Source organism: Armigeres subalbatus, chromosome 2 (genome assembly GCF_024139115.2).
Source record: "Armigeres subalbatus isolate Guangzhou_Male chromosome 2, GZ_Asu_2, whole genome shotgun sequence".
NCBI classification, from domain to species: Eukaryota; Metazoa; Arthropoda; class Insecta; order Diptera; family Culicidae; genus Armigeres; species Armigeres subalbatus.
The window spans coordinates 283030425-283174603 of record NC_085140.1 but is presented as its reverse complement, the minus strand read 5'-3'; the positions used below and the strand labels follow the sequence as shown (position 1 = coordinate 283174603).

General features: G+C 40.6%; 4 protein-coding genes and 1 long non-coding RNA gene across 16 annotated transcripts in view; all 5 read right to left on the bottom strand.

The window, feature by feature from the left end:
- The window catches only part of LOC134212331 (myosin-I heavy chain), a 376227-nt gene extending 374943 nt beyond the window's left edge, over positions 1-1284 (bottom strand). For both annotated transcript variants that reach the window (XM_062690082.1, XM_062690083.1), the window contains exon 1: positions 523-1284. The gene's annotated coding sequence lies outside the window, so the exon portion shown is untranslated. The remainder of the gene's footprint in view (positions 1-522) is intronic.
- Positions 1285-53073: 51789 nt separating this feature from the next.
- On the bottom strand, positions 53074-126676 carry LOC134212332 (RB1-inducible coiled-coil protein 1). Of its 10 annotated transcripts, XM_062690090.1 has the most exons (15): positions 126542-126676; positions 112879-113467; positions 112608-112813; positions 108847-109135; positions 106712-107168; positions 106303-106592; positions 106047-106236; positions 105788-105980; positions 105509-105725; positions 105294-105447; positions 94565-95653; positions 94205-94493; positions 93529-93902; positions 66391-66445; positions 53074-53506 (listed from the first exon to the last, which is right to left on the bottom strand). In XM_062690090.1, exons 2-15 carry the CDS (start codon positions 112944-112946, stop codon positions 53499-53501), a joined length of 3879 nt encoding a protein of 1292 aa, XP_062546074.1. In that variant the 5' UTR covers positions 112947-113467; positions 126542-126676; the 3' UTR covers positions 53074-53498. The 10 variants fall into 10 exon arrangements, 8 of the variants coding, with proteins under 8 accessions (XP_062546074.1, XP_062546076.1, XP_062546069.1 ...); XM_062690092.1 differs by lacking the exon at positions 66391-66445; XM_062690085.1 differs by lacking the exons at positions 53074-53506; positions 66391-66445 and adding an exon at positions 66517-67109.
- Positions 117163-118601, bottom strand: LOC134209768 (uncharacterized). The gene is made up of 2 exons (XM_062685804.1): positions 117283-118601; positions 117163-117238 (listed from the first exon to the last, which is right to left on the bottom strand). The coding sequence occupies exons 1-2, from the start codon at positions 118599-118601 to the stop codon at positions 117163-117165; spliced, it is 1395 nt and encodes a 464-aa protein (XP_062541788.1).
- On the bottom strand, positions 118688-121750 carry LOC134209767 (uncharacterized). Its single transcript, XM_062685803.1, has one exon. The coding sequence runs from the start codon at positions 121748-121750 to the stop codon at positions 118688-118690; it is 3063 nt and encodes a 1020-aa protein (XP_062541787.1).
- An 11053-nt stretch (positions 126677-137729) lies between the features above and the next one.
- On the bottom strand, positions 137730-138478 carry LOC134216456 (uncharacterized). Of its 2 annotated transcripts, XR_009980681.1 has the most exons (3): positions 138398-138471; positions 138230-138322; positions 137730-138173 (listed from the first exon to the last, which is right to left on the bottom strand). It is a non-coding gene; the product is annotated as an uncharacterized LOC134216456 (long non-coding RNA). The 2 variants fall into 2 exon arrangements; XR_009980680.1 differs by having other exon boundaries at positions 138230-138478.
- Between the last annotated feature and the right edge of the window lie 5701 nt (positions 138479-144179).

Genomic DNA, 144179 nt, shown 5'->3' with positions numbered 1-144179 from the left:
AATATGTTGTATCGCAGAAAAAGGTATTCTATCGAATGAATAATGTTTTTCAAAATTAAAAAAAATCCAATTTCAAAGTGCTTCCTTGGAAATTCCAAGCCGCCGGCTAAAATGGCTTTCGGCTAAAACGCCGCCGCCGCCGACTAAAATTCTGACAAACGCCGCCGCCGCTGATTTTCAGGACCGGCGCAAACCTCTAATTGGCATCTGTTTGGATCGGTAGTCGGCCGGCACAAAAAGATTTTGCTTATACCGCTTATACAGCGCATTCATGACATATGTCAAAATATCCATATCTGTTATCTGACAAAAGTTACGTCGGGGTGCCGACAATCGAACACCTTCCCCTAGTGTTTATATACCAGAATAATTATGGGTTCAATCAAAGTTTATTTTTCCAGACATTTTTCAAATCAAAATCTTCCACATAATGTACATGTTCACATCCGAGTTTTCAGAACATTGTAGATTAATTTTGGTTTAATTAAGAAAAAACTGTAATTTAAATACACTGTAGCTCACCTTATTTATCCATGTAACAGACTTATTTCAATGCCAATGAACAATGATTGTTCAAAGATCATTCATAGACTATAGATGAATATTCACGAGCATTGTTTCCTTTCGACTATTCCTTTCTTCAAATCAGCATTTACATTGCTCCTTTTCTTTGCCGTTTTACGTTGTAAAATTATCCACTCTGATGCAATTCCGTTCGAAACACTGATAAGTAGGTAGGTCTACACTGCACTTGTGGCCTGCACGGTAAACATCCATCCAAAAACTCCTTCACGGCGTGACCTCTCACGCAGCCAGTCGTGCCCAGACGAATGATGAGAAAATCCAATGCACTTCCCGTCCCGTCTTTCCGCCAGTAGCAGGAACGATATGTTTCGAGTTCTTCTTATTCAATTGCCCGCCTTTTATTTTCAAAAAATAAAACTTCGCCTTAAACACTTTTTGCTTTACTTTGATAGGTACACTTGTTTTATTTAAACCATGTTTTCCCTTATCACTTTTGCTCTTTACTGCATCAATTTTTTTTGCCCAGCTTCACGCCACACTTGATCCATAAATCATGGATTTTATCATTTAGTAATTTCTCACATGCTCCGAACAGCAGCACTATTTCCACTGACAAACACTCTTTCTGAGATTCTAATTCAACACGATCGACGTTCCTATTTTCATTATAAATCCCAAAGCATTCGTCGGAACGCGTATTTGAATCCGTTGAAAAAGAAACAACACCCGCCGAAACTAAGCGCCAACCGTCCACAAAGATCCACGTCTCAAGACTATCTGCAGCAGCAGCACGCGACCGAACAAGTTCGGTTTGTTGTGCGAAGCCAACTTCTTCTGCAGCTCGATTCGAGCAGTCACTCAACTTCATTGTAGCGTCGCTCGCTCCGCACAGCGGCACTACTCAGCGAGAGAATGTAAGGTATGAAGATCATGAAGATCGATGAGCGCTTTCGTCAGGTGGGACATCTACAGTTCCTACTGATAAGGTTGGGAATTGATAAGCATTCAAAGTAGACACAGTGTACAGTGTACAGTACATAGCATGAACATAAAAAAATATGTTTTTTACGTTTCTTCTTTAAATGGTTGATTTCCTTTATATTTTATATTTAAAATAATATATAAGAAAACATCTTCATCATCAATTCGACTGTAACAAATTCATCTAATCTCGAAATAAAGGAATAGAAAACAAATGAAGGGGTCAAACGCAAAGGGGTGTAAGTGACAAAAAGTTAGTTTTGAGAAAAATGGGTGCAAGGTTTTTCAATATTTTATCGCTTCATACAAATTGTTGAAAGTTCAAAAAATTAATAATTTTCTATGAATTTTCACATTTTTTTATAAATATCGTACAAACTATATCCACATATTGCCGCAAAGCTCTAGAACCAAAGCATTTGTTACTGTAATCAACTCAATTTTGACCAAAATGTCACGTACACTTCTCTGCTTCTAACCCCTTCAAATTTCATCGGTTCTTTTTGCTATCCTATGATGCATGGTGCCAAAATTGGTGGATAAATTTTAATGAAAACAGATTGGTGTCATTCAAACAAATGCGTGTTTTTTAACAATAAAATTCAACTGGAAAGAATCTGGATGCACCTAAGAAAAGAAGTTAGCCTCGTAAATCTGTTCATACTAAGTAGGTAATACATATATCTACAGAAAAAATGATACTTTGATATTTTTAAATATTTTGCCGCCACGTGGTGGATTATGGAGCTGAATGCTTTGCTAGCACGTGCTATTTGTACTGCAGATAAATTTTACGCATCTATGAGAGCCTTGGAAAATAATCACGATATATGGATATACGGAAAAGCGGAGTGGGACAGTTTTCAGCAGGAGATCGAACGCGAGCTTTCTGCCACGCGGAGGATGACATCGAAATCTCCGACGTCATCCTCCACGTGGCAGAAAGCACCATTCCCAGAACCAGTCCCAACTTGGGACGCAAAGCGGTCCATTGGTGGAGTGATAACACCAAAAAGCGGTAAAAGCTCGGCGCAAGGCTCTCCGAGCACTAAAGAAAGCCAAAATACAACTCCCATCCGATTGGACGTCTAGCTTGATAGTGCCAAGTCAAGACCCACCGAACGAGGCAGGAAGCTACCGGCCCATAGCGCTCACAAACGTCGGCCTTTCGATATTTTGGTTATTTTTGAAGGAAACCCATTGCATAGTGGTTGAGCATGTGAAATGCCCATGCAAAAACACCCATACAAACCGTATTTTTGTTGTTAAATAGCTTTGCTGCGCATATGCACAGCACATGTTTCGAAAAGGACAAATTGATATGAAATTAACGAAAAAGAATCCACGTGTCTTGGAGGGACACGAACCCTCAACCTCCCACTCTCTAGATAGGCGTACTAACCCCTACACAACAAGACCACTTAATGGTCACGTTTGCGGAAAAGCCATCAGAATCCGAGTACCAACCTCCACCGCAGTTAGCTCTTTTTTGCAAATTGAATATCTTTCGGATGCTTGATTTGCCCAATCGTCACATGTGCTTTACTGTTGTATATCCACAGTCAAGCGAGCCCACATTGTTTATTATCGAGAACTTCACACTCTATGCCCCCAACAACGGGCTGGGCGGATTTGTATTGATTCAAACTCTTGTGACATTTATACGGAAATGTTTCTATAGGCCCGTTGAAGATTATAAAGAAACAAATTGCTGATCAAAAGATGAAAACCCATTGCAAATAATCTCTGCACTGAAATGTGGTATAAACCCTATAAACGATTTTACGAAGGATATAATGTATAAGGCCAACCCGTGGAGGCGTTCAAAATGATTTATAACGATGAATTTAAAATATTATGCATCTTCCATTAATTCCTGACGAAGCCAGAAGAATGATTTAAAAAATACGGTTCGATACACTCATTAACCAGAATCGGAATCCCTATTCCCCCAAAGTAAAATATTCATCTTTCATTATATGATTAAGCGGAATCTCTTCTCCCCCGAATCCCGATTCCATGTAAAAAAATCTATTCGAGCGATTAGAATTATTTACATGGAAACGACACCTGAAACATACTCCAATCGTTTTTAATCTAGCCATTAGTTGCAGTCTCCAGCACAGACGAAGTCATAAAACCTAACATAATAGAGCAATTTCACAGTAATCTCGCCATAGAGGTGCGCAAGTCTTTGTCATACTAATTCAGTCAGTAGCACACCGTTTAAGTTAACTGATGCTACAGGACGTTCGCTCTCGCCTAAAGCTACAGACATGTACTTTCCTGCTTCACATTTTGCCGGTTGAAAACCTTTAATACAATCCCGCCTATCGGGTGACGGGGAACTTGTAATTCGTCGGATTTACGGTATCCCATAAAACATTGTTGTTATGTGAGGGTCACCTCAACGCGCCGTCGTCATGTTTGATCCCCCAGAGCCAGAGCGGTCTTTGGGTTCGAAAGTTCGGCGCTCCATTCATGTCGTAAGTAGGTTGGACGGGTTGTACCTACGCAGCGATAGTCGTCGGTCTCTGTGTGGCAGGAAATAGCACCATGATAATTGATGGGAAAGAATCAGGCCGCTGTTGACCACAATGAATTATAAAGCTCGCACTGTCATGATTATTGTAATTATTATCAGTCCCCGATCTGAAGAGACGCGTCACCGGGCCATTGCTGAATTTATAACAACAACTTAATCCGCCTTTTCCAATGTGCGGAGTGTGCGAACGATTGTAGCCAAGCCGTTCTGTGGGCTGGTGGAAGTAAAAAACGCGAATAATAGAACGGAAGTGAGTTGCTCGGTTGCTTAAAATCATAGACCTTGCCTCAACACCTCTTTTCAATTTGCCAAAAAAATAACGTGTCATGATCATCATGTTTACGTATTCACCGCGGTTAATCTCGGATACAATCCTAAGGAACCGTTATATTAATATTGTTCGTATTAAATACTTTGCAATTTTTTCACGATTACCACATTTACATAGTTATAATTATTGTCGGCGTAGCACCAAATTAGAATTCAGAAGTGGGGACTTCTGAACCGAACTTTCGTCCGAAGTGTTATCTGTCAAAATAAATGATGCGTTGTTTAGCGCATCTTTATGCAAATCCAGCGCACTACTTCCGAAGTTCGATCTTCGGTAGAAAAAGTCTACTAACTTTGTACCCGATAGACATCATTTACTTTTGATAAAGCTTTTCTTTGTTTGGCTCATGCTTCCATTTAATACATTCATACCAATCAAATTAAGAGTAAGTTCAATTCTTTTCAGAAATTTGGAACTTAGCAATTAATACTTGGTTTTTAATGTCCGCTATTCCATTCCAGTAAACTGATCCTTGATTTTGCGGATGACATCGGCATCATTGATGTAGATCGCAGAACAGTGGAAACAGATTTCGTGCCTTATAAACGGGAGACTGAATGAATAGAACTGACTATAAACTCTGTCAAAACTAAGTACCTGGTGGCTGGCAGAGAACGTGGCAGTCCAAACGGTATTGGTTCCGAGGGACGAGAACCATTTTCATCGGGTTATTGTTCAACATTCTTGATGCGTGCCCGGCAGTCTTCCGATTCTCGCGGTGTGAACGGTGGATGATTCCAGAGACGCCTTAACGCAAAAAAGCGCTCATGGATTCGTGAACAAACAAGTTCACGGTGTATTTTGATTCATGGCTTCAGGAACAACAGTCACGTTTTCTAAAACTTTCTGGAGAACGTGGTTGGTGTTCCCGAATGCATGACATAAATCACGCTGTATTTTTGCTGGTTCACGAACTCGGGAACGAACTTGTGTGTTCTTTGCTACAGTAACAAATCACACTCGTTATCAAGGGAGGCAAAGGCGTTGCCAGAGGGGGGCAAGGGGGGACGTTAGAACAAACAAAGAACAGCAATTCATCTGGGAATACTTTCAGGATTTCATCTGGGAATTTCTGCAATAATTCCTCCTGGTATTTTTCCAGAAATTCCTTCATGAACTTCTCCAAGAATTATATCAGGACTTCCTTGTGAGAATTTCTCCGGAAGTGCTTGTGGGAGTTCCTCCAGGAGCTCCTCCAGGAGTTTTCCCAAGAGTTCCTCTGGTAATCCCTCCAGGAACTTCACAGGGAATTCCTGGAGAATATTTGGCAGGAATTCGAAGATGGGATTTCGGATGTTCCTCTAGAAATTCAACTCCGGTTATTCCACCGGCTGTTCCTCTGAAAATTCCTCCGGGAGTTCCACCAGTAGCTCCTCCAGAAATTCATTCAGGCTTTCTTTCAGGAATTCATTTAGACTTTATCTACAAACTCCTCCAGAAGTTCCTCGGAGAATTTCTCTGGGAGTTCGTCCGGGAGGTCCTTTAAGAATTCTTCTTCCAGAATTCTTCCTGGAATTCTTACGGAAGTTCATTTGGGAGTTCATCCAGGAGTTCTTACGAGAATTCCTCCAGGGTTTCCTCAGGAAATTCTTCCTGTAGTTCTTCAAGAAATTCATCCAGAAGTTCCACCGGCAGTTCCTCCGAAAATTCCTGTTGTAATTACTCCGGGAATTCTTCCAGACATTCCTCTGGGAGTTCCTTCGGAAATTACTCCGGGAGTTCCTTCTCAGAGGAACACCCGAAGGAATTGCCGGTGAAACTCCCGGAGAAATACTAACAGAAACTGCCCGTGGATCTCCCGGAAGAATTCCCGTAGGAATTGCCGGAGGAGCTCCCGTTAGAACTCCGGAAGAAATTGCATGAGAAACTCATAGAAGAATTCCTAGAGAATTCTTCGACTTCGGGAAGAAACTAGAAAATTCTAGAAAACTTCGGGAAGAATTTCCAGCTAAATTTAAGAAAAAAGCCTAAATGATTTCTTGAAAAAAGCCTGAATGATTTCCTGGAAGAGCTACTGGTGGAGCTCCCGGAGGAATTTCCGGAGAAACTCCCGGATGAATTGCCGGTGGAATTCCCGGGGGAACTTCCGGAGGAATTTCTGAAGAAACTCCCGGGAGAATTTTCAAAGGAACCCCCGCAGGAACTGCCAGTGAAACTACCAGAAGAATTCTTGGAAAAAACCTTGGAGAATTCATCTTTATTATAGACAAATCTCGTCTAGCTGAAACCTTTGTAGGGGTATGTAGCTGGACCATCATCATCATCAGAGGACCTCCCGGAGAATTCCTTGAGGAGTCCCAGAGAAATTCTCGGAGGAGCTTCTGGAGGAATTTCTGTATAAATTCATAAAGAAGCCTAAATGAATTTTCAGAGGAACCCCCGTAGGAACTGCCGATAGAACTCCGGAGGAATTTCCGGAGAAACTTCCTGGAGGATCTCCCAGGCAAAGTCTTGTGGTTTCCACCGGAGTTCTTTCAGGATTTCTTTGGAAATTAATCTAGGAATTCCTCCGAAAATTCCATTGTTGATTTCATTTTCGGTGAAATCCTGGAGAAATTCTTTGCAATTTTTCATTTTTTTAATTCGAAACTTTCACGGAAAATTTTATGGAATTTACACAAGAAATTCGAAGACTTTTTGCGAAATTCTCAGGAATGTTTACTGGCAATTCTGCGGAATTTCCACGGAATATTTTTCAGAAATTTTTATGAGAAGCAGCACGAAAGAATTATCTGAAGAATTCCCTGCAGAACTTATAAAGTAATTCGTGGAAGATTTCTTGGAGTAAATAATGATGGATATTTCGGATCAATTCCAGGTGAAATTGATGGTGGAATTCCTGAAGACATTGCCGAAGAAGTTGCTGGAGGCATTCCTAAAGAATCCAGGCGTGAATGCGTCACGTTTATTGGCGTTGCGTTTTAGTACAAAACGCTAACTTCAACGCTGACGCGCAACGCGCTATTGTGATCCGGCCTTTACTGTTGGTTGTATGTTTGGAACTTAGAAGGAAAAAGTACCAAGCACTAATATTCATGTGTTTTTATAGAACTACTATAAAACTACGATTCATAAGACCTATAGCAAAATATTGAACTTTTACCGAGATTCGCACAGCCGTGCCCCAGCAAACATTTTTTTGTCGAGATTTCTGTCAAAGTTGCTGAAAATCAGCAAATAATTTGCCGAAAATCAGCTAACAAACATTTTTTGCCGGAATATCAGTTTTTTTGTTTTGTAGTTTTGTAGTTATGCATTTACTCCCGTCAGATCGGTAAAAATATATTTTTATTAAATGTTATTATTATTATTTATTTATTCAGACTAAGGCCGAAGTGGCCTGTGCGGTATATAAGAGTCTCCTCCATTCGGCTCGGTCCATGGCTACACGTCGCCAACCACGCAGTCTACGGAGGGTCCGCAAGTCATCTTCCACCTGATCGATCCACCTTGCCCGCTGCGCACCTCGCCTTCTTGTGCCCGTCGGATCGTTGTCGAGAACCATTTTCACCGGGTTACTGTCCGACATTCTGGCTACGTGCCCGGCCCATCGCAGTCGTCCGATTTTCACGGTGTGAACGATGGATGGTTCTCCCAACAGCTGATGCAATTCGTGGTTCATTCGCCTCCTCCACGTACCGTCCGCCATCTGCACCCCACCATAGATGGTACGCAGCACTTTCCTTTCGAAAACTCCAAGTGCGCGTTGGTCCTCCACGAGCATCGTCCAGGTCTCGTGTCCGTAGAGGACTACCGGTCTAATGAGCGTTTTGTAGATTGTCAGTTTGGTACGGCGGCGAACTCTATTCGATCGGAGCGTCTTGCGGAGTCCAAAGTACGTACGATTTCCAGCCACTATGCGTCTCCGAATTTCTCTGCTGGTGTCATTTTCGGCAGTCACCAGTGAGCCCAAGTACACAAATTCTTCTACCACCTCGATTTCGTCACCACCGATGCAAACTCGCGATGGGTGGCTCACATTGTCTTCTCTTGAACCTCTTCCTATCATGTACTTCGTCTTCGACGTGTTGATGACTAGTCCGATCCGCTTAGCTTCCCTCTTCAGTCTAATGTAGGCTTCCTCCATCTTCTCAAAGTTACGTGCCATAATATCTATGTCGTCGGCGAAACCAAATAGCTGGACGGACTTATTGAAAATTGTACCACTCGTGTTAATCCCTGCTCTTCGTATTACCCCTTCCAAAGCGATGTTGAATAGCAAACACGAAAGACCATCACCTTGCCGTAACCCTCTGCGGGTTTCGAAGGGACTCGAGAATGCCCCTGAAACTCGAACTACGCACATCACCCGATCCATCGTCGCCTTGATCAACCGTATCAGTTTATCCGGAAAACCGTGTTCGTGCATTAGCTGCCATAGCTGGTCCCGATCGATTGTATCATATGCGGCTTTGAAGTCGATGAATAGATGATGTGTGGGCACGTTGTATTCGCGGCATTTCTGCAGTACTTGGCGAATGGCGAACACCTGGTCCGTGGTGGAGCGTTCGCCCATAAAACCCGCCTGGTACTGCCCCACGAACTCCCTTGCAGTTGGTGCTAGTCGACGGCATAAAATTTGGGAAAGTACCTTGTAGGCGGCGTTCAGCAATGTGATTGCGCGGTAGTTGCTACAATCCAGCTTATCGCCCGTTTTGTAGATGGGACACACGACACCTTCCATCCACTCCTGCGGCAAAACTTCCTCCTCCCAAATCTTGGTAATGACCCAGTGCAGCGCTCTAGCCAGTGCCTCACCACCGTGTTTAAATAGCTCTCCTGGTAGTTGGTCAACCCCAGGGGCTTTGTTGTTCTTCAGCCGGCCAATCTCCTCATGGATTTCCTGGAGATCCGGAGCCGGGAAAATTATGTCCTGAGCGCGTTCTCCCAGGTCCATCACCATACCGCCATCTTCGTCTGCCACATCGCCATTCAGGTGTTCTTCGTAGTGCTGCCGCCACCTTTGGATCACCTCACGCTCGTTCGTAAGAAGGTTCCCGTTTATGTCCTTACACATATCAGGCTGTGGCACGTGGCCCTTACGTGAACGGTTTAACTTCTCATAGAACTTTCGTGTGTTATTAGCGCGGTACAGTTGCTCCGTTTCTTCACGGTCTCGATCTTCCTGCTGGCGCTTTTTCCTCCGGAAAATCGAGTTTTGTCTGTTCCGCGCCTGTTTATATCGTGCCTCGTTCGCCCTCGTGCGGTGTTGCAGCGGTGTTAAATGTTGCAAATTCTAAATCTTTGCAAGTTCAACTATTAATAAGGCCTATACAAATATTAAATTTATTTTAAGCCAACCAAACCACCACCACCCCCCTTCAGTTTTTCAAAAATATTGGAAGGACGAAAAAACATTTTTTTAAGAGTTTTTATTAACATTGTACATCACAGTTTTTATCTTGGTACGAAATATATCATTTATTTATTTATTTACTTCGTCAAGCATTGTAGACTACAAACACATTGTTTCACTTAAACACTATCTGTTTTAATCACTAGACAACTATTATGCTATACTATTCATTGTTTTCCTCACTAGCGTGTTAGACATTGATATGTCGATGACCTCACAATATTTATTATATATGTTCATCATAGAGTTGTTTAGCATAGGATGTGCGTTGCAGATTTAGTTGAAATAAGTCACGATTTCTCAAGGTATGCGTAGGTGCATAAAAGTTCAAGCCTGACAGAAGGCTTTCTGCTTTTATCTGATGTGAGATTAAACCATTAACGAATGTTACACAACCAACTTCTCTTCTTTTCTTAAGTGTTTCGATATTAATTAGTAGGCACCGAGATTCATATGACGGAAGCGGTAGGGTTGACCAACCTAACTTTCTAAGAGCAAAAGCAAAACTGTTTTTGTACTGATTCGATTCGATTTGAGTGGACTTCTTGATAGGGTGACCAGACAATGCTACAGTATTCTAATATTGATCTGACGTAGGACACATAGAGTGTTTTTATCGTGTAAGGGTCATTGAAATGATAACTGAAACGTTTAATGAATCCAAGCATGTTATGTGCTTTATGAATAATGACGTTATAATGTTCTACAAAGGTCAACTTGGAGTCTAATAATAACCCTAAGTCTCTCACTTTTGTGCATCGTATAATTCGTTCCTGGCCTAGCTTACAGGTAATGTTTTGTAATATCTGCTTTCTAGTAAATGAAATTATGCTACATTTTTTCACGTTTATATCGAGAAGGTTTTTTGAGCACCAGTTATAAAAATCGTCAATTTTTTGTTGAAATACGGCTAAGTCAGCATCATCACAAATTTCCATGTACAATTTCATGTCATCGGCATAAATAAGGACCTTAAGGCGTTTTAATATGAGTGTTATATCATTAACAAAAAGAATGAACAATAATGGACCTAAGTGTGATCCTTGTGGTACACCAGAAGTAACTTTAATTGGCGAAGACAATTTATTATGGAAGCGCACTAACTGTGTTCTATCTCTAAGATATGATTCAATCCATCTAACCAAATATTCCGCCTAATCGCTGAAGCTTAAAGAGTAATAAAGAGATGTCAACTCTATCGAAAGCCTTACTGAAATCCGTGTACAAAGTTTCAACAGAGTTACCTCTATCCATTGCAGCAAGTGAAAATGTCACGAAGTCTAAGAGATTAGTGGCAGTGGATCTGCCTTTAAAGAAACCATGTTGGCGATTTGTGATCAAGTGCTTAACCTGTTCAAAGAGTTTCATGTTCACAATAGATTCAAACAATTTCGGTATACATGATATAATTGCAATGCCCCGATAATTTTGTACGTCTGAGCGTTTGCCTGATTTGAAAATTGGAAGAAGATAAGATTTTCTCCATAAATGTGGGAATACTCCATGAGCTAATGATTTATTAAAAAGCCAAAATAATGGTTTTACAAATGAAGTAGCTAATTGTTTTAGTAATAAAGGGGGAATTCCATCGGGTCCAGGACCCTTGGACGCATCTAATGCTTCTAATGCTGTTACAATTTCATGTACAGTAATACCGGATATTGAAATATCATTTGTCTGATCAGGTAAATAATGAAAATAATCACGATCATAAACAGCACCAAGAGGTTTGTAAGTGCTTTGGAAAAAAATCGCGAAATAATTGCAAATTTCCTGGCTATCATGGCTAACCAATTCTTTAAATTTCATGCATGATGGAAAAGTATCCGATTTCTTTTCTCTTTGACAAAGTTAAAGAAGGTTTTAGGATCCTTTTATATTATTTGCTAACGTCCTATTATATTTTTGGTATTCTTCTGATATTTGATCGTCAAGCTCCCTGCATATTTCAATATATTGTTTCTGATTATCATTAGTTTGATTTTTCCTATATGTTTTATGCATTTTTTGTTTACGATTTCTTAGATTTCTTATCTCACGAGTGAACCAGACTTGATTCTTAGAATTGTTGAAACTTTTTTGCGTTTCTTAGGTACTAGCTCATCTACTAACGCAAACAGTGTTTGATTAAAAAATGTAGACTGCTGTTTATATCTAAGTTACTATTGAGTATTGTTTGCCACTCAACTGCGTCAAGTTCATTTCTCATTTTATCAAAGTCACAATTGTTGAAGTCATTCACCATTTCAAATGCACATTTATTCAAGCGAGTGCTGGCAGAATTTATTATTAATGAGTATTCAATTGCTGTGTGGCATTGTTCGTTTTTCCACAAAAGATGCTGGGCCTTATCAACATTGAAATCTTCCGTACAGTTAGTGAAGAGAAGATCTAAATGGACATTACGGTCGTTACTGACATGATTCACTTGATTTAATCCCAACTGACTAGATTTATCAAAAAGTGACTGTAAAGTTTCATTTTCACCAATGATAGGAAGTAGCAAAGACATATTATCTTCATCTGCAATAAATTCAATTGAGTTTTGATTAAAGTCACCGTATATGTGAATTCTATTTTCTGAATCCATGTCACTCATAACTTGTTCTGCTGTATTAAAAACTTTTCATAAGTTTGTTTCTTTGCAAATGAGGGAGGAAGATACACTGTCACCCTTATATGTGGCTCATGGCCAATCAAAACCTTTACCCAAACGTCGTCAAACTCTTTAAATTTTTCCGTTTCAATTAAGTCGGAATCAAATGCGGTATTTACAGCAATTAGTACACCACCACCCGATTTTTATCAGTTAAAATTAGGTCTCGATCACATCTAAAAACATTGTATTTATTACCGAACACTTCCTCATTTTTTATACTTTCTGTCCAACTAGTTTCAGTACCAATTATAATATTGTAAGCGCATGTACATACTTTATTGTGAATTTCATTAATCTTGCCAGCACCTCGCATGCGGTTAAAATTTTGACAGTATATTAAAATTTCATTAGGGACTTCGTGATCATTTTTACTTGCTACCACAGTCATGTCAGTGATTCTGTCATCGTCACTTATGCTATGAATATTACATTTAATATATGTAGCTTCAATACCTTCCTCTAAGGAGTTCGTCAATTCTGGCAAAAACACTGGCAAGCACAGGTCCCAACCAAGCGCATTGGTGATTGATTAGGAGTATTGGATGTCGTTGGACGGTCAGAAGCAGGATACGGGTTCAGAATTTCTCCTCTCTGGAATGCAATTGGTCGATACAGTGTTGGAGGCGGACGCGAAAAACGTTCCTTAGCAGCTGCAAGTAACTCTCTGTCCATCGGTAGGTTAAAAGAATGGTTATCGTCATCACGAAGGGCGAAGTGGCTTCGTTGATTTGTCATTTTATTATTACTGGTTCTAATAAAATGAGGCACTCTGATGTGTGGACTTGGTGTCGTAAATTTATTAGTTTTATTACGATCATTCTTGCCATCATTCTTAAATTGCTCAGCATAACGTCGTTGACACCTCTTTTTCTTTGCCTTAGCTTTCTCAGATAATCGTTGCTGGTTCAGTCGACGACGCTTACGTGCATCGTAATCAGTCCAATCGGCTTTCCATATTTTCATAGAACCAAGAAGCCGCCAACCCGAGCTAGTTTGAAGCGATTCTGATTCAGCTTCCGTTTCAGCTAGTTCTTGCAACAAGTTTGGTGGTGATTCTTTAGGAATAAGGCGAGCAGTGCCAATGTTGGCCTCCAATGTGTTCACTACAGTCGCCAAAGATTTTACTTCATTTAAGATATCACCTCCAACAGAAGAGGCCAGTGATTGTAACTCAGTCAAAGCATGTGATACTATTTGTGGCTGACTTGAGTTATGTTCATTGCAATGAGCAGCCATATCCATAGTCAGACTGCTCAGCGTTTGAAATTCACTACAAATTTTTTTGAATTCTTCTGTCAAATCTTTTGTCAGATCCTCCACGAAATCATTTATATGCTGTTTAGTGGAGTTCATAGAAATGTTTAGCAGTCCCGTTAAATGATTTTTTATTGCAGACAGCTCATCAGCTGACCTATCTGTTTTACTTGTTGTCGGGCTGTTTTCAATTAAACGTGCTAATGATGAAACAGCATTTGATAAGTTGGACGAAGTTGTTTTATTTATACACGCAGTCGTTTCTTTGAGCTGCAACTCAATATTGTCAAACAATTCGCCAACTGCACTTAATTTCTTCAGGTCGGAAGCCACTCGAAGATTAGCATCCGTTTGTTCTTTTATTGTGTCAATTAACTGCTGCTGCTGGTGGAGTACCTTGCGGGTGTCTATTCCTGACTTCAAGTTATGCTGGCAGTCGTCGCACAGGGGAACCATGTATGACAATATGAAATTTTCCTGATGCCTCTGCACTCCAACGCATGCAGCATGGTAAGTTTTAAAACAAAATTCACACTTCCATAGGAACCGGTCGTCGCTGATATTGCACGATTTAACACTGCACTGCATTTTAACTGAACGGCCGCGCGCGACAATTGAAGCAAAAAAATAAAATAAAAATTTAGAGACCATAAATGTGTCACCAAGAGTATTTACAATGTTATGAAAACTCATATGTGAATATGTACGTTATGTGGAAGATATTGATTTGGAAAATGTATTGGAGGTAACCACTTTCCCTTCGATGGGACTCGACCAACTCGACCTGGTGCTTTAACCAACTAAGCTACGAAGGACCTCCGTCGGCCTCCGCAACCAAGCGGCTATTGAACGAGCTCGAGATTCTCAAATTGGACGCATAGTCAAATCACTCGCAATCCATTTCTCAAGGCCTATACAAATTCCAGAGTCCTGCACAATGGAACCGCTAGAGTGAGGCAAGCATGGATGTATTATATCTCTAATGCTGTTGCACATCGTAATCGACAAAATCATAGGCACCCCTAGCAGCCCACCACCATATAGCAATCGAACGACTTCGACGCAGATGATGATACTGCTCTACCAAAGCAACAGCGCACTACCATATAGAGTAAACTGAATGACCAGGCCATACGCTCTCACTAAACAACGTCAACAAGACCAAATTGTTGGATGTGAACAATTCCAACTCCACGGTAGCCGGACAAAGAGAAGGTTGAAACCCAAAGCCAGTTAACGCTGGGCGGCGGATCAAGATCAATATAAAACATGGAGATCCAATCGGCCCATGCAAGGCACCAAACCTCTAATACTCAACTTTTACGTGAAATCTGTGACGCCAGTGAGACTTGACGCGTATTAGAAGAGATCGCATAGATTTGCAAGTATTCATAAACCGTTGTCTACGTTTTACAGCTCGAACCTGGTGGCCTCACACACAGCTGGATGCCGAATGCTGAGTCCCATCGACACCACGAAAGAACGACGAAATCTACAAGCAAGTGCTGAACTGGAATCTGGCAGGACATCGTAGCAGAGGCAGACCTAGGATGTCCTGGTGACGAATCCCTAACAGAGAAATAAACGAAGCCGATAGAAATCAAAATTGTGTCCAAAAGTCAACGATGGAGATCTTTCACGTTGGTGCCGCTCAAAGCGCACAAGCCCAAGTCCTGGTGTTAGGTAAGACGCTAAACAGCCCTGACACGACGGCCCTCCGACAAGACAGGAGGTTTGCGCAGGCCCAATAAGAAGCCTAGAAAACCAATCATTACGAACAATATAAGAGATAATGTGACTCGATATAATCGGCAAAGACCTAGGCGACGAATACAGGATCACGGTTGGAAGCTTGGAACATGGAATTGCAAGTCGCTAGGTTTCGCAGGTTGCGACAGGATGATCTACGATGAATTACATCCCCGCAACTTCGACGTCGTGGCGCTGCAGGAGATTTGCTGGACAGGACAGAAAGTGTGGAATAGCGGGCATCGAGCGGCTACCTTCTACCAAAGCTGTGGCACCACCAACGAGCTAGGAACCGGCTTCATAGTGCTGGGTAAGATGCACCAACGCGTGATTGGGTGGCAGCCAATCAACGCAGGGTGTGCAAGCTGAGGATTAAAGGCCGTTTCTTCAACTATAGCATCATCAACGTGCACTGCCCACACGAAGGGAGACCGACGAGAAAGAAGCGTTCTACGCACAGCTGGAGCAGACATACGATGGATGCCCACTGCGGGACGTTAAACTCGTCATCGGTGACATGAACGCACAGGTAGGAAGGGAGGAAATGTATAGACCGGTCATCGGACCGGATAGTCTGCACAACGTATCGAATGACAACGGCTAACGATGCATAAACTTCGCAGCCCCCCGCGGAATGGTAGTCCGAAGCACCTTCTTTCCCCGCAAAAATATCCACAAGGCCACATGGAGATCACCCAACCAAGAAACGGAAAACCAAATCGAACACGTTCTAATCGACGGTAAATTCTTCTCCGACATCACGAACGTCCGCACTTATCGCAGTGCGAATATTGAATCCGACCACTACCTCGTTGCAGTATGCCTGCGCTCAAAACTCTCGATGGTGTACAACACGCGTCGAAGTCGGACGCCGCGGCTTAACATTGGGCGGCTACAAGACGTTAGACTAGCCCAAGAATACGCGCAGCAGCTGGAAGTGGCACTTCCAACGGAAGAGCAGCTAGGCGCAGCGTAGCTGGAAGATGGCTGGAGAGCTATTCGATCCGCCATTGGTAGCACCGCAACCGCTGCACTTGGCACGGTGCCCCCGGATCAGAGAAACGACTGGTATGACGGCGAATGTGAGCAGTTAGTGGAAGAGAAGAATGCAGCATGGGCGAGATTGCTGCAACACCGCACGAGGGCCAACGAGGCACGATATAAACAGGCGCGGAACAGACAAAACTCAATTTTCCGGAGGAAAAAGCGCCAGCAGAAAGATCGAGACCGTGAAGAGACGGAGCAACTGTACCACGCCAATAACACACGAAAGTTCTATGAGAAGTTAAACCGTTCACGTAAGGGCCACGTGCCACAGCCTGATATGTGTAAGGACATAAACGGGAACCTTCTTACGAACGAGCGTGAGGTGATCCAAAGGTGGCGGCAGCACTACGAAGAACACCTGAATGGCGATGTGGCAGGCGAAGATGGCGGTATGGTGATGGACCTGGGAGAACGCGCGCAGGACATAATTCTACCGGCTCCGGATCTCCAGGAAATCCAGGAGGAGATTGGCCGGCTGAAGAACAACACTACTAGGAGAGCTATTTAAACACGGTGGTGAGGCACTGGCTAGAGCGCTGCACTGGGTCATTACCAAGATTTGGGAGGAGGAAGTTTTGCCGCAGGAGTGGATGGAAGGTGTCGTGTATCCCATCTACAAAAAGGGCGATAAGCTGGATTGTAGCAACTACCGCGCAATCACATTGCTGAACGCCGCCTACAGGGTACTCTCCCAAATTTTATGCCGTCGACTAGCACCAATTGCAAGGGAGTTCGTGGGGCAGAACCAGGCGGGTTTTATGGGCGAACGCTCCACCACGGACCAGGTGTTCGCCATTCGCCAAGTACTGCAGAAATACCGCGAATACAACGTGCCCACACATCATCTATTCATCGACTTCAAAGCGGCATATGATACAATCGATCGGGACCAGCTATGGCAACTAATGCACGAACACGGTTTTCCGGATAAACCGACACGGTTGATCAAAGCGACGATGGATCGGGTGATGTGCGTAGTTCGAGTTTCAGGGGCATTCTCGAGTCCCTTCAAAACCCGCAGAGGGTTACGGCAAGGTGATGGTCTTTCGTGTCTGCTATTCAACATCGCTTTGGAAGGGATAATACGAAGAGCAGGGATTGACACGAGTGGTACAATTTTCAATAAGTCCGTCCAGCTTTTTGGCTTTGCCGACGACATAGATATTATGGCACGTAACTTTGAGAAGATGGAGGAAGCCTACATCAGACTGAAGAGGGAAGCTAAGCGGATCGGACTAGTCATCAACACGTCGAAGACGAAGTACATGATAGGAAGAGGTTCAAGAGAAGACAATGTGAGCCACCCATCGCGAGTTTGCATCGGTGGTGACGAAAGCGAGGTGGTAGAAGAATTTGTGTACTTGGGCTCACTGGTGACTGCCGAAAATGACACCAGCAGAGACATACGGAGACGCATAGTGGCTGGAAATCGTACATACTTTGGACTCCGCAAGACGCTCCGATCGAATAGAGTTCGCCGCCGTACCAAACTGACAATCTACAAAACGCTAATTAGACCGGTAGTCCTCTACGGACACGAGACCTGGACGATGCTCGTGGAGGACCAACGCGCACTTGGAGTTTTCGAAAGGAAAGTGCTGCGTACCATCTATGGTGGGGTGCAGATGGCGGACGGTACGTGGAGGAGGCGAATGAACCACGAATTGCATCAGCCGTTGGGAGAACCATCCATCGTTCACACCGCGAAAATCGGACGACTGCGATGGACCGGGCACATAGCCAGAATGTCGGACAGTAACCCGGTGAAAATGGTTCTCGACAACGATCCGACGGGCACAAGAAGGCGAGGTGCGCAGCGGGCAAGGTGGATCGATCAGGTGGAATCAGTAGACTGCGTGGTTGGCGACGTGTAGCCATGGACCGAGCCGAATGGAGAAGACTCTTATATACCGCACAGGCCACTTCGGCCTTAGTCTGAATAAATAATAATAATACCTTTGCTTGGAGTAAAGTAAACGAAAATCTACAATCAGACGGGAAGCACCCAAGCAGCAACCGCCGTGTAAAGCCGAAATGACCTCCATACGACTATACAGAATCGTTCGTGCTCATCCGCGCATGTTTCTTGAATGGGTGAGTTTATCGTCCATTGCATCCTCTCTACGGATTTGTCCGAGGTTGTATCTATGCCGCTAACAATAGCATGGCATGCCAAAAATTTTAAGAACGCGGGCATGCTGTTATGACGTGCTCCAACGATTCTACTTCAGACTTCAGCTATGTATTCCGTATAGTCCGGAAAGTCTGCTATTCCGAACCTATGCAAGAACTTCAGCACTTTTACGAAAAGAAAAACTAAATATTCTACTGAAATAAGTTCCAGTATTTTTTTAATTATGTAAAATTCACTACTGGATAATCGCTTTCTTGTTATTTTTTTTATTCACCCCCTCATATCTTCCAAGAGCGATCGGACATAAAATAAATTTATGATTTGTATCGGCCTAATGATTCATTACCCATTGTAATACCGTTTTGACCAGCAACTAGTTCAGGGTCGAATCGAGAGCCACCCACCGTCGTCACACCATGTTTCGTTGCACATTACCAAAGTGATGATAGTGACGATTCTCTTTCATTTGTTTCACACCGCCGACGACGATTGGAAACGCGCGTTGGCAACTCCTTCCAGAGTGGGAAGTAAAGCCAACCAATCCACGCACCTCTCAAGTGCCAAGACGGGGCGAAAGAAATGAATTGAATTTGATAAAAAGCTGAATGGTTAGTAAGATAATCGTGAGCTTGACGGCAACCTCACAGGAAAGAGCAACTCGAGGAATGCGAACAAAGAAAAAAAAACGGAGGAAATATTTGTGAGAATTATGCAGTATCATTGAAAATAATTTATTACCGAATTACGCATCTTATTATTGCAATGATTTATACTTTCAAGTGGATAAAAGCGTCGGGGCTTTCAACACTGCATACTATAATGAGTATTTGATGTGGTCAATTATCAGATGGTTCTTCAATAGTTCTTGACTTGGCCAATGAGCAAACGTAGGAATATTCAGCAGCACGGATAGTTTTAGCAACAATTTGATATGAATGAAATTATGTCAATTGAATGTGTCAAGCAAATAGACGTAATTGTTCGATTCTGTACTCAGAATACATTCTCATGATCGATTGAGTCAAATTGAAGGAAAACAATCACACCGGTGTTCTAAGAGCATGCTATATGTTGCAGTAGAGTAGACGTCGCGTTGCCTATCCTACGTACGTGTCAGTCAAACAGTGGGAAAACGGAAGATACAAATAGATGCCATATGAATTGAATGTAATCAATCCGTTGAATCAAACACCGAAGCTCTCGGAAGGGAAAACGTGTCATCCCGTTGTCGTTTGTTGAATGCATCTGAATAATCTGTTTTGCTTCCCACGTCATACCAGGGAGAGAAATTTGTCTTAATCGGGAAACCGTACGTCAGAGGAGGATCTATTATGTTTGTATAACGGACCAGTGATAACATCAGCATTCGGTCTTACTCAGTTTCTTGTCTGGTGATGTCATGTCTTAACAACAGTGATCTGCAGCCGGGTCAGGTCAAGTGCAAGACGATCTCAAAATTGAGGTCAGAACCAGCACATCTGACAAAATACGCGATAAGCTGTGATGCATCGTTTTTTGGCTAGTAATTGCTAATTTTTTGCGTCGGAAATACATATCACAATCGGTCCCGAAATGGATAGAAAAACTAAAAAAAAAAGATAAATAGGCTCGAATGGTTTTCAGTTAAGGTGATTATACAACAAAGCCACAAATCGGCCATCTTGGAAACCACGTGCTTTTTCTAGTGATTTTTCAAGAGCACGAATTGAGAGAACAACAACGCCCATGGGGATCACAACATCTGTAGATCGTTTGATTACTCATGCTAAGCAATCGACTTTAATTTCAGCATTGTACAAAAAATATTACGCTGGTTTTGAACTTTTGATAATAGGAGTAGAAAACCGTGTGGTGAATTTGAAATTCACCACATGGCTTGATTGTATAATCACCTTAACGTAGCCAAATCTTTAATGAATGGTCGTCTCTTGAACTTAAACAAAAAATGGATTTTTTCTATATTGTATTAAGATGTTTTTGTTCTGGGCCGAAATTGGCTGTGCAGTAACTCCTCTCTATTTCTTTTAGGCCTTTCACAGCGATGGAGGATCTCTCGTACCATTATCACGATCCGCTGTCACCTGCTAATTGTATGACATTCTTTCATTTGAGCGCGATCTGGCTACGTGCCCATTAGTTATATGATTTTTGCAGTGCGAATAATTAGATACCCTCATTGTCAGGACAGGATCTTCTGTCCGTTGAGTATTACCGATTAAATAAAAAAATGTTCAATTGATGGTTAACTTCGCCAAAGTAAGTACGATTTTCCGTAAACGATGTGTTTCCGACTAATTCTGCTGGTACCGTTTGCGGCGGTTATTAGTGAGATCAACTATACATACTGATGCGTCAACTCGATCTCATCTCCACCGATACAAACTCGTAGTGGTGGGTGGCTCACATTATCTTCTATTCAATATCTTTCTGTCATGTACTTCGCTTTGACGAATCGATTACCAGTCCGATTCGCTTAGCCTTCCTCTTCATTCAGGTGTAAACTATCTCTATCGTCTCAAAGTTGCGTTCCACTATATCAATGTTGTCGGCAAAGCAATGTGAAAATTGAGCTTTTGGAAATTTTACCAATCATGTCAATAGCTACTCTTCGTACCTATTTCTCCAAAGCAATGTTGAATAGAAGACACGAAAGCTTACCATCTTGCCGTAACTTCGCGTTTTAAACGGACTTCAGATCACATCTAAGTCCCAAACTACTCCTATCAACAGTCGCCTAATCTAAATTGAACATAAGCAAAATTATGATATGTTTACATGGAAAAATTGAAAAAAAAAACTATCCTAAATACATCGTGGACATGTCGTACTCAAACCCATACATCAAAATTCTCCCATTGAGTTGCTTATAATTGATTGATTGTTATTAATGGCACGAGCTGCAAGGATTTTGCCACTGCTCCATACGTCGCATTGCACACTGAACGAAGTATTACCGTGCGGCTTATATTGGGTGAGAAAACGGTTGTGATTCGAATCATGTTAACAGGCAATAAATCATTGCTCCCCATAAAACAAGACGTTCCATTTGCATTTGTGGTCGGTGGGTGGTATGCGCCGACACCGACGAGAAGGGATAAATTATACTGTAGGCACGGAAAGATATACGGGTCATATTCTTAGATTGGACACCCCGGGTGGAAGTTGTAGAATGCGTTAATAACTTTATAATTACTTTGTATTGAGACTCAAATTATCTCTAAATAGCTGTAAATATCGCTATGAAAGATGTTGTTAAGAATAGGCAAGGCGATTTGAGATCAACTCAGTACTTCCAATCGGAATGTTATTTTAAATATAAGTAAGACAAGTAAAGACATTCCACTACAAGCTCAAACAAATTTTCTTATTATGAATTACCTGAACAAAAACTTCAAAAATGTTGTTACTATGAGACTTGAATTATTGTCAATCCCTAAACCTGTCATTGCACAACTGACAACAAATGAATCATAGAGATGTACAAACCAGAACCAAAGCATGATAAATTACCTCGTGAAAGTGACTTGTGTATGTATTTGATTGATACATTACATCTATGAACGACGCTTTTCAAGAGTTATATCGCGCATCGCATGATATCCCAATTTCAACTATTTGCCTCATTTGCCTACTCGTTTGAAATCTTCTTTCAAAAGGCGTTCGATTGGATACGCGAGGCAGGTGGTAGATCGACATGAAGCGGTAAAAATTTGTTGTGTCGGGTGACTTGAATGCGAGGTCAAACGACGAATGCAAAGTTAATTCAAATTTTGAACCTTTTCCACGCCATTGCTTTATTCAGCGAGCAAACATTCATGAATAAAAAAAAGTAAGTTTTCCTCCCTACTTATACCGTAGTTTGGAGGAGGATTGATCGATACAGTAAAAATCGCTCCCCGGTATAAAGTTGGTAATCATTTGTTTGATAACTCGAAACTTTAAAAGCAGAGATAGGGTAAATACGGCCAATATGCGCCCTCTTCTTCTTCTTCCAGGGCCGGATTCAGCCGGAAGGGGCCCTTGGCCGACAGTTTGTGGGGCCCCAAAATGTACAAAAAAGGTTAGTTTTGGTATATAATATTTGTGGGGGGCTGGAGCCACGGATTATATAAAATATATATACGTAAATTACACAAAAAAAATCTAATTGTAATTTATATTATTCAACCGAAATTGATTTGTAAAATATAAACTCATTAAGATTCATTTACAATGCCTAATATTTATTGCTGTGTTTTTGCTGAGATGATTTTGCTATACTCATATTCATGATAATTATTTAAAAGCGATAAATGAACCCTAAATTACGGTACTAGCATTTATGTTCATTCAGTCCCATTTCTATCTTGCTAGACGACACCAGCTCTTGGTGGTTCGCTTTCTACATATGCACCTTTACGCATTCCTTGTATCGGCTCATATCATTGGAAAAAACTACTCAATGGAACGAATGAATACAAATCTCATTTATGTTTTTATGCAGTAGTCACTTTTTATGAACCCATTTCCACTCATTCAGCTCAGCACAACCTAGCTCGCAATGCGGTTGTAAAGAGTTCACTTTCTTCCGAGCTCGAACTCGATTGCAGGAAGAGCTTCTGGATGGCTTTATCTGGTTTGATCTACATGAAAAATACATACATTTTAATATCATTGCCATTATGTCGTGTCTCTTCAGACTTGGAATCGTTACTACTGGGTACGCTCGTTTCCCATTTTAAAGCCTTCAACAGGTGCTGCCCGACAAGGGAATGAAGTGAGAATGACATGAGATATTCGACACCTCTTGATAGGATATTGGTGAAAGGGTGAAAAACTTCAAACTCATCATTGCATTTTTTTTTTATTTCTCCATTCTGCGTGCTAAAAAAAATGCGTTGTTTTGGTTCCTAAGTAAATTAATGCTTGTCGATACAGTCGGATTTCGGTGTAACAATGATAAACAGGATATGTGATTCACTGAACCATTTTATCAAATAACTAATATTTTGAATCTTCTGTGAAAAATACGTAATATCAATTATGTCATTGCTGTTGAGGAGAGCAGTCAGATACAATCGTAGGGTAAAATGACCAATAGTGAACCTCCAACGATAGACGTCAATATTCCTCCAACGATAGACGTTATCGATCGAAAAGGAAGGATGTGGAACATTTGGACACAAAACTGACTCTTGGTCCACGTCAGATCCGGGATAAAGTATAAAGATAATAACCAAGCAAAAAAATTCCAAATAATTTATATACTAGATTTGTGACAGGAGTGCGTAGGGATTAGTTCAGAGGATATTGTTGGATACAGCAGTGGAAGAAATGATCGGAGATCTAGATGAAGATTTCATTGATCAGTCTTTGGAGGCATCGGATCTGGAACAGCAGTGGAGTCAGATGAAGAAAACTGTCGAAAGGAGTATATAGAGAAGCTAGAAGAAGTGATAATAGCAATCAATCAGGAAGCATTTTCAAGCCTACAGGTCAAGCCGCAGCGAGTTCAATTCGCGGCTTCGCATTCCAATTTAGAGGATCAGCTTCGGGTTTTCGTCCGAGAAAGAAGTGTGCTCGCAATTAATGATAACATTGAATTGTAAGAATATTCATACATATAGGGGGAATGACGGCTTTGGCAGATTTTGTTCTATTATTGGCAGAGGGGTTTTTTATGACTGACTAGGCTCAAATTTGGCCTAAACATTCTTTGCATATCAAAGAATATTGTGGCCAAATTCCATAAAATTTGGTCGACAAAAACCCCTGCCAATAATAGAACAAAACCTGCCAAAGCCGTCTTTCCCCCTGATAGAATATAATAGAAATATTTGTTAACGGCTTCGAAAAGTTTTATAGTAACCAAATGTACCAAATGAATAGAAAAAAATAATAATATAATATATAATATGCATTCATGCAAAAACAAGAATTATTTTAATTCGTTTGTTACTGTGATCCATAATCGCATAATAATTCATAATGATTGCTAGTTTAGTTCGTTATAAAATCGTCAGTACTTTCAGCCGACCTTTAAAATAAGAAAGTTTAATCCACAATACATACTGATAGTTCATAACCAATTTATTTGCAACATAGTCAAATGTGATCGCAGGATGGGCTATTTAGACTACCAGCTTTACCACTTGATGAAGTGTATCTTTATATGTACGAGCTCGATTCAATAAGTTCGGTTACACTTGCATGTTAGAAAAACCCTGATTAATCCACCTAGCGGTGATGGTGCCTTTCTCGTGCAAAAAAAAACTAAAAATATGAGTTAGTGTTTTTAGCGTGTTTTGCGATTAAAAAATAGTATTTTGGCCATAACTTCTGATCCCATAGTCCAATCTGGTTAATTTTTAATAGCAAACAATGGGACAGGATTCTCAGTCGAATGGAGCTTGTTGCGAGTAATTCAGCCAATGCTAAGTTCCAAAAAGTGTGTACAAAATTTTGTACACATACACACACACACATACATACATACACACAAACAGACGTCACCTCATTTCGTCGAGCTGAGTCGATTGGTAAATAACACTATGGGTCTCCGAGCCTTCTATCAAAAGTTCGGTTTTGGAGTGATCATATAGCCTTTACGTATACTTAGTATACGAGAAAGGCAAAAAGCAAATCAAATTATGTATTTCTTTTCCTGAGTCCATTTTATTAAAAGCATTGTTTATAAGGAAAGATTACAACATTTCTATTGGAAAGACCTCTGTTTTGTACTTCTTGAGGAGCTTCAAACGTTTCTCGAACCCATCGCAAATGACACGAATGCTCTGCTTAGGTAGTTTGTCCCAGATTTTGAGAACTACCGTCGTGAACTGGTCTTACCTTTTTCATGCTTACCTTGTAGGCTCAGTAGGCCATGAAATTTTGTCCAGAAAGTCGGTTAAAATGTCCCAATACCAGGTTTGGACCACATTTTCCGTGTTTAAAGGTGAACCGTCCTAATGGAACACGTTGTGTTCATCTCCGTAGTGGCACCCGGGCATTAGGGACAACAACCTCAGTTTTGTAGTGGGGCGCGTTGATTTTGACCTTCAAAATAGGCTTAATTACAACGTCCCGATACTCTCTCATTGGGCGTAACAAACAACTGACTGAATGTCAAAAATTTAACTTATTGAACACCCTTGCATTGTTCGGCCCAAAAACGGCAGCCCTACAATCATATGTGCATGAAAGCTTACTCATATGACTGGCACACGCGCTGTAAATTAATTTCGTTATGATTAATAGGATGGCATGACGCCCATCATCAACAAGCTGGCAGAAGAAAAGGCAAATCCCGCCATGGAAAAGTGAGCGAAAATAACCTCATCATTAGCACCCTACCGATGGCGAAGGCGAAGCCGACGATGATGCGAAGGTAGGTATCGCTGCAATTTGTGCGCGGAAAAATCGTTGTGCAATGTGCATTACAGTGCGTAGGGCTTGTCTCGGAAGGTCTCGGAGAAAAGGTGAGGCTAGGGCTGTACTGTTAGTGAATTGCGGCTGCTTATCTGTTTGCGCTAGGGTGATTCATCTACAAAAATAAAAACTAGTTGAGAAAATATTGCCTGTAGTCAGGGATTGAATCCTAAAGAGAATGAACAAGTCTCTCACTTGTGCGGGGAGCACTGGCTCTGATGATGCAATTCAACTTGTTTTACACAGCTGTGTAGTAATTAACACGAAATGAGCGAAAACAAAGCGAGAATCACCATTTTTCTGTGGAGGCTGCATGCCTATCCGATTTTGTTTTCTCGCACTTGTATACAAGTTTGATAAATTTGTTATCATTGCTTGTTGCAATTCAGAACAGTTTTTGCCTCTCTTTTATCGTTGTTCGTTGTCTATTGAGAGCGATTTCTGCAAACCCTGCCTGTAGTACTTTAATCAGTGGTTTTTATCTCAAAGCTGCCAGAATATAGAAACTGTTTTTTTTTTTTTATGATGCATTCATGAAAATATCACTATCGAATCCTTCCGTAATGGCCTGGAATTGTCCTCGCTAATAAGAGTTTACATTATGCTAATTTCGCGCTAGTATTGTCGGATAGTGGAAGTGCTTAATGAACACTAAGCTGCGAGGCGACTCTGTCCCAATGTGGGGATGTAATACCAATAAGAAGAAAAAAAAAAATTGTCGGATAGTGCATTGTCCACTAGAACAAGCGAATATGTAAATTTCAAATTTCCCAAGTATATTGAAAATTAAAGAACCTAAAGTAATTAACCTTAATTAATTAACTATATCAAGAGGCCCTCCTTAGCCGTGCGGTATGACGCGCGGCTACAAAACAAGACCATGCTGAGGATGGCTGGGTTCGATTCACGGTGCCGGTTTAGGCAATTTTCGGATTGGAAATTGTCTCGACTTCTCTGGACATAAAAGTATCATCGTGTTAGCCTCATGATATACGAATGCAAAAATGGTAACCTGGCTTAGAAACCTCGCAGTTAATAACTGTGGAAGTGCTTAATGAGCACTAAGCGGCGAGGCGGCTCTGTCCCAGTGTGGCGATGTACTGGGGATTACTAAACGAAATTTCTCAATCGCTAGTAATTGTTATCGCCGCTATAACAAGCATCTTTACAAGCAGTATGTGTGTCGCATGCAGCATAATCTTCGCCGTCATCCCAAGGGATTCTGGTCGTTCGTCAATACAAAGAGGAAACAAAACGGACTACCGTCAAGAGTGTTTCTTGACAATGATGTTGCCTTGAATGCCGAGGACAAATGTAATCTCTCCGCCAAACACTTTTCGACCGTCTTTTCTAATGCTTTGCCATCTCAAGCTGACATCGCAAAAGCAGCGAGAGATGTACCTAACAATGCCATCAGCATGGATGTTTTTACCGTAGAAACTGATATGGTTGTGTTATACCATCAGCGGTTCTGAAAAAGTGTTCCGATATCTTGGCTATCCCTCTGTGCATGCTTTTCAACTTATCACTCCGTCAGCAAAAGTTTCCTACTCAATGGAAGTGCTCTACCATGTTTCCGGTGTACAAGAAAGGAGACAAATTCGACGTGAGAAACTACCGAGGCATTACTTCTCTTGGCGTGGAATCAAAAGTGTTCGAGTCACTGATCTACGAAAAACTGTTTACCTCATGCAAAAACTACATCAGTTCGTATCAACATGGCTTCTTTCCGGGTCGATCCGTAGAAACGAATCTAGTAAGTTTTACACCATATTGTATGGATAATATGCGCAAAAAGCTCCAAGTCGATGCCGTGTATACTGATCTACAAGCAGCAGTTGATAAAGTGAATCACGACATACTGCTTGCAAAACTTGAAAAAATGGGATGCTCTACAACATTCTGCAACTGGCTTCGATCATATCTAGTGCAACGTCAAGTGACCGTCATCATTGGAGATCACTCATTCCACTGTTTTTCGAACGGCTCCGGAGTCCCCCAAGGAAGCACGCTAGGTCCATTGTTGTTTTCGCTCTTCGTGAATGATGTAACTTTTATCATGCAGCGTGGAGGCCTGCTGTTGATGTTTGCAGACGATCTCAAATTATACCTCGTTATTCGAAATCTGGCGAAAAGCCAAGAATAGCAGAAGCTCTTAAATTAATTCAAATGTTGGTTTGAGCCTAATACGATGGTCCTGGCTGTTTCAAAGTACTACGTAATAAGCTTTCATCGCACTGCCGAAGCCGTGGTTTTTGATTATAGTATCGCAGGTACAACTTTACAACGTGTGGATCATGTTAAAGATCTAGGCGTCGTGTTGGATGACAGGCTAACTTTCGACTACGATCGACAAAGCGAATCGCCAGCATGGTTTTATTTTTAAAATCTCAAATGAATTCCGCGATACTTTATACTACAAAGCTTTATACTGCTCATTGGTACTCTCAACTCGAATTTGCTTCTGCTGTCCATATCAAGTTGTTTGGACTGCTCGGTTCGAAGCTGTGCAACGCAAGTTCGTACGATATGCCCTGCGCCATCTCCCATGGACGGACCCGCTGAATTTACCACCGTATGCTGATCGCTGTAGTCTGCTGGGGCTAGATGCTCTTGATAAGCGGAGAAACGTGGCGCAAGCCGTTTTCATCGCCAAACTTCTGTTATCCGAGTACGACGTGCCAGATTTGTTGGCAAAAATTCCATTGTATGCACCTTCACGATCCCTTCGACCTCGAGATTTGCTGTTCGAAGAAAGGCATAACACTAATTATGCTGCCAATAGCTGCTTTGTCGCTATGATCCGCTATTTCAACGAGGTGTCGGACCAATTCGACTTCAACATCAGTTCATCCGCGTTTCGTCAACGGCTAAACAGATATTTTATCAACTGACCTTTAGTTTTAAGTTTTCATGTAGACGACATGAAAGTTTTCATGTAGACGACAAAAAAATAAATAAAATAAATAAATAAATCCAATCAAAATCCAATCCAAATCCAAACCAAATCCAATCCAAATCCAAATCCAATACAAATCCAAATCTAATCCAAATCCAAATCGAATCCAAATCCAATCCAAATCCAAAACAAATCCAATCCAAATCCACTCCAAATCCAATCCAAATCCACTCCAAATCCAATCCAATCAGAATTCAAGCTGAATCCAATCAGAATTCAAGCTGAATCCAATCCTATTAAAATCCAATCCAAAACAAATCCAATCCAAATCCAATTCAAATTCAATCAAAACCACTACCAATCCAAATCCAATCTAGATCAAATCCAAAACCAATCCAAATCAAATCCAAAACCAATCCAAATCAAATCCAATTAAAATTCAATCCAAAATACAATCAAAATCCAATGCAAATCCAATTCAAATCCAAACCAAATCCAATTCAAATCCAAATCCAATTCAAATTCAACCCAAATGTAATCCAAATCCTATTCAAATCCAATCCAAATCCGATCCAAATCCAAAACAAATCCAATTCAAATCCAATCCAATTCAATCCCAATCCATATCCGCAAGAAATCCAAATCCTATCCAAAACAAAACCAAAACCAATCCAAATCTAATCGAAATCCAATACAAACCAAATCCAAATTCAATCCAATCCAATTCCAATCCAAATCCAATCCAAATCCAAGCCAAATTCCAGCCAAATCCGATCATAATTCAATCCAAATTCAAGTCGAATCAAATTCAAATCCAATCCAAAACAAATCCAATCCAAATCCAATTCAAATTCGATCCAATACAACTTCCAATTCAAATCCAATCCAGATCAAATCCAAATCCCAAATCAAGTCCTATTAAAATTCAATCCAAATCCAATTCAAATCCAATCTAAATCCAATCCAAATCCAAGCCGAATGCAATCCAAACCCAGTACAAATCCAATAGAAATTCAATTCAAATCCAAGCCAATTCCCAGAAAAACTCAATCCGAATTCAATCCAAATCCAATCCAATTCAAATCAAATCCAAATCTACAACAAATCCAATCCAAATCCAGTCCAGATTCAATCCAAATCCAATCCAACTCCAATTCAAAAAAGCAATCCACATCCAATCCACAACTAATTCAAATCCAATCCAATTCCAGTCCAAATCCAATCCAAATCAAATCCAAATCCAATCCAAATCCAATTCAATTCCAGTCCAAATTCAATCCAAATCAAATCCAAATCCGATCCAAATCAAATTCAAATTCAATCCAAATACAATCCAAATCGAATCCAAATCCAATCCAAATCCAACTCCAACCCAAATCCAAATTTAATCCAAATCCAAATCGAATCCAAATCCAATCAAAATCCAATCCAAATCCAAATCCAATCCAAATCCAATCCAAATCCAATCCAAAACCAATCCAAATCCAATCCGAATCCACTCCAAATCCAATCCAATCAGAAATCAAGCCGAATCCAATCCAATTCAAATCCAATTCAAATTCAATCCAAAACCACAACTAATCCAAATCCAATACAGATCAAATCCAAATCCAATTCAGATCAAATCCAAAACCAATCCAAATCAAATCCAAAACCAATCCAAATCGAATCAAATTGAAATTCAATCCAAAATACAATCAAAATCCAATGCAAATTCAATTCAAATCCAAACCAAATCCAATTCAAATCCAATCCAAACCAAATTCATATCCAATCCAAATTCAATTCAAATCCACTCCAAATCTAATCCAAATCCAATACAAACCAAATCCAAATCCAATCTAAATCCAATACAAATCCCAATCCAATCCAAAACCAATCCAAATCCTATCCAAATCCAAGCCAAATCTAAGCATAAACCAAAACAAAGCCAATCCAAAGCCAAATCTCAATCCCAATCCAATTACAAATCTAGTTCAAATCCAATTCCAGTTCAAATTTAATCGAAATCCAATACAAATACAAATCCAAATTCAATCCAAACCAATCAAATTCTGAGCATGAGCATGAGCATTATGACCGCACAATTCGTAGTTGCTACTCCGTGATTGACTGAACTTACGAAATTGTGCAGAGAACACAATGAATGGGGCTTGGGATTAGCTACCCATTCTCAATGTACACGTTTCGGGAGCTCAAATATTTAAAGTCAATAACGGCGCCGGCCACGTCCTTACGGTCATATAGGAATGAAAGGATTGTTAGTCCGACTCTCGTTGCTACTAGAGACCAAGTATATCTCTGCATCTCCACGATTGTCTTGGGATACGATATCGTTTTAGTTACAAAGGACTATTTATCTGGATTCAATTGGTAAGCGATGCGATCTATGGGATGGGAAATAACAGTAATACGAATTAAAAGTTAAAACATGCCGAGGAGTTTCTCGTTTTGGACGACCTCACGAAGCGCAGCACTCTGTACTCACTTGCTCGATGGCTACAGCAAACTCATTGGCGTAAACAAGGGGGGGCTAGAGGGGGCCAAGCCCTGCCTAGAAAAAAATTAGCCCCCCTAGGATTTAAAAAGTTAGTTAGCAATGATATTAATTTTCAACATATAGCATAATAAATTACTGAAAAAGTTTGACGACAAAAGAGTTATCTCCTATATTCACCCTATCATAATGAAATAAGTGGAAGACAAATGAGCTTGTTTCTCATTTCTGAGAAAGATTCCTGCATGGCAGTGAAATTGCACTTGTTGTTAATTATGAAAAAGCAATATCTAATTGATTTGAAAGCTTCTAAGTAAGCTTATTATTGTCTATACGAAAAAACGTACGCTTCTTATACCGAAGTTGGATTTTTCTCCAGTTACAGGCAACTTACCCAACTTCGGAAGTAGTGCGCTGGATTCGCCTAAAGATGCAACTAAGCAACGCATCAATTAGTTTGACTGATAAAACTTCGGAAAAAAGTTCGGTTCGGAAGTTCCGACTTCCGAATTCTAATTTGGTGTTACGCCGACAATATGAACATCAATGGAGAGCCACCAAAATATCGATCGAAGCAATCTTGGTACTTCGCGTCGAAGACATGTGGTCAACCATCACGAACTCTAGTGACAGTTTTCCAGAAGACTTCCGCTTGCCTAGCAGCATGATAATCTCCACAATTCCCATCAGCATCCGAGAGGACTCTCATCAGAATCCGAGAAGTATTCTCAGAAGTATCCCTAAAGAATTCTTTCCAGAATCATCGAAGTCCAGAATCCAACATCCAGAAGAATTCACACTGGATTTCTTTCGGTAGCCTTGGGAATCTGTGGGAAATACTTTGCTTCGGAATTCCTCCGGAGTAGTATGAAGATTTGTTTCGGAATCGTTCAAAGATTTGCTTCGGAATTTCTTGACGATTTTTTTCAGAATACTTCGACGATTTGCTTCAGAATACCTTGAATATTTGATTCGGAGTCTCTCGACGTTTTGCCTCGGAATCCTCAATGATTTGCTTCGGAATCCCTCGACGAATTGCTTTGGAATCATTTGACGATTCGCTTCGGAATACATCGACGGTTTGCTTCGGAATTCCTCGAAGATTTAGTTCGGACTCCCTCGACGATTTACTTCGGAATCCCTCGACGAATTGCTTCGGAATCCTTCGAAGATTTGCTTCAACATCCCTGGAGGATTCCCTTTTAAATCGCTGGAGGATTTTTTACGGAATCTTTAAAGGATTAATTCGGAGTCCCTCGACGAATTGCTTCGGGATCCCTCGACAGTTTTTTTCGGAATCCTTCGACGATTTTCTTCTACATTCCCGGAACATTGCCTTCGTTAGAATTCCTGGAGGATTTCCGATAGAATATTTGCAATATTCTCGTTTGAACTCCTGAAACATTCCCGTCGGAATTCCTGGAATACTCCCGAAGGAATTCCTGGAATACTCCCGACGGACTCCCCGGAACATTCCTGTCGGAATTCCAGGTGGATTGCCTTCAGAATCCCTGGAGGTTATCTTCGGTATGCTTGGAGGATTACCGTCGAAATCTCTGGAGATTCCCGTTGAAGTCCCCAGAACATTCCCGTCGGAACCACTAAAAGATTCTCATCTAAATCTTGGGAAGATTCCTGTCGGAATTCTTGGAGGAAAAATGCATTTTTTTTAATTGAGATTGGTAGAATATTAGACGGTGTGTGCAGCGAGCGAGATGGGCAGACCAGGTGCAAAACGACTTGGCGAGCGTGGGGCGTATCCGATGATGGAGAGATGCGGCCTCGAACCGTGTATTGTGGCGTCAAATTGTTGATTCAGTGTTATCTGTTTAGATGTAAACTGAATAAATGAATGGTAGAATATTTATGAAAAATGCAAAAATATCCACTGCCATCGGCGGGAACCTGAGGGCGATTCGTGATCGTGACATATTGTCTTTTTAGTGTGCGGGACAAAGTTTAGCGCTACTACACTTAGACGCAATAGCCGTACGCTATCAATTTATGTCATTGTAGCAATCATCAGCTAGTAACAGAAAGCACGTGCTTGAGAAAAGAGAATATGGATGAGTGTGATTGATTCGCAATTGCCTTAGGCGGTTGGACCGTATTTATCACATTACCACTACGAAAGCTTAATGTGGTGGAATAATGTTCGAGAATTTTTCAAAAGAAGCTCAAAATCGATAAAATAGATGAAGGCTATAGGCCCCCCTAGGCATCGGGGCTTGTTACGCCAATGAGAAAACTATTGAAGAACGCGCTTTTTTCGACCGCGCACGACATGCACATGAGCCACCGAACACAAGATAGATATTTTATGTCTTTCCCGACGAATAAAACACGCCCTGCACTTACTTTTTCGATAGCTACTCTAATTACCGGCCACGCAATATTATTACCAGACCGGCCTCCAAATCCAAATTCAATTCAAATCCCATCCTAAAACAAATCCAATCCTAATCGAATCCCAGTCCAAATCCAATTCAAACCCAATCATATCCAAATCCAATTTCAATCCAAATCCAAATCCAATCCTAATCGAATCTCAATCCAATCCAAATTCAATCCAAACCCAATCCAAATCCATTCACAATCCAATCAAAATCCAATTCAAATCTAATCCAATTACAAATCTAGTTCAAATCCAATCCAATTTAATTCCAAATTCAATCAAAATCGAACCCTAAAACAAATAAAATTATGTATGTACTGCAGAGGCCTCTCCAGCCTTAGGCTGAATAAATAATAATAATCAAATCCAATTCAAAACCTATCCAAATAAATTTCAATGCAAATCTAGTCTTTGAATCCAGTTTTTGATAGTTGTACGTCAAATAATAACATCAGTAACAAAACCCTTTCTCCGTATCGAATATATTAATCTCCAAAATCTTGGAATCGAATGTTTATAAATTTGAACTCCAAAACGGACGGGTCACTGTGTGTTAATCCATATTTCCATACCATCATTTTAGGTTTTAAATCCCACTTTCTACCGATAGTTCTGGAACATTGCCATAAAGCACAAGTTTTCCTTTTCAATCAAGATCTCTTAGAGTAGATGAGCATTCCACCTCAGTGTGGCATCGTGGCGTGTCCTATTGATAGAACGTTGGGATAGTATAGGTAAAGTATCTGAGATCTTATAAGTTGAGATCTAAGAGAAGTACTCCTACTCCTATGCCACGCCATCGCAAACATGATCAAATCAGATAATCCGTTGAGTGCGTTTCAGTCAGTGCAAAAAGACCACCCTATTGAACGAAGCAAGGATGGTGATAATGTTGGCGTGCGACCCACTCACAGTAACGCTTCACTGGCGAGAAGCTGCTGCCTGCCGCTGATAGATACCTACTTGCAGACAATCACGCAACGATGGAAAGACAACACTTTGTATGTATTACTATTATTAGCTGATGAATTAATACAGACACTCCATAGACTTAAGTATTTCCTTGCCAAAGTATATTGCCGTCCGTAGTAAAGCATGACTAAGGCTATGCAATAATAATTAGCTCTTGCGATTAAATACGACAAGCTCGTTAACCTCGCGCCTTCGGCAACTTGTCATAGAAAAGTGAAAACTTTTTTAAAGTACCAATAAACATTAGTAAAAAAAATGTTGTTTATAAGAGGCCGTTTATAAAATCAGTGCCTCACACTAAGGGTAAGCATGCGAACCTTACAAATACATTAGAGGTTTATTACGCAAATTTTGAAGTAAAAAAATCATTGGAATTCCTAAGTATTGCAAAACGTACATTCTTATTTTTTCAAGGCTGGTTAATTCAAAAGCTTTCTGTTATAACTATCCTCCCTCACTATACAAGGAGTCAAGCAAAGAAGGAAACGATCGTACAATACCAAAATCAACATCACATCAAATGCCCTTTAAATTCTCTCGACAGCATGCACTTTCGTTAAATTTAATTTTTATTTCTTTTCCACGCCTTGCATTAAAAATTTCAACTTGTTCCACTCGCATTCTATCGATACATCTTGAATTGCCATTTTCGCTTTCCCTCCACCAAAACCAGCTACCGCTTCACTGTCTGGAACGAACCGAGATACCACCGACACCGATTCCGGCTGCCATCGAGGATCACAGTCACAGTAAAGTGAGGACCTTATCTCGACCTCTTCAACCTGCGCGCCGGTAAAACTCGACTCCGGTGCGAAAAACCAGTAACAACAATGGCAATACGATCCACGGGCGGAAGAGAAGTTGGAGAATTGCCGAAACTGAAAGCAATTTCCATTAAGCACTCCACCAGTAAGCGATCACGGGAAAACAACCGCACTCGACCGCGAGAAGTCCAGCGGACATCTGATCGCCGCGTGGACTGGCGGATCGAATTTGTACAAAGATGATAAATAGAAGACGCCGGCAGAGATCACTCCACTCGGCGTCGGCGTCGAGGCACTCACTCTCAGCTTAAGGGCGTCGGTTGGAATTCTCTCACCATGTCTCTTTAATTCTTCAATTTTCATTCTCTCCTAAATTCGATTCACAAATTAACGATAGCCAATTATCACTGATGCGGGCAATAATTAATATACCTATGCAAAGATGCTAAGCCAGGCCTTTGCTATTCAGTAAATTATCCTGTTTCGATTGCTAATGCCTTTACTGAAATTTCAGAAAACCAATTGTATTAGCAAGCGATTAATTCTTTTCCTAACATCGACTGGGTAAAAATGTGTCGCCTTCTTTTTTCCAACGGAAATTTTATCCATTTTGTACTAAAAGTGGAACTACTCAAAACTTGAGTAATTCCACTTTTAAGACAAAGCGTGTAAGGTTTCCGAAGAAGAAAAATGTATGGTACCTAATACCAAGATTTTTTTATGTACAGGTTATCCGACTTGTCAATATCCCCAACTCAGCCAGCTTGGATTTTTGTATGGAATTTATGCTCGTTTGTTTACGTTTTGCACTGAAAATGTATGTTTCCCCCCCGCGCTGGTTATTCCCATTTACTGACGAAGTCGGATAACTTGTACATAAAAAAAAATCTTGCCTAATACAATGACAAATGGTAGATAATGCGTTCTGTTGATACTTCGTGGTTCTTAGCCTCTTACCAACAACTCCTATCCCTACCTCCCTGCATCGTGGCAGCACCTGATTGGCGACACTTGATCACTGATAGAACACGTGTTGGGGCAGCAGGGACTATGTTAAAAAGGCTGACGAGCCCTCCCCATAGCCACTGCGAGTTAAGGCTCTGTTACTTACTTGATACTTAATGGGCTACACAGCTCTTCGATGAAATTACGCCGAATCCTTCTCCACTGGACTCGATCCTGGGCCAATTGCTTCCAGTCGCCCTGAACATTGAGCGCCCTCAGGTCCTCTTCAACTGCAAAAAGCCATCGTGAACGCGCCCTTCCACGAATCCTGCGGCCTCTTCCGGGTTCTCTACTTAATATTATCTTTGCTTGACGTTCTTCCGGCATACGAACAACGTGACCAGCCCACCGTAGTCTGCCGTGTTGTATAAGCTGAATAATATACACCTGGTACAACTCGTTATTCATGCGACGCCGCCAGATACCGTTATGCTGCTTACCGCCGAGTATTGTCCGCAGCACCTTACGCTTAAACATTCCGAAAGCTCTCCGATCAGCCTCCTTTAACGTCCATGTTTCATGGCCGTATAAAGCCACCGGAAGAATCAGAGTAGTATACAACGCGAGTTTTGTTTTCGTTTGCAGACTACGGGACTTAAGCTGGTTGCGAAGTCCGTAATAAGCCCTATTTGCAGCTGCAATACGCCTTTTTACCTCGCGGGTAACATTATTATCGCACGTTACTAATGTTTCAAGATACACAAATTCTTCTACCACTTCAAATTTTTCACCATCCAGCACCATTTCGCTACCATATATTATATTTATTCAGACTAAGGCCGAAGTGGCCTGTGCGGTATATAAGAGTCTTCTCCATTCGGCTCGGTCCATGGCTACACGTCGCCAACCACGCAGTCTACGGAGGGTCCGCAAGTCATCTTCCACCTGATCGATCCACCTTGCCCGCTGCGCACCTCGCCTTCTTGTGCCCGTAGGATCGTTGTCGAGAACCATTTTCACCGGGTTACTGTCCGACATTCTGGCTACGTGCCCGGCGCATTGCAGTCTTCAGATTTTCGCGGTGTGAACGATGGATGGTTCTCCCAACAGCTGATGCAACTCGTGGTTCATTCGCCTATTCCACGTACCGTCCGCCATCTGCACCCCACCATAGATGGTACGCAGCACTTTCCTTTCGAAAACTCCAAGTGCGCGTTGGTCCTCCACGAGCATCGTCCAGGTCTCGTGTCCGTAGAGGACTACCGGTCTAATTAACGTTTTGTAGATTGTCAGTTTGGTACGGCGGCGAACTCTATTCGATCGGAGCGTCTTGCGGAGTCAAAAGTACGTACGGTTTCCAGCCACTATGCGTCTCCGAATTTCTCTGCTGGTGTCATTTTCGGCAGTCACCAGTGAGCCCAAGTACACAAATTCTTCTACCACCTCGATTTCGTCACCACCGATGCAAACTCGCGGTGGGTGGCTCACATTGTCTTCTCTTGAACCTCTTCCTATCATGTACTTCGTCTTCGACGTGTTGATGACTAGTCCGATCCGCTTAGCTTCCCTCTTCAGTCTGATGTAGGCTTCCTCCATCTTCTCAAAGTTACGTGCCATAATATCTATGTCGTCGGCGAAACCAAATAGCTGGACGGACTTATTGAAAATTGTACCACTCGTGTTAATCCCTGCTCTTCGTATTACCCTTCCAAAGCGATGTTGAATAGCAAACACGAAAGACCATCACCTTGCCGTAACCCTCTGCGGGTTTCGAAGGGACTCGAGAATGCCCCTGAAACTCGAACTACGCACATCACCCGATCCATCGTCGCTTTGATCAACCGTGTCAGTTTATCCGGAAAACCGTGTTCGTGCATTAGCTGTCATAGCTGGTCCCGATCGATTGTATCATATGCGGCTTTGAAGTCGATGAATAGATGATGTGTGGGCACGTTGTATTCGCGGCATTTCTGCAGTACTTGGCGAATGGCGAACACCTGGTCCGTGGTGGAGCGTTCGCCCATACAACCCGCCTGGTACTGCCCCACGAACTCCCTTGCAGTTGGTGCTAGTCGACGGCATAAAATTTGGGAGAGTACCTTGTAGGCGGCGTTCAGCAATGTGATTGCGCGGAAGTTGCTACAATCCAGCTTATCGCCCTTTTTGTAGATGGGACACACGACACCTTCCATCCACTCCTGCGGCAAAACTTCCTCCACCCAAATCTTCGTAATGACCCAGTGCAGCGCTCTAGCCAGTGCCTCACCACCGTGTTTAAATAGCTCTCCTGGTAGTTGGTCAACCCCAGGGGCTTTGTTGTTCTTCAGCCGGCCAATCTCCTCCTGGATTTCCTGGAGATCCGGAGCCGGTAGAATTATGTCCTGCGCGCGTTCTCCCAGGTCCATCACCATACCGCCATCTTCGTGTGCCACATCGCCATTCAGGTGTTCTTCTTTGTGCTGCCGCCACCTTTGGATCACCTCACGCTCGTTCGTAAGAAGGTTCCCGTTTATGTCCTTACACATATCAGGCTGTGGCACGTGGCCCTTACGTGAACGGTTTAACTTCTCATAGAACTTTCATGTGTTATTAGCGCGGTACAGTTGCTCCGTTTCTTCACGGTCTCGATCTTCCTGCTGGCGCTTTTTCCTCCGGAAAATCGAGTTTTGTCTGTTCCGCGCCTGTTTATATCGTGCCTCGTTCGCCCTCGTGCGGTGTTGCAGCAATCTCGCCCATGCTGCATTCTTCTCTTCCACTAACTGCTCACATTCGCCGTCATACCAGTCGTTTCTCAGATCCGGGGGCACTGTGCCAAGTGCAGCTGTTGCGGTGCTACCAATGGCGGATCGAATATCTCTCCAGCCATCTTTAAGAGACGTTGCGCCTAGCTGCTCTTCCGTTGGAAGTGCCACTTCCAGCTGCTGCGCGTATTCTTGGGCTAATCTACCGTCTTGTAGCCGCCCAATGTTAAGCCGCGGCGTCCGACTTCGACGCGTGTTGTACACCATCGAGAGTTTTGAGCGCAGGCATACTGCAACGAGGTAGTGGTCGGATTCAATATTCGCACTGCGGTAAGTGCGGACGTTCGTGATGTCGGAGAAGAATTTGCCGTCGATTAGAACGTGGTTGATTTGGTTTTCCGTTTCTTGGTTAGGTGATCTCCATGTGGCCTTGTGGATATTTTTGCGGGGAAAGAAGGTGCTTCGGACTACCATTCCGCGGGAGGCTGCGAAGTTTATGCATCGTTGGCCGTTGTCATTCGATACGGTGTGCAGACTATCCGGTCCGATGACCGGTCTATACATTTCCTCCCTTCCTACCTGTGCGTTCATGTCACCGATGACGATTTTAACGTCCCGCAGTGGGCATCCATCGTATGTCTGCTCCAGCTGTGCGTAGAACGCTTCTTTCTCGTCGTCGGGTCTCCCTTCGTGTGGGCAGTGCACGTTGATGATGCTATAGTTGAAGAAACGGCCTTTAATCCTCAGCTTGCACATCCTTGCGTTGATTGACTGCCACTCAATCACGCGTTGGCGCATCTTACCCAACACTATGAAGCCGGTTCCCAGCTCGATGGTGGTGCCACAGCTTTGGTAGAAGGTAGCCGCTCGATGCCCGCTCATGTCCAGCAAATCTCCTGCAGCGCCACGACGTCGAAGTTGCGGGGATGTTATTCATCGTAGGTCATCCTGTCGCAACCTGCGAAACCTAGCGACTTGCAATTCCATGTTCCAAGCTTCCAATCGTGATCCTGTATTCGTCGCCTAGGTCTTTGCCGATTATATCGAGTCGCATTATCTCTTATATTGTTATTCAACATCGCTTTGGAAGGAGTAATACGAAGGGCAGGGATTGACACGAGTGGTACGATTTTCACGAAGTCCGTCCAGTTATTTGGTTTCGCCGACGACATTGATATCATGGCACGTAACTTTGAGAGGATGGAGGAAGCCTACATCAGACTGAAAAGCGAAGCTAAACGGATTGGACTAGTCATCAACACGTCGAAGACGAAGTACATGATAGGAAGAGGTTCAAGAGAGGTCAATGTGAGCCACCCACCACGAGTTTCTATCGGTGGTGACGAAATGGAGGTGGTTGAAGAATTCGTGTACTTGGGCTCACTGGTTACCGCCGATAACGATACCAGCAGAGAAATTCGGAGACGCATAGTGGCTGGAAATCGTACGTACTTTGGACTCCGCAAGACGCTTCGATCGAATAGAGTTCGCCGCCGTACCAAACTGACTATCTACAAAACGCTTATAAGACCGGTAGTTCTCTACGGACACGAGACCTGGACGATGCTCGTGGAGGACCAACGCGCACTGGGAGTTTTCGAAAGGAAAGTGTTGCGTACCATCTATGGTGGGTTGCAGATGGCGGACGGTACGTGGAGGAGGCGAATGAACCACGAGTTGCATCAGCTGTTGGGAGAACCATCCATCGTTCACACCGCGAAAATCGGAAGACTGCGGTGGGCCGGGCACGTAGCCAGAATGTCGGACAGTAATCCGGTGAAAATGGTTCTCGACAACGATCCGACGGGAACAAGAAGGCGAGGTGCACAGCGGGCAAGGTGGATCGATCAGGTGGAGGACGACTTGCGGACCCTCCGCAGACTGCGTGGTTGGCGAAGTGCAGCCATGAACCGAGCTGAATGGAGAAGTCTTTTATGTGCAGCACAGGCCACTCCGGCCTTAGTCTGATGATAAATTATATTGTTCGTAATGATTGGTTTTCTAGGCGGCTTATTGGGCCTGCGCAAACCTCCTGTCTCTTCGGAGGGCCGTCGTGTCAGGGCTGTTTAGCGTCCCACCTAACACCAGGACTTGGGCTTGTGCGCTTTGAGCGGCACACGGTCGCTTTGGTGGGGCCTACTTGCGGATACATGCAGCTTTTTATAGAGGTTTAACAGGGCCCACTGTCAAACCCCACCACATCCTAGGCAAGCCCCACAACTCGCAGATGGCCTGGGGAGGGATCGTCAAGCCCTTGGACATGGTCCCTGCTGCCCGCCATTTCGCTACCAGCACCACTAATAAACATACGTTGATTGTCAGCGACCATGGACTTCGTTTTGCTGGTATTGATCGTGAGTCCAATCCTCGCTGTCTCCCTCTTAAAAGGCACAAAATCCTCTTCCACGGCACGGCGATCAATCCCGATAATGTCGATATCATCCACAAATCCCAGGAGCATATGCTATCTTGTGATAATGGTACCGCTTCATATCACACCAGCTCTCCAGCACACCTTGATCGCTATATTGAACAGTACATTCGAGAGTGCATCACCCTGCTTCAATACATCTAAGGTAACAAATGATATCGATATTTCATCAGCAACCCTTACACTTGATTTCGATCCGTCCAACGTTATACGAGTCAGCCGTATCAGTTTCGCCGGAAAACCATGTTCAAGCATAATTTTCCATAATTCATTCCGTTTCACTGAATCGTACGCCGCCTTGAAATCAATAAACAGATGATGTGTCTGTAAGTTGTAGTCCCGGAATTTATCAAGGATTTGTCTCAGGGTAAACATTTGATCCGTCGTTGATCGGCCCTCACGAAAACCTGCTTGGTACTCGCCGACGAATGAACCTTAAGCGGTCTCAATCTGTTGAACAGAATACGGGACATAATTTTATACGCCGAATTAAGAAGGGTTATTCCTCGGTAATTGGCGCACTCCAGTATGTGTCCTTTTGTAAAAGAAAGGGCTAATGAGGCCGTCCAACCAGCTAGCAGTCATTTCCTCGTCTTCCCATATTTTCGACATAATATATTCCAGAACATAAAGCTGCTCACTGCCATGTTTGAGAAGTTCAGCCGGGAGCTGGTCCTTCCCCACAGCCTTATTGTTTTTCAGCTCTTCAACAGCTTTTTTAACCTCATCTAATGTAGGCGACTCCACAGCTTGTCCATCGTCGCTTATATTTATTCTGTTCACCGATGCACCGTCACTTCCACTATTCAACAAAGTCTCGAAGTGTTGCTTCCACCTGGCAGCCACTTTGGTTTTATCTGTCAGCAAATTCCCTTGTTGGTCGTTGCACATGACGGGAGATGGCACTGTCTTTCTCCGCACGCCATCGACAGACTCATAAAACCTCCACATATCGTTCTGCTCCATTTTTTGCTGCGCCTCACTAATCACTTGTTCTTCATATTATTTCTTCTTCTTGTGGTGGGTGCGTTTTTCGGCTGCTCTTGCTTCCTTGTACCGATCTCTATTCGATCGAGTACCCAACACCAACATCAGGCTTCTGGCACCGTTCTTCTCATCTGTCACTCTCTGACACTCCACATCAAACTAACCCGTCCTGGGTCGCCTCTGTACAGTGCTGTTGTGCTCACCGCCCCATGGATCGACTCCCATATATCGTTGATGTTGTCACTAACGTTGATTGCACTTATCCGTTCGTCGAGCTTCTGGCGGTACTCAGCCGATACTCCTTCCGCCGACAATTACTGGATATTGTAACGCGTCGTTCGCTGTTATCTTTCGTTCGATACAGTTGACAAACGTGATCGAATTTTACTGACCACGAGGTAGTGATCAGAGGACCTCTGAATGTCCGCACATCGATAACATCCACCAGAACATGGTCTATCTTGTTGCAAGTTCAGGGCTGTTACAACAGTCGCGGATTTCGCGATTTTCGCGTTTTTCGCGGATTTGACGCGGATTTATCGCGGTTCCGTCAAACATTGTCGCGAAAATCGCGGATTTATAACTACACTATCGCGAAAATCGCGATCTCCCTCAATTTAATTTTAGGATTAATTCAACATTCAACGTCATGATCCAAACACATGGTATTTGAATAACCTTTCAATAGTCATATGGATGCTGGTTTAAGTGGACACATAGAAAATCTGTCGAATTGTTAGATCGATCATATTGCATTTCTGGATTACCGAAATGCCGAGTACTATTTATTTTATTGCTTAGAACTTTTGTGCCGCTAATTGCGGAATTACAATTATGATTATTTGCGCTACATAGAGAGTCGACAAGCACCTTCTTTCCCCGCAAAAATATCCACAAGGCCACATGGAGATCACCTAACCAACTAACGGAAAACCAAATCGACCACGTCCTATCGACGGTAAATTCTTCTCCGACATCACGAACGTCCGCACTTACTGCAGTGCGAATATTGAATCCGACCACTACCTCGTGCAGTATGCCTGCGCTCAAAACTCTCGACGGTGTACAACACGCGTCGAAGTCGGACGCCGCGGCTTAACATTGGGCGGCTACGAGACAGTAGATTAGCCCAAGAATACGCGCAGCAGCTTGAAGTGGCACTTCCAACGGAAGAGCAGCTAGGCGCAGCGTCTCTTGAAGATGGCTGGAGAGATATTCGATCCGCCATTGGTAGCACCGCAACCGCTGCACTTGGCACGGTGCCCCCGGATCAGAGAAACGACTGGTATGACGGCGAACGTGAGCAGTTAGTGGAAGAGAAGAATGCAGCATGGGCGAGATTGCTGCAACACCGCACGAGGGCGAACGAGGCACGATATAAACAGGCGCGGAACAGACAAAACTCGATTTTCCGGAGGAAAAAGCGCCAGCAGGAAGATCGAGACCGTGAAGAAACGGAGCAACTGTACCGCGCTAATAACACACGAAAGTTCTATGAGAAGTTAAACCGTTCACGTAAGGGCCACGTGCCACACCCTGATATGTGTAAGGACATAAACGGGAACGTTCTTACGAACGAGCGTGAGGTGATCCAAAGGTGGCGGCAGCACTACGAAGAACACCTGAATGGCGATGTGGCAGACGAAAATGGCGGTATGGTGATGGACCTGGGAGAACGCGCGCAGGACATAATTCTACCGGCTCCGGATCTCCAGGAAATCCAGGAGGAGATTGGCCGGCTGAAGAACAACAAAGCCCCTGGGGTTGACCAACTACCAGGAGAGCTATTTAAACACGATGGTGAGGCACTGGCTAGAGCGCTGCACTGGGTCATTACCAAGATTTGGGAGGAGGAAGTTTTGCCGCAGGAGTGGATGGAAGGTGTCGTGTGTCCCATCTACAAAAAAAGAGATAAGCTGGATTGTAGCAACTACCGCGCAACCACATTGCTGAACGCCGCCTACAAGGTACTCTCCCAAATTTTATGCCGTCGACTAGCACCAACTGCAAGGGAGTTCGTGGGGCAGTACCAGGCGAGTTTTATGGGCGAACGCTCCACCACGGATCAGGTGTTCGCCATTCGCCAAGTACTGCAGAAATGCCGCGAATACAACGTGCCCACGCACCATCTATTCATCGACTTCAAAGCCGCATATGATACAATCGATCGGGACCAGCTATGACAGCTAATGCACGAACACGGTTTTCCGGATAAACTGACACGGTTGATCAAAGCGACGATGGATCGGGTGATGTGCGTAGTTCGAGTTTCAGGGGCATTCTCGAGTCCCTTCGAAACCCGCAGAGGGTTACGGCAAGGTGATGGTCTTTCGTGTTTGCTATTCAACATCGCTTTGGAAGGGGTAATACGAAGAGCAGGGATTAACACGAGTGGTACAATTTTCAATAAGTACGTCCAGCTATTTGTTTTCGCCGACGACATAGATATTATGGCACGTAACTTTGAGAAGATGGAGGAAGCCTACATCAGACTGAAGAGGGAAGCTAAGCGGATCGGACTAGTCATCAACACGTCGAAGACGAAGTACATGGTAGGAAGAGGTTCAAGAGAAGACAATGTAAGCCACCCACCGCGAGTTTGCATCGGTGGTGACGAAATCGAGGTAGTAGAAGAATTTGTGTACTTGGACTCACTGGTGACTGCCGAAAATGACACCAGCAGAGAAATTCGGAGACGCATAGTGGCTGGAAATCGTACGTACTTTGGACTCCGCAAGACGCTCCGATCGAATAGAGTTCGCCGCCGTACCAAACTAACAATCTACAAAACGCTAATTAGACCGGTAGTCCTCTACGGACACGAGACCTGGACGATGCTCGTGGAGGACCAACGCGCACTTGGAGTTTTCGAAAGGAAAGTGCTGCGTACCATCTATGGTGGGGTGCAGATGGCGGACGGTACGTGGAGGAGGCGAATGAACCACGAGTTGCATCAGCTGTTGGGAGAACCATCCATCGTTCACACCGCGAAAATCGAACGACTGCGGTGGGCCGGGCACGTAGCCAGAATGTCGGACAGTGACCCGGTGAAAATGGTTCTCGACAACGATCCGACGGGCACAAGAAGGCGAGGTGCGCAGCGGGCAAGGTGGATCGATCAGGTGGAAGATGACTTGCGGACCCTCCGTAGACTGCGTGGTTGGCGACGTGTAGCCATGGACCGAGCCGAATGGAGAAGACTCTTATATACCGCACAGGCCACTTCGGCCTTAGTCTGAATAAATAATAATAATAGAGAGTCGACAATGAAGTCGGATCAAACGCAGTAATATTCACACCTGCAACTGCCGGGACGGATTGATAGATGATCGAAGCTGTCTTTATTTAGGTGTTTTTAAATTTATAATATTAGGTTCAACACCAATGAGGAAAGGAATTAGAAAGATTAGGCAATTTAAATTAAGAGGAAGGCTGGGCCAGAAGGGCCGCCTTGCGAGTCAACCAAGGGCTTCGCCAGTTATTTTGAGTTAAAATTAAAATGATTGTTAGGATGAAATTTTGTAGAGAAAAAAAACACAAAACACTAATAAAATAGACAAAAATTGCGATGATAGGGCCCGGCTTGATGGTTCCGGCTTCTCCCTAAGGACTGGAATCTTGGGGTTCCTGCCGCTTCGTATGGCTCCTTTTCTAAGGGTGGTGGGAATATAGTTCATCTGCATCCTCTAGTGTCTCGCAGTAATATTTTGTTTGCGCCCTGTTCTCCGGTGCTATATTAACTTGCTACTGAAGGATTTAGGTCTAGTTTGGGAATGCCACATTTTGACCATCCTGCTAAACAGAAAATTCCTGTGGATTGTTCGTGAGAAAGGATCAAATCACCTTTCAATGGTTGAGGCTGCATAGAAATCCAAATATCAATGATTGGGGCATTCAGAAATCCAAATATCTTCGGTTGAACAATAGAGAGGTTTTTTTAATTGCCAGACCATCAGTTGCGTCCAGTTTTGTACCATGCTTAATGATTCCCACTATTGCAGGCATCTCATTCAAACCATTCAGTATTCGTCCTTTGTTTTATTATGCATTCCAATAACTTTTTGGTAGGCTAGTTTTTGTTCCAGTACCTGTGCTACAAAATTTCTCGCTGTTACTATATCCATTGAGAGTTCGTTCGGGATTCCTTAGTTGCAACAAACTGTCTGACTGAACTTTAGCCTTGAGCGTAGCGTACTAAAAAGTATAATTCAAATATAACTAGGCTGACCATACGTACCGTATTTAACGGGACAGTCCCGTTTTTTAGACCTTATTGTGCTGTCCCGTCGTAATCTAAAAAATCTCCAATTTGTCCCGTTTTTTCATTGATTCTTCCAAAGAGCTCTAAAATATTGTTTAAATAAATTCAATATTTTAAGCAGAAATCTAAAACCAAATACAAAGAAAGTGGACGAAACCCATCAAAAAAGTTTGAGATGTTTGTTGCTATCTCTGCCGTTGAGTATTTTGCATGGTTCATTTTTTTTTAACGATTTTTAACAATTAATAAAATAAATTTAACAATTAACAGGTAACAACGGGAGATTTTTTCATACAGCTTCATTTCAATGACTTTTTTTTGCTTATTCCGAAGGCATTATCATTTGACCAATTTTATCAGTGGATTGGAAGGAACCGGTAGCTTGGTAGGCAAGTATGTATATTATGAAAATCAGGTCACGCCTCAAAGTCAAAGAAGCGCAGGGACAGACATTCTAATTTCTAATTTCTTATTTTCTAGATTAAATTTTTCTTGGGAAGTAGGCAATTCTATTTTTTTTAATTTGTTTTACCTTGATTGTTTTCGAAACATTGAGAATCATTAAAAGTATTTCTCAATAACTCTGAATATTTCAAAACCATCCACTGTAAAAAAACGATAACATTTAAAAATAGTTCATAAATCAGTTAAACAAAATCGAGTTTAAGGCAATTTCAAACCGAGGGAAAATTTGTTCGGATTCCGGTCCACACGTACTTTAAGGCCACCGAGTCCGGTCTTATAGATACCAGCCTTTAAATTAGCCAGGATTTCTTTAATTTTTCGCAACGAAATTGCATGAGTCCCGCCTTTTTGGAAGCACGTGGGAACAAAATCAATGGATTAGATTCCCGAGGTATGAGGCTACTTTTAGCGTCATTTAAATCAATTTTGTTCAAAAAGGACTGCGAATCGATTAGATTTTACATTTATTAACATGCGCCAACCATATTCATGGAAATAATTAAAATTACATTTTATCAATGTTCTTTCTTGGTTGAGATTCTTGTTTTTCTTACCCGCATATTTTCCCTTACATATTCATGAAAATGGGTTTTAACACGGTAAATCAATAATCCCACGCCTACCCTATTGCTCTTTTCGCATTTGTCTTTTGGCACTTCTTTCTTAAATGTTTTTTTAATGTCTATCTTATGCCCAGACCGGCTTTAGGCAGGGTACTTTAACTATTTTTTGTTATTTTTAATTGTTCAAAATTGGAAAAGCTTTTTGTATTGGTCAGTAATAAAAACCTTAAGACGTGTTTAAGAGTGGGCTTAAATAAAAATTTAAAAATTCCACATTTTTTATTTTTAAATGCCTAAGTTTTTGTTACATCGTTACATTTTCGTTTTGTTACATCGTTACATCGTTTTGTTACACATTTGTCTGCGCCCCTTTGAAGAGTAAAATATTTGTAGTTTAGTATTTTTCCACAACTAACTTAAAACAATAGAAGGTTATGGTGGTGAATGATTCACTCTAAAATTTTACTCTAACTTCTCACACGGAAAATGAAAATTAAGCCCAACAAATTGAAGACATTTTGAAATCTCTACTGCTCATGAATTTTCACAAGGTTTTTTGACATGTCCCGTTTTGCAAGCGTAATGATCTGGTCAGCCTAAATATAACCCTTGATCTAACTGGTATTTAACTATGACAACAGACTGCCATCTGCACAACCAACTTATAAAGAAATGAAATGATACAACATCGATTCAAATGGGGGTTTCCCGGCAACATTAAAAATTAAATTTCTTTCGGGCATAGTTCAACGCTGCACATATATTTTCTGTGGCTGATATGGTTGAAGCGTTAACTATGCAGTTTTAGATATTACATAAATAAGCGAATGTTCTTTCATTGTTTTCTATCGACGAATATGCCAATAGATTAGAGGCAAAAACATTGATTTTTTTAAAAATTAAGTAAGAAACCATATTTTTGTTTGTCGCGGATTTGTTTTTACAGTCGCGGATTTCAATTTGCTAGTCGCACGGATTTCGCGGATTGGAACTCTACTAGTTTGTAACAGCCCTGCAAGTTTCATCATTTGGGTGTCTCCAGGTGTGCTTTCGGATGTTCTTTCGTGCAAAGAAAGTGCTACTGATGGCCATCCCTCTGGTAGCAGCGAAATTTACTAGCCGTAGGCCGTTGTTATTGGTAACGGAGTTTAGGGGCTTCCCTATCGATTATGGGACTGAAAAAGTCCTCTCTACCGACCTGAGCGTGAGCCAGTGGCGTAGCCACGAGAGTGGTTTTGGACATAACAACCCCCCCCCCCCGAGACATCATTTTTAGAAGAAATATTTTTTTCGAAAAAAAAATTTTGAATTGAACTTCTTGTAAGAATAATGTTGCCTTACACTACTCCGTAAGAAGAATGCTTTTCTTTTAAAAATAAGTTAGGGTTAAGTAAAATTCAATTAGAAAATTGCTGGAATATTAACTCTAGAAAACACGCTGACTAACACTTGTCACGCCAAATATTGAACGAAATCGTGTTTTTTTTTTCAATCTCTGCTATTGTTGAAGAAATGGTTTCAGAAAACTGAATTGATAGGAAAGCATGAAGCAAGGCTCGGAATGCAGATTTATTCGATTTCTATTCAACACTGCTGGCATGATCACCTGGCTTTAAAAACACTTTTGAAACATGCTGTCGTTATTAGCAGCAAAATAAAATTTCCATGAAGAATTAGAAATTTTCCTCAAAAAATTAGAAAATTGCCAAAATATTTATTTTATGGAAAAATTTGTAATTGTTTATTGCTAATATTGATTTATTTTATTTTTTTTTAATATTTTATAATTTTATAATTGCAATTTTTGCTTTTAAAAGGGCTAATTTATTTTTGTTTTGTGGAAATTTTGCACTATTTGTGGAAATTTCATATTTATTTATTGCTCATACCCTGATTTCTTTATTGACAATTATCTATTTTTTTATGAAAAAATTCTAATTTTTAGGTGGAATTTTTATTTTAGTCGTAGTTACTCGCGCGACAACTCATAGTGATCAATATATCCTAATAAATAAATACAATAAATACATAAGGTCATATTATCATTTGGAAAAATGTAGCTCAGAATATTTTGTGGTTTTGAAAAAGAATTTTCTCGAATGAAGTCTGAGAGAAAACAGGGTGTCTACTCATCTGGAAAAACAAAATTCCCAGGTGTTTTCCATTAATTTCCAGGTAAAAACAAACTTGCTATATATAGATTTTAGCAGCATAATAATCGATTCAAACAAATAAATATCGCGAAAAACAGTTTAAAAAAATTTGGCTGCCTTACAAAAACAATTTTGTAAATTACTTTTGTAAAATTCTTCCAGAAATTCCTTTGCAAGTTCACTAAGAAATTACTTCAACCATTCAATCAAAAATTCCTTCAGGAATCGCTTAACAAATTACTCCAGGATTCCTTTGAAAATTTCTCCATAGATTCCATCGGCAAATCCTCCGGAAACGATTACAGAAATTCCTTCAAAGAGGGAACTTTAAGAATTGCTTCAGACTTTCCCTTAGAACTTCCTCCATGATTTCATTTGAAAATTTCTTTGCAAAAACTTTAGAAAACATCTCAAGGAATGGTTCCGAAAATTGCTTTCGAGATGCATTTGGTGATTCCTTTATTTTTTTTTTAAATTTTTTGGAAATTTGGTTGAAAATTCTTTCGAAATTTTCTTTGAATTTTATTTCAGCTTTTTTTTAAAAGAAACTTAAGAAATCCTCTTCAGGAATTGTTCCGGAAATATGTTTGAGAATTTCCTAAGGAATTCCTTCAGAACTTCTTGGGAAAACTCCTTCAGGAAATGTGTTGATGCAACAATATGAGATTGCTGGGTCCATGACGTTAGGCATAAGGACGTTAGGTGCACCTTTTATACATCGTGGGCATTTTATGCTTAACACCCTTTATGCCTAAAGTACTCATGCCTAACGCCCTTATACCTGACACGGGGTATATCTGAGATTACTATTTTTTTCCTTGGGATTTTTTAAGAACTCATGCAGAAGTATCTTAAGGAAAACCTTAAGAAAACACCTGGAGTAGTTTCCGGATATTTTGTTTTCAAGAATTCTTTTAAAATACGTGAAGAATACCTTTAGAAACTCCTTTGAAAAATCCATTCGGGATTCCTTCGGCTATTCTTTCAAGCCTTTAGCAAAAATTCTTCACAAATCAATTACACTTTTTTTCAAAAATCCCTTTAGGTGATTTCTTTGAAAAATCCTCCGGATATTCTTTGGAAAACTGATCCCGAAATACCTTCGAAAGTTTCTCCAGGAATTGCTTTGAAAATCCTAACTAATTTAGTATTTTTAAATATATTCCTAAAGAATTTCCGAGGGTATACTCAAAAGAATTTACAAAGCAATCCCCATAATTGATTTCCCGAATAAATTCCAAGATTTCACCAAGACTAGCTTAAGAAATTCTCAAGGAATTATTTTGAAGATGGCATAACGTGATTTGCGGAACAACGATCCATTAATGGTCTACATTTTTAATAGATTTGATTGGTATATTTATTCAAATATTAGTAAGGATTTTTTTTCATCTTTTGAGAGAATTTCACTCATGATCACCGGGTATTAAAATTTCCCTGATTATGTCAGGAATTCCCTGAGAATTCCAGGTTTTTTCCAGGTGGGGAGAAATTCCCTGATAATTCCAGGTTTTCCAGGTTTTTTCCAGGTAGTAGACACCCTGGAAAAGAAACAGTAGTATCGGCCCATAGTCAGCTACGGCGATAAAACCTGCAGAATTAAATCCCTTTCCAAGTATATTCGACAAAGATTTACATGAATAAAATATTCTGTTAAAATTTTATTTTACTCATAAAAAATAATGTTGTTCTAAAATTCAATTTGAAATAAAACACAAATATTGCAAAAGTACTGCGGCCCGCTTCAGCAGCTCAAAATCGCAATGCGGCCCTCAATAGTAAGCATGCTGGGGATCACTGATTTAGGGTCCTGACATTCCAGGTACCAAGTTTCCAATCATAGGCCTTATTTCGTTGCCGGGTTGGTTGCCAAAAATAACGTTCTCTTTTTCTTCTATCTTCATTTTTCGTGGTATTTGAGAGTCTTCAGTAAACTATCTTACGCGTTACCTACATCGCGCTGGTGGGACTGCCACCTTAGGTATAGTTGACGCGATACAGCATTTCGTTAAACAGCCGCTAGGAACCAGGCAGAGCCGCACCTTCTGGTGAACAGACGTACCAAGTACAAAAACGTTAGCTGGCGGTCTTTTGTTTTTTTTTTTCTTGTGGGGACCAGAGCTATGTTGGGCGCTCCTTCCTTAAGGCTCAAGGAGAGCTCCGCAAATGGGAGGACTGGTTCATTGGGGAACCCAGTAAGTCCGGCGGGAATCGATAATTCTGCAGGGTTAGGGTGTTTGCGACTAATACCTCTTCAAACTAGGATGGATAGCAACTTTCCGATACGAGTGATGAAAAGTGTTGTCCGAGTGCATTGGCCGCCCCTAGTGGTTCGGAGATAGTGCGGTTATCCGAATCAATAATCACTTAGCACGTTGACATTCGGCGGCAGATTGGGCCGGATTAATATTTCTCTGTAGTTTATAAACTTTTTTATTCAACCAAACGCTAAACGATTTATTTCAGTAACTATGATTTGACATAATTACCTCAAGGATTTTCTTTCTTCGAATTAAAAAACACTGTCATCATATTTTTATGTTGATCCGTAATTATTTACGTATCTAATCCGACGCTCTAGTTTATATCAATGCAACCAGATTCACAATAGTTTTTTTAGCTTTTATACAATTCTCGTTTAAATCGGTCGATTTAAGGGAATTCGAATGTGAAGTTATCCATTATAGTCGCTGAAGTTAAATGTCAATTCATAGATAGTAATTATTTAAATATATTATTAGCTACCTCATCACCTTCATCGCTTGTGGTCCACAATTGTACCATCTCTGTTTTATTTTTTTTAACTCCGCGCTTTGTCCACAAACAAATTTTCTATCATATATGAAGTTCAAATAGGGTCGTTTTGATTTTTAGCGCGATCCTACATTACAATCTCTGTCTATACTTGTACCATTTATGCAGACACCGAGCAATGAAGCGACTTTACACATTTTTTTACTAACAAAGTACCATCCCTTGCTTACGATTTATTCTTTATTCTTTTTCTCAAAACTCACATCCATCCATACATTGGTATGGTCATTCATACTTTTTTGATCACAGTAACTAGATTTAGTTTTTTTCTCAAATAATAGGTAACCAGATAATTGTGCGACACATGTTTAAAAAATAAAGGTGATTAATGAAGTTAAAAAGGGTGTTGTCTTCCCTCATTTACATTATTCAGTTCATTAGAAAGCGTATTCTTATTTTTTTTTAGAGATGATTATCACCATGGGCTAATTATAATAGCTTCTTAGTTGGGATCGATCATAAACTGTACGAGTGATTGATTGTTTTATTATGCCTGTTTTCAAATAATCATTTTTTTCAATGCACTGTACTGCCATCCTTGCGGAATATATAAAAGCTGCTTTCGGTGGACTAACAATTTCTTGTCAAGTGTGACTTTCAACAGTGATCCCTAGAAATAATTTTCAGTGAGCTGAAATAAATTGATTAGTCATTAATAATTAGTTTTCACTCTAATTTAAAATATGAATAATTACATATGTACCTATCATACACTAATTGAACTACCTTTGTGGTTTGATGATTTTCGGTTGTAAGCGAATGTCATTTTTAGTTTAAACGATTCTTCGTGCAAACAATAATAAATCACTATTTTTAAATAAACCTACTACAATAATAATAAACATATCTTAGTGCTTGTGCTTCTTGTTGATTAGTCAGGAAAAGCTAGGGAAAACGATTCGGTGCAATACGTTTTTTTAATACTAGTATTGCATCACATGATTCTCACAAACAATTGAGCAACAATCAAGCAGAAAGTTAAGAAAAAGATATATCTGGGAGAACTATTCCGTCTCCCGCCTTACCCACCCACGATCATTTTATTTTGTAACAAAGACATATAAATCCGCAATTCAATCGTTGACTCATAACTCCTATCAAGATCCTATCATCGTAAATCATGAATAAAACGGCTACGCAGTCTCATCTAAATAAAATGAGTTTTATTATTCGTCCGACGTGTCAACACGAGACAGGGAAGGAGAAATTCGTTCGTGTTTTGTCTTCCTACAATAGTTTAGAGTATTCCATACCAAATGAAATTAAAAAAGCCGATTTGCCACTCTTCACCGTTTGAACAGCCACATTTCTTTTGGTCAATGGTCATTTCTTCTGTTCCGATGGTAGTAGTGCGGTATTAATCTTAAAGATCATATAACTTTTACATGATAAAACTTGTCAATAAGCTCAAAATGAGGGTGGCTCGTATTACCCCTACTGCCCCTATGCCAAAACATAAGTCCTTCCCTGAAGAAGACACTAATCCCGTGTCGAAGCGTCGAACGTATAATAAAACTAGCACAGACAAACAGACATAACTCCGCTAGCAATGATGGTTCTCCGTAGTTGCATGTCCGAAAGATTGTGAAACTATTGAGAACTTGAACTACAGGTCCTAAGCCCTGGTAAAGGAGGAAGGTTGCGATGGCTGTTATTCATGGCCATCGTGTAAAGCAAAAATGGATAAACCCCAATGCCAAGGTGTCATGCGACCCGTGCCGAGGGCTGAATGGTTGAGGGGGTTCTAAACATGCTCAACCGCGAACGGAGCCTGGGGTGCACCAGGGCGAACACCCCAGTAAGCAGCCCTTACTGCACTACGGCGGGGCACTGGTGCAGCGGACATTTATTTCCCTAGCTACTCGTGGGACCAAAAATGAGTACAAATTTTACAAACAACCCTCAAGGTGACGACTGCCTCTCTCAGTCGTGTGAGAGCGAAGTGGAGAATACTCTGTGTCAGCTTGGCCTTACCGAAGACCAGCTACTCAGTAGTTCGCAGGAGAAGATGGAAATATCCTGCCCTCAACGCCTATCTCCGGAGCAGCACATGTTTCGACAAAGCTGATCCAGATCTACAACCCCCCCCATCGACCGACTCCAACCTGCTGGACCAGGAAGACAACGAAAATAATGGTATAAGAACCCTCATCACCCCCCAAAAATCTTTAGCGAGTAGCAAAGGATCCGAAGATAACAAGGGTTCTACGGAAGCCAAGGGTGCTCCGAGAAAGAAAATCCCCACACTCACACGCTCGCAGAGGAAGCAGCTTAGAACTCTCCGGAAGAAGGGAAATGACCGGAATGAGGCCTTGTCCATAATCCTGAATAAGGAGAGCGAGCCCACTTCCTCAAAACGCTCGAGATACGACCTAGACAAATCCGCCACAGAGGACCCCAAACAAAAAAGGGTGAAGCACCATCTGGATCCGAGAGAGCGCGCCCAACAGTCCTCAAACCGCGCGCCTCAGAAAAACAAAACCCACCCATGAGGAAAACAGCTGGTATCAGCTACAGTGATATGGCCAAAAGCGTGAAGGTCGGGATAATACCCAAAGACTTTTCCACCGTCCAACTCACTACAGCCCAGCTAGACCTTCTACAAGAAACACTCCTGCTCAGAGTAGTTCAACAGCGAAACGAGCCAATAAAACCCAAATTCAACAACCTCATCTACAAGTCCGGTTACATGGTTCTAATCTGTAAGGATCAAGAGACTGCTGAGTGGTTAAAGAGAATATCCCCATCCATGAAACCCTGGGAAGGTGCAGAGCTGATGGCAATGGACGAAGTGGCGATTCCACGTCCAGAGATGATCCGAGCATTCTTCCCACAAAGCTCCAGCTATGATGACGACCGAATAAAGGCTCTCATAGAAAGCCAAAATGACATCACAACAACTAATTGGCGTATTGTGAAACGATCCATTCTGAAAGATATTCATGTTGAATGGATCTTCACAGTAGAGGGTGCGTCGATGGAAAAGTTGAAGAAGTCCAAATACACCCTCAACTACCGATTTGGTGAAATCCAACTAAGGAAGATTACAGATCAACCGACTGCCGCTACCGCCAATCCGACTGGAAGGCCGACCCAAGAGCAATCTGAGGAGGCCTCCTGTTCGAGCGAGGTTCGGCTAACTGGAAGGCCGACCCAAGAGAAATCTGAGGAAGCCTCCGGTTCGGGCGAGGTTAGTAAATCTCACCCCAAAAGCACCATAAAGGCTAGTCTGTCCGCCTCTAAAGGAAAAGCTCGAAGCTTACATGCGACCCCTGCTCTAGTGGTACCAAACCAAAGGTATCAAAACAGGGCAAAGGGGTGCAAAAGCGACAGTTTGACCACAGAGGCGAAACTGGCGGGCCAGGTTGCTACAGGGAAGAGAGAAAACCCAAACGGTAATATCAAACGACATCCTGATGATCCGCAACATCCAAAGCCGGACAGTCGTCGTCCGGAAAAAGCAGGAACCCCGGAAATGGCGACTAAAGTTCTGCAAGTGAACCTCCACCATGCTGAGAGCGCCACGGGTGTGCTCTGTCGGAGGTTCACCAAAGAGAATTTAACCGTGGCCCTCATTCAAGAGCCATGGGTCAATAAATCCAGAATACAAAGGTATTCCCCAACACTCATGTAAGTTGGTATATGATGACAGCCAGCTTTCTCCTAGAGCGGCTATTTTATTACATAACAACTGTAAATACTTTCCAATTTCAGAATTCATAAAAGGGACATCGTAGCGGTCAGGATGGAGGTACCTTCCGCCAGAGGGAGTAGAGAGATCTTGGTGGTCTCGGCATACTTCCCAGGTGACGTGGACGAAATCCCTCCTCCAGAAATAGCTGCGCTCGTAGCCTACAGCCACCGACACAACATCCCTTCGTCATAGGGTGCGACGCAAATGCACATCACACCGTATGGGGAAGTACCAATATAAACACCAGAGGTGAGTACCTGTTACAGTTTCTCTTCCAAGAACATTGACATTTGTAATGTTGGTGACAAGCCCACGTTTGAAAACTCCATTCGTCAGGAAGTTTTGGACTTGACTCTATGTAGTCGGTCTATCTCTGATAAAATAAAAACTGGCATGTTTCTGAAGAAATATCAATGTCAGACCATAAACACATCATCTTCGAATGGGAAGGGGTCTAACGATGGAAAAAACGTTTAAAGATCCTAAGAAAACTGATTGGGAATCCTACTCAGCTATCCTACGATCCGAAGAGTACATCATAGAAAGTCACATCAAGTTCATAACACAATTGGAAGATGCGTCCAAATCCATTAAAAACAAAATCTTTAACGCCTACCAAGAGAGCTGTCCAACTAAATCAACTAGTTCGAGTAGAGACGTTCCATGGTGGAATAAAACTCTTGAGAAGCTTAGGAAAACTGCGCGTAGGGAGTTCAATCGTGCTAAGCGAACCGGCGATTGGAGCCTATACAGAAAGGCCCTGACGAACTACAACAAAGAAATAAGGTCAGCCAAACGGAAATCGTGGATTCTAATGTGTGAAAGCATAGAGAATACACCCGTAATGGCCAGACTCCAAAAAACTCTTTCAAAAGACCACTCCAATGGTGTGGGTAGCCTCCGAAAGACGGATGGTTCGCTCACTGTAGAGCCTAGCAATACACTGAGCGAATTGTTAAAGATCCACTTCCCTGATTCAATCCCTGAGTCGAGCATCGGCGACCAAGGCACTGGAATTGCTGTCTCAGATCATGGGTTTCTGGATCTAAAAAAGACGCAATAAAGGTTGCAAAGGAAGCTTTCACTCGGGCCAGGGTTGAGAGGGCTGTGAGATCTTTCGAGCCATTTAAGTCTCCTGGCATGGATGGAATATTCCCAGCGTTGATCCAAAAAGAGGAGAAAACACTGGTTCCACCCTTGGTTGAGATTTTTAAGGCGAGTCTGATTTTGGGGCACATACCTAACGATTGGCGTCAAATCCGGGCTGTCTTCATTCCGAAGGCAGGCAAGAGAGATAAAACCAACCCCAAAGCATTCAGGCCGATAAGTTTATCCTCTGTAATACTCAAAATTATGGAAAAGGTACTATGCGAGTACATAAATCACAAATTTATGAAAGCAATGCCTTTGTCAAAAACCAATTCGCTTATCAAAGTGGAAAATCTACGATCTCGGCACTACATACGGTAGTTCAAAAATCGAAAAACACTTAATGCAAAAAGAAATTGCTCTTGTAGCATTTCTTGATATTGAGGGCGCATTCGATAACGCTTCTTATTCGTCTATAGGGTCAGCAATGTTGAGGAGAAAATTCGACCCATGCATTGTTACCTGGGTACATGCTATGCTAGCTAATCGGAAAATCTCCTCTGAGCTTAGCGGTTCATACATCACTGTTAAAGCAACAAGGGGGTGTCCGCAAGGCGGAGTGCTTTCTCCTTTGTTGTGGTCACTGGTGGTGGATGAGCTTCTAGACAGCTTAGAGAGAAGAGGCTTCGAAGTGGTTGGACATGCTGATGACGTTGTCATTATTGTACGAGGCAAATTCGAAAGTGTTATCGTGGAAAGAATGCAATCTGCCCTAAATCACACTTTTTCCTGGTGTCAAAAGTATCAACTAGGCATAAATCCTACAAAAACTTCCATTATCCCTTTCACCAAACGGAGAAAGGTACAACTGAAACCCCTTTTCGTGAATCAAACACAATTCTCGCGTGATTTTTGAAAACGTCGTAAGTCCAAAAGAGAGGCTCTCTTTGTTTCCTTTCTCTTTCGATTATTACAAAGCCATACTAACATTTACATTGGATTTTCCAGTACCGATCTGAAGAAAATAGCTTTGTCTAGTGTGCTGAGGTGAAAATAATGCAACCAATTTTAAACTAGCCTAGATAATAGCAAAAGAGAGCGTAATGAAAGAGAGTCTCTCATTTGGACTTACGACGTTTTCAAAAATCACGCGAGAATTAGTTTATTCAAGTGAAGTAAAATATCTAGGTGTCATACTCGACGCAAAGCTTAATTGGAACTCTCATCTCCAATCAGTTGTGCAGAAAGGTCTCAATACACTTTGGGTTTGTTCAAAAACCCTTGGTAAAAGATGGGGCCTAAAACCAAGTATGATCATGTGGATATATAAAACCATTGTCCGTCCCAGGACAACTTATGCTTCCCTTGTCTGGTGGCCTAAAACTAATGAGGCTGCTGCAAGGGCTAAGCTCAACAAAATCCAACGCACCGCTTGCATAGCCATCACTGGTGCAGTTCGTAGTACACCCACTTTGGCCCTAGACGCAATGCTTCACCTGCCCCGGTTAGATCAATTCATAAAGCTGGAAGCGGAAAAATGTGCTCTAAGGTTAAAGAGAACAAAAACTCTGCTGTCGGGAGACCTTACGGGTCACCTCAGCATATTAAATGAATTTGCCATAAATCCCGCAATAGGAATTTGTAGTGACTGGATGGAAACGGTAGTCAATTATGACTTACCTTACGATGCGTTCATTCCTTCCCGCCAGGAGTGGGAAGGAGGTGGACCGTTCCAACAGGCTCTATAAATTTCTTCACAGATGGTTCGAAAATGAATAATCTGACAGGATCCGGAATCTATGGCCCTACAACAAAAATTTCTGTCCACTTAGGACAGTGGCCCACAGTATTTCAGGCGGAAATATATGCAATATTAGAATGCGTGTTAATATGCCTGAGGAGAAAGTATAGATTTGCAAAAATATGTATTTTCTCTGACAGCCAAGCAACATAAGTCGCTTAATAACTACACTTGTAACTCAAAGCTAGTGTGGGAATGCATTCTGGCTTTGAAAAACTTATCCATACGCAATCGAGTCTACCTATATTGGATCCCAGGACATACGGGTCTAGAGGGAAACGAGATTGCTGATGAGCTAGCCAGGAATGGATCTAATGAAAGGTTCATTGGCCCTGAGCCCTTCTGCGGGATCTCTGTAAAAATGGAACTGAACAAATATATGGTCAGTCAAATCACATCAAACTGGAATGCACTTCCCCATACGAGCCAATCCAAAAGGCTCGTAACGATTAACCCCAAGAAAACCCAACAACTATTAGGTCTCAACAAAAGGGATCTCAACATCTACACCGGTCTAATAACTGGACACTGCTCCTGCAGATACCATCTACAAAAGATCGGAGCAATCCAAACCTCAAATTGCCGCTTCTGTGACGAGGAGAGAGAAACATCAGAACACATCCTCTGCTATTGCAGTGCACTCACCCAAAGTAGATTCAAAGTTATCAGCAAGCCCTTTAAAGGACCTGCTGACATATGGATCTTATCCCCCAAGGACGTGGTTGGCTTCATAAAGCTAGTCTCGCCAGAATGGGGGAGTCACATACTGTAACTCAGGATCTCTATTCATCAATAATAGATGGTCTTGAGTTCAGTCGATACCAAGGTATCTCAGTGACAAACATGTTACTGAGATAACTTGCGTATTTCACAGCAAAAGGGTATATCACAATAGTCCTAAAATCTGGACGCAGTGATCTTCACCCGACAAACGAGGAAAAAACAGACATAACACATTGAACATTTAATCATCAAATTCATCGTCGTTCAAACACTAACGACATCTGTTGATTTCAGTTAGTTGGGCAAATCACGAACCAGATGGCGGTAGTGAGCAAACGTCAAACTCGAGCAAAAACGATGCGCGCGCCACGATTGATCGATTGGCTAACTAATGATTTTTTGAATTGACCAGTAAATCAGTGAACGATGGAAATTTGACGAGTGTTATGTCTGTTTGTCTGTGAAACTAGTTTCATTTAGATGAGACTGCGTAGCCATTTTACTCATGAGTTATGATTGAAAGTTACAGTCGACCCCATTACAGTAAGATCCTATAATCAAAACCAAAGAAATGAAAAACCAAACCAATAGACTCTCTTTCTCGATATCCTCCCTTACTTTAAAATCGAGTTAGCAGGAATGTGTGTAGTGTTCCTATAGTTGCGAGTCCCGTAAGAAAACAATGGGATTCACAACTATAGGAACATGAATTAAAAAATACCGCAACTATTGGAACAGTGATATTTTAGGATGGAATTCATTAAATACATGCGACGGATGCATTTTTCCAATAAAATGAATGGGGAACGCTTTCGAATATATATCACAGGTAAGCGAAATAAAATTTGTTGGAGCGTGCTTAGTTCCTCCACTACTGGATTATTTACCCTAAAAGGAGATGAAAACAAATTCTCCTTCGCTGTTTCCTCTTCGTTGGTGCTGATTGAAGCTGGAAGATCTGTATCAACGCGGCGAAGACCCAGGTCGTCATTTTTCACACTCTAAATCCCCTGAACTTGTTCCGCCCGGAGACTGTAAAATCATCCTCAATAGCACGACTGTGGAATGGGCAAATGAGGCCGACTACCTTGGATTGACCCTCGACAGCAAGCTTATTTTCCGCCAACAGGTCGACAAGACGGTGACGAAGTGTAACGTTTTGTTGAAACCACTGTACCCTTTGATCAACCGTCGGTCGTCATTGTCTCTGAAAAATAAGCTTGCTGTCTATGTACAAGCAAATCATCATCCTCGTGATCGAATATGGCATGCCGGTCTGGGAAAGCTGCGCAAAAACTTATCATCTGAAACTCCAACGAGTTCAACATAAGTTCCTGAGGTTGATCACCAACACCCCTCTCAGGACACGAACTTCTGAGGTCCACCGTCTGGCCGGTATTAACACTCTGCACGAGCGCTTTGGTGAGTGTAAGAAAAGATTTAGGGTTTGTTGCTTACAATCGGACCAGGCGACCATTAGGGCGCTATTTCCAATTTAGGTTATCAAATTATTATTGTAAATATTAGTGTACATAGTAGTTAGGTTATCAAATTTTCTGAATTAATCAATGCCTCCTTAAGGCTATTCTGATACATTAGATAAATTTTATAAATTACATTTAAATCCTAACCATTGCTATTAAACTGAATCAAAGATAAAGGGCCAAGTGGCCAAACACTTGAAATGTTAAAAATAATGTAACAAACGAAAATCAAAAAAATTAAGTCAAAAGTCTGTTGAGCTCATTCACTATTCGGAAGCCGTATACGGAACATCACATCATCATCATCATCATCACTTCTAGCCAAGGCAGCATCACGACGGTCAACTATATCTCACGCTTCCGGACACCGATCGTCTCGGCGTCGGGTGACAGCACAGCGGTGACGTGTTGCAAGCCAAGCAACATAGAGAAGACAGAGCAGCAACGTGACGATCTACTACCCCGATATTTGCAGAAATTAATCAAACAAACGGTCCTTATAAGGGTCAAAGATACCCGAGAGTTCATTAGAGGAAGAATTAGAGAGCCTACATCCAACCATTATGTTCGTCGCAATCGGTCGCAATGAAAACGTCCGACTACTACAATGGCGCAGCTGATAGCACTTCCGAATCTCCGGAGAAAGTTTTAAAGTAAGCTACCAAATACATAAAAAATATATATATATATATATATATATATATATATATATATATATATATATATATATATAAATAACAATTGACCAAGTCAGAAGAACTAGTGATCGGATACAAGGAGACATCTGGACGATGTCATGGTCACCATCGAAAAACATGACCAAAACCTCCAGAACGTATTAAAAAAGCCTGCGGATCACAATGTGGTGATCAACCACGATAAATGCTGCTTCGGAGAGGAAAAATTGCTGTCGTCGGAAACCAAACGGGATGACCAAATGTAGGTATTTCAATCTCAACGATTTATTTGACGCCTACCTCTAAGTTCCTATGTCGACGAAGCAAGCCAGCAGCTTTTCATTATAAATACCCACAAAGGCATCAGACATGACCCAGATAAGGTGGCAATACCAACTCTACGTTTGTAACTGGGCGCCGTAAACTATTTTGGGAAATACCGTATGCTCCGGCAGCCAATGGATCAGTTTGCTAAAGGTGGATTTGGTCTCCCGTCTGTCAGAAGTTTGTCGATCATTTTCAGGGATTGCTACAATCACCGTTGCCCATCACCCATTACAATACAGCCAAGGACATCAACATCTCGACAGATGCATCGTCAGTCGATCTGGAAGCTCGCATTGCCCACAGGTTCCCTGGTCGGAACCGTGAAGGCCGTCTACCAGAGTAGCTGAAACAAATTATAATCAGGCAGGCCAAAATGTTATTCGAGAGAAATTTCATATTGAACATTCATCACAAATCACTACTTCAGATATTTAATTTTGGTCTTGTGGACTTGCTGTTAAGGCTCATCAATAATCATGTCCGTTCCGAGGAAGATTATATGATTGTCTCACTTGAACAAGAGCACAATATTAGAGCCAAAATCAATTGAACATTCCAAACATTTCCGATCGCATTCAAGTTCATTCAGTGCGCAACAAAAAGTAATGCATGCATACAATAATCCATCCGCCATGTCAACGTAAAATTGCCATAATAAAAACAGCTCTGATCCCGGAATTAATCTATTTTGCCTACGACGCGAGTGCCTTTCTGTCGTTGTTGGAAGCGTCATGCGTCAGCTATATATGCGTAACGGCTACAAAACGGTGAGACGACATCTGAGAAGGTGCGTCCAACTTAGCTCTTGCTATAGCTCACAAGTTCCAATACTCTTATACGGCTTATACGGGTCTGGCAATGACAATAGACCTCTAGCTAATGGTTGCGTACTAAGCATCCTTCTGACATCAGCTAGAGTGATAATGTGAGACCTAATAGCCTGTCTAGGATATGGTGTGGGCTCTGTAGAACTTCTATAAAAAGCTGCAAGCATGCCCTATCCAATCAGCAGCAGTAGCATATCAAAGAGACCGTGTGCCAAGCCAACCGATGCGATGCTGCCGATCTGCAAGACGAAGAGAACTACGGTCAACTCAATCCCGTCGGAGATAGAATTCGGAAAGGTGATACCAAGATCTGTATGGGCGACTTCAATGCGAAGATCGGATCCGGTAACTCGAACACGCATGGAGATCTGTTCGCATAATTTAGTGGTTGGGGGTGAGATGATGATTGGGGGAACGCTGTTCCACCATCGATAGATTCATTAAGTCACGTGGGCCTCTCATGATGGCTTTACAGGAAATCAAACACATCACATCTCCGTCATCCGAAAATGAAAACGGAACCTTCTTGATGTACGGAATAAATGTAGTGCTGATGTCGCCTCTGGTCATCACCTCTTCATCTGCGAAATACACGTGCGCATAGCGCGGATTTGTCGGTAGGAGGATAGAGTTGGAAGACGGGTCAACACACGCCGACTGAAAGATGTCATGGTGAAAAGGTCCTTCGTTGAAGAACTGAAGACTTGTGCTACAAATTTTCCAGGAGGTGTCAGGTGGACCACCAACAAACACGCCTTCAACGCCACCAGCGAGAATAATCTGCTCACCCAGAGAAAACAATGGATCACCGATTTGACCTGGAAGAAGATAAAGAAGCGAAGGGAAGCCAAAGCCACAAGAGAACGAACAAAACCCAATGGAGCCAGAGTCTTACCATCAATGATACTCGGCTCTGGAGAAGAGAGTGAGATGCTCATGTTGACGGGACAAGTGAGCGTGGCGGACCATCTCGCCGAGGAAGAGAAAGCCGCAACAACCAGGGACATCCGACTCCTTACGATATCTCACGAAACTTATAAGCGGACAGAACCTCTGCAAGATCTGTCGTTCAACACGCGACCTATTTGTCAACAAATTACAAAAGAGCACCTTTATTGGTTTTCATTGACTAAGAATATGTGAGGCGCCCTGAAACGGAATGAGGATCCAGATAAAATCATCGGCCTCATCGAGGCACAGTAAGCAGGCTTATCGTGTAGAGTGCTGCACAAGAGGGTTTTGTCCGAACTCATTCGGGTCGTAGCAAATGTGAGCCAAGCATATATCCTACCACCGCTACTGTTTCTCGTCGTAGTCAAAGATTCTGGTAGGTGCGACTGACCATGAATCAAACCGCGGGCTGCTATGGCAGCCTATAACATGGAGCATCTAAATTACAGCGAATGACGCTGCACTCCTAGCTCAAAGCCGCTCTGATACGTGGAGTATGCTCAACGAGACTGCCGAGCGTTCCTCTTCGGCGGGTTTAGTCATCAATGTGAACAAAACCAAATCGTTGGATGCGGACACGGAGACGCCTTCCATCTTTACAATAGCAGGGCTCTCAGTGGAGAATGTTGAAAGCCTCCAATGTCTTGATAGCCAAATAACGTCAGACGGCGTTACAAAGATGGATTCAGGCGCATAGATCACACATTTTGCGAGTTTAAGAAACATCTGAAAAAAAAGGCAGATAAGTGAACGCATCAAAATCCGAATTTTCAAATCTAACGTGAAATCGGTCCTGTTGTATGCTAATGAAACATGGTGTGTATCAGTAGAGAACACTCAGGTTTTTATCAACAGATGCATGTGGTACATAATTCGTGCTTGATAGCCTTTCAAACAACGAGCTCCATCATCGTTGTCACCAGAGGCTGATAGCAACTGAAATTCGGGAACGGAAGTCTGGCTGGATCGGCGGCTTTTTACGTAGGAGTGGTAAACGAAATTTATAAACGGGCATTAGACTGGATTCGTTTCAGCCCTTCTTCAGTTGTTGATCAAAAGCTCAACAGCATGTATATTGGTCAAACATCGACGACGAAGTAATAAAATGTGATCGTTCCTGCAACGAATGTCTAGCCTAGCCAAAATAGTCTAACCTAACATTGTGGTTTCAACCATAAACGAGTTGCTGTCACTTATGTACGACCAAATCCAGTCAAATACGAGGTGTTGCAACCAAATCGGTCTAAATTGTACCACTCGGGCAGCCAAGTTGTCATCCTGGTTGATTTCTACACAACGTAGTCGACAGCAATTCAAACGAAGGAGATCACTACAGCAACCATCGTACGAATGCTCTGAGGAATTTTCTCAAGTTACGCATAGCGAGAAGCTTATGTTACCGATAACGAAACTTAACTGATGATCAAAAAGAATTATTCGTATGGCGCAGCAAACGGAATCACCTTTTTAAAAACTGCTCGATAATACCCGCAGTCAAATGGTGTTGCAGCTATCATCTGGCAACCAACGAAGCAAGATTTGATATCACCCAATTGTAGCCAAATGCGAACATGCCATGAGGACAACTCTAAAAGCAACAGTGAATCGACAAACATAGAGCTTCCACTGTCAAAAATACTCTTGAACAGTTCTGTTCGGGTTTGCGAAACATCACACTTGAGCTGGAAAAGCAAAGCGATCAAGCACAAGCGCTATTGCCGCCTGATCTATGTATTATGTATTTGATATAAATATGCAAACGAAAAAAATGCTATATTAATCTCCTAATAAGAAACTCACAAAGTGAATTCAAAATCGGTGTTGGACACAAACTGTCAATTGTTTATTCGAAAATCATATAGCACCATCGTAATGTTAAACGAAGCTCTAGCAAAATTGGATTAGACTTTGCACACAACGCACACACTGCAGTATAACTTACATCTCGGGAGCATTAAGTAGTGCAGCACAAGCCCTCCAAATGATGAAGGAGATCCCTTAAAGTTAAAAACGAGAGCAGTTTCAATCAATGGTACTACAATTTGAAAGTTAGTTAATAATGATATGCTTTTTTTTAATTGTAACTATATAATGAAGTTTTAATCATTTCGATAGTACTGGTTATGAATCGATTACACAATAAATTAAAATTGTAACTAAAGATAATATTTCATAATATTCATTTTCCAGTCGAATCGGAGTTATTCACCGTCATGTATTAATTAGTACTAGAACGCTTCATATGATTATCAACAAGCACAATTATGATGTAGTTCAATGTATTGAAAGTAAGGCATAAAATAAACTTGAACTCGCACAAACTAATCCTTTGTAAAATTGACCCTTCCTCTGGTAAAGCGCATACACATAGAACACATTGTCAGTGCATTAGTTGAGCAGATCACTATCGTCGTCCTTGGTCTCCAGCGAACGATACTCCGAATCAGCCGAGTCGCTCACATCGTCCGACAAGGGATCACTGCCAGAAGCTACCGTTAGCATGGCCATCGCTGCATTGATGCCTTCTGTCGATCCGAGGGTACCGGCCGCGGTGATGGGGATATCTACTACGATACTCCCGGTGCTGGTATTCAGCAAAAAACCATCCACTTCGTCGGATGCCTCGGTAATAGTTGGGCATTGATTGGTGTATTGGGCGGCCTGTGAGGAGTTGGTGATGCGAAAAGGGAGCGTGATGAGTGGTATTGATCGAAAGCACGTGCAGTTAATCACCAAAAATGACAAATGGCTTGGAGTGAATTTTGCAATACATGGGCATTGGGCAGTACTTCAAGTATTTCAATTTGTTTTATAAGCAAACGAGAAATCTGGGTCTAAAGCGCTTAGTGCCAGTACGGACAAGCACGTATGGTTAAAATATTTTACACAGACACACATCATAGCAACTAGAACATTATCCCGAAAGGTCCATCGCTCACTTACCCTATCACCCTCTCGCAAGCATGCCGTGCGAAATAAATTTTTGTACGCACAAAAGGCGTATAAACTGTGAAACTATTGACCTATTACTAACGAGGCTTAATTCACATAATATACAACTGTTCTATTTTTTTAAGAGAAATCACAACGCCACCAAGATATAAAATAGTGTAAGAGATTAAGAGCCAGTTCGCGAGAAGCACGACCCCCTTTCCAAGGGAGGTTGCAACGATGTTCTCCGATTTGGATGAAATTTTCAGGGTTTGTTCATATATGTAAGAGAAGACATTTTGCCAAATTTCATATTTCAATGACGGGAAGTGGGGTAAAACGTCCCTTCAAAGTTGTTCAAAAATCGCCAAAACCATAAAAATGCAATAGACCGATTTTGTTTAAATTTTGCACGCTTTTGCTACTCAATTAGTACTTTATACCAAGTGGTTAATATGGTTATAATGTTGTTTACTTTAGAAGAAAATGGACTTTTTCGATAAAAAATGGTCGTTTTTCCAAAGGGAATATTTTTCACCAACAGATCTAGGATAAAAAACTAAACCCACAAGGCAATCAAGGAACTAAAGAGCTTTCATCTCATATATAATTCAGAAGCGCCAACTCAAGAATTTCTAAGAAAATCGCAATTTTCTGCAACACTGTTTATTCAAAAGAAAGTTCGCACAATTTTCGACCCTACATATCTTGATGCTTTCCGATCTGGTGAAAACTGATCAAACTTTTAGAAATTAAAAATCAGGATTTTGCATTATGGGAGTTTAGGGTAAAATAGTCCTTTAAAAATAAATGTCGAAAAATAAATATTTTTTTTCATGTGAGCTCAAGCCGAATATACATTAGTATAAAAATATGAGGTATTTCCTTTCTAACTTGAAAATTATTGAAACTTATTTCAGTGCGTACTTCCGTAAGAATTCCAGGAGGAACTCCTGAAAGAATTCTTGAAAGAACCTCCCGGAGGAATTCCCGTAAGAACTTCCAGAGAAATTCTCCGAGGAACTTCTGGAGGAATTTGTAGATAAATGCCTAAAGAAATGTTAAATGAATTCCTGGAAGAAAGCCTGATTGAATTCCCGAAGGAACTACTGGTGGAACTTCAGAGGAACATCCGGTGGAATACCCTAGAGGATGAGAAAAAATATTTCTGAAGGAACTTCAAAAATCCCATTTCCCGTGAAATTCCTGCCAAATATCGTCCAGGAATTCCCTGTGAAGTTCCTGGAGGTATTACCGGAGAATTTATTGAAAAGCTCCTGGAAGAACTCCCGGAGGAACTCCCACAAGCACTTCCGGAGAAATTCCCACATGGAAGTCCTTAAATAATTCTTAGAGAAGTTCCTAAAGGAATTTCCGAAAAAATATCTGAAGGAATTCCCAGAAAAATACCAGGAGGAATTAATGCAGAAATTCCCAGATGAAATCCTGAAAGTATTCCCAGATGAATTGCTGAAGAAAATCCCTGCGGATTGTTCCGAAGAAATTTCTGGAAGAACTCTTGGCAGATATCCGAGTAAATTCCGAGTGAAGTCCGGAAGGAATTCTAGTACACTTCCGCGGAAAATCTCCCGGAGAAATTCCTGAAGGAATTCCTGGAGAAGTACCTGAAGAAACTCCCGAAAAAGTACCTGTAAGAATTTCTGGGGAAATACTTGGACAAATTCCAGGAGAAATTCATGAAGATATTTCTAGAGGATTTCTTGAAGGATATTCTGAAGTAATTGCGAAAAGAATTCCAGATTGGAATGCTAGATGATTTCGCTATTGAATGTTTGGAGGTATTCCCGGAAAATTTCCTGGAAGCAATCCCGGAGGAATTAAAGGAAGAGTTCCGAGAGGAATGCCCGGAGAAGTTCCTTGAAGAATTTCCGAAGGAATTTCTTATAGATTTACAAGTGAAATTATGGAGCTAAATCGGAGGATTTCCGTCATAAATTTTTGAAGAAACTTCTGGTAGAATTTTGGGAAGAAATTCCGTATGTATTCTTGACGGAACTCTCGAATGCATGCCTGAAGGAAATGCCGCAATCTTCCTGAAGAGAGAATAGCCGAAGAAATATCTAGAAGTAAATCTTGGAGAGAATAAAAGAAATCTTCAAGGAATTTCCTCGTGAATTTCATGAACAAAATTTAGTGGGGGGTTTCTAGATAAGGAGGAATTACAATTACATGAGAAGGATTTTCGAACGATTTTCAGTGGAATTTGTGGATAACTTTCCGGATGAATTCAGAGCTTCTAGAAGGATTTCAAGGATAATTTTTGAGTCCGAAATGTTTCGAGTTGTTTTGAACTTTCATATATTATGGATCCTGGATGGCGTATTAGGCCATCCAGGCCATTATTAGTTTTGAGAATCTTTTGAATTTCAACCACCTATTTCTGTATATGATTGGATCGTAAAGTACACATGTTTGATGGAATTCATTTCAGTACCCGTTCAATCTTTCTTTGCCCCCCCCCTTGGCGACGCCCTTGCCTTTTACGAACATAATGACGAGTCTGTTAAAAAGGTGCTTGATGCGGTTTTGCAGAACTCCTGTCATATGTGAAAATACTTTTTGTAAAATAAAAAAATATGCTTTTCTTGATTTGTAAAAATAGTAGTAATGGTAGGGTAACGATAGTATTTTGGACATCTGAATATGTTTTGGGCTTGAGGCTATATTTTGTTTATTTTGTTACATAAATGTTAGAAAGGAGATTATGGAAGAGTCCAATGACTCATCATTCATATTTATTTAAAGAAAGCTAAGTCGAAAAACACGCAAAATATACCGTGCGGGACCGAAATCCGTACAGCACCGAAATCCGTCCACCTCATGAGATATCAATAAATTAAAGGGGGTTAAAGGTAATTAATGTAGAAATAATTAATCTTATCCTGTTCAGATTCTTGGCAGTAAGCTTTTAGGGCATAGAATTGGAAAGAAGGCTTTGAAATTAAAACAACAAAAATCAAAAACAATTCTCCACCCACCAAACGCGGAGTTTGTGCCGCCATTTTGTTTTCGGGTAGAGCATAATTGCACCAAAAGTAACTGTGTTTTTATTGCTTATTGTGAATCATTACATAAGATCAGCGGAATAAAAATCAAAGGGATCCCTTCTCAAGGTGTGTATCGAACTATTTACAGTGGTAGTTCGGTCAATCAGACTGTTTCAATTTAAATATTTAGTTAACAAATAGGTGTACTGATTTTGATCCTTTGATTCGAAATCCGTCCACGGTGGACGGATTTCGAGTCAGGAGTAGTTGATTTAATTCATTATTTTATGATGTTTTTCGTAGTTTTTAATGAGTGAATGAGAAACAGTTCAAAAGTAGAAGCCTTCATGCTCCTGTGTCGATGACAAATGTTTTATTTACATTCGATTCCTATTTTCTAATGACTTTTTCATATACTAAGGTGCTTAAGTGTACGGATTTCGATGCCCCACGGTAACCAAAAGTCCAAAATATATTTAGATGTCCAAAATACATCATTTACCCTAGTCTCATTATTTTTATTTATTTACAGTCAGGGTACCACTCTTGTCGGGTTTTTCCCGGTTTTCTCGATAGGCTTTTTAAAATTTTCCCGCAGATTTTTAAAAGTGCCTGAGCGGGTTTTGATTATGTAAAACAATGTATTTTATTTGAACAAAGAGAATAGTTTCTTGGTATATAAAATGTTGTAAAGACCCAGGTCGAAATTCATAATGTATCAAAAGTTATGCTTACTTTCAAATGTTCATATTTCTAATGTTTTCTCTATTTTTTCGCAATGAAACTAACGATCTAACAGTCTTTTGCTGTCGATTTTTTTTTCTGTAAACCTATCTTCTAAAAAGGGTCCTCTTAATGTTCTGTAACCGGTAGATCTTATATTTTTGCAATACCTTTGGTAAACCTTTCGTAGACGTACCTTCTTAACTGAACTGTCCATTATTTATTCTCAAAAAGATTATGAAATAAAAATAGGAAGGTTGAACAATTTAGTGTGTCAATAATGTATTAAATTGCAGTATTAAACGACAAGCAACCATAAACTGGTACCTAGAAATTTGCATAAATTGCAGGAAGCTCCCAAGGAATTCCAAAAACTTGAATAGACCTCATAAAAGTTCCTGAAAATATGGAATCTTCGCAATTTTATCAGAAAATTTATTGTGAAAGCTATAAGGTCGAGACGAGCCAGCCTTGGGCTGAAAGTCTCGATAATAAAGACATAAAAAAAGCTATAAGGATTGCTGATAAAATTTAAGAAAATAATTTAAAGCTCTTAAGACTTTTTTGAACAAACACTTAACAAAATAAGCAGAAATTAAAAAAAAAGCGGTTAAACTTTACTATGTCTGAAACTCGATTATGCACATGCACAACATGTGATAGATTTATTTCGGAAAAGGTATTGAAGGGTAACCGCTCCCTTTGGTGGGGTTTGATCCCACGAAACCAGTACGCTAGAAAGGTGCTTTCCATACTAAGCTACGACGGACCTCCGTCGTAGCTTAACGGGTACTGATGAAACCAAATTCCCAGCACCAGGCACGAAGCCGAACTCTTGCAATACATTTTCAGAACTAACTCTCTCATATGTATTTTTGTACAGTGCCAACCAAGTAGGCGCGCGCTCCTGCGGCTCTGGCTTTTTTTTTTAACAGATTGATATGACATTTTTAATATTCAAATATCCCTGTATTAGTTGCACTTAATGAATTAAGAATATATAAACGTTTAGATGGTGTAAAATCAAAGAGCACAAAATGTATGACAACACTGTTTGCCTTCCAATGTTTGTTTACAAAATAAGTTACGCCCAAATCGCAAATTAGTCCTGGGGTGGTATTGCGCATCTTGACTCGAAACGAGCAAACCATGCAAACTGTCATACGAAATGTAGTAGATAAGATCAGGTCTATAAAGTATCGAAAAAAAGTGATTTGATATTGATATAGTGATATTGATTTTTGTAATTTGAATACGCTCTTTTGGTATGTACTTCTTTCGAATGGGTAGCAAGCTACCTTATTTTGAAACATGTAGAATGGTCGTGTCAAAAGCGAAGAGCGGATCAGTTTGCTGAGTATTGTTGCGACGAACGGTCGAGACTAGAAATCTCGTCCGGGTCACGACAATGACGCAGCCGGTAGTCTTAAAACCGTATTTTTGGTAGTTTGTGTAGGTGCTCCCGGAATATAAGTTCAAAGTGAAATAGCAAATAATTATAGTAAATTCAAGGTAAATATAGAGAAAAACATAATGTAAATATGCTAGCGTCTCCGGTAGGCTCCCTGACGGAAGGGCAGAGGAGTAGGCCGGCAGACTGAAATGTGCAAAAAAGTGGGCACAATAAGTAGAAAAATCGAAGATTGCTAGCGTCTCCGGTAGGCTCCCTGACGGAAGAAAGGCAAAATAGGGCAAATAAGCAAAAAAAACAGACAAATGTTTATAAAAATAAGATGACGAGTTGGATTGTTTGACTGATACAAATCTAAAACATTAAAATAAAATTTCAAGATTGCATGGAAGAATTGGTTTCAAATATTAGATTTGCAGAGCAGAGCTCTTATTTGGAAAAGGTTCCTAAATTTGGATTACATTTGAATTTTGAACTTGATTTGAATTCGATTTGGATTGAGTTTGTATTGGATTTAGACTTGACTTGAATTGGATTTGGATTCGATTTAGATTGCATTTGGATTGGATTTGGATTTGAATTTGAATTTGAATTGTATTTGGATTGGGTTTCGATTGGATTTGGATTATATTTGGATTGAATTTGTAATGGATTGGATTTGGATTGGATTTGCGTTGGATTTGGATTGGATTTGGATTGGATTTAGATTGGATTTGGATTTGATTTGGATTGGATTTGGACTGGAATTTGGATTTGCATTAGATCTGGATTAGATTGGATTTGGATCGGATTTCGATTGGATTTGATCTGATTCGGATTAGAATTGGATTGGTATTGGGTTTGAATTGGATTTAGATTTGATTCGGTTTGAATTTGAATTGCATTTGGGTTGGATTTAGATATGATTAGGATTAGAATGGTATTGGATTTGTACTGAATTTGAATTGAATGTGGATTGGGTTTGATTTGTATCGGATTTGGATTGTCTTGGTCTTGATTTGGATTCGTATGGATTTGAATTAGATTTTGATTGAATTTGGATTAGATTCGTATGGATTTGGATTTCGATCGAACTTTGATTGGATCTGGATTGGATTTGGATTGTATTTTGGATTGGATTTCAATTTAATTCGGATTGAATTTGATTTGGATTTGTTTATGCTTGGGATTAGAATTGGATTGGATTTGGATTGAATTTGAATTTAATGTGGATTGGTTTTTGATTGGATTTGATTTGTATCGGATTTGAATTGTATTTGGACTAGATTTGGTGTGGAATGAATTTGGATTAGATTCGTATGGATTTGAATTTGGATTGGATTTGCATTGGATTGGATTTTGTTTTGATTTGGATTGGATTTAGATTGGACTTGATCTGATTCGGATTTGAATTGGATTGGTATTCGGTTGGAATTTGAATTGCATTTGGATTGGATTTGGATATGATTGCGATTGGAATGGTACTGGATTTAGACTGAATTTGAATTGAATGTGGATTGGGTCTGATTTGTATCGGATTTGGACTGGATTTGGTTTGGAATGAATTAGGATTGGATTAAGATTAGATTCGTATGGATTTGAATTGGATTTTGATTGAATTTGGATTGGATTTGTATTGGATTTGGATTAGATTCGTATGGATTTGGATTTCGATCGGACTTTATTTGGATCTTGGGTTTGGGTTTGATTGGGTTTGGATTGTTTTTTGGATTGGATTTCGATTTAATTCGGATTTGATTTGGATTTGTTTATGCTTGGGATTAGAAATGAATTGGATTTGGATTGAATTTGAATTTAATGTGGATTGGTTTTTGATTGGATTTGATTTGTATCGGATTTGAATTGTATTTGGACTGGATTTGGTATGGAATGAATTTGGATTAAATTCCTTTGGATTTGAATTTGGATTCGATTTGCATTGGCATTGGATTTTGAAGGAGATTTGAGAAGGGAGTTTTGAATTTCAATTTATTGGACTATAAAAAGTAGTCAGAAGATAGTTTGATGTGGATAATATTTGTTTAAGGATCAACAATATGAAGTTTTAAAGTCATTATACATTCATTATACTTCTGGAGAGTAGAGGTGGAGAAGAATGTAGTAGATAATGATCAGTAAAATCAGCAGTGATTCAAATCGTTCGGGGCTGTCAGTTTGAATATGAATCTGAAACATTAATTTTCCCAGCAGCTGTTCTAGATTCAGTTTTTATACCAGTCAACTGTCGAATAAAACTGGTATAACGCTCCGTTCTATTTTCTGCAGATTTGAATCACGAGATTCAAATATTTTTCAATTGTTTTGGTGTATGGATGCGTCATTTTATCTACGGATCAATCCACTTTGCAATTCCGGCGCCTTTCTTGGGAGTAACATAATGATTTAAATTAATTGAAAATTTGAAAAACATGAATAGAACACTGCTGGGGAAACCAGCGAGTTTGTTCTATTTTGCTCCAGATTCAAACTAGAATAGTGGTCGAAAATTTAGAATGAAACTGAATCACTCCTGATTTCACCCTAAAGTATCGAAAAAAAATGATTTGATATTGATATAGTGATATTGATTTTTGTAATTTGAATACGCTCTTTTGGTATGTACTTCTTTCGAATGGATAGCAAGCTACCTTATTTTGAAACATGTAGAATGGTCGTGTCAAAAGCGAAGAGCGGATCAGTTTGCTGAGTATTGTTGCGAGTCTAGAGATGTCGTAAAATCCCGATTAATCGATTAGTTACTAATCGATTACTCTTGATTCTTGTCGATTATTGAATCGATTAATCATTGTATAGTAATCGATTCAAAATTAATCGATTATCACAACGATGAATCGATTAATCGAAATAATCAATTAATTTTCGACATCCTTATGATGTCGTAAAATTCTGATTAATCGATTAGTAACTAATCGATTATTCACGATTAATTTCGATTATTGAATCGATTAATCGTTGGGTAATAATCGATTCAAAATTAATCGATTATCACAACGGTGAATCGATTAATCGAAGTAATCGATTAATTTGCGACATCTCTAGTTGCGACTAACGGTCGAGACTAGAAATCTCGTCCGGTAGAAAGGAGATGCGCAATGAGGCCCCTGGTTTGTAGATGCTTTTTTCGAGTAATTCTCATAATTCATTTCAAATATACAGCTTCGAATTCAAGTGTTTTGAAGTTATAATCAGATCGGCTATATTATAAAATTAACATATACTTTTGGATTATAAATGTTATATAAATTTAAAAAAAACGGCGACTTCATCAAATTCCCGGGGTTTTCCCGGCTTTTTCCCGGTGATTGCAAATTCCCGGGTTTTTCCCGGTTTTCCCGGATTCCCGGGTGAGTGGCCACCCTGTTACAGTCATTGCAAGAATGCTGGGGTAAAGCGCACCATTGGTACCTCGCGTACCTGCTGAAGAAATAAAATAAACCCTATCTCGCGGTCCTTAGCGTCTTAGCGTCTACGTTATACTACCTCCTCGTGGTGCTGGCCGGGATACGAGAAACCTAAGGGAATATCGAGTTCCCGGGTGGGAACTATGGTCCAATGCTGACAGGGAAGGAGGGTTTGCTCCTCTCCGGAGGTTCCCAAACGGCTCCCAAAACGTCTGTTCATCGTCCGAGTGCCGGCGAGGGACTCTAAGCAAAATTGTGCACCATGGTTCTCCGGAAATTTGATGATGATTAAGACGAATTCAGCGCGGAAAGTGAGTCGCAGCACCTACTTCCAACACAGCCTTCCGTATCGGTACACCTGGAGATCACCACTGCAGATAGAATCACAAATCGACCACGTTCTGATTGGTGGACGGCACTTATCCGACATTATCGACGTCAGGGGATATCGTGGCGCCAACATCTACTCTGACCACTATCTGGTGATAATTAAATTGTGCCAAATACTATATATACATACATATACATATATGATTTATATAATTCTGTAAGATTTTTGTACAGATATTGTATTAAAGTAATACAAATCCGTAAGATTTTAATACAACAATTATATTGAAATCTTCCGATGTTGTATATGCCAAATTATTATACAATTTCTGTAAGGTTCTTATGCATAACTGTATTAAAATCTGCTATCCGCTGGTTGGGTGACTGACGGCCACCGCGGTACGAACTAGAGCGACTGAAGCAACCTGATATCGCCACTGCATACGCGAAACATCTCGAGGCAGCGTTGCCGGAAGAAAGTGAGCTCGATGGGGCCTCTTTTGAGGACTGTCGGAATACAGTTAAAGCAGCTATTAACGATGCAGCGGATAACAACGTCGGATATGAGCTTGAGCTTGTTCTTGATTGACTGCTCGTAGTTGCTACTCCATTATGACCAGATCAGCTGTTCTTGCACAGGGAACCAACAGATGTTTGCTTGGGACTAGCACACATCTTCAATGTACTTGCCACGAGTTCATGCGGATTTTGTTGGAAATTTTGGGTAAGGTTCGAGAGACAGAGGTTCGTCTTGGTTAACGAGCTGCCAATGCGATAGATAGGAAAAGGCAACTGATAGAATTTTCTAATTGGATGTAGGAAACGAACTCTTTAGTTCATTTCAAATTCTAGCAGATTACTGTTAGAATACTCAAGTTGAAGGTATAGGAATAGTAATGGAAACGGTATGGCAGTCCATTTCCAGTTCTAGCGATTGCTAGAACATGAGAAATATGAAGAAAGATACAAAGTAGGAGAATGGAACGGACCTGGGATTGAACCCACGACCTCCTGCGTATGAGGCAGAAGCAGTAGCCATATGACTACTAAGCCCGCTGCGGATAACAACGTTGGATATGTGGGACAAAGTCGACGGCACGATTGGTTCGATGAAGAGTGCAGATAGATTCTGGAAGAGCACGACGCAGCGCGGGCTGTCGCGCTGCAGCAAGGGACCCGGCAGAACGTGAAACGTTATAGACGGAAGCGGAAACAGCAGACCCGCCTTTTTCAGGAGAAGAAACGCCGCCTGGAAGAAAAGGAGTGCGAGGAGATGGAACAGCTGTGCCGTTCTCAAGAAACACGCAAGTTCTATCAGAAGCTCAACACATCCCGCAAAGGCTTCGTGCCGCAAGCCGAAATGTGCAGGGATAAGGATGGAGGCATCTTGACGGACGAACGTGTGGTGATCGAAAGTTGGAAGCAGCACTACGAAGAACACTTAAATGGCGCTGATAGTACAGGCAGGGAAAGTCAAGACAGCGAAGGAGATGACTACGTCAGTTCAGCGTACGATGGAAACCAACCAGTCCCTGCCTTGAGGGAAGTTGTGGATGCATCCAACAGCTATGTAAAAGCAATAAAGCTGCTGATAAGGATGGTATCGGAGCTGAGCTCTTCAAGATGGGTCCGGAAAAGCTGGCCACTTGCCTGCATAAACTGATAGTCAGAATCTGGTAAATTTACAGCTACCGGCGGAGTGGAATGAAGGGGTCATATGCCTTTCAAGCTTTCACCATCCTGAATGTTGCTTACAAAGTGATATCCCAGATCATCTTCCGTCGTTTGTCACCAATAGTGAATGGAAAGTTATCAAGCCGGCTTCGTTGACGACCGCTCGACAATGAACCAGATCTTTCTTCTTCTTCTTATTGGCATTACAACCCCACACTGGGACAGAGTCGCCTCGCAGCTTAGTGTTCATTAAGGACTTTCACAGTTAATTAAAACTGCAAGGTTTCTAAGCCAGGTTACCATTTTTGTATTCGTATATCATGAGGCTAGCACGATGATACTTTTATGCCCCCCTTTACGAAAAATGCCTAGACCGGCACCGAGAATCGAACCTAAGTCTAAGGCTAAGGAGGGCCCAGATCTTTACTGTCTAATTCTCCAAAATGCCGTGAATACCAGATCCCCACGCACTATCTGTTTCGTCGCTTTCAAGGTGGCATACGACATTATTGACCGCGGAGAGCTATGGTAAACTATGGACGAGAACAGCTTCTCTGGGAAGCTTACCAAAGCAACGATGAATGGTGTGCAAAACTGTGTGAAAATTTCGGCCGAACACTCCAGTTCATTCGAATCGCGCCGGGGACTAAGACAAGGTTATTGAACAACAGGCACAAAGATGTTCAACATTGCGCTAGAAAGTGTCATGCGGAGAGCCGGGTGTAACAGCCGAGGTGCGATTTTCAACAGATCCAGTCAATTTATTTGTTTCGCGGAACATTTGTAAAGGTGGCAGAACAGTACACCCGCCTGAAACGTGAAGCAACAAAAGTTGGACTGGTGGTGAATGCGTCGAAGACAAAGTATATGCGACAGGGCCAGCCTGGGAAGCTGTGTTTTGATAGACGGGGATACCTTCGAGTTGGTCGAGGGATTCGTTCAGAAGGTAGCTAAAGCCGGAAGAGTATGATCGTATGATGGGCAGGGCATGTTGCATGAATGCCGGACAGCAACCCTGCAAAGATGGTGTTCGCTTCCAATCTGGCAGGTATGAGACGGAATGGAGCGCAGCGGCGGGCTGACCAGGTACAGAACGACTTGGCGAGCATGGGGCGCATGCAGATGTAAGCTAAATAAATGTAAAATCGTTGCTGCGGGCTAATCTGATGAGACTTCTCCTTCTACTCCTTTAATTGCGATGGTTTTGGATTCTATAATCATACCCCAACGCTATACACATTTTATACAATTTGTATGGAAGTTCAAAAAAATACTTCTTTTCTGCGAATTTTCACCATCAAACCACATTCCTTTTGTCAGTGAACAAAATATCAGATTCCATACTGATACTCTCCTAGAATAGATAGATTCCTCTTCTTTACGGAAGCTTGGCAGAAGGTAGTTCGTGAGATTTATATCATCATAAAAATTACCCTCCCTGCTCCACTTCTACATAAAATCTTCATGTCTGCCGGATTCTAACAGAACTATCACAAAATTTTGAGTTTCGCCTCCAATTCTATCATGAACATGTTCGTCTAATCTAAGTTTGTGAAAAATGATATTAGCTTTTCATGTCATTGTAAAAAAGCGTTTAACTTCACGCAGAGTTCTTAATACATAAGTAATACACTCATCTTATTAATGATACCGCTTAAATTGTTTGAGGTCCATACCAAGTTTCATGTTGTTGTTGCCGTTTGCCCTGATAAACACAGAATTTTATTTGAATATTACGAGCCAATTATAGTGTCTCTCCGAATGTTTACACAGAACTTGTTTGAGTTTGGTGAAGCGTTCAGTAGATTTTCAAACAAGCTATACAATTCATTGTTAATTTAGTATTTTATTTTCGTATTTTTTTTTTATAAATTAGTACTACTACAAGTAATTAAAAAAAATCCATACGGCTTGTTAACCCACACACTATCCCATCGAATCGTCAACTATCTCGATCAAATAAAGACTTCTTTTGGTTATAACCTACCTTCATACCTGCCCCTTAGGGGGTCTCATTTGCCTTAACCCTAGTGGTTAAACGAGTGGCTACAAAACAAGACCGGTCGGTCAAGAAAATTTTCGGATTGAAAATTTCCTCGACTTTCTTGGGCATAAAAGTGTCATCATGTGAGCCCATGGTATCCGAATGCAAAAATAACAGACTTAACTTAGAAACCTCGCAGTCGCAGATATTAACCGTGGAAGTACTGCGAGGCGGCCATGTCCTATATATAACGACTGATAACAAATTGATTCCTTTTTCACACACGATTTATTCTAACTGGTTGCTTTGATAACATAAGCGGTTGATAGCTTGTGGTTGATTTAGGCGATTGTCGCTCAAATAGTTTTCGCGCTTCGTCTGGTATACACTTGGGGCCATTAATTTTCCTGCTTTACTTCAACGATGTTCACCATGTAATCGATGGACCACGGCTGTCCTTTGCGGACGATCTGAAGATATTTCTTCGCATCTGCAAATTGCCAATCCTTCCAAAACCAGATCACTGTGTTCGCCAACTGGTGTACTCTGAACCGACTTGTGGTCAATCCGGTGAAATGTTTGGTAATTACTAGTTCAATTGGCTTCTCGATGTCTGCAGCAAAATGTGTGAGGGGACATGTATGCCGGTGGAGGCACCAGCTCTCCGGATCTGCGCTGAAAGCCAACGACCAACGTATCCCCAACAAAAAAACAGTCAGCATTCTTGGAGTGGCCTTAGATAGAAAATTAAACTTTCAATACCATCTCGACGGCATTAAAACCAGCTTGAAACCTAGGCTTAGCCTCATCAAGACCATCAGCAAGCCCCACAGGTCCAACAACCGTAAGCTTCGCCTGCAAGTTGCTCGAGCAGTCATCGACAGTCGCCTTTTGTACGGTACTGAACTGACCTGCACAGCTACCGAAGCAATAATTAAAACCTTAGGTCCAGTCTATAACGGCTATGTACGAACCGTATCGGGACTCCTCCCCTCGACTCCTGCGGAAGCCGCATGTGCGGAGATAGGGATCTTGCCTTTTCGACTTCGTCTTCAAGCAGCCATTTATCGTAAAGCGGCTGGAATTGCGGCAATAACCGCAGGGGAAGACAAAACTGTCCTGCTCCGTCTAGGAGACAGGTTTCTACGCGCTGCCTGCAATCAAACCCTTCCACCGATATCCAAAGTTCATTGGCACGGGGCCTCTTCTTGGACGCAACCACCAGCAAATATCGACAACACCATCAAAAACAAATTTAGGAAGGGTGACAACTCCGTACAACTCAGGCAAGCTGTCCTAGAGCTCCTGCGGACGCGATACCCTGGCCACAAATATCGCTACACGGATGGGCCAATGTCTTCTCGTGGAGTTGGCATTGGAGTGAAAGGACCTGCTCTCACCATATCACACAGCCTCGACCCGAAAGTCTCCATCTTCTCCGCTGAAGCAGCCGCCATCTTCATTGCGGTCACGACCCCCGCCGAAGGGCCCATTGTGGTCTTATCTGATTCGGCAAGTGTAATTTCTGCCCTGCAATCCAGCTCCCCCAATCATCCATGGGTGCAAGCAATAACCATAGGACTTTTGCCTAGTACAACCCTCGCCTGGGTACCTGGGCATTGTGGCATACCAGGAAACATCGAAGCGGACCTACTTGCTTCAGTAGGACACCAGGACGAGCGCCTCATTTGCACCGTTCCTTTAAAGGACGCCAAAAGGTGGATTCACAAAGCATTCAACGAAAAATGGGAATTACAGTGGCAGCAAACGGTCCTTCCACAGCTCAGAAAGATTAAAGGAACAACCAACCCAGTAAACCACATATCGTATAACAAACAGCAAAAAAAGTCGCATTCGCGTCCATTAAAAATCTAAATCGCACTGCATATCAAACTTTATCAGTTTATTGTCGACAAATGTTGTATTGAACGTATCATATAAGATAATTTTTACCATAATGAAAATCAATCGTAATTGTGTAAATAAAAACTCATAATGACTTATATTCCTTGTAATATCCTATATCAGTGCGAAGGAATGTCTACGTGAATCGTAATACAATCGAAACCACCTCAGTCCAAGTGGCTTGCAGAAGTTTCAAGCAGTTGTAAATATATAAATTGTGTAGTTTATGTTGGACAAAAATCCGACTCACTTCAAGATGTGCACTATGGTGCCATGGTAGAGTATCCGCCTGCAGATCCAAAGATCGCATGTTCGAGACTTGGTGCTGGTAAGATTTTTTTTTTCTATTTTTTATATTTTAATGTTTACTCGTAATACTGTTCGTATGATGTCGGGAAAAATCGTGAAATGAAACTCGTATGTACCTATATCGCCTCCACTTTGGTACGTATATAGCCATTCTGTGCATTATATACGATTTAGTTGGTTCTTATATAATAACCTATATCAAGAGTTATAGGTACCAAAATGTTGACTGGGAAGGCCTGGACTGACTTAGATCTAATGAAGAATCAAAAAATTCTCTCCCGCCTAAGAACCGGACACACTCGATTCTCCTACAATTACGGGCAAGGTCCATTCCGGCAAAAATGCGAGCTTTGCAAAGTGGCCAACTCCGTCGAACACGTCTTGTGCAAATGTCCTTTGTATGAAGCCCCGAGAAACGAATACGGTTTATCCGGTAGCATCAGGAATGTTCTCGGTGACGACCCGGCCACCATAACTGCCCTCTTCTGTTTCCTGAAAGACGCCAAATTACTATACGAAATTTAGCCCAAAACCTTCAGCCTGTGGCGGCGACTGCCTCGGAATAGCCGAGGCGCCCTCAACCTCAACCGTCTCACCCTGGGTACAAGACCCACCAGCTTGATCAGGAAAATCAGCTACATGGGTCTTACTGGGTAGAGCATTGCGGCTACACTTCTCGCTGGTTGGCTTACTGCCAACATCCTGACCGACAAGCGGTAACAGACCCAGCACCCAGCACAAAGAATCATCAATGAATCCCATTCCTCGGGACGATTACGGCCCCGGGACTGGACTGCCAGGTCGCCTCCAATTGGGAGCTTTTTGGGACCGGAATGGGGATCCCTCCTGGTTGTCCTGGGAGCAAATCGTCCACCCCAGCACCCCGGACATCAGCATGGACTAGCAGATAAAGCTAAGTAACTTTTCATCGGTCGGCCTACTGCCGGCAATATAGTAGTTCCCAACTCTTACATCAAATCTGAGCTGTAGAGTTTGTCCCAATTTCTTGGATATGAGTTGTATGTTGTATTGCCTCAAAACCCGGCAGAAGAAGAAACCAGAACCCGTACAAAACCGTGACGCACTAAACCAGCAGCCTGGGACGGCGACGGCCCTGGAACCGCCGGGGCGCCCCCAACCGGAAGCTATCGGGACCGGAATGGGGATCCCTCCTAGCGTGCCCAGGAGCGATACGCCCTCCCCAGCCCACATAACACGGACACCGAAATTCCAACTGCATTAAAGATGTATAACTTGGGGTCGAACTTTGAAATTCTGAAGCGGTAACATCAACAACCTACGACCAAGAAACCCATCTCACAGGATGGGAACTAAAAGTCTTCCCAAGAACGCCAAACTACGGGACAACTTCTGAAATTCCACTAGTAGCAGAATCGGAGCCTGGGTCTGCGACGGACCTGGGACGGTCAGCGCGCCCCCAACCGGAAGCTATCAGGACCGGAATGGGGATCCCCCCTGGCCCTTCTGGGAGCGATACGCTTTCCCCAGCCAGCATGATGAACCATCCAACCTTTGGGTTTTCTCAATCCACGGAGGGTAAGACCCTCATCCGGCCGCGAACGGGCATTCCAGAGATTCTGATCTGGGCATAAGTCCCACCAGTTGGCCATGACTATACAAGACCAATGACTAGGAGTTACATGGACCATCTGGCATCCACCAACCGTCCAGCTAGTTTTCAGTCAACCCAAAACACAGCCACGAAGTAGCGAGCTGGCTACCCCAGTTACCAAAGATGTCCTAAGTCAGGCAATACCGACTATTGGAACAAGTCGGTTTGGAAAACTCTGTTCTTCATCCTACAGAATAGTCTGGAACTATCAAGACAATAAGGAGCAAATTCATTGATGAACTTTTGCTAACCTCATAAAGCTTGAGATAAAGCTTAATCCACAATTCCAGCAACTCGGCGCTGGTGGAAAACTGGATTTACATCTACAGCTTTGTTAGCCACGACGACTGAACTGGCCTACACTTTTAAAAGACTAGCATCACTGGTTGGTTGGCTTATTGCCAATAATCACTCGTTGCATAATATATTGCCAGCAACGAAACAGAATCCCCTATTAGCACTAATCAAACCTCTACTCGGCAGTGCACACGATTACAGCTGGTTTGGCTTACTGCCAACAAATATATGTTGACTAACTCATCACTCGCAGCAAAATGGAACACAGCTCTATGCGGTATATACTGCCGTATGCTGCCTTGAAATCAATGAACAGATGATACGTTGAAACCTGGTATTCACGGCATTTTTGAAGGATTTGCCGTACAGTAAAGATCTGGCCCGTTTTTAAAATTTCCACCTCAGATAACGAGTAATGAAGAGTGAGAAATGAGAAGTGGAATGGAAAGTAAGAAATGAAAAGTGTAAAGAGAATAGATAACTGAGAACTGAGTTCTGATAACTGAAAACTGAAAAACTGAGAAGCCAGAACTTCCATCTTCCTTCTTCATTCTTCTTTCTTACTTCCCTTTTCTTCCTTCCTTTTTCCTTCTTTTTTTGTTCTTGCATCTTCATTCCTTCTTCTTGCTTCTTTCTCTTCTTTCCTCCTGCTATCTTAGTCCTTCTTCATTCTTCCCTATTTCTGCTATCTTCTTCTTCCTTCTTTGTTTTTCTTTTTTCTTTCTTCCTTATTCCTTTTTTTTTCTTCCTTGATCCTCCTTCTTTCTTCCTTCTTTTTTGTTTATTCTTCATTCTCATCTCTTGCTTCGTGTATCTTACTACTCGCAATATCGCTTGTCACTTCTCGCCCATCACATCTAACTTCTCACTAATATCTTCACATCACTAATTTCTCATTTGGCACATGTCACTTCTCACGGCTAACTTCTCATTACACACTTCTTACTTCTCACTACTTATTTCGAACATCGCGTTTCTCACTTTTACTTTTTTACTTTTCCCTACTCACTAATAACTTTGAACATATCACTTCTCGCTTTAAGTGAGGAAGGAAACATATTTTAGCTATTCGGGTAACAGCATTCGTCCAAATGCCATTCGACCGAATGACATTCGGCCAAATGACCCCAAACCGAGGATGGTGATCGTTCGAAAATTTTCAGACGCTAGCTTGCCGCCGTTCTTCTAGATGGCACCTTCTTTCCATTCCGCCGGTAGCTGTTCAGTTTGCCAGATTCTGACAATCAGTTTGTGCAGGCAAGTGCAGGGTTGTTACGGAGATCCTGAAATATTTTCCGCGCCAAATCCGCGCCGACTAAAATCAAATCCGCGCCGTTTTCGCGCGACATGAAATCCATTCCGCGCCAAATCCGCGCGAACTGACTTCTCAAAACGTGAAATATCAATTTTGGTTACCACAATTAACTGAACATAATCTCTTCAAGTTCGTTTTTGACATTATTGATATTAAATATTATTTTAAACTTCAACTTTACTCAAGTATGTACCAAACTGAAAATAGGACGAACAAAATCGCAGTTAATATAAAAACTTTTCTAGATGGTCCTTTTAATCACTAGAAGTACTGAAGATAAGTGAACAAGAACTAAACAGTCAAAACTATTTCAATAAGCACCACTTTTTAGATAAGTTGCTGGTTTGGGCATGTTTATTTAATTATTTTAAGTGGATTTTAACACATAAATAAAGTTTTAAAAAAATCAGTGGATTTCTTGTTGATCGAACTATACGAGATGAATTGATATACAAGGAATGTTCAGGCCAGATTTGAACATATATAATTATAGATAATATAAAAATATAAATAATTAAAAATCTGCCGAAACCGCAATGTTTTCTCAAGCATCAAATCATGCAGCTTTGTTGTATTTTTTTTTTTATCACAAAGTATGTCTTGTTGTTGCGTTGAGATTAGGCAATTAGACCGTACAATTTCGTATTTAAACAAAACATCTGTAAAACAATAATTTAAATTTGTATCAGAAACAAATAATAAATGTTTCAGCAGAGATTTTCATCAGAAATTTTGTAAAATTAGTCCGGAATTTGTGCGGAAAGTCCTTCTTCAATTTTCGTGAGTTTGTCTAGAAGTTCATGCAGGAAATTCCACCAATTAACATTTTTAACACCCAATTATCGTAATTCTAAGAATTCCTGTGTCGTTTTTTACTAGAATTTCAACTAAAATCTCCGAGAATATTAGCGAAAATTCCTGCAGAAATTCATCATTCGCACACATTCATCCTGGAAATTTTTGCAGAAATCCAACTGCTCTTGCAGAAGTCGTTCCAAAATTGTCTGCAAAAATCGCTTTGGTCATTCACGCAGACATTGATTGGTGACTTCCTGCGGAAAAACTTCCGGAGAATCTTTCGTTAAAATCTAGACGCAATTTATGAAGATTGCTTAAAGAAATTCCTGTGATCATCGCTACAGGAATTTCTGAGGAAATCGCAAAGTGAATTTTTGCGGAAATTTCTCTGGGAATCTGTAAAACTTCTTCCGGAAATACATTCGGAAATCGGAACTTCCTTCATGAATTCCTGTGGAAATCGCTTTGGAAACTTCTGCAGACATTCTTTGGTGAATTCCTGTGGATAACCTTCCGAGAATTGTTCCAAAAATTCAATATGGCATTTACAGTAATACCTGTAGTCAGTGCTTCATCCACAGAAATTCATCCACAATTTTCTTTATAACTTTCCGGATTCTAAATGCTGCAGTAATCCTCTTCCGGCTGCATATTCCTCATAGAATCCTTGTGCACTGCGTTTTTTAAGCAATACCTTTTGAAAATTACATTCCAATGTTTGAACGAATTTCTGCTGAAGTACTTATTTAAATGAGGCATCTGCATCAATAAAGGAACATTTTTGTATTTTCAATTGACCTTTCCCGTCAAAAATAGTATTTCGTTTTATCGTCTTAGTCGATTCTAGGGTTTATACAACAATTGACCTTTCCCGTCAAAAATTGTTACCGTGCGGGACCGAAATCCGTACAGCACCGAAATCCGTCCACCTCATAAGATATCAATAAATTAAAGGAGGTTAAAGGTAATTAATGTAGGAATAGTTAATCTTATCCTGTTCAGATACTGGACAGTAAGCTTTTAGGACATAGAATTGGAAAGAAGGCTTTGAAATTAAAACTACAAAAATCAAAAACAAATCTCCACCAAACGCGGAGTTTGTGCCGCCATTTTGTTTTCGGGTAGAGCATAATTGCACCAAAAGTAACTGTGCTTTAATTGCTAATTGCAAATCATTACATAAGATAAGCGGAAAATCGCTTCTCAAGGTGCATATCGAACTATTTACAGTGGTAGTTTAGTCAATCAGGCTGTTTCAATTTAAATATTTAGTTAAGAAATAGCTGTACGGATTTTGATCATTTGATTCAAAATCCGTCCACGGTGGACGGATTTCGAGTCAGGAGTAGTTGATTTAATTCATTATTTTATCATGTTTTTCGTAGTTTTTAATCAGTAAATGTGAAACACTTCAGAAGTAGAAGGCTTCATGCGCCTGTGTTAATGACTGACTTTTTATTTACATTCGATTCCTATTTTCTAATTACTTTTTCATATACTAAGGTGCTTAAGTGTACGGATTTCGATGCCCCACGGTATTCACTCAATCGATTCTTTAGCTTATTTAAGGTCAACTTTCCCAAAGAACCCATATTTTTTGACGCCTATAATTATTTAAAAAATTCAAAACAAAGATCGAAAAAGAGCTGTTTTTTAGGATTGGCCCGATTTTGAACGAACATCGGGTGAATATTTTAGGCCGGTTCACACGTGCAGCTTTTTTCGGTTTTTCTTTTCCATTTTAGAAATAGTTAAAGGCGCCAAAAAATATGGGTTCATTGGGAAAGTTGACCTTAAATAAGCCAAAGAATCGATTGAGCGAATAAAAAATTTTGACGGAAAAGGTCAATTCCCAGACAATCAGAATGCATGCATAATAGAATTGGTTTTCTGTTATGCGATGCCCATGCGCACAAATTTCATCGCTTATCAGTCGCGAAAACGCCTTTTACGTACAAAAGTGGAGGCGATATACGTGTATTTCTTATCCGACATTACGCGATGGTGTATGCGATGTGCACGATTTTTAAGCGAGTTATTTTGTTATTGATTGCGATGCAGTTAGTGATAATAAGCTCCGTTTGACAGATAATCCGATTTAACTTGAGTTTGTTTGTAGGAATATGCGATGTCAATAAATGAAGCTGGGATGAACTCGTAAAATAGCCTACTATGCGGGAAAATTTATAATTAAACGGTTGAGCTTCGCACCACAATGTGAGTTCGATGAAATTTGTATCGGTAAACGATTTGAATCATGCTATCTTATGCGATGTGTGGTTGTCTGGGTTGTTGTAGATAGACATAAAACTAATCTTCAAATGAACATCCTTAGATCCAGCATTTTATTTGTTACACTTTCACCTAAAACTAAATCCGCGCCAAATCCGCGCGAAGCCCTGGAATCGTTATGTAAATCCGCGCCAAATCCGCGAAAACCGCGAAATCCGCGAAAATCGCGAAATCCGCGTAGTCGTAACAACCCTGCAAGTGGCCAGCTTTACCGGGCTCATCTTGATGAGCTCAGCTCCGATACCATTATTATCTGCTGCTTTATTGGACCTCAGCTGTATTTCTTAACTTTATATTTGTTTCTTAGTTGCTATTGTAATACAAAGGGTATGATGGGGCAAGATGGGTCGCCTAAGGCGAACCCTGAATATCTCAAAACAGAAACATTTTAATTCAACTTTTCAACATGGATCTATAAAAATAGCTCATAATCTGTAAGCCAGGGGTATGAAATAACAAAAACTCCACTTTTTATTCCATTTCGAGTCATTAAAGTAGAGGTCTATTTTTCTGTCAATCAAAAAATGGCGGGGTAAGATGGGTCAAAAAGCGGGGCAAGATGGGTCACCTTTAAATACTGCAATTAATATTGTTTTTATTCTCAATATTGAATTACACACAGTTATATAGCTTTATTGTCAATGATTATATTGAATAAAAATTAATTTTCAAGCCTTGGATGAAGAAATGGCTCTACATTTAAAAATGTCTCCAAATTTTTATGAGAACAAGCCGTCCAAGTATAGCTTCTTAAAAACAAAAAAATAGACATTTTTAATAAACAAATTAACATCATTATGTCAAAAGTAACCTTAAAATGATTAAACCAGCAATGGAAAATATGTTTTGAATACGAACTATGCCCTTCAGTGTGTGCTGACCCATCTTGCCCCATTTGTAAGTTCATGTTAGAATGTCTAATTTTCGATCAAATTTATTTATTTCAACGCAGTTAGGATAACATCACCTATATTACTTATAATACGTTCACTATGTTACTAAAATTGTTTAAATTTTACATTACTCGACGAGATTACACGTTTTATATAAAGTGTGTTTCGCTTAAGAAACAATGCTGAAAAATATTTTACCTTGCCATACTCTACCAAAATTAAATTTTATCATCAAATCGAGTGATAATAAAGTAGAGCCAAATTATTCCTCCTACAAAGTCATAATCTCCACATGAAAATGTACACGATGCTCAAAAACGGCCCTGACCCATCTTGCCCCGCCTAACCCTATAATGATATGGAAATGCTAATATCATCTTCCAAACTTAGACGTACTCCTCCCTCTTCATACGGGAGCTTGGCAGAAGGAAGGTCGTGTGATATGTGCCATCACAAATATTGCCCTCCGCTCGCTTTCAAATCGACTTCTATTAAAAAAAAATTCTCCATGCCTGCCGCATCCTAGCGAAACTATCAATTCTATACTTTCGCCTCTAATTCTATCATGAACATGTACGTCTAAGTTTGGAAGATGATATTAGCATTTCCATATCATTGTAGATCGTTTAACTTCACGTAGAAGTAACACACACAAAATCATTAATTTAGTTAATAAAATATATAGTTGTCCAATCCTAATACATTCACTGCCGTGAATCGCATATTTGTCCCATATGAATAGGAAACCCAGCAAAGATGGGACAGATATGCGATTCACGGCAGTTCAGCTGTTGGATGGCATCCTTAACTTTCTTCAAGTGGGGGCTGCTATGCTTCCATCGTTCGCTGAACTGACGTAATCATCTCCTCCACTGTCTTGACTCTCACTGCTCGTGCTCTCAGCGCCATTGAAGGGTTCTTCGTAGTGCTGCTGCACATTTCAATCACCACACGTTCGTCCATCAAGATGCACCCATCCTTATTCCTGCACATCTCGACTCGCAACACGAAGCCTTTGCGGGATACGTAGAACTTCTGATAGAACTTATGAGACACAGCTTCTTCCATGCGGCGTTTCTACTCCTGACAAAGGCGGGTCTCCTCTCCATTTCATTTCCGTCTATAGCGTTCGACGTTCTGCCGTCGGTACCTAACATTGTTGATGACGAATAGTTTTGGGCGCAGTTCAACCATCACCACATAGTGGTCAGAGTCGATTTTGCGATTTTGTCTGCAGTGGTGATCTCTAGCTGTTTCGATACGGAAGTCTGTGTTGGAAGTAGGTGCTCTGAATGGCCATATTCTTGGAGGCGGCGAATTCAATTAGTCTTGGGCCGTTAAGTTCGTTCTTCCAATAGTCGGTCTACACTCCTCCTCTTGGCCAATCTAAGCATTCAAAACTCCTATGATGATTATGCAAAAGTTGAAAAACCAGATTACGTGCCTTTTCATATCGCCCATCACTATGAAAGCTGTTCCCAGCTCGTGTGTAGAGATGTCGCAAATTAATCGATTACTTCGATTAATCGATTCATCGTTGTGATAATCGATTAATTTTGAATCGATTATTACCCAACGATTAATCGATTAAATAATCGAGATGAATCGTGAGTAATCGATTAGTTACTAATCGATTAATCAGAATTTTACGACATCATAAGGATGTCGAAAATTAATTGATTATTTCTATTAATCGATTCATCGTTGTGATAATCGATTAATTTTGAATCGATTGCTATACAATGATTAATCGATTCAATAATCGACAAGAATCAAGAGTAATCGATTAGTAACTAATCGATTAATCGGGATTTTACGACATCTCTACTCGTGTGCGTTGCCGCAGTTCTGGTCGATAGTCTGATCATCTTTAAACTTTCGCATCATTGATCCCTTCCGACAAACCTCTTGCAGCGGTACGATGCCGAATCCACGGTCCTTGAGCACATCGGCGAGTATGCGTGTGCAATTTTGCTTGGAGTCTCTCGCTGGAACTCAGACGATGATCAGCCGCTCCCAACATGGGGAACAGACGCTCAATCAGATTCGCACCCCTATAGAGAGAAACCAAACACTAGCGACATCTGTTGTTTTCACTATGTTGGACAGCTCACGAACCGGATGGCGGTAGTGAACAAACGTCAAGCTCGAGCAAATCCGATGCGCGGTAGAACGTTCTGTGGTAGAACGTTCGTACTACTATTGAAGCCTCAATCCTGCACTGAAAGTGAATCACGCCTGTCTTCTTTTAAAGATTAAATTAAAACCGCAAACACGAAGGACGCGATAGAATAGAGATGAGTGACGTTTAGCGCTCGCACACTAATGTGTAATTCGTCATGTGTAAAAACATGTTTGTTTTCCTTCTGCTCATAACCTCAAAAATGATCGGGTCATCACAATGATTTTAAAAGAGTCAAAAAATATATGGAAATTTACTCATTTTTACCCAATCTTTGCTGAGTTGCACCATCTAGGAGTGTTTGTTTTCCTTTTATCGCCACTCACACATTCGGACGTGAGAATCTCAATTGGACACAAAATATTGTCGGCGTAGCACCAAGTTAGAATTCGGAAGTCGGGCCTTCCGAACCGAACTTTCTTCCGAAGTTTTATTTGTCAAACTAATTGATGCGTTGTTTAGCGCATCTTTAGGCGAATCCAGCGCACTACTTCCGAAGTTGGGAAAGTTGCCTGTATCTGGAGAAAAATCCAACTTCGGTATAAAAAGCGGTATAAATTTATTCCGGATAGACAATATATAGCATAAGTGCGTGAGCAGCTTGAAATAGCACGAAGTTTCTCCCTTCCTGTTCATTCTTTTTTTTGTCAACAAATGGACATAGGGATGGGAATAACTTCGAGCTACTTCAAGCTGTTCATTGGACAGCACTATTATATCTGCATATGAAATTAACTCTGAGTGGTGTCGCGATCGATTCTTTCAAAGAACTTGTTTGATAGACTGTACGTATTAAGAATATGAAAGATAACAAATGAAATAAGTTTAATAAAAAATAATGTTCAATCATCCTCAATTAGGTGCCTGTTGTTATTTGTTTAGAATTGCTGTAATAGCCATGCCAACGAGCGGACAAACCAACAAGACGCAACACAGCCTCTAGAACCAAAGAACAGAACAAATGGAAGCCATGCACAACGAAATGAGTATGGACCAGTATTAAGCAAAAGGACTTTGATATAGAATAATACATGATTCAATTTTTTTTCTAAACATTCAAAACTTTATTCGCATATTTTTCACTGTTTCCTTTTTGCTGTTTTTCGTTATTCTGTCGTCCTTAATTTGGTCTAAATATAACATAAAAGATTTTCCAAGTCCTTTCCCTTAATAAACCGTTTCTCACAATACATGAGTTTATTGATCATTATGCTCACATCTGCTATCGTACAACCTGCCTATAAATGGTAATTCATAATTAGAAGCGAAATAAAAAGCACAATGTATCCGCCATTAACGATTCGCTTTCACTCTCCCTGTGTGTGTTTCCCATTCACTCGTCGTCGTTTAAAAGGAGAAAAGCTCTCAACAGCATCAGCTTGATTCAGTTCGTTTCGTTTGTGTTTGTTTGATATTATGGCATCGAGCAAGACGCGCGCCAAAAAAGGAACAAAGAGAAAAGAAGAATACAATGAAGCAGGAAAGCTTTGATAGCATTCTGTGATGCTATTGATAATATTTTTTGGAAAATAAGGCCGATTTCTGGGGAAGATTAGTTGATTGAGTATAAAAATATGTAAATATTGTCACAGTCCGTAAATGTTAAAAACTTGCACGTAAAATGTGTAAAAAGATGAAGTCATTCGCATTTGCTTTCAAGCCTCCGTTCCAATAAGCCATTATTAATAAAAGATTATGGATAGATGTGGAGCAACAGGGATCGCTCGATGTGAAGTGTTATCTCATGAGTTCGATAAGTAAAACAGTTTTTACATTGAAATGAATGATACTATGCAATCGTTATAGAAGTTCATGGAATAAGCATCTAATGGAAGCAATTATCCAGAAAATGTCCCTTTTGAAAAGCGTATCAGTACTACTATGCGTTTAAAATGCATAAGGGTTTCAGTGCAGATTTTAAGTAAATGTATGTGTAAGCTGGTGGGTGATGAAGATTTTGCGATTGCTTGTACTTATCACAAATAGAAATTTACCGTTGTATTACTATTGTTGCTATCGTGCTGTGGCGGTTCTGATGAGCTGTCCTGATCTTCTTCACAGACACTTTCATAACGGAGCAGCTGCTGCTGTTGATCTGCTTCGTCCACACTACCGCTCGCACTGTATACCAGATCCTCGTCGTCCGTGACGCTGATGTTTCGTTCCTTGTAGGTGCTTTTCTGCTGCTCTACTACACCAGAGTCGATCATATCCCGGCTAGTGCTGCTCTTGATCGCTGAATCTTCCATCAAAGGGGAGATAATCTGTTCCGTTTGTGCGAACGAATCGATCAGAAGTCCCGGGGTACCAGCCGTTACGCTCTGATCGGTTATCGTTGACGAAGAGCGACTCAGTTCAGACATTTTACCTACAATGCAATGCAAGAAAGAATTAATTAAAGGTAAACGCCAAAGACTATAATTTTATAAACCTTGCCTAACGTTTCCTTGTATTTTTTTGGTCACTTTACTAAACTGTTGTTTACAAAAACAGTAATGTATGATTCAACATATTAACATGGTGTTTCAATTGTGTAAGTTTGTGATCGTCAATCTATAATCGTCATTAATTTACTCACTTTTAATTGGTCTGCGTAATGTCAGTAGTTTAAGTTTGTCCGGTCGTCTAAGTAACTTCCACCCTATCGAAAAACGTGAAACATCAACTCACTTCTTTCTTTTTTCTGGGAGTATTTATCTGGATCCACACTCTTCGATGTACTACTACTGGTACTTGTTCCACTTCCACTACTGCTTGGAACTGGTTTGACTTTCACCCTATAAAACCGCGTGCCCCGAGACACCTTATATCGGTTCTCGTCTTTACGTGCATGGCAATATTCCTTGTCGGTCACTGTGCCTAAGCAATTGATAACTTTTGGCGTTACACCCGAAACTAATTGCGAAAGGTTAAAGGCCGCATAACTATCAGCATGGAGGAAATACAGCACCGGGGCATTCTGAAAATATTAGAATTAAGATAACAATAATCTAACCATTATGTGTTGCAAATGTGAAAGCCATCGATTACCTGAACAATGGTGTATTGATCGTATGTGGCATTATAGACAAACATCACAAGATCACCTTTAGCACAATTCTGGATGGACACGCTGCTGGTTGATTTGTTGTGTAACTTCTCGAGTTCGTTAGTCAACTGTTGTTTTTCTTCCTCTAAAACTTCGATTCGTTCTTTGAACATTGTTTGATTAGAGCACAGCTCTGGGTCCGTCAACGTTTGAATTTTCTCCTTAAACCATTGGTTTTCTTTTAATAAATATTTTTCCTTGTCTCTCTGTTCATCCAACTGCCGTTCCTTTTCTTCTAGGATTTTTCTATAAATTTCAGAACTTCCTGAAGGCGTTCCTGGTGAACTAGCCATTGGTCTTAGTGTCTGTGCAGACTCCCATCGTTGTCGTTCGACTTCTATTGCTGCTTTGATTGCACGTTCCTTCTCGCGGTTGAAATCTTCTCTGGCCTGCGACAGCAATTGCTCGTGACAGGCAATGTCGATCATATCTGGCTTTTCGATTTTTTCCAAGCTTGTATCAGATGGAGATCTGTCCATACTTGTCATTAGCTTGTATCTACATCGCAACGATTCTATTTCCGTTTTCTGCTTGTGCTCCAGTTGCTCCACAGCCTCTTTAATTGCCTTCTTTCTGTCTACATCGACATCGGCTAACTGCTTTTCGAGTTTGCTAACCACCTGCTTTATTTCATCAATTTTATCGTTTAGTTCTTTCTTTTCACTTTCATACTTGGACACCGTTTCAATGTGGCTCGCCTTCATCATGGCGTTATCCGACCGTAGGGATTGGATCTCATCATCCTTCTGGTGGATGCTCTTTCGCAGGTCATTCATCTCTAGTTCATGATCCACGGTAAGCCGTTGTATCGTTTCCCGTTCGCGATTACGGGTTTCTTCCTGAAGATCAGCCCAACACTTGTTGATTGCCTCAAGTTTACTGCGAAAATCGGCTTGGCGGGCAACATTTTCCGATTTAAGGGTTGCCAATTGCTGCCTCAAAAATGAGATCGAAGCCTGCGAAAGCTGATATACATTTCGCAGGATAGATTTAAGGTTCTCAACCTCCAGACGCGTAGTGCCAAGATTTTCCTGCGAAAAGAATATAAGAATCAATCAGAATCCAACTGCCCGGGTAGAGGTGAACAACAAAAAAATAACATAATAATAACAAATTTTGCTATGATATCAGATTAAGTTATTCTTATGTTATTCATAAATAACATAAAATAACATTCCAACAACAAGTTTTGTTATAATAGTAAAATAAGTTATTTATATGTTATTGTAAGAAGGAGCAGAACAACAAATGAAGAACACATTTTGCAATCATAGCAAAGTTTGTTATTCATTTATCATTTGCATTTTCAACATACCAATAATAACTGATTTTGATATTTTCTTTTCTTCAAATATTTTGCTATTGGTTTGTTATTATAATAGCAAAATGAGTTATTTATGAGTTATTTGCTAGAGCAATATCTGTTATTATTTTTGCTATTTTAGCAACTATATCAAACAAACTAATAGCAGATTTTGCTATTCAGTTATTCATATATTAATAGTAAAACTTGATATTATTTTGCTGTTTTCTTCTACCCGGGTGATCACTCCGACTACTGTTTATTAGTGACATGGATATATTCATGACGAGTCCGCATAATTGATCTTCCTCATTTATTCAAAGTAATATATAATATAGAACCTAGTTACTCAGTTCCTATACTGCCGTGAATCGCATATCTGTCCCATCTTTGCTGGGTTTCCTATTCATATGGGACAAATATGCGTTTCACGGCAGTATAAACGAAAAGCAAATTCGTTCGTCTGAGGCTCGTTCGTTGGGTACTGGCTAATCGGACCATAGCCTGACAAATGCGCACTCGTATTAACAAATCTCGCACAAACTGGAAAGCATTTAGACGTTTTATCATCGGACAAAGAAAATGCATAGCATTGCTTTAAAAGACCAACAAATAAATCGCGACTGTAGATTATTTCTCGAAATAAATATTTTTGCAAGATTGAGTGTAGGATGCGGACGAAGTGGACTGGTACGTTACAGTAAACAATTCACTTTGCGTTAAATTTTTGCATCGTGTGATGCATCTAATCTGACAGCATTTTTCTAATGGTAATAAGATGAATCAAATCTAATAAAAATAATGAATTAATTCCCTCGTTTTTTATCATTATTGGCAGGGAATCAATATGCGAATAACATTCCTCAAAACTGTACTTCGACAACATAATTTTCAATTCGAATTTTCAGTTTAAAACTTCATATTGAAATTCATCAGAACCTTATCTAAAGACTTTATATCTGGCTTTTCACAAAATCTTATAAAAAACCCAGATTAATCCACCCAGCGGTGATGGTGCCTTTCTCGTTTCTTTCGGGTGAGTAATTTTTACGAACTTTTGGTATGAAAATAAAAGTATTTTGGCCATAACTTCTGAGCCCATAGTCCGATCTGGTCAATAGGAAACAATGGGACACGTTTCTGCGTCGAATACAACTTGTTGCAAGCAAATCGGCTGAGGGTAATTAGACACTTAAGGCTTGTGGGGGCGATGAACCGCAAACGCGATGGGCTTTCGGCCTTCGAGGTGGCGACGGAACAGCTGGACGCCATCATCGACATTGCGTCATCGAAGCATAATATCAGTAAGGGCCTCAAAGGGAGCTTGCTGAAACTTCGAAAGTCGAGCTTGGACGCCAAGCTGGAGATGGCGGTCGAAACGGCCAAGTGCGAACCCGTGAAATCCGTGGAGTCGAGGTCTACCCAGACTGAGGCCCAAGGATTCGCGGGCTCGGGCAAAGTCGAATCGACCGAGGGCGTGCCAGCGAAGACTGAGGCTCAAGTATTCGCGGGCACGTTAGGGGTGACTGCTCCAACGGAGCAGACACAACAACGGGGGAGACAGTCTCCAGGGGAGGAGCTCCCTGGGGGCCGCTCCAAAACGCGGAGGGTTACTACCCCGGGCTGGGAAGCTGAACCCCGGCTTGGTACCTCCAAAACCGGGGAGGAAGGACCTGGAAAAGTCCGTCCACCCAAGAAAGACGGTGGTAAGGGGTTACGGCAGGCTGAGAGCTCTCAGCTGCCCCAGACCAGGGAAATAGAGGAGGATGACGCCTCCTGGACCCTGTTGAAGAACAAGACGAAACCGAAGACGTCAAGGGCCGAAAAGAAGGCCCAGGCGAATGAGGGGAGGCAAGAAGTCTAGGGTAGGCGCCAATCGCTCCAGGGGCTATGCCCTGGTCATCAAGACGAACGAGGCTAAGTACTCGGACGTCTTGAAGGCGATGAGAAGTGACTCGGTGGCTCGGCTCGGTGGTCTCGGCACCGACGTACGTCGAATAAGACGTACCCGGACGGGTGAGATGATCCTCGAGCTGAAGCGGGGCGTCTCGCAAAAGGGCGCCGCCTACAAGAAGTTGGCGGAGGAAGTCCTAAGCGAGACGGTCAAGGTGAAGGCACTCACGACGGAGGTGAATCTAAGGGTTAAAGACCTGGACGAGATCACCGGAGTCGAAGAGCTCGTCACGGCACTGCGGCGACAGTGTGAAGTGGAGACGCCCACCGCAGCCGTTCGGCTACGGAAAGGTCCAGCAGGGACGCAGGTAGCATTGGTTCGGCTATCTTCAGCTAACGCCTCCAAGGCAGTCAAGTTATGGAGCGTCAAGATGGGATGGTCGGTGTGCCCTGTGGGCATATACGAGCAACTCGAAGTTTGCTTCAAGTGCCTGGAACCGGGGCACAAGCAATGGGATTGCAAAGGCCTTGACTGAAGCAAGCTCCGCCGACGCTGCGGATTAGAGGGACATAAGGCACAATGCTGCACGAACCCTCCCAATTGTTTGATTTGTTCCAGCAAAGCTGTGAACAGCAAGCACTTCATTGGGGGTTCGAAGTGCCCGGCGTTTAAGCGTGCTGCAAAATCACAGTGCAGGTAACGCAGCTAAGCCTGAACCACTGTGATGCAGCCCAGCAACTGCTGTGTCAGACAGTTGCTGAATGGGGCTGCTATGCGCCTCCTCGATGGTCGATCGAGCAGTTCGGTCGTATGCTGGATTGTTTGACGGCTAACTTGATGGGGCGTAGGCCGGTGGTGATAGCGGGGGACTTCAACGCTTGGGCCATGGAATGGGGAAGCCGTTCCACGAATCAATGGGGGCAGATCCTGCTGGAATCGCTGACCATGTTGGATGTGGACTTGGCCAATGTCGGTACCAAAAGTACCTACATCTGGAACGGGGCCGAGTCGATTATCGACGTTACGTTTTGAAGCCCTGGCCAAACGAGTAGTACGAACTGGAGGGTAGATGATGGCTACACTCACAGCATCGACTATACGACCAGCATTCAGCGGACGGAAGAAGGGGCGAGGCCTAGCCCTCGTATGTGGTAGACATCGTACTTCGACGACGAGGTTTGATTTGATTTGATTTATTTGATGGTAGGCAGCATGCCCATTATCTTATTATAAAAATACATACAGTCATTGGTCATTCAACTAAAAACTATGACTAAGTACATGTTTGATTTGTTCTCTAGACATTATTACATTTAAGTGGAGGTGTTTAAGGAAGCGCTCCGCCGCGAGCACAATACTCTCGGTCTGAGCGACGAGCAGCTGGTAACAGTACTCTCGCAAGCATGCGATGCCACCATCTCTAGGAAAGTCCACCCTAGGAATGGGAGGCCTACGGCTTACTGGTGGACTCAAGCAATTGCGAACCTGCGCCGCGCCTGCCTACGGGCACGGAGGCGGATGCAGCGAGCACGCACAGAAGAGAAGCGTGTTGAACGGTGGCGTTCGTGGCTGCTAGATTAGATCAAGCAAAAAGCCTGCTTCGAGGGCCTGTGTCAAAGTGCCACCGCGAATCCATGGGTGACGTCTATAGGGTCGTAATGGCCAAGACACGTGGGGCGATGGCCCCTAGAGAGCGGTTTCCAGAGATGCTGGAGAGGATCATTGCGGGGCTCTTCCCTCATCATGACCCAAGTCCCTAACCTCACTTTGTGGAGCTGCCCGGGGCCAGGGTGGCCGACGAGGGAAGAGTAACTGTGGCGGAACTTGCGGGGAATGCACAGTCCCTTAGTGTAGATAAGATGCCAGGACCGGATGGTATTTCGAATCTGGTCATAGAAGCGGCCATTGCTGAGGCTCCCGAGATGTTCAGATTTGTCATGCAGAGATGCCTCGACGAGGGAGTCTTCCCTGAAACATGGAAAAGGCAGAGCTTTGTCCTATTTCCAAAGGCGGGAAAACCACCGGGGGATCCGTCGGCATATAGACCAATATACCTGCTTGATACGACGGATCATCCTTAACAGGTTGTTGAAACGCACGGAGGGTGCGGATGATCTATCGAGTAACCAGTAATTACCATTTGGTAACCAGATCTTGTCGGTTACCAAATCCGCGGAGATATCTATCCAGCGTAAGAGAAGGGGAGTTCGCTATTGTGCAGTAGTAACTCTCGACGTGAGGAATGCATTCAATAGTGCCAGTTGGACAGCTATTGCAGATGCGCTCCTGCGTCTTGAAATTCCCGAGTACCTGTACAAGATTCTCGGAAGCTACTTCAAAAAGGAGATAGATCGCGCGGGCCGATTTTGTTTGTTTTGTTTATTCACCGTACCCACTAACAATAATTTTCCTTTCCGAGACATCTATGAAGGTAGTATGGGTTCCCTGCATCTTCACTAGTAGATGTTGAACTAACATTCCTTCCTTTCCTTCCGTGATTGTAAGGACGTGGCCAGGTATACAGCTGCTTACTTGATACTTGATGGGCTACAGCTCTTCGATGAACCTACGCCGAATGGAGTATCCTTCTCCACTGGACTCGATCCTGGGCCAATCGCTTCCAGTCGCCCTGAACATTGAGCGCCCTCAGGTCCTCTTCAACTGCAAAAAGCCATCGTGTACGCGGCCTTCCACGAAGCCTGCGGCCTCTTCCGGGTTCTCTACTAAATATTATCTTCGCTTGTCGTTCTTCCGGCATACGAACAACGTGACCAGCCCACCGTAGTCTGCCGTGTTGTATAAGCTTAATATCCAGCCCTTTATACACCTGGTACAATTCGTGATTCATGCGACGCCGCCAGATACCGTTCTCCTGTTTACCGCCGAGTATTGTTCGCAGCACCTTACGCTCAAACACTCCGAAAGCTCTCCGATCAGCCTCCTTTAACGTCCATGTCTCATGGCCGTATAAAGCCACCGGAAGAATCAGAGTAGTATACAGCGCGAGTTTTGTTTTCGTTTGCAGACTACGGGACTTAAGCTGGTTACGAAGTCCGTAATAAGCCCTATTTGCAGCTGCAATACGCCTTTTCACCTCGCGGGTAACATCATTATCGCACGTCACTAATGTTCCAAGATACACAAATTCTTCTACCACTTCAAATTTTTCACCATCCAGCACTATTTCGCTACCACCACCACTAATGAACCCACGTTGATTGCCAGCAACCATGTACTTCGTTTTGCTGGTATTGATCGTGAGTCCAATCCTCGCTGTCTCCCTCTTAAAAGGCACAAAATTCCGATAATATCCTGATAATATCGATATCGTCCGCAAATCCCAGGAGCATATGCGATTTTGTGATAATGGTACCGCTTCTTTGCACACCAGCTCTCCTAATCGCTCCCTCGAGCGCTATATTGAACAGTAGGTTCGAGAGTGCATCACCCTGCTTTAATCCATCTAAGGTAACAAATGACGTCGATATTTCATCCGCAACCCTTACACTTGATTTCGATCCGTCCAACGTTAAACGAATCAGCCGTATCAGTTTCGCCGGAAAACCATGTTCAAGCATAATTTGCCATAATTCATTCCGTTTCACTGAATCGTACGCCGCCTTGAAATCAATAAACAGATGATGTGTCTGCAAGTTGTACTCCCGGAATTTATCGAGGATTTGTCTCAGGGTAAACATTTGATCCGTCGTTGATCGGCCCTCACGAAAACCTGCTTGGTATTCGCCGACGAAGGACTCTTCAAGCGGTCTCAATCTGTTGAACAGAATACGGGACATAATTTTGTACGCCGAATTAAGGAGGGTTATTCCTCGGTAATTGGCGCACTCCACACACTTAAAATTTTTCACCGATCTCGGCTGTGCAAATCTCGGTTAAAGTTCATTAGCTGGAATATCGGCTGAATGGACGTATGCTTACGGCGGCTCCTTTGAGTGCCGCAGTAAACAAATTGCTTTTTCAGCTGAGATATCAGCAAAAAGGCACGAACCGAGCGCTCGGCTGTGCGGATCTCGGCAAAAGAATAAAAAAATGCCGAGATGAACTAAGTGTGCAGTCTGTGCCCTTTCTTAAAGAGAGGGCAAATGAGGCCGTCCAACCAGCTAGCAGGCATTTCCTCGTCTTCCCATATTTTCGACATAATATGGTGCAGAACTTCGTAAAGCTGCTCACTGCCATGTTTGAGAAGTTCAGCCGGGAGCTGGTCCTTCCCGCAGCCTTATTGTTTTCAGCTCTTTGACAGCTTTTAACCTCATCTAGTGTAGGTGATTCCACAGCTTGTCCATCGTCGCTAATATTTATTCTGTTCTCCGATGCACCGTCACTTCCTCCATTCAACAAAGTCTCGAAGTGTTGCTTCCACCTGGCAGCCACTTCAGTTTTATCTGTCAGCAAATTCCCTTGTTGGTCGTTGCACATGACGGGAGATGGCGCTGTCTTTCTCCGCACGCCATTGACAGACTCATAAAACCTCCGCATATCGTTCTGCTCCATTTTTTCCTGCGCCTCACTAATCACTTGTTCTTCGTAGGTACTCTTTTTTCTTCCTGCGGTGGGTTCGTTTTTCGGCTGCTCTTGCTTCCTTGTACCGATCTCTATTCGATCGGGTACCTGACACCAACATCCGGCTTCTGGCAACGTTCTTCTCGTCTGTCACTCTCTGGCACTCCACATCGAACCAACCCGTCCTGGGTCGCCTCTGTGCAGTGCCTACCACTTCTCGTGCTGTTGTGCTCACCGCTCCATGGATCGACTCCCATAGATCGTTGATGTTGTCGCTAACGTTACAACTGCTACTGTATAGGAAAAGGTACTAATCCCAAATACCAATTTGCGACAATATACAGTAGATTGCTCAATTGAGCATTGTATAGCCACCCACGATTTGTACAATGCTATGCTATGCTATGCTTCTCCAATGATTCAAATATGCATTCTTATTGAATCCGAACACCTGTTATAATCTTATTTCAACATCATATAAGGGTCTGTCTCATTTGGAGAATTAAACTTAAAAGTGACAGTTCGAAAATTAAAAAATCACCCCGTTATAAAAATGGCTGGTGCTACCCACACTACAAAAATTCCACACATTTTTATTGGCAAAAATCCATTAATTTAATTCATGATTCTAATTAGTGCACACATAACCACTCTCCACGCGAAGTACAAATATAATCTATAATCAAATAAAAGGTATGTGTGGTCTCTAATATGCAGTTATTGAATTTATGTGTGGGTACAAATTGCATATATTTGGGTCGCCAAATTGCAAAAATTTATGTGTGCGACAAATATATTCAATATAAAGAATTTTTTCGGTGCAGCAATTCCAATAGGACATCGATGGAAAATGATTCGATATCTGTCAAAAGTAATCTTGCTCTGCGAGCAGGGTTATTCGATAATTATGGAAATGTCACACGGTAAAAAATATACACGTCAATGCGAACTGTTCTGCATTTGAATATGCACTACTTTGGAATCAAATCAATATCAATAGCTGAGCTCGTCGCATTCAAACACCACCACTTCCATTTGACGTGCACAATGTTTTGATTATAAAACAACAAAATAAAAAAAATAGAATTTCCTCAGCTTAGATTTGAATAACATACCTTTTGCTTGAAAGTCCTTCGTCTTACCATGACTCCATCTCACACTTCGAAGTACCTCTTGAAATAAGCAGAACAGATGAAAGAACTGTCATCTATTTTTAGAACAACATTAATATCGCTCCACTCTTAAATAAATAGCATTGAACCTGTGAATTCAATAGCATAGCACTTCCAATTATAGTGGAGACATTATTGGTGCTGATCGAAGTGCTAATCATTTCAACATCCAGTGAGTGGCACTTTGATCAACACTGTTGATGTTATGGAATTGTCTGCATTCAACACACTTGTGAAAGGTGTGACACCACTTCAAAATTAAAGGAATATCATTTTCAATAATGGTGATTTTAAAGTTGATCATTCAATAGATGGAACAGTTAAATTGAGCGTGTTAATTTTTTACCGTGCACTTCTAAGTTTAATTTCAGTTTAATTATCCAATTGAGACAGACCCTAAGAATAATGCCAATGTTTACAAACAAAGACCCAGGTAAATGATAGAAAGGTCTTCTCATGTCGACCCGGGTGGTCGACATCCCCGCGTGCACAGGCTACAGTATCCCCCCGCTTATCCGGACCTCGCTAGTCCGACGACTCGTTAGTCCGGATCTCGCTAATTCGGAATTTTCCGGATTAAAAAGTATCAACACCCATTTAAGGTCACTCCTGACGGAATCCAAGTTTAAAAGTGCTCGCGTTTTCGGGGGCACACCGCTCGATACGGAAGCAACGCACAACTGTCATTTTTATTATTTCACGCATGCTGCGACGCAGCAAAGCTAATCTTTCACATGCTGTGCATGCACGTTGAATTTCCAAAAATTGTAATTATTGTCCCTGTTGGGTGGTCAATACCAACGGAATAGACAATCAACTTTGATTGAACTGAAGAGAGGATGGCTGGCCGGTCTGAGGCAAGACGATAGCATGTTGAACCAGCAGATCAAAAGGCCAGCAGTTTTATATAATGGTTTGAAATAAACGCCTAAGTTATATCAACATCATTTTTTTATGTTTTCGTCATTCGTAGGCCACCCGTAGGTTCATCATCAATCATAACAAAAATATGAAAACTTGACTGTAAAAATTATAACCTCGGAAATCAACGTATTCCGACATAATCACTGTTACAACTTTTAAATTTGTTCAATTACATAATCTTCTTATGTAACACAATAAATATGAGAAAGAAAAAAAAGAGTGATAGTTAAAAAAACTGTTAAAATATCTAATAGTACCTGCAGCAGCAAGATGACTGTTTCCTCATCAAAGCTGCCCGTCGGATGACATTTTCCGAGTGTGTCAATTAAAGCCTGCCTAATTTCTAACTGCTGCACCTGCAGCTGCCTTTGGAATAGCTCGTTTGCACTTGTTCCGCTGGAAGGCAGCGATTCGTCGATATAGAACTCCGAATTAATAAACTCATCATCACCCACGTAGCCACCGGCGCTCCCAACCTGATCCTGAGAGATTGACCGCTCCGAAGACGACGATGCCACTCGGAAGACCAAAGAAGAGGACCGCAAAGGGGGTTTTCCCGAGCATAGCAGATTATTGTCGGCGCATGGACTGACGGAACCGGGCAGCGACGGCAAAACACTACCACCGCCTTGGATCGATTCTCGCGGATCACCTTGTTCCGACTTGGCTGCTGTAAGCACGTCGGAACCAGGAGGATTTTTGTCAAAAATGTTGGGAAAGCAAGCTCTAGGTTTTTCCTGAGCTGAGTTTAGATTGTTAATATTTCGAGCGCTACCGTTGGTTAGTAATTTTTCACAGGTAAGTATTGCTATAGTGTTAGAAGTACTAGTAGTGGTAGTATTTTTGTTTGATCGCACCTCTGTTAGTGTTCCTGCGCTGCTATGCAGCACTTGTTCAGTCGATGTGGCCAAGCTGCACGTTTCCACCTTTGAACGTAATTTTCTACGCCGATCACTCGGGCTTTGTCCCACCTTTTCGAACTCTTCGGTGTCAGTTTCTGACTCGCAGCCCCTGAAATGGATTTGAATTGTTTCATAAAATGCATGGACAACTTGCATCAAACTTCACTCACTCTTTTGTTTGCAGTTGTGCATTGTTTATTGAATCTGTAGATTTCTCATCTTTGCCCGATCTTCCCGAAGCACTTATTTCCGCTCGGAACTCTTGCAGCCCGCTGCACTTACTTTGATCTACCGATCTAGATGAAAAAAAATCTATCACAGAATCTATATTCGGTAGTTGGATCTTCTCGGTCAGATCGGGCAGATATCTGGAGAGCTCTTGTAGATCTGAAGAAGAAATAAAACGGTTACAACACTTATTTTGTTAAAAAGCGGTATGCATTGTGTACCATGCTTATTCAAGGCTGGTAGACTAGAATCGAAAGTTGCGGGCGCCAGCGTTGCGTAGGTTGGTGGCATGTCGTCCATCCCGGGAAAAAGCGTACTTAGAAAATGGCCCTCGAACTGCGATGCAAACTCATGCCGCCGCGTGACTTCTTCGTTGTATATTGTCATTAGGCGGCAGGCTAAATCGGAAGCCCACTACAAAAAAAATGATATCGAAAATAATTATTGAAACTCGTATGTTGAAAGATTTCATTTTCTTACTCGTAGGAAAGAATTGGAAAACATTCTTCGACGGACAACTTCTGTTACTGCAATAACGTACATGCTGGGCGCCATGTGAATCTGCTCAATTATTTCCAAATGTTTCTGAAGACGTTTCAGAGAGGTGTGATAGAATAACAAATTATTGTCTATTTCGGACACTTTAGTCTCCACGGGTATTATGAAATACCTGCAAATCGAATCAAATCAAATTTTGAACAACGCTATTCCAAAGTTTCAAACCACTTCAACTTACTTAAGCCGGAGACATAAATTTCTGCCCAACTCATCTTTCGATCGGGTGCACTGTCGCCGAATCTCATGCAAGCTCTTTTGATTGTTCAGCATTACCACCAGTTGGCTCCGGTGTGACGCGCAGAGGTCCGGTAGAATCGAAGTATCTCCAAGTGTGCTCGCTCGGTTTTGATTCTGCTGGAACGATTGTGCAAGCTCATTCTGATCTTGGACCAGCTTATTGGCTTCGAACATTTTGCGCTCCAAATCATACAGCCGCTGCTCTAGACCTTTAATCTCTTTCAGGTCTTCCTGCAAAAAAAAGACATACATTTTTATTAGTAAGTGTGAACTATTTTGCGGTATTGCTCAGTCACAGTCACATCGATAATCATAAATAATCTTCTGTTGTGCACACACGAAATACGTACCCTGTGTGACTGTTCTACAGATCTATCAACGGTATCCTTTAGATTTTGCATGGCGGTGTTTTCAAACAGCTCCAGCCCACGGAGACATACAGTAGCCATACGCTTTAGTGCACTTTGGCCCTTGTCGGCCGAAATCCAATCTAACAAAGAAGTTCCAATTTTCTTTTCACTTTCAGATAACGTCACCTCTTTAGAAGACGCGACAGTATCGGCCTGATCCAGCTTTTCCGCGGCACTTCCCTTGGTTGAGCAAGCCTCTGGATCATCAATGCATCCGCTTTCGGCACTTGTTGACTGGTTGCCACTTATTTTGGCACTACCGGATGATGTACTATTGACAGTATTGCAGGCATCGGCGTACATTTCATCGAAATCCCCAGAGGGCCGCGATTCCGCATTATCCATTAAACTGGCCAGAATTGGGATTTCCGACAGCTGCTTTAGATCTTTATCGAATCTGAAAATTATTTGAAAATATATATACTTTATGTCAAGCAGTGAAAGTCAAGGCAGCGGAGGAGATGACTACGTCAGTTCAGCGGACGATGGAAGCCAACCAGCCCCCACCTTGAGGGAAGTTAAGGATGCCAACCAACAGCTAAAGATCAATAAAGCAGCTGGAAAAGGATGGTATCGGAGCTGAGCTCATCAAGATGGGCCCGGAAGAGCTGACCTCTCTTCTCTTCTTATTGGCATTACATTCCCACACTGGGACAGAGCCGCCTCGCAGCTTAGTGTTCATTAAGCACTTCCACAGTTATTAACTGCGAGGTTTCTAAGCCAAGTTACCATTTTTGCATTCGTATATCATGAGGCTAACACGATGATACTTTTATGCCCAGGGAAGTCGAGACAATTTCCAACCCGAAAATTGCCTAGACCGGCACCGGGAATCGAACCCAGCCACCCTCAGCATGGTCTTGCTTTGTAGCCGCGCGTCTTACCGCACGGCTAAGGAGGGCCCCTGACCTCTTGCCTGCATTAACTGATAGTCAGAATCTGGGAAACTGAACAGATCATCGGACCAGATCTTATCTGTAAGGCAAATTCTTCAAAAATGCCGTGAATACCAGGTCGCAACGCACCATCTGTTCATTGATTTCAAAGCGGTATACGACAGTATAGACCGCGTAGAGCTGTGGAAAATTATGGACGAGAACAGCTTCCCTGAGAAGCTTACCAGACTGATCAAAGCAACGGTGGTGGTGGGCGAAACTGTGTGAAGATTTCGGGCAAACACACCAGTTCGTTCGAATCGCGCCGGGGTACGATTTAAAACAGATTCAGTCAATTTATTCGTTTCGCGGATGACATGGACATTGTCGGCCGAACATTAGCAAAGGTGGCAAAACTATTATATTACACCCGCATGAAACGTGAAGCAACAAAAGTTGGACTGATGGTGAATGCGTCGAAGACAAAATACATGCTTGTGTGCGGAACCGAGTGCGACAGGGCCCGTCTGGGAAGCAGTGTTACGATACACGGGGATACCTTCGAGGGGGTCGAGGAATTCGTCTACCTTGGATCCTTGCTAACGGTTGATAACAATGTTAGTCGTGAAAAACGAAGGCGCATCATCTGTGGAAGTCTGGCCTACTACGGGCTCCAGAAGAAACTGCGGCCAAAAAAGATTCACCACCGAACCAAATGTGCTATGTACAAGACGCTGATAAGACCGGTAGTCATCTACGGGCATGAAACATGGACAATGCTCGAGAAGGACTTGCAAGCACTCGGAGTATTTGAGAGACGGGTGCTTAGGACCATCTTTGGCGGTGTGCAAGAAGACATGGTGTGGCGGCGAAGAATGAACCACGAGCTCGCCCAGCTCTACGGCGAACCCAGTATCCAGAAGGTAGCTAAAGCCGGAAGGGTACGATGGGCAAGGCATGTTGCAAGAATGCCGGGCAGCAACCCTGCAAAGATGGTGTTCGCTTCTGATCCGGCAGGTACGTGGAACGCAGCGAGCGAGGGCGGTAGACCAGGTGCAAAACGACTTGGCGAGCGTGGGGAGCATTTGAGGATAGAGAGATGCGGCCTCGTACCGTGTATTGTGGCGTCAAATTGTTGATTCAATGTTATCTGTTTAGATGTAAACTAAATAAATAATAGGTAATACTTTATGTACTTACGAGGAAAGGATGCCTTCGTGATCCTTGTATCGCTGTCGATGCTCTTCGTACTGCCGATAGAAATCGGCGACCCTTTCCTGAAACTCGTTCACCACGTCTTCCATATTAGCAACGACGGCTGCCCAGCCCTGCTGTTGTAGGTGTTGCTCATGGACTAATGTTTTGCATGTTTTAGCCTCCTCTTTGGCCATTTCGTAGATCTTTTGAGCTAATGCGGCTCTTGTCACAACCGTGCCATAGGTGGCTGGCAGCTCCAGGCATTTGTCCACCTGAGCCTTTAAGTCGTTGTCTGTAATAAAATGAGAAACATTATTACTCATAATCGTGTAGGGGAAAGTGGGCAAGATCGCCACCCTAAGCTCTGGATCTCATGGAACACTAAAAATCTTCCGTATATTGTAGATTTTGTCTCTTAGTCATCTATTTTAGGTCTTTTCTATAATACGATCATGCAAAAATATTGATTTTTAAAGTTTAAACATCTTATGAATTGGCTTTAAAAAATATTGTTTCGAGGGCGTTTATTTACTGTATGGGGAATTTGCCATCCTCTCGGGGTAAGATGAGCAAGGTCCATAAAATATTTGGAAAAATGTTGTAATCAGTTTTGCATTTCAATTATGCTTATGATTATGATTTACTTCCTAAATTGTCGTTTTAAAGGTTGATTTTGTAATCACTAGTCATAAATTTGACTGAAACTATTTTTTATGGTTAATTTTATATCCTTTGTTTTAAATTAGCTCTTACTTGAGCCCAAATTATTTTGGTTCTTTTGTAAGTACTTGGGGATGTATTTAAGATTTGGATTTTAAAAATTGCCGTTAAAACATTGTCTCTACCAAAATTGTTTTTTTTTTCAATCGATTATATTTTCTTCAAATCTCATCCAATTATTAGTGTGGGTAAACTATTAGGCATACATAATTATTGGTGAATATTATTTTTTTCAATAAAACGAATGAGATATAAAACCTTAAATTAAGTGATTACAAAATTATAGGAAAAATGTAATTTACACTTAAACAACTTATAGCGAATATTTCAAGAGTTATTTATGTTGAAAAATGTGTTTTCCAATTTCATTACCCTTTTACATTATAAAGCATACTCCCATTTATTCATAATGTGAAAATGACGCTTACTGATGCCTGAATCGTTGTTAGCGATCTTGCCATACTTTCCCCAAAAAAAAACATTGAAAACAATAAGATTTTCATGAAATTGTGCTTATGAAAACCTTTTGTCAATAGTCAAATGACCCTGATCAGAATATAGGGTATCCAATCATGGTTTGAACTAGATTGCCAAGAAGTATGGAATTCTTTGCCGATTAAAAAACGATTTGACCATTGCTAGTAAAATATTGTTGTATAAATCAATCATCTCTCCTCATCTGGATTTCTGCCCGTCCATCCTATTCTTGGCTAACGGTACACAAATATCGAGATTACAGCGTTTGCAAAATAAAATAATGCGCTTGATTTTGAGATGCAATAGGTTCACTTCCTCAACTTTTTTGTTAGACGCCTTGCAGTGGCTGTCAGTGAAGCAACGCATTGTTTATTTGACTATGGTGTTCATTTTAAAGTAATTAATGGTTTGCTGCCTCGATATTTGTGTGATCGAATTGAAAGAGGAAGTGACATTCATAGATATAATACGAGAAACGCGGTTGATGTAAGAACACCTTTCTTTTTGCATGGTGCTTCACAAAATTCATTGTTCTACAAGGGTGTAAATGTTTTCAATTCGATGCCTACACACATCAAACGTGCAGCGACACTAGCACAGTTCAAGAGACAATGTATTTCACACGTCAAAGCTGCATTTTAGACAGCTACTCGACAATTTTTAAGCATTAACTAATTTAAGTTTTGACGAAGTTTTACCCAACGGATACTTTTGTGTGTTTTATTTTATTTTATTTATTGTTTTTGGGGCATTAACGACTACAACGATCGCCTCGATGATGATGATGGTTTTTTACTTTATTGACGTAATTATTAATTTAACTTTTCTTTGTGTAGTCTACAAGAGTTTGAGCCTCGCGCGCGAAATACAGGTATAAATTATTTCAAATTTAATTTTCGTGTGCCACATTTTGATCTGTTTGAATGATTAGGAGTGAATGACTTTTGTATGGTTACTGCTGAAAGAGTTTTGAATGTTCGATATAGCTATCCAGTAGATTGTTTCGCGGTTAAACTGAAACTTTTGATATCGACGGAGCGGTATCACAAGTGTTGGTGCCTGTATTGTCGAGAATCATGAATACTATAGATACATACTAGTTTTTGAGCGAAAATTGACTTGATACGCGATTCCTGGTGAAACTTTTGAAATCTGTGCGAGAGGTATCACAAGTTTTGCATTTTCATAGAGCTGTATGTATCACTACTGATGTTTTAGCAAGATTGCGGTTTTGGAAAGATCAGTTTTTTAAATTTATATTTTTTGCTGTATAGTGATGTAAAATATTCAAATTTATATCTGTCATAAGAAATCGGATCGTTTTTCTTTTTGGAAATCCGATTAAATGCATATCAATTAATTATCTTAAAGATAACTCGTCTAGCTCAAACCCTTGTAGGGGTATGTGGCGGGACCATCATCATCATCATCATCATCATCATCATCAAAAGCGTATCATGGTTTGAACCATTTTTAAATCAGTAGAAATTACCATCTCATTGGCAGGAAATGAACCTAAAACAGCGTGAATGGCATATTTAGGTATACTGGAGGTGATAGAGTTTATTTAAACATTCGTACATATTGTTTAAGTGATAAAATGGAGCCATTTAAAAACGTCCTGAATTTGCGCTAAATCCGCCCCCCCCCCTCCAGTGGCATAATTTCAAAAAGCTCGTAAAGGACGCATTTTATGACACAGGAGTGAGATCAATATATCAAAAGAACGCTCTTTTTATCTGTAATCGATTGACATCATCATACAATTAAGAAACAGTTTTAAATAGTTAAAATAGTAACATTTATACAAAGTAAAAACTGATCATGGTTTGAACTAAATTCGTATCATGGTTTGAACTTGTAAATGCAGTCATGTTGTGCTGCTGTCCGCTAGGAGCGCTGCATGCGCCTAGCTGGAGCATTTTGTTTACATTTCCAATATGAAATAAAAATAAAATATCGATAATTTAGACGATTTTCACACGTTTCGAGTTACTATTAGCGAGAAGATGAATAGTAAACAAATTTGGTTTTCTATAGATTTCCTCAGCGTTTCATGCATGTGATTAGTATTATATTTAGAAGCTGCTGCAGTAGTTCAAACCATGGTACGAATTTAGTTCAAACCATGAACAGTGTAGTTCTAACCATGGTACGAATCAAAGTTATGTGACTGAGCATAAATATGTGCTGAGCATAAATATGTGCTTCCAGGATGTTTTCAGAAAGATAATGAACTAAGCTTCCATATAAACTAGAATTCGCAGTTGTAACATGTCTCTATAATGAAATGAATCAACTTTGTTTCGACGGCTCATCTGAAACCCACCATTTGGTTCAAACCATGATTGGATACCCTACCAATATGGTCGAATTTAAGAAACCAAAAAAGGAACAAAAATGTTCAAAGCCGTATTATCTATGTATTAAATAGACAATCTTAATAAAAACAAATTCCTGAAGAATCGATCGATGATTATATTCAACAGCTAACGATGGAATTTCGACTCAAAGTAAACTAGATCTTGCGATAAACCCATCCACTAAAAGAAAATTTGTCCACTCACCAGTCTCTATGCTAGGCCTCGGAGGTTGGTTTTTGTCCTCCGTTGTGCAGTTGCTGAACATGTAAATCGGATTGGTATCCGTGCCGGCCGTGTAATTACAGACGCGATTGTTGTCGAGCAGCATTTCACCACCACTAACCAGAAGAACTATAGTGTCCCATTGGATGCCGTAGTGCCGATCTATCGTTTCCTTCAATGAGCGCACGCTGAAAATAAATTATTAAAAAAGGTTTACAATAGATCTCATTATCCTATTACAGATTGATCTTACTTTTCCAAAGCTTTGCTCATTTCAAAGTTGAGCATCCGCCCGGTATCGACGTGAAAAACGTACAGCATGGTGTCAATCTAATGCACACTATTTTTTGTTCGGAGAGGTCAATCTATTCAGCCAAAGATGAAATGGCTACTACAGAACGTATTGCGACATTTATTGAGGTTGAACTCCGCTGGTCCGGCGGATCAACAGTATCGCCCAGATACAAGGTACTCGCTGCACCACTTCAAGCAGGTCTCATTAGTACATAAGCAACCGTTTCCGGGAATGGGAGATATACGACAAAGTTCTACCGCAAACGAGACATTCGTCGACAAACTGGCATGTAGCACGATAAACTGTTGCAGTTAGCAAAGAAAGTAGATTTAATCGAAGTGAATGGAAACGACGGAATCCTAAGTGCTTTCTTGGATTTGTTGTTCTGTTGCAATTGGCAGACCTAAAATTTCTTTCCTTTCTAAATGTTGAGTCTCACATTATCACTATATATACAAGCAGTCATTGGGCAACACACGTATGTGTTTGTTTATTTACAAAGACTCATTTATCCTATAAGTATCGTTACTTGCGGGGTGTTTGTTAGCTGAAAATAAATAGAAAAACATTTCAATTAATTATTTAAATTTTACAACTCTAAAATTGGAGTTTATCAAACTTAAAATCAGAAGACGTTATTATCCTCTCCTCTCCAAGCAATCCACCAAGCAAAATTGCATTCACTGAACTGCGCACTTGAAATCCATGTGGTTCTGAAGATCAGTGCTGCTGAGACAGTTTAATTAGAGCGCAATGCGCCTTCCTCGTCATTCAATTAGACACCGCTTGCACGGCGCGCCACTTTGGCTGGTGATAGTTAAACAAGCTAAAAAGCGGTTCCGTATGACCTCGCTCTAGGTTGTTTCCTCTAGAACTCAACTCTCTGGTTTCGCAGCTGCATGCACACATCTCCGGACGTCAATCAACTCAACCCCGATGATTCAATCATTATTTTACATCTCGTCAGCCTGACGGCGTCGAAAGGGAAACCATCGATAAGTACTACGAATGGCAGCTCGTGTCCGCAGGATTTTTGTTTTTGCTCGTGTTGGGTTAGTATACGTTTAAATTTGTAAATACTTAGTCCCCCTACAACACCACTATCTTATTCGGTCTTCTAAGTTACATTCACCTATCTATAGCTCACACATGATAGAATCCACGTTGCGTCTTTCTTTGTTCGAAGTAGCGGATCTTTAGCTCGGAACTGTTGGGTGATGAACTGTTCGGATCGAAGTAAACGCGAACTCAAACCACCTCAAACCAAGCAGAAGGAAAATAGATCAAATTGTTCCGGTGTACAACATTCTACTAAATTATCGGCTACATGGGCGGCTTTACGTCATCTCAATGACTAATTATTTATATCACGCAATGCGGAAAAATGCTTGGTTCAATTAGAAATATCTTCCAAAATGTTACTTGTATTTGTGTCAAAAAGTGAAATTGTACATGATACATAAACGCACGGGCCCTCCTTAGCCGTGCGGTAAGACGCGCGGCTACAAAGCAAGACCATGCTGAGGGTGGCTGGGTTCGATTCCCGGTGCCAGTCTAGACAATTTTCGGATTGGAAATTGTCTCGACTTCCCTGGGCATAAAAGTATCATCGTGTTTAGCCTCATGATATACGAATGCAAAAATGGTAACTTGGCTTAGAAACCTCGCAGTTAAGGTGACTCGGGGAGGCACTAAACACCGTGTTATTTTTCCTATCTTTTGTCTCTTTCTAGCATTGTCACCTCGTAACTTTGGAGCGGCGTATTTTGGTTTTCAGTTGATTAATGAAACTGTAAATGTATCAGCATGTAGATCGCGAGTAAGCACGCGCCTGTGGGTGATACTTTTTCAAAATCATATTTGTTGTGGATAATTAATTAAGCATTCAATCAATGATGAACATGATGACTATTTGATGATTGTTCGTGCTTCCCGTGTCACCTTAATAACTGTGGAAGTGGTTAATGAACACTAAGCTGCGAGGCGGCTCTGTCCCAGTGTGGGAATGTAATGCCAATAAGAAGAAGAAGAAGAAGAAGAAGAAGAAGAAGAAGAAGAAGAAGAAGAAGAAGAAGAAGAAGACATAAACTATTTCATAAATATGGGTGGCTTAATAGTTCAGTATATAAATATTTTATATATTGGCATCAATATAATTGACCAAACTGCTTGAACAGCCTTTTGTGGATTTCGTGGCTGTGCGGATAGCGGCGTCAACCGTTTAAACGCATTTGCGTGCCGTCAAGTATGGGTTTCGATTCCCACCCCAGTAAGAAGAGAACTTTTCGTAAAGGGAAATTTCCGCACTGGTCCACTGGGTGTTGTGTAAATGTCCTGTCCGTTGCCTAATGCTAAGTGTTAAAATATCCAGTCTGCATACTCTCTGGTCGAAGACGGTGATCCTATCTTTTGATTTAAATTACGAGGTATTTGACGTAAAATTATTTAAAATGAAATAAGATGAGTGAACTTTGACATCATCTTTATCATGTCATTAAGCTCGTAATATGAATAGTCTATCTTTTTGTCTTTCTCGTACGACAAAGTTATACCGAAAGGCTATCTTTTTACTTCGAAAGCAAACTTTTTATAGCCTTGGAGACCCATAGTGTTATATATTAATCGACTCAGCTTGACGAGCTGAGCAAATGTCTGTCTGTCCGTGTGTATGTTGTGTGTGTATTTGTGAACAAAAGCTAAGAAAAACATTAGACAACTTTTCAGATAGTAATCTTTAAGCGATTTTCTCGCAACAAGTTTCATTCGACAAGGGTCAAAGTCTAGTTGATCACTGTTGAATCACGATTGGTCATTTCGTTCAAAAGTTATGAAGAAAATGGTTTGTTGAACTTTAAAGGCTTGGTTGGTTGATTCGCTTTACAGCGTTTGCAAAAGCCGTAATGTAGGAATTAATTATGATGTGTATCACACTAAGGCGATACCAGGGGCGTCTCGAGGACTTTTGGTACACCTGTTTCACCATCCTGCTGAAAAAATATGCATCAAGCAGAGCGATTTCGAATGAAAGCTGTGCATTTAATCTAATATTACAATCTTTTCTTATACAACTTAACCAAATATTAGAAAAAAAAAACAGAATAATCTACCTAGCGGTGATGGTGCCTTTCTCGTTTTTTTTTGAGTGAGTAATTTCTACGCACTTGTTCGGAGAACGATGTGTGCTCGTAGCCGATTTTCTCTAGCAGATCGCAAACTCGGGGTGTTGGTGCGAATACAGCTTTAAACTATAAATTTATTCCGTAATTAGTATTAAGTTTCGTGTACAATAAGTTTTACCTTACAATTATCGGTATCAGAGCCTATTCCGGATTATTCTATGTCCGTCTATTGTGTTCGTCCAGCCAATATTTCTCTGTGATATTAGTTTAAGGTTAGAACTGAGGAGTATCTCACGTATATAACTTACTTTCTGTGATAATAACTGCAACAACTGTGATAATACTAGTTTTAAGGTAATTTTATAAATTGATGAAATAGATATAAGTTTTCTGTAAATATAGTAGTAAGTTTTAGCTAATTCAAGTTAATTTCAATAATATAATGTTTTACGTTTCACGTTTCACTTCAGGGTCTCAACAACAATTGTTCATTTACATTCGCTTGACATTTCAGCCCGATTAGCACCCTCCTCATTGCACTGTCAACTGATTTCGGTTGCGGTCACACCATCAGGCAGGGTTGGCAGCAACATCCTCCCCCCCGTAACACTGGCCATCGGTCCCAGTTTTACCACCCAACTCTACCTCCAACACGGCCAACTTCGCAACTGGTCTACGTAGCATCCCCCTCGCAGTTTGGACAACAGCCTGTCGAACTCTTCCATCTTGCGCCATCACGACCTCCTTGACTCGTCCTCGTATCCAGCTATTCCTTCTGGTTTCGTCCACGATAAGGACCTGATCTCCTACAGCTACAGGCTTGAAATCACCGAACCATTTCATCCGCTTCGTCAACATTGGCAGATACTCGCGAATCCAGCGTTTCCAAAAAATATCGAGCTGATGTTGTATCAGACTCCATGAGTTCTTCACCGCAGAAGCAGGATCATTGATCGGCAATGTGGGTTGACGAACGCCCTTAGAGCTTCCTAGAAGAAAGTGGTTGGGTGTTAGGGCTTCACCTTCAGCAGCGTCCAGGGGTAGGTAGGTGAGCGGCCGACTGTTGACAATACCCTCGGCTTCGATGGCTAACGTCTCCAATCCTTCGTCGTCCAGTTTCCGATCACTGCTGTAAGCTGCTTCCATGGCCGACTTTATCGACCGAACCATCCTCTCCCACGCCCCGCCCATGTGAGGTGCTGATGGAGGGATGAATATCCATTTTGTGTTCGTATTGGTGAACGTCGCTGCCGTATCTATATGCAATTTTTCTAGTTGCTCACGCAACATACGCTCTGCTCCATGAAAATTGGTGCCGTTATCCGTGTAGATTTCAGCTGGCGCTCCACGGCGGCAAACAAATCGACGAACGCACTTCACACACGATGGCGTAGATAGGCTATGGGCAACCTCGACATGGACGGCACGGGTGGTGAGACAGGTGAACAAGCAGATCCACCGCTTAACCGCACTCCTTCCTAGTTTCACTAGCAGTGGCCCAAAGTAGTCGATTCCGGTGTACGTAAATGGCCGAGTAAACGACGACAAACGTGCCAAAGGCAGTGGTGCCATTCGTGGAATCTTCGGGCTTGCCTTCTTCACTTTACACCACTGACACGAAGCGGCAATTTGCTTCACTACTGTCCTTAGTCGTACGATGTGATAAATTTGTCGAACTTCGTTTACAACCGTTTCCGAATTGCCGTGATTGTACATCTGATGAAATTCCTCCACGATTAACTTTGTTACTGGATGTTTTCTCGGGAGAATTACCGGAAACTTAGCGTCGAATGACACATACGGAGCAGCTCCAATTCTTCCGTCTAGGCGCAGCACTCCACACTCGTCTACCGCTGGCGTCAACTGGTATAAATTACTTCGTTTAGGTAACCCTTGTCGTCCAGTAGAAAGCAAGGCCATTTCATCTGGATACACCTGCTGTTGAACCATCCGTATCACCGTATTCTTCGCTCTTCTCAACTCTTCCTGGCTTAAGGGTAAGGACTCAAACCTTTCTCCACGACGTACACGCCTACAGTTATTTATGAACCGGTGTACGTATGCCACTGTACCTAGGAGTCGCCTCCATTTAGAGAAGCGTGTAAACTCTATTATGCTATCCGAAATTGTGCCTCCTTGGATCACGAAGCATGGCCGCAGCTCTTCCTCAGGTTGAGCTGAGCATGTTACTTGTTGCGGCCAAATGTTCTCGGGGAGGCGCAGGAATTCTGGACCTTTGAACCACTCATCGTTTACACTTGGGCACGGATTTTTACTCCACTTCGTAGCAGCGTCTGCAGGATTGATTTTGCTCGGTACCCATCGCCATTCTGCTACATCCGTCGTTGATAATAGCTCGCCAATTCGACACGCTATGTACTGTTTATACCGGCGATGATCGGCCCGTAACCAGGCTAATACTGTTGCGGAGTCACTCCACAAAAAACGTTGCTTTACTTTAACACTATGACTCTCCTGCACGAATGACAGCAAACGGCTGCCCAAAACAGCTGCTTGTAATTCCAATCGGGGAATGGAAAGGGGTTTCAACGGAGCCACCATCGTTTTTGCAGCAACGATTGAGCATTCTGCGTCACCATCTGTGTTAATGATTCTGAAGTACGCAACGGCAGAGAAAGCGGACTCACTCACTCAAGTTGAAGTTGCTCGTATGTCTGAGTGGTCTTAAAATAATATCGTGGGATATGCAAGTCTCCGATCTTTGAAAACAGACCGGTCCATTTGACCCAGCGGTCAAATATTTTTTCTGATACCTTGTCGTCCCATTGTAGGCCAGCTCGCCACACATCTTGAAGAAGAACCTTCCCATGGACGAGGAATACGCTTAAGAGTCCCAGAGGGTCAAATATTCCCATCAAGCACCTTAGCATTTGTCGTTTAGTTGGACGCTCTCCACTTTCTATCACCTCCTTGATTTCTTCCTTCATTAACATCGGAAACCACAATGCGTCCTCATTGGTTTGCCATAACATTCCTAGCACTCGATCACTATCCTCCGACACGCTCAAGTAGAGACTCTTGCTGATCCCCGGATCACTTTCATTCATTTCGCGTAAAACGTCTGCACTGTTTGACATCCAATTCCTTAATTGGAATCCTCCTTTCAGGTGTATTGATCGGACCTCTTGCGACACCCGTTCTGCCTCTTCCTCACTTTCGAAACTATCGAGGAAGTCATCCACGTAATGGTTTTCAATGATGCCCTCGACTGCTCGTGGGAATAGATCAGCGAATTCTTCGGCATTCTTGTTTTTAACATACTGTGCCGAAGCCGGAGAACACGTGGACCCGAAGGTTGCTACGTTCATGAGGTAGATGTCGAAAGGCTTTAATGGATTACTCCGGTATAAGAAGCGTTGGGAATGGCGATCTTGCTCACGAATCAGCAGTTGGTGGAACATTTCCTTGATATCCGCTGAAATTCCCACCTTAAACTGCCGAAAACGCGACACAACTGCAGGAAGCGACGTTAGCTGATCGGGACCTTTGAGTAGCATGGAATTGAGGGATATGCCATCTACCCTAGCAGCTGCGTCCCATATAAGTCTAACTTTGCCTGGTTTTCTTGGGTTTGTTACTGCTCCCAATGGTAGGTACCACACCCGTTTTGGGTCAGCCCGTTCCAATTCTTCCGGTGTCGCTCGATGTGCATAGCCCTTTTGACGGTACTCGTCTATTTGCTTGCTCAGATTCGTAGCCAACTGAGGATCACGGGACATCCTTCGTTCCAAACACTCAAACCTCTTTACTGCCATGTTATAGCTGTCAGGAAGCTCAACGTGATCATATTTCCACAGAAGCCCCGTTTCAAACCGCTCGCCAACCCGAATAGTCGTCTGCTTCATGATGATCTTGGCGCGTTTGTCTTCCTCGGAATCTAGCTGTACCAATGGCTTCACTCCCGTATCCTCTATCGTGAAATACTCTTTCAATGCATTATGCAGCTCGCGGTCACTGGAACATTCACAGGTATGGCAATTCAACGTATGAGTAGCTTTCATCCCGCAGCCACCAAAGATGCACCATCCAAGTCTGGTTTTCACTGCGATAGGATCGTCTTTCCTACCCTCTCTTACTTGCAGCGGGACTGTGAGGCTTGCGTTGTTAACGCCTATCAAAATACGAGGAACCGCATTGTCATAGCTGGCAATTGGTAAACCCTGGAGATATCGATACCGTCGGGACAATTCGTCGTAATCGAGACTTTGTTCCGGTAACGTGAGTTCCTTCACTGTGCGAATGTCCTTGAGTGAGAACTGTTGCTTACTGACAGGTCCCTTTATCATGATTCGTACTTGTCTCGATTCAGGTTCAACTCTAGTGACGTTCCCTGTCCACTTCAAGCAGAGCGGATTTTTCCAACCGTCTATTCCCAGCTGATCAACGAGACTACTTTCGATCAGTGATAGATCTGAACCGTCATCCAGGAAGGCATACGTTTCAACCGTTGCTCGCGGACCTGATATGATAACAGGAATAATGCGAAACAGTAGAGATTGCTTATACTGCCGATGAATATGGTTGTGAATGGTTGACAATCCCTGATTGAAACGTCCGCTAACACTGGGACGATTAGAATGCAGCAGCGGATGATGACGGTACTGACATCCTTCGATCACACACGGTCTTGAATTCCTGCAGCTTCTTCTTCCATGTGCATTAAGACAACTCCTGCAGAGCCCATTGTCCTGTGCATACTTCCACCGGTTGTCTACCGTATACGTCTTGAACAACGCACAATCTGCTACTCGATGACCAAACTTCTTACAGCAAACACACATCCGTTCTTTCTCACGTCCTAGCTCCTGAGCTGTTTCTGTTTCACTAGCATGCGTATTTATAGCTCCCTTCTGTTTCGGTTTTTGCTGGCCGACATTACTTCCGACATATGTTGTCACTCTACTGACTGATGTAACGACTCCAAGCATGAAATCGCCAAACACCTTCAGGTTAACGACCGAATGCTGCTGCGTGTAATCCGCCCACTGCATCTTTGTGTACGCTGGTAGCTTCTCCACTAGTTCCATCAGCAACGTCGGATTGGAGAGATGATCGTATTGTCCAGCGGCTTGCAAATGGTCACAAAGGCTGCGCACAGCCAAGCCGAAATCGATGATTGTCTCAAGCTTCTCCGCCTTAGGTGCTTGAACACTGCGCACCTTCTGCAGCAACGCGTTGATCAGTAACTCAGGTCGTCCGTACAGCAAGCGAAGGGTGTCGATCACGTGAGGCACTGATTCAGGAAGCAACAACCTGCTTTTGACACTTTCATAGGCTGGTCCTTTCAAACAACGTTGTAGACGCGCGAGGTTTTCGGCACTACTGTATCCACACGACAACGAACTGTTCATGAAACTACTTATGAATATGGGCCAGTCTGCTGGATCGCCCGAAAATATCGGTAAATCGCGTGACATCACTTGACGCGCGGCTAACTGCGAGGGGGAGGGTGTAATTTGATCAACAACTGGCAGTCCCTGCATGGAGGGCACTGTTTGATTAAATTGAATTGGGTTTGCTTGCGGAATTGAATCAACGAACGACCGTCCCGGTGGTAGGGGAACTTGTAAAGGGATAAATGCGTTCGTGATTCCTTGTGGCAAATGGCCAACATTAGGTTGTCCCGCTGGCGCGGAAATAAATCCGGGAAATGTAGTCGAATTAACTGGTTGTTGAAGACCAACATTCATTCCAGTGTATGGCAAGATATTCGTTCCAAGGGAATGTGTATTTGGTCGAAAAGAGGAATCCGTGACTGGTTGTGCAAGGGTTCCAAATTGTTTTGTTATGTGTTGGAGGGAGTCTTCTCGTATCGATGATATGGGTGGTTTGATAGTTGAATCATAGAGTGGCTTACCTTGATGTGCTACGGGGGGCTCTTGTGGTTCTACTATACCTCTTGTGTTGATTTTCTTCTGCGGATTCGGAATAGCTTTAGGGATCGCGCCAGTGTATCGCTGCTGATCCCGTCTAATCAGGTTTGATTTTGGTAAATCAGGTGATTTTGCTGTGGAATTCACCATCATTTGATGAAAACTATCTGGTCGTCTAACGATGTTCCTCCGTTCAATCGCCTCTTCACTTCACTGTACGCCAAGCATGTGACGCTGAGTTGATTTTATATTATGTCCAATCTCAAGATTAGTGTCATGGTTCAGTTCCTATCTATCTGAACGAGTTTTGCGGGTGAAGCTTGACAACAGTATTTCATCAGCGTTCTCCAATAAATCTGGAGTCCCGCAAGGCAGTAATCTGGGACCGTTATTGTTCACGCTCTTCTTCAACGATGTCGCGTTGCTTTTGGGAGCTGATTGCAAACTAGTGTATGGTGACGATTTAAAGCTGTATCTTGTTGTGAAATCCGTTGAGGATTGTTGGCGTCTACAAAGTCTTCTAGATCAGTTTTCCGAGTGGTGCCATAGAAACAAACTTGTAATCAATGTTACCAAGTGTCGTGTCATCACGTTCCATCGAATTTTGAATCCCATCCGCTTCGACTACAATATCGCAGGTGAAATTCTGGCAAGAGTTAACCATGTGTGTGACCTGGGCGTACAGCTGGATGCAAACTTATCGTTTGATTTACAGCGTTCAACGATCGTGTCACAAGCCACTAGAAGACTAGGATTTATATTCAAAATATCCAAAGATGTTAATGACCCGCACTGTTTAAAAGCATTATACCGCCCGATCCTTGAGAATGCTTCTGTTGTTTGGCTACCGCATCAAGTTTCGTGGTGCCTCCGAATTGAACGTGTGCAGAAGCGCTTCATTCGCCAAGCGCTGCGAGATTTACCTTAGGGGTCGTACACTTATTACGTAAGCATTTTTTTTGGGTTTTTTTGACCCCCCCTCCCCCCTTGTAAGATTTTTTTCATACAAATGATTTTTTATTTATATAGAGCGTAAGATATTGACCGATCCCCCCTCCCCCCATAAGTGCTTACGTAATATGTGTACGGCCCCTTAGCGAGACCCAGTAAATTTGCCCCCTTTTCCGGACAGATGTCGACTACTGGGAATCGACACATTACAACGCCGGAGGAAAATACAACAGGCGTTGCTAAGCTGATAAACGGTGAGATCGATGCCCCAGGACTCCGATCGATGCTAAGCTTCCGTATACCGAGTAGAAATTTGCGGCATTCTACATTGCTTGTGCCCAGTTTCCACAGGACTCATTCGGATATAACGAACCGATAGACGCTTGCATAAGAACGTTCACCTTAGTGGAAGACCTCTTCGAGTTCAATGAGCCATCCAGTCGTTTTTCCGATGGATTAAGAAGATCAAATGTATTTTTATAAGGAGTTGTTGAGTTGAGTTTAATGTAAACTTAAAGATCCGATGGACATAAGAAAATAAAATAAATAAAAGAAATAAATAAATAAACTGTGTAGAAGAAGTTGAAATGCATCATCAGAACCAGTGCTCCCCGCTTTTGGAGATTTTTAAAGGAAATTATCATGGGGTATTATACTGCCGTGAATCGCAATTCTCTCCCATCTGTATATGGATGCCATATACAGATGGGCCTGACTTGCGATTCACGGCTGTATAGCCTCCCGAATCAGTTCTTTATAGTGACAGTTTGCGAAAAAAGTCTCTCGTGGTCAAATACAAATACTATCATAAATTTTTCATCCAACAAGGAAAGATCATAGACAAGACCGAACTTGATGTAGAAAAACCATCGTAAGTGCTCTAAAAATCAGACCAAGATCCTCTTAAAGGAGGTTTTTCGTAGCTTAGTAGGGAACAGTGGCGTAGCCAGAAAATTGGTGTGGTGGGGAGGGGGGTTTCTGAATATATTTTTTAATTTCGAGAAGGTTCAAATTTTTTTTTTCTTCCAAAAATTTTGTGTCCAGGGGGGGGTTTGTCCAAAACCACCCCCGTGGCTACGCCACTGGTAGGGAAAGCACCTGTGTAGCGTACTAGTTTCGTGAGATCAAATACCACCGAAGGAAGTGGTTACCCTCCAATACATTTTTCGAGCTAAATCTATCACATGTTGTGTGTAAGCATAAATCGAGTTTAAGAAAGTAATAAAAAACTATTGCTTAAGTTTTATATTCAAAGACCAATATAACATTGAATAAAAAGCTTAGACAAAAAACCTAAACTTGGGTGGTAGACGAGTAATTTTATACTTTTCAAGTCAGGTAACTTAATTTACTCAATTCACTCAAACAGTACACTCAAATTATAGATTTCAAATGATAACATAATAGAATAGCATATAGGATACGATATACGACGTCGGCAAGTACAGACAACTGCACTGACCCAGCAAACATGTAAAATTCCAATCATCAGTGATTCTAAATATATTCCTGCATAGCTAAAATCTGTCTGAATCTAAATTAAGCGCCTAATCACTAAAAACAATTAGACAAACCGAATAAAAGAAAACGTTTCATAAAGTTGTTTTCTGGAACTCTGGCGGTACCGGAGAACGTAGTTGACACGCAAAAAATGGCACGAGCCACCTTGCTGATATTTGTCGTAGAGCGTATACGTCTATAATACAGGAGGACGTGACACCCTTTTCTCTCGATGTGTAATTGGCAGGATTGCACTGTGACTTGTTTTGTTGCTCTCATCAGCTGATTTCGCTCGTATTGGTCTAATTGATCCAGACGGGCTTTATATATTATATGAATGTGTAAAGCACCGTAACAAAATAAAACATCACTGGTCACTACTTGGTCTTTGTTCGTCTTCTTTTAATTACCATCCGGTTCCCCACAAACAACAATCCACAATGACTGACGATGGAAAAATAGCTCGTCACGATACGATGCTACCCACGCGATCACAGTTGTTTCAAATCTTGGAAATCTAACAACGTTTAATACTTATGGACCATGCGTTCCATTCTATACATTCCTGTCTATGATAATGTCATATTTCCGAAAAGATGATCAGATTCTGTCTTTAAATTAAAATTTTAGCATATTTTGTCAAGTATTATGCTTTTTTAAGCCACAAATTCGAGTGCGAAACGGGTACAACCAGAATTTGCCAGATGTTCTATGTGACTATAATTCAAAATAAATTGCCTTACATAAATTCACATTTGCTAACACAAGATTGTATTTTCAAACTATCTATAAAATCAAACCACTATGCTGATGATGACAAATAAAATGACGAGACTTTGAATTATTTGTAAACATCAAACAAACAGCTGGATCGATTTCTCATGTTGAATGAATATTCGCAACTTCTACATTCGAAAGACCTTCCACGAATACACTTACATATACTCGATTCTGATGAAGTCGAAGTAACTTAATTACGTTATACAAATCTCACTTATTTACTGGTAATTTTTTTACGATTCGATAATCTGCTTTCAGTTATCCAACTACGTCACTTAATATCCTGACAATAATTCATTTGACTGCTTCTCGGGTCTTCACTGATTCACTGAGAACCTTTGTACATGACGTTTTCCGTTTTCCATATGCTGCCAAGCCAACTAGTAGTTGTGATGTTATTGCTTTAGCTTTTTTACCTATTTTTTGCACAGACGCACATCAAAAACCAATACTCACATTATTATGAGCCTAAAGGAAAAAAAACACATATGAGGCACTTATGCACAGGTTTTGATAATTTTAATGCATTACACTTCAACTGAACATAGTATTATTAGGAACTCAGATAAAGGGAAAAAAAAACAATTACCTTAAAATATGGCAAATTAGAAGACACGTAACAAAATGTAAACCTTCACTATTGATAACCGATTTTCTAATTCGGAAAATTGTCAGTTCATTTATTCCAAAGTACACAATCACCACCAATCACCAAAAGATTAAGACGCAGATGGTGTTTCGCCCCGTGCTTGTATGACACTGATGATCCAAGCAAAAGCACAAGCAATACATCGAGACTGTACAACAAGAAGACGGACAAAACTGCATCATTCCGTTCGACGCACTTATGCTATTCCATTATTTTTATTATTTTATTTAAATATTAATAATCCTCAGAATTTTACTAGTACCAAATCATGTCATTTGCATCTATTGACTTTGTGTGTTTGAATCCCATCGAAGGAAAATAGTTATCTCCAATGCATTTTTTGGAATCAATCTTTCACATGCAGCACACATAAAGCTTTTCAACTGACTGGAATTACTAAAACGAAACTAGTTTTTGTCCACCGTATTGCAGTATCGTCCCATTGTTACCCTTCTTCTCGTGTGTTGTTGTTCACTCAGGTATCGGCCCGTTCCGCTTGTCGATGGTATACAACGTTGAGCACAGTGAGTGCAAGCGAGACAGAGCGAAACCCCTCCGCTCCCCGACGACGATGCAAAGAAAATAGGACGGGAAGCAGGAAGCAGCACAAAACCAACAAAATCACAAAGATTAAAATTATTGCTTTTTTCACTCGACTTTTTTGCTCGGATCAACGCACAACCGAATCAATTAACTATCGATAAAGTACACGCACGATATGAACTTACTTTTAGAATAGGTTTTACCCCGGAACTCCTATTTTTTAGGAGGAAAATAGTCGGTTTTCTTCGCACGAAAACAACACTTCAAGCTTTTGCTTTTCAAAATGGATAGCGAGAAAAATAAAGTTACGAATCACATCGAAGTCAATGTTATGGATTTTATACAGGTTCGAGCAAAGAGAGCACAAACGTGTTCGTGAAATGTCGGAATCAGTAACAGTGTTCGTGTCGCACGGCACCGCGGTGGCTCGGGTGCCGGAGACAAAAGAACAGTGACGTCAAACTCACACCTCATGAATGAAATCTTGTGTGAGTTTGTCGTCAGCAATCAGCTGATCAGAAATGTTTACACTTTTGAGCTACTAATACGAACAAAAGGCATGCTCAACAGGTCCTGTGTAAAATAAATGACATTGCGTCGAAGTCACATCAGCAAGCCGTCAATAGAGCAGTGTTGGAAGTATCGTCAATTTGAATAAAAGAAACATTCGTTGCGGGTTGTTTAGAATATTTTTAAATACTGACACGGGACGATTTCTCGCTCAACTTTTCAAAAGGACCTAAGTAACATTTTTTTCATGAATTAATTTGAATAGCGCAATCAACAGAAAAACATGAAAGCATTTGATTGCAGTACTCAAATTGATTCATGAAAAAAATGTTACTTAGGTCCTTTTAAAAAGTTAGGCGAGATTTCATGATATTTTATACATTGTTTATTGTTGTACATCTTGAGTTCGTATATTATTACATCGATAGATAAAGCTAGTAATCGTAACGGTTATGTGGAATAAATTTTTATTTATACTGTCGACATGAAAAATTAGAACCCGTGATTATAATATAATGTTGTTATTGAAATCAGTAGTGATTCAGTTTCATACCAAATTTTCGACCGCTATTCTTGATTGAATCTGGTGCAAAATATAACAAACTCGCTGGTTTCCCCAGCAGTGTTCCATTCATGTTTTTCAAATTTTCAATTAGAACAGATGCTGGGGAAAAATGTTTCAGATTCATATTCAAACTAACAGCCCCGAAAGTTTTGAATCACCGCTGGTTTTACGACAGCCTATCAGTTACAGAGCTTTTACTTAGGTCAAGGAAGTTATAAGCTATGCTTATGTATTAATGTGGTACCAAATGGCGTTGAATCATAGTAGTAACATCAAAATTTCTTAACTTTAACACCTATTTCAGTACAAAGTAAGTGCATGCGATAATCTTTTATCTTTACTTTATTCCTTATACTTTCCTCTAAGACTATAGAGCTTGCTGACGTTTAATCATCTTTCTCTTTCAAGCGCATAGGCAGGATAGGATTTGTTTTCATCGGGAAACGTTTCCCGATGAAAACAAATCCTATCCTGCCTATGCGCTTGAAAGAGAAAGATGATTAAACGTCAGCAACCCTTATAGGGTCATTTTCGATGAAAAAATAAGTGTAATTCCAAACATTTTATGGACTTTTTTAATTCAAATACCATACTTGTGTCAGCTCATAGTGCAAATTTTATAACATATAGTAGCAGGTTTCATAGAAACGATATAATTCAATAATCGACTAGAATCGAGAGTAATCGATTAGTTACTAATTTGAAAGTTCATCGTTGTGATAATCGAATAATTTTGAATCGATTACTATTCAACAATGAATCGATTCAATAATCGTCAAGAATCGAGAATAATCGATTAGTTACTAATCGATTAATCAAGATTTTACGACATCTCTTTTTATAAATATATTACTTATTATAAATTATTATAAAATAAAACTGCTACCACTGCCAACACCGATTAACAAAGGCCGCTACAAACACGGCAAACACCGTGAAAGGCATATATCGCACCGCAGTGTGCGAAAGCGAGATAACCGAAACTGACAGTTGATTTCGATCGATTAAAGTTTGCTCGATGAAACTGTTGTCAATTTTTCACTGAATATTCTTTCCAGGGTTGCCACATATACAGATTATTCTGTATTTTACAGATTTTTGGGGTAAAGCGGTGACCAAGAATCTGTATATACAGATATACAGATTTTTAGCAAAATTACAGATTTTACAGATTTTTTGAAGAGTACAGTACTGGAAATTATATAAATAATTTACTATTAGTAAATACCAGTTTTCAATAAGATTTGGGGCTTGTAAAATTATATTCTACGCCAAACTGATCTAATTAAAGTTCATTCTCAAATTAGCAAAATCTTAAATTAAAAACCCAGATTAATCCACCTAGCGGTGATGATGCCTTTCTCGCTCATTATAAAATGTATCGAGAAAAGTACTTTAGAGGATTCAACATTGCACAAATATAAAGTAATAAATGATTTTTGACTGTCATATAGACTTCCAAAACATTTTTGAATAATTATTATTATACTTTTTAGACCTCCAAATTATTGAAGTAATTCATTAACAGGCGATGAAAATCTTTAGTTATTTTCAGTATTTTTTCTGAGAAAAAAATGTGGCAAAATTTGATCGTGAATAAATCATATCTTCTTCTTCTTCTTATTGGCATTACATCCCCACACTGGGACAGAGCCGCCTCACAGCTTAGTGTTCATTAAGCACTTCCACAGTTATTAACTGCGAGGTTTCTAAGCCAGGTTACCATTTTTGCATTCGTATATCAAGGCTAACACGATGATACTTTTATGCCCAGGGAAGTCGAAACAATTTCCAATCCGAAAATTGCCTAGACCGGCACCGGGAATCGAACCCAGCCACCCTAAGCATGGCCTTGCTTTGTAGCCGCGCGTCTTACCGCACGGCTAAGGAGGGCCTCTAAATCATATCGAAACTGTTATATAATCGGGTGTAGACAAAATCAGGAGTAGGCAAAATTTGGATATATTAAAAACCGGATCTTCACATATTCAGTGGGGTCTCCAGTAGCCTTGTGAGCAAAGGCGTAGGATTGCCAGTCCGGAGATGGCGAGTTCGATTCTCGGTCCGGTCTAGGGTGTTTTCGGGTGGAAAACATTCTCGACTCCCTGGGCACAGTGTATCCTTGTACTTGCCACACAAGATACACATACTCATACAAGCCATTCATAAACTCGCAACTATTCTGGACTTCTGGACGAATCGAATCTTCCGGATCGATCAATTAAAAAAGTTCCGCTGACCTTAGATAGACCTGGAAAATATTGAAAAATAATTCCATTAAAAACTATAAAATTTAAACTAAATATTCAACCTACCAATCAACAATCAAAAAGCTGCTATCCGGAAACTATTTCAGCAGCAGCATCAGATAGCAACAGAACAATTTTTTTCTTGTTGAAATCAGCATCCCCCTTTCGCGACCACATTCCGTTTCCTCTTGCACATCCTTTACCTTCAGCGCATCCATCGTCACCCGATGTTTTTCTTGTCGCCATCGCGGTCAACTGACGATCGGGAACAAGGCTTTGCAATATGGAGATTGAAATGAATATCGGCAAGATTTTCCCGTTAGAGTTGTCCGGAAATACAATTTGCGTCCAACTGGAGGTTTTATCAACTGCCGGTCTTGAGATCCATTGATGTGTTGGGTGTCTTCATTATTTTCACTCGCACCGCAGAGCTCTTCTGAACTTTACCTCGTGAGTCGAAGGAAGGGAATCTGCAATTTTCTCAATAGCTCGGTACATCTTTAAACTCCCAATGACAAAGCCGAGACGATTGCTGGAAGATTGATAGATTCCGAAGCCGGGGTCAGAAACTCGCAATAGTGAGACGAATTCTCCGCGGATGACCCGCCGGATCTAGTTTCCATAACACTAGTTCAATAATCCGCTGTTGAATCGTCGATCGCCGTCTGTGAAGAAGCCGATATGGTGAAGTAGCAACCTATAAGTTATGCATCGAACTTCAATATTATAACAATCGTAATGAATAAAATACAACAGAATACTTACCGCAAATGAAGAACTATCAAGAGAACTATATTTACTCGGAACTTGAACGGTTATTTATTCACTTTGATTGCAAGGATAAAGAAATGGGATTTGACCACCGACAAAATATCATTCGACTATTGGGCCAAACACAATTGATACGTTTGCGTGTGAACTAAGCGTGTACGATGGGAAAGGCCTTTTCATGTGACATTACGATGCTGAGACTGAACTTGTTTATGCTGTCAGTTTAGAATTTGTGTCTTGGGAGAACATAAGGGCTCATTCACAAATTACATAACGCATAAAGGGGTGGGTGGGTACACAATATTGCGTTACAAAGGGTCTGTCTTATTTGGATAATTAAACTGAAATTAAACTTAAAAGTGACATTTCAATAATTATCGAATAACCCTGCTCGCAGAGCAATAAGATTACTTTTGACAGATATCGAATCATTTTCCATCGATGTCTTTTTGGAATTGCTGGGTAGCACCAGCATGTACACTATAGATAGTACACTAATAAAAATCCACACATTTTTATTGGCAAAAATGTAAAGAAATTTACAAATAAATTTTATGTGTGCATTAATAACCACCCGCTATAGGAGAATCCACATAAAGGTTATTAGTTAATAAGGGTTATGTGTATTTCCACATAATTCTCATAGCCGTTAAGGCCAGTATCGACTTAAAAAGTAGAGAGGTTACGGAATTTTGTTTAATATTACCAAGAGGAATTTTGACATCTGATCTGCATGGAGCAAATTGTCACTTTTACTTATGGAATAATCGAGCAGAATATTTTTCCGAAAGTAAAGTGACAGCTCCCATTACTTTGCGTGGGAACCTTACAAATGCCAATTTTGTTTTTTGTTCTTTTCATGTGGATACTGCTGTAAGAATTTTGTTTCGATTCTTTACTTTTCCGATTCCGTGAACGGAATTTAACATGTGATTGAGATAGAAAAAGAAATTTCTTTTGAACACGATACCAACCTTTATGTGGGAAATGCTATAGTCAAGATTTATGTGTGCCACACATAATGGATATGATTGGATTTTTGTCAGTGTAGAATCTATAGATAGTGGAATATATAGATGAGCGAAGATACATCCTCTGTCTCCAAACGAACTGTCAAACGTGTCTCCAGATGAGCATGACGTCACGATTTCAATGGAAACGTTAAGGGCTGTGACGTCATATACGCGTATGCAGGGTCAAAAAAATCGACTCAGCCATGCTTTCGCTCATCTATAGATTCTACTATCTCCCAAAGCATTGAGGTGCTTGTTGTAACTATCAGTTCATGTTGTTTTGAAGTGCTTGTTGTAAGTCCTTCCAGGGTGCAGGTTGTTTGAGTATGCTTCCGTATGCGCATAGCAAAATGTTGTTTTGAAGTGCTTGTTGTAACTATCATTGCTGGGACATACCAGAGTGCAGGTTTGAGCATGCATCTGTACTCCCAAAGCAGAAAGGTGATTTGAGGTGCTTGTTGTAACTATCAATGCTCAAATGTCAAACTGTTACTAGATAAAGATTGTCGCTTCGGTTTGCTTTGTTCTGCTGTCCGAAACATGTCAGGCTTATTCTGCGTCTCGTGCGAATCGACACGAGTCGAGTCGTACCCGTCACCCGATTCCCGTAGTCGAATGAAGTGACAATTGTCGATGTGGATGAACCTCGATGAACTTTCAGTGTATTCTGATAGTCGTTCTATGTCGACAAAAGTCTGACTGGAACGAGGATTTCATGCGAGATTTGTCGGTACGTCAGAAGCAAGCGAGAATGGTTCGGAAACGAAAAATCCATATCAATTCACCTAGTAATTCTAGTGATTTTCTCGTGCAGTATAAAAAGTAATAAAATAAGAACATTGGAGAGGATGAATAATTTATTTCCATTAATTTACATTTGTTTGCTCCGCTAATATGGATGGCGGATCGGATTACGGAAAAATGTTGTCGATGGGCTGAGGGCGAGAGTTCTTGGAAGGAGAATGAAGTGAACCAGCATTGTAGTTCTTAAATGTGGTTCTTAAACTGTAGTTCGGATGTGAATAGTACTTATGGTAATGTTTATAATGTTTATTTGTAATTTGGGAGTACCTTTCTGAGATTGAGTGTCTCAAAAACATTTATTTTTGCATCAACATTTAAACCGTTAAACTGGACAATAGAAAATTAGTTTTTTTGGGGTCATAATGACCCCAAACTTAAATAGCCATAACTAATTATGAATGCTTTAATCGATTTTCATTGCCATAAAAGAAGGGTTTGGATACAGGTGTGCGTGCCGGTCCGCCGGTGGTATTTTTTTGTAATTTTACTTATCAGTGGTGGCGTTTCCGGTATCACGCTGAGAGCAATAATTATATACCCTGACCTGACGTACATCGGCGTAGCTCCCAGCAAAATAATATATTTAGCCCTAGCCCTGGAAAGTCCTATGAACTGAAAAATGTTTTTATAAATACTCTCGAAAAAATCCTTTGAATTTTTTTATGAAAAATTCTTCTGAATTTCCGCGTGAAATTCTTAGAATTTCTTGGAAGTCGTGTTGTATTACCAGATAAATTCTTCTCCGAATTATCCTCAACGATAGTGAGCACGGAATACTATTTTAGATTTTCATGGGAGTTTTATCCGAAGATCACAAAAAATATACTAAATTTCTACTTTATTCCGCAAGATACTCAGCATGTTTAGCTGCGAATTCTTTGAAGGATTCTTTGTCAACAACCTCTCGTAATATTTTATATTCTTCCAGAAACTCCTACGGTCCAGGTTTTTTTCTTCGAAAATTTCTCCAGGGATTCTTTTAGATCTTCCTTCAGGAATTCCTTCTAAAATTCTTCCAGGAATCTTTTGGAAATTGCTCCAGGAATTAACCCATGAATTCTTTCCTTTTCCTATTTCTTGGGAATCTTTTGGTTCCACAAGATAAGCTCTACTTCGGAAGATTCTTCTGCTTCAATGGCTCTACATTCAAACTGGCTTGCTATCCAACTTAGTGTTTTTTTTTGCTTTTTAGTGGAATGTCTTCACTTGTAATAAGACGAGGTCGTACTATCCCATTTAATTCCACCACTTGATTGTAACTTGACAGATACGTAATTCAACTGAACCGTAAGGTCGTCTTCAAGAATTTCTTGAGGGATTGTTGAATTAATATTTAGAGGAGTTTCTGGAGGAATTCCTAAAACTTATACCGAATGAATTGTTGAAAAAATTTCTGTCGGTAATTCTTTCGGAAATTTCTCCAGAGATTCCTTCGGAAATTCCTCTGGGAATTCTTTCGAATTCCTCCAAAGATCCTTTCAGAAATTCTTCAAAGAGTTCCATCGGACATTCATACCGGAAACGCTTTGGAATACCTTCAGAATTTAAAGAATTCCTTCAAAAATTCATCCAGAATATTCTTCAGAAGTTCGTCCAGGAATTCTTTCGAAAATAGAATGAAGGATTCCTTAGAAAATTCCTACAGGATTTCCTTCGAAACTTACAATCATTCTTTCGGAAATTCCTCCAGAAATTCTATTGGAAGTTCGTCCAGAGATTCTTTCAGAAATTGCTTAAGGGATTCCTTCGGGTATTCTTTCGAAAATTGCTCTAAGAATTTCTACGGAAATTCCCCCTGTAGTTCCTTCGGAAATTTTTCAGGAATTCCTTTAAAAATTCTACCAAAAATACCTTTAGGATTTTTCGAAGGGTTTCCTATATGAATTTCCAACGGATCAGAAATCCTGGAGAAATTTCCATAGAAAATCCTGGAAGAAATTCTGAAGAAAATCCTGGGATAAATTCCAAAGAAATTCCTGAAAGTATTCCTGACGGAATTCTGAAGGAATTTCCGAGGAAATGGAGGAAGAATTTCAAAAGAAATCCTGAAGGAATAACCGATAAAATCCTAGAGAAATTCTTAAAGGGATTTCCGAAAGATTTCCCAGAATTCCTGGAGGGTTTCTCTATGGAATATCAGGAAGAATTTCCTAGAGAAATCCTGGGGGAATTTCCGAAGAAACTTCTGAAGGAATTTTCAAAGAAACTGCTAAAGGAATTTTCGAAGGAACTTCTGGAGGAATTTTCGAAGGAGCTCCTGGAGAAATTTCGGAAGAAGTTCCTAGAGGAATTTCCGAAAAAAATCCTAGAGAAAATTCTGAAGGAATTTCCGATGGAATTCCAGGAGAAATTTCCGAAGTCATTCCTGCGAGAATTTACAAAGTCATTCCTGGTGGAATTTCCGAAGGAATTTCTGAAACAATTTTCAACAGAATTCCTGGAGAAACTTCCTGGGAATTCTGGAGGAACTTCGGAGGAATTCCTGGAGGAACTTCCGAGCGAATTCCTGAAGGAACTTCCAGGCGAATCCCTGGAGGAACTTCAGGGCGAATTCCTGGAGGAACTTCAGGGGAACTCCTGGAGGAACTTCTGGAGGAATTCCTGGAGGAACATCGGAGGAATTCTTGGAGGAACTTCCGAGGGAATTCCTGGAGGAACTTCCGAGGAATTGCTGGAGGAACTTCGGAGGAATTCCTGGAGGAACTTCCGGGAATTCCTGGAGGAACTTCCGGGGAATTCCTGGAGGAACTTCGGGGAATTCCTGGAGGAACTTCTGGGAATTCCTGGAGGAACTTCCGGAGGAATTCCTGGAGAAACTTCTGGGAATTGCTAGAGGAACTTCCGGGGAATTCCTAGAGGAACTTCCGGGGAATTCTTAGAGGAACTTCCGGGAAATTCCTGGAGGAACTTCCAGGGAATTCCTGGAGGAACTTCCGGGGAATTCCTGGAGGAACTTCAGGGAATTCCTGGAGGAACTTCCGGAGTAATTTCTGGAGGAACTTCCGAAGAAATTCCTGGAGGAACTTCCGGAGGAATTCCTGGAGTAACTTCCGAGGAATTCCTCGAGGGACTTCCGGAGGAATTCCTGGAGGAACTTCTGGGGAATTCCTGGAGGAACTTCTGGGGAATTCCTGGAGGAACTTTCGGGGGAATTCCTGGAGGAACTTCCGGGGGAATTCCTGGAGGAACTTCCGGAGGAATTCCTGGAGGAACTTCCGGAGGAATTCCTGGAGGAACTTCCGGAGGAATTCCTGGAGAAACTTCCGGGGGAATTCCTAGAGGAACTTCCGGGGGAATTCCTAGAGGAACTTCCGGGGGAATTCTTAGAGGAACTTCCGGGGAAATTCCTGGAGGAACTTCCGGGGAAATTCCTGGAGGAACTTCCGGGGAATTCCTGGAGGAGCATCCGAAGGAATTACTTCAGAATAAATTCTATTAGAAACTTATAGGGGAATTCCCGCAGATACTCCCAGAGGAATTCCCGTTTCAGAGTCCTCCAGGAATCTTCCCGGAAGTTCCTCCAGGAAGTTTCTTCACGAATTCCACCAGAAGTTGTTTCAGGAATTCCCTCGGAATTTCTTTCAGGGTTTCCGGAAGCTCTGTCAGGGTTTCCGGAAGCTCTGTCAGGGTTTCCGGAAGTTTTTCGGGAATTTCTCCTATTTCGTTCGAAAGCTCCTGCGGAGTTCAAGTAAGTTCTACCGCAAGTTCTTCTTGGAATTAATTTGGAAGCTCCTCCGGAAACTCCTTCACTAATACTTTCGAAATTCATTTGAAAATTTCTTTCAAAATTTCATCAAGAAGTTATTCCTCCAGAAATTTCTCCAAGAATTACCTCGGCAATGGTTCTAAAATACCATAAAAATTCTTCCAAAAATTTCCTCGATCTCTTTTTTAGAAACTTCTATGAGAAATTGTTTAGATTTAGCGCTGGCGCCCGCTGGTTACTTATTCCGGAATTTTACCTTCAATTTCTCAAGGAATTCCCTCAAAACGTTTCATAGATTACTTCTAGAGCTCTAAATAATACCTCGAGAACTCTCCAGAAATCCTCTTTGGATTTCTTTAGAAATTCACTTGAAACCACACGAGAAATTCTACAAGAATATTTTCTAAAAATTCTTTCATTTTCTCGACGATATCCTCCAGAAATTCATCCAAAATTCCTTCAGAAATTTCCCCTTGATTCAAGAATTCTTTAAGAAATTTCTACCAAAATTTCTTCCAGAATGCCCTTTATGAATTTACCTTGAGATGTCTCCCAAATTTCATCCGGAAATTCGTTCTAACAACCATTCAGTAACTGCTATGAGAAATTCCTTTTTCCCGAAGGATTTTTTGTGAGAATGTCCGAAGGAAAACCTGTCCCGAAGCAAATGCTCTACGAATTTTCTGGATTTCTGATTTACATTGCTGGAAACATATTTGGATGCATACCTACTAGAAAAATTTTACGATAGAATTTTGGGCAAATTTTCCAATGAACTTCCCGAAAGAATTATTGAAAAACTTGTGTAAAATTTCCGGGAGAAATTCTAGAAGTGAAAGTATTTTCAAATGAAGTTCATGAAGAATCTTTCATCAAAAATCTTTTTGAATTTCCAAACAACTTTCAAGTGAAATTTTGAAATAATTTCGGACCAACTGTTTACCCACATATTTTCAAATTTGCCGATTCATTTGCCGTTCCGAAGACATTGTGTTTTAAGCTTTAATTCCAATAATTTCCAAAATATGACAACATTTAGTAGTTGCGGGTTTTCTAGGTATTCTCCCGGTGACCACAATGGTTCGTGTGTGGGTCATAATGTCAATTCCATACTTGATAGCAATTGGTTCTAAAGAAAATCTTGGCGCTTTGCGATGAAATTTACGAATTGATTATTTTTACGGATGCTCCGGTTTTTCAAGAGGACGTAGTGACTTCTAAATATACACACCACTTTAAAACCACACTCATACACTAGACAAAGCGACACAAGCATACATACTCATATTCAAACACCAACAGACAAAATCACCCAGGTCCCGGATACCCCGTCACCTCGTCTCGCCCTCGGATACCCACGTGGTTGAATTCCAAACTAATATGACGAGCATCACAATTGATTTAAAGGAAAGATATCTTTCAACAATATGAAAAAATATCTTCTAAAGCAACTAACAGTTAACTGACCCACTTCTTAATAGATTTTGCTCCCCAACCAAATTTGTAAAAACGTAAAAAAGCTAATTTAACATGAAATTTCTCAAACTAGCACTAGCATCATCAGGCGTTTGAATTCTAAACATAGCTGATAGACCACTTTCAGGATGATTTTGACCGCTTAATGCTTATTATTTTGCTGAAGAATTCCAGAATTCTACGGAGAATTTCCAAAGAATATTGCCTAGGTTTCCGGCATAATCCTGTGAAGGTTTTCGAAGAATGCCCAAAAACAATCAGAGACTGCAATACGAAAGATTTTCATATAATCCTACGACTACTTTCATATTATTTTATTTAAATTATAATTCAAAAAGAGATTACATTAGCAATATTTCGATTTCTAAATAATAGCATTTGAAAGTCAAAATGAAATACCTACTCCGTAACTTCATCGTTATTTTTCTCTTCTCCTAATGTCCAGGGCGGCACAGCAGATAAACATTCGGAAATTAAACGTCCGGGAATACTCGAGCAACTAGTTCAATTCCCATCGCCATGTCCCATATATTCCGCACAGATTCCTTCCTCCAGAACCGTGTAATATGATGGAATCCAATCCAACTTCTGCGAGCATCTCGATGGCAAAAAAAAACTTCTGAATGGTGCGCCATGGTGTTCGTAGATGAAAATCTGGATCTGGTTCTGATAGGTTGGTGATACCATCACGTAAAAACACTCTTCCTCGTCAATTAACCGTAACTGTAATTAATAAATTACAATAGTAACATTTTATTGTTATTAAATTTCAAACATACCTAGTTTGTTTTGGTTTTCCTCCGAAGAAAAATTCAGCGAACTATAACACACAAATCTTAACCATTTCCAAAAAGAGCGAATTTCTATAATCACTTTAGTCGCAAAGATAGTTAAAAAATCGATCAATAATTCATTGGATTATTCTCAAATGGTGAAATAAAGCATACATTATTTAATTATGGTTCTGTTTTTGCAAATATTTGTAATAAAAACCATATTTAAAAATATTGTTTTGTTAAGCTTTATTCTTTTCGCCCTTATCTAAGCCCAGTGATGAACTTTCATTAGTTTGACGTTTCTCTGGGTGAACTTCAATTCGGTGTCGGTTCATCCTTCCTCTCGATACGAAATGAACGCCTCGCCTCGCGCGAGTCGACATTCGGAATAAAGCGAGAAGTGTCACACGACAACGAAACGAGAACAGTCGTCTCGACTCGTGCGAGACGCAGAATAAGGGTGTGTGTGGTACTAAACTTCATTGACATTTAGATCCCCTATCCTCGCCAGCAAAAGATGTTCCGGACAGCGACGACAGCGACAATCTTTATTTAGTAACTAAAATATCTTTTATCAAGCTAGTTAAGGATCAGCGGGGGATACTGTATACAATTTCGAAAAAGCGAAAAATACTCCTCGGTAATAATAAATATAAAGGATCGCATTTTTTAGGTATGAGCCTGTTCATATATTACGTAACGTGTGAAAATGTTGTTTTTGAGAACCCCCCACCCCCTCGTAACAATCCGTTACAATTTTCAGAACCACCCCCACCCCTATGCGTAAAGCTATCAGTACACTGTTTGTCATAATGACAAATATTTGTCAAGTCAGCCTGATATCCATGTCGATTTCTGGTCAGTCTGACAGATATCCGGATAAAATTGACAAATATTTGTCATCATGACAAACAGTGTACTGAGGGCTTAACGCGTAATAAATGCTATTTTATGAAAAAGATCCTAATTTGTGTAGAATTTGAAGGTTCCGTCGACGATGCAATAAATTATTATCTATTGTATGATTTATGCTTTTTTAAAGATAATGAATATTTCTGGAATAATTTTTTTTTTCTCTGTGCAAATAACTTCTTCCGCCCCAGCAAACAAGGTTACTCTAACTTGACCCTAACATGAGTGTAACCTGTTAGAAAGTTACTCTAATTTTCTCACTAACGTTAGGGTAAAATGAGACTAAAATTAGACAGATCTGCAACACTTTTGTTAGATATGTTTATGTAAGTTGCATAATTTAATCTAACCTGTTAGCCTCACTTTAGAATAACGTTAGCAATGTTTCGCAGTGAGCGGTTAGGGAGTTGTGAGGGTTGTTTTGAAAGGGCTTTCATGCTGATTTATTTACATTCAGCTGTCATCCGAGGCAGTATGTACATAATATACATAACTGCCTCGAGTAACAGATGAATGTAAATAAATTATCAATAAAAATCGTCTTAGAAATTTTCTATATTTACCAAAATAATTGTTTTACATTTAGATTAACCACATTTAGCTTATTTATTATGAAATTATAATTTTATCTTTATCCTAACCCGTGTTTTATAATGTATAGACTATAGGAAGGAAGCAGTTTTGCAATTTACACTACAGCCGCCGCCTATTCCGAAGCGGTCTTCTATATTCGATCCGGAACCTGGTCCACCACGAAAGTTGCAGCGTAGTAGACGCGTTCGAGTACCACGTGAGTCCATTTGATCACGAAGCGGTCGCAGCGTAGATGATGTCTTTGAGTACGATGCGGTCCCATTCCGATACGGCCTCTTTAATCGGCCAGGAACCGTACTCTCGTCATCTAGACAACTACGAGACGCGGATTGCTCCAAGAATTTCTTCGGAGTTTCCTGCAGCAGTTCTTTCAAAGATTCCTCCAGGAATTTCTTCGGAGATTCCTCCAGGAATTTCTTCGGAGATTCCTCCAGGAATTTCTTCGGAGATTCCTCCAGGAATTTCTTCGGAGATTCCTCAAGACGTTCATTTGGAGATTCCTTCAGGAATTCCTCCAGACATTCCTACTGAGACTCCTGCAGAAGTTCCTTTGGAGATTCCTGCATCAGTTTCTTCGGAAATTCCTCCGCAAGTTCTTTTGGAGCTTCCTTCAGAAGTACCTTCGAAAAATTCTCCAGAAGTTCCTTCAGAGTTTCCTCTAAGAATACCTTCAAGTTCTTTCGCAGAAACTTTTAGGAGAATTCTGCAAGAGTTTCTTCATATATTTCTTGGAAAATAATGCAGAAGTTGTTTCGGAGATCCCTCCAGAAGCGAGTTCAAGAGTTCTTATGTAGATTCCTCCAGGAATTCTTTTGTAGATTCCTGTAATAGTTCTTTAGGAAATTCCTCCACCTTTGGGGATTTCTCCAAGAGATTCCTCCAGGAATGCCATGGGACAGTTCCTTCTAATAATTTTCTAGATCCAGGACATCCAGCCCGGAGATTCCTCCAGGAATTCTTTCCGAGATGCATCCATAAAGAGCTTGGGAGATTCCATCAGGAATATCGATCCTTCGAAGATTCGTCCAGCAATTTCTTCAGATACCTCCAGGAATTCCTACTGAGATTCCTCCTGGAAGTATTTAAAGATTCCTTTGAAGATTTCTCCAGGAGTTCCTCTGAAGATGCCTCCTTTCCTTGAGAGCTTTAGGACATACTTCAGAGATTCCTGCAGAAATTCGTACAGAGATTTCGGAGATGCACCCAGGAATTGTTTCGGACATTTTTCCAGGATTTCCATAGGATATGCTTCCAGCAATTCCTACTGAGATACTTCCAAAGTTCCTTTGGAGATTCTTCAAGGATTTATTTCGGAAATTACTTCAGGATTTCTTTCGGAGATGCATCCAAGGATTTCTTCAGAGATTCCTCCAGAAGTTCCTCCGAAGCTTTTTCCAGAAATTCCTTAAAATTAAATTAAAATTAAATTAAAATTAAATTAAAATTAAATTAAAATTAAATTAAAATTAAATTAAAATTAAATTAAAATTAAATTAAAATTAAATTAAAATTAAATTAAAATTAAATTAAAATTAAATTAAAATTAAATTAAAATTAAATTAAAATTAAATTAAAATTAAATTAAAATTAAATTAAAATTAAATTAAAATTAAATTAAAATTAAATTAAAATTAAATTAAAATTAAATTAAAATTAAATTAAAATTAAATTAAAATTAAATTAAAATTAAATTAAAATTAAATTAAAATTAAATTAAAATTAAATTAAAATTAAATTAAAATTAAATTAAAATTAAATTAAAATTAAATTAAAATTAAATTAAAATTAAATTAAAATTAAATTAAAATTAAATTAAAATTAAATTAAAATTAAATTAAAATTAAAATTAAAATTAAATTAAAATTAAATTAAAATTAAATTAAAATTAAATTAAAATTAAATTAAAATTAAATTAAAATTAAATTAAAATTAAATTAAAATTAAATTAAAATTAAATTAAATTAAATTAAAATTAAATTAAAATTAAATTAAAATTAAATTAAAATTAAATTAAAATTAAATTAAAATTAAATTAAAATTAAATTAAAATTAAATTAAAATTAAATTAAAATTAAATTAAAATTAAATTAAAATTAAATTAAAATTAAATTAAAATTAAATTAAAATTAAATTAAAAATTAAATTAAAATTAAATTAAAATTAAATTAAAATTAAATTAAAATTAAATTAAAATTAAATTAAAATTAAATTAAAATTAAATTAAAATTAAATTAAAATTAAATTAAAATTAAATTAAAATTAAATTAAAATTAAATTAAAATTAAATTAAAATTAAATTAAAATTAAATTAAAATTAAATTAAAATTAAATTAAATTAAATTAAAATTAAATTAAAATTAAATTAAAATTAAATTAAAATTAAATTAAAATTAAATTAAAATTAAATTAAAATTAAATTAAAATTAAATTAAAATTAAATTAAAATTAAATTAAAATTAAATTAAAATTAAATTAAAATTAAATTAAAATTAAATTAAAATTAAATTAAAATTAAATTAAAATTAAATTAAAATTAAATTAAAATTAAATTAAAATTAAATTAAAATTAAATTAAAATTAAATTAAAATTAAATTAAAATTAAATTAAAATTAAATTAAAATTAAATTAAAATTAAATTAAAATTAAATTAAAATTAAATTAAAATTAAATTAAAATTAAATTAAAATTAAATTAAAATTAAATTAAAATTAAATTAAAATTAAATTAAAATTAAATTAAAATTAAATTAAAATTAAATTAAAATTAAATTAAAATTAAATTAAAATTAAATTAAAATTAAATTAAAATTAAATTAAAATTAAATTAAAATTAAAATTAAATTAAAATTAAATTAAAATTAAATTAAAATTAAATTAAAATTAAATTAAAATTAAATTAAAATTAAATTAAAATTAAATTAAAATTAAATTAAAATTAAATTAAAATTAAATTAAAATTAAATTAAAATTAAATTAAAATTAAATTAAAATTAAATAAAAATTAAATTAAAATTAAATTAAAATAAATTAAAATTAAATTAAAATTAAATTAAAATTAAATTAAAATTAAATTAAAATTAAATTAAAATTAAATTAAAATTAAATTAAAATTAAATTAAAATTAAATTAAAATTAAATTAAAATTAAATTAAAATTAAATTAAAATTAAATTAAAATTAAATTAAAATTAAATTAAAATTAAATTAAAATTAAATTAAAATTAAATTAAAATTAAATTAAAATTAAATTAAAATTAAATTAAAATTAAATTAAAATTAAATTAAAATTAAATTAAAATTAAATTAAAATTAAATTAAAATTAAATTAAAATTAAATTAAAATTAAATTAAAATTAAATTAAAATTAAATTAAAATTAAATTAAAATTAAATTAAAATTAAATTAAAATTAAATTAAAATTAAATTAAAATTAAATTAAAATTAAATTAAAATTAAAATTAAATTAAATTAAAATTAAATTAAAATTAAATTAAAATTAAATTAAAATTAAATTAAAATTAAATTAAAATTAAATTAAAATTAAATTAAAATTAAATTAAAATTAAATTAAAATTAAATTAAAATTAAATTAAAATTAAATTAAAATTAAATTAAAATTAAATTAAAATTAAATTAAAATTAAATTAAAATTAAATTAAAATTAAATTAAAATTAAATTAAAATTAAATTAAAATTAAATTAAAATTAAATTAAAATTAAATTAAAATTAAATTAAAATTAAATTAAAATTAAATTAAAATTAAATTAAAATTAAATTAAAATTAAATTAAAATTAAATTAAAATTAAATCCATATATATAAAACTCAATGTTTGTATGTTTGTATGTATGTTTGTATGTATGTTCCAGCATAACTTCTGAACCCATTGATCGATTTCTACCAAATTTGGAACACACATTCTTCATCTTAAGGAGACGACGATAGGGGGGTTAGGGATGCTATTTGGAAAAGGGGGAGGGTGTGGAGGGAGGGGTATTGCTAGGTTTTTGATCAACTCAGTGTACCTTTTGAACCCCTTGGCCGATTTCTACCAAATTTGGAACACACATTTATTATCTGTAGGAGTTGACGATAGGGGGGTTAGGGTTGCTTTTTGGAAAAAGGGGGAGGGTGTGGGGAGAGGGGTATCGCTAAGTTTTTGATCAACTCAGTGTACCTTTTGAACCCCTTGACCGATTTCTACCAAACTTGGAACACACATTCTTTATCTTTAGGAGATGACGATAGGGGGGTTAGGGATGCTCTTTGGAAAAGAGGGAGGGTGAGGAGGGAGAGGTATTGCTAAGTTATTGATCAACTCAGTGTACCTTTTGAACCCCATGGCCGATTTCTACCAAATTTGGAACACACATTCTTTATCTTTAGGAGATGACGATAGGGGGGTTAGGGATGCTCTTTGGAAAAGAGGGAGGGTGTGGGGGGAGGGG

Coding starts and splice junctions, on each gene's coding strand:
- LOC134209767 (XM_062685803.1), bottom strand. CDS start 121,750: ATGAATGTTGGTCTTCAACAACCAGTTAATTCGACTACATTTCCCGGA.
- LOC134209768 (XM_062685804.1), bottom strand. CDS start 118,601: ATGGTGGCTCCGTTGAAACCCCTTTCCATTCCCCGATTGGAATTACAA. Junction 117,239..117,282: donor CATATAGATACGGCAGCGAC/GTTCACCAATAC, acceptor TCCCTCCATCAG/CACCTCACATGGGCGGGGCG.
- LOC134212332 (XM_062690085.1), bottom strand. CDS start 112,946: ATGCTGTACGTTTTTCACGTCGATACCGGGCGGATGCTCAACTTTGAA. Junction 112,814..112,878: donor ATGAGCAAAGCTTTGGAAAA/GTAAGATCAATC, acceptor ATTTATTTTCAG/CGTGCGCTCATTGAAGGAAA. Junction 94,494..94,564: donor ATCAATACACCATTGTTCAG/GTAATCGATGGC, acceptor TAATATTTTCAG/AATGCCCCGGTGCTGTATTT.